The sequence below is a fragment of the Argopecten irradians genome, chromosome 6, assembly GCF_041381155.1.
Source record: "Argopecten irradians isolate NY chromosome 6, Ai_NY, whole genome shotgun sequence".
Lineage (NCBI taxonomy): Eukaryota > Metazoa > Mollusca > Bivalvia > Pectinida > Pectinidae > Argopecten > Argopecten irradians.
Window position 1 is genome coordinate 1,163,226 of NC_091139.1, and position 144,179 is coordinate 1,307,404.

The 144,179-nt window shown below is 36.8% G+C and overlaps 3 protein-coding genes across 3 annotated transcripts; 2 read left to right on the plus strand and 1 right to left on the minus strand.

The window, feature by feature from the left end:
• Positions 1-1,805: 1,805 nt before the first annotated feature.
• Positions 1,806-44,699, minus strand: LOC138326149 (fibropellin-3-like). Its single transcript, XM_069272277.1, has 8 exons — positions 44,541-44,699; positions 27,452-27,560; positions 27,075-27,176; positions 26,476-26,552; positions 17,695-17,854; positions 5,446-5,592; positions 5,229-5,281; positions 1,806-1,838 (listed from the first exon to the last, which is right to left on the minus strand). Exons 2-8 carry the CDS (start codon positions 27,522-27,524, stop codon positions 1,806-1,808), a joined length of 645 nt encoding a protein of 214 aa, XP_069128378.1. The 5' UTR covers positions 27,525-27,560; positions 44,541-44,699.
• A 2-nt stretch (positions 44,700-44,701) lies between these two features.
• Positions 44,702-68,802, plus strand: LOC138324685 (ATP synthase mitochondrial F1 complex assembly factor 1-like). Its single transcript, XM_069269724.1, is given in 12 exon segments — positions 44,702-44,829; positions 50,916-51,279; positions 53,431-53,587; positions 56,396-56,458; positions 56,972-57,022; positions 60,135-60,182; positions 61,730-61,825; positions 67,418-67,453; positions 67,456-67,486; positions 67,962-67,975; positions 67,977-68,003; positions 68,487-68,802. Coding segments are annotated over 11 exon segments (1,020 nt in total). The 5' UTR covers positions 44,702-44,829; positions 50,916-50,956; the 3' UTR covers positions 68,661-68,802.
• Positions 68,803-96,786: 27,984 nt separating this feature from the next.
• On the plus strand, positions 96,787-99,509 carry LOC138324686 (uncharacterized). Its single transcript, XM_069269725.1, has one exon. The coding sequence runs from the start codon at positions 97,062-97,064 to the stop codon at positions 98,511-98,513; it is 1,452 nt and encodes a 483-aa protein (XP_069125826.1). The 5' UTR covers positions 96,787-97,061; the 3' UTR covers positions 98,514-99,509.
• The last annotated feature ends 44,670 nt before the right edge of the window (positions 99,510-144,179 follow it).

Genomic DNA, 144,179 nt, shown 5'->3' on the forward strand with positions numbered 1-144,179 from the left:
AGGTACCCACATCTATATTACAGGTAACACAGTTATAAATAGTAACTACATGTAGTACAGACTCACAGGTAACACTGGCCCTATCTGGGGGATAGATTACACCTGTGATCCTCCACTAAATAGGTACCACACATCTATATTACAGGTAACACAGCTAATAAATAGTAACAGTTCAGACTAGTACAGACTCACAGGTAACACTGACCCTATCTGGGGGACAGATACACCTGTGATCTCCACTAAATAGGTACCCACATCTATATTACAGGTAACACAGTTAAAAATAGTAACTAGTACAGACTCACAGGTAACACAGTTATAAATAGTAACTAGTACAGACTCACAGCCAGTAACACTGACCCTATCTGGGGGATAGATACACCTGTGATCTTCCACCAAATTTGTACCCATATCTATATTACAGGTAACACAGTTATAAAAGGTAACTAGTACAAACCCACAGGTAACACAGATATAAATAGTAACTAGTACAGACTCACAGGTAACACAGGTATAAATAGTAACTAATACTGACTCCAGGTAACACTGGCTCTATCTGGGAGACAGATTACACCTGTGATCTCCCACTAAATAGGTACCCACATCTATATTACAGGTAACACAGTTATAAATAGTAACTACATGTAGTACAGACTCACAGGTAACACTGGCCCTATCTGGGGGATAGATTCACCTGTGATCCTCCACTAAATAGGTACCCACATCTATCCACTAAATAGGTAACACAGTTATCCACAGGTACCCACATCTATATTACAGATAACACAGCTGTAAATAGTAACTAGTACAGACTCAGAGGTACACCCGCCTCTATCTGGGGGACAGATTCACCTGTGATCTCCCCACATAATAGGTACCAACATCTATATTACAGGTACCAAAGTTATAAATAGTAAATAGTACAGACTCACAGGTAACACAGTTATAAATAGTAACTAGTACAGACTCACAGGTAACACTGACCCTATCTGGGGGACAGATACACCTGTGATCTCCCACATAATAGGTACCAACATCTATATTACAGGTAACACAGTTATAAATAGTAACTAGTACAGACTCACAGGTAACACAGTTATAAATAGTAACTAGTACAGACTCACAGGTAACACTGACCCTATCTGGGGGACAGATACACCTGTGATCTCCCACTAAATAGGTACCCACATCTATATTACAGGTAACACAGCTATAAATAGTAACTAGTACAGACTCACAGGTAACACTGACCCTATCTGGGGGACAGATTCACCTGTGATCTCCCACATAATAGGTACCAACATCTATATTACAGGTAACACAGTTATAAATAGTAACTAGTACAGACTCACAGGTAACACAGTTATAAATAGTAACTAGTACAGACTCAGACTCACAGGTAACACATTTATAAATAGTAACTAGTACAGACTCACAGGTAACACATTTATAAATAGTAACTAGTACAGACTCACAGGTAACACAGTTATAAATAGTAACTAGTACAGACTCACAGGTAACACTGGCTCTATCTGGGGGACAGATACACCTGTGATCCTCCACTAAATAGGTACCAACATCTATATTACAGGTAACATATTTATAAATAGTAACTAGTACAGACTCACAGGTAACACATTTATAAATAGTAACTAGTACAGACTCACAGGTAACACATTTATAAATAGTAACTAGTACAGACTCACAGGTAACACTGGCTCTATCTGGCAAACAGATACACCTGTGATCTCCAACTAAATAGGTACCCATATCTATATTACAGGTAACACAGCTATAAATAGTAACTAGTTCAGACTCACACGTAACAACGGCTCTATCTGGGGGACAGATACACATGTGATCTCACACATAATAGGTACCAACATCTATATTACAGGTAACACAGTTATAAATAGCAGCTAGTACAGACTCACAGGTAATACAGTTATAAATAGTAACTAGTACAGACTCAAAGGAAACACTGGCTCTATCTTGGGGACAGATACACATGTGATCCTCCACTAAATAGGTACCCACATCTATATTACAGGTAACACAGTTATAAATAGTAACTAGTACAGACTCACAGGTAACACAGTTATAAATAGTAACTAATACAGACTCACAGGTAACACTGACTCTATCTGGGGGACAGGTACACCTGTGATCTCTCACTAAAGAGGTACCCATATCTATATTACAGGTAACACAGTTATAAATAGTAACTAGTACAGACTCACAGGTAACACAGTTATAAATAGTAACTAATACAGACTCACAGGTAACACTGACACTATCTGGGGGACAGATACACCTGTGATCTCCCACTAAATAGGTACCCACATCTATATTACAGGTAACACAGTTAAAAATAGTAACTAGTACAGACTCACAGGTAACACAGTTATAAATAGTAACTAGTACAGACTCACAGCCAGTAACACTGACCCTATCTGGGGGATAGATACACCTGTGATCTCCCACTAAATAGGTACCCACATCTATATTACAGGTAACTCAGTTATAAATAGTAACTAGTACTGACTCCAGGTAACACTGACACTATCTGGGAGACAGATACACCTGTGATCTCCCACTAAATAGGTACCCACATCTATATTACAGGTAACTCAGTTATAAATAGTAACTAGTACTGACTCCAGGTAACACTGACCCTATCTGGGGGACAGATACACCTGTGATCTCCCACTAAATAGGTACCCACATCTATATTACAGGTAACACATTTATAAATAGTAACTAGTACATACTCACAGGTAACACATTTATAAATAGTAACTAGTACAGACTCACAGGTAACACATTTATAAATAGTAACTAGTACAGACTCACAGGTAACACTGGCTCTATCTGGCAAACAGATACACCTGTGATCTCCAACTAAATAGGTACCCATATCTATATTACAGGTAACACAGCTATAAATAGTAACTAGTTCAGACTCACAGGTAACACTGACCCTATCTGGGGGACAGATACACCTGTGATCTCCCACATAATAGGTACCAACATCTATATTACAGGTAACACAGTTATAAATAGTAACTAGTACAGACTCACAGGTAACACAGTTATAAATAGTAACTAGTACAGACTCACAGGTAACACTGGCCCTATCTGGGGGACAGATACACCTGTGATCCTCCACTAAATAGGTACCCACATCTATATTACAGGTAACACAGATACATGTATAAATAGTAACTAGTACAGACTCACAGGTAACACTGACTCTATCGGGGGTTGGGGGACAGTGGGGCTGATACACAGATGTATCGCTATCCACTAAATAGTAAACCACATCTATATTACAGGTAACACAGTTATAAATAGTAACTAGTACAGACTCACAGGTAACACTGACTCTATCTGGGGGACAGATACACCTGTGATCTCCCACTAAATAGGTACCCATATCTATATTACAGGTAACACAGTTATAAATAGTAACTAGTACAGACTCACAGGTAACACAGTTATAAATAGTAACTAATACAGACTCACAGGTAACACTGACCCTATCTGGGGGACAGATACACCTGTGATCCTCCACTAAATAGGTACCCACATCTATATTACAGGTAACACAGTTATAAATAGTAACTAGTACAGACTCACAGGTAACACAGTTATAAATAGTAACTAGTACAGACTCACAGGTAACACTGACCCTATCTGGGGGACAGATACACCTGTGATCTCCCACTAAATAGGTACCCACATCTATATTACAGGTAACACAGTTATAAATAGTAACTAGTACAGACTCACAGGTAACACTGACCCTATCTGGGGGACAGATACACCTGTGATCTCCCACTAAATAGGTAAATCCCACATCTATATTACAGGTAACTCAGTTATAAATAGTAAACTAGTACTGACTCCAGGTAACACTGACCCTATCTGGGGGACAGATACACCTGTGATCTCCCACTAAATAGGTACCCACATCTATATTACAGGTAACACAGTTATAAATAGTAACTAGTACATGACTCACAGCCAGTAACACTGACAGTACAACTGGCAGAGGACTGATACACCTGTGATCTCCCACTAAATAGGTACCCACATCTATATTACAGGTAACTCAGTTATAAATAGTAACTAGTACTGACTCCAGGTAACACTGACACTATCTGGGAGACAGATACACCTGTGATCTCCCACTAAATAGGTACCCACATCTATATTACAGGTAACTCAGTTATAAATAGTAACTAGTACTGACTCCAGGTAACACTGACCCTATCTGGGGGACAGATACACCTGTGATCTCCCACTAAATAGGTACCCACATCTATATTACAGGTAACACAGTTATAAATAGTAACTAGTACAGACTCACAGCCAGTAACACTGACCCTATCTGGGAGACAGATACACCTGTGATCTCCCACTAAATAGGTACCCACATCTACATTACAGGTAACACAGTTATAAATAGTAACTAGTACAGACTCACAGGTAACACAGTTATTAATAGTAACTAGTACAGACTCACAGGTAACACCGACCCTATCTGGCGGACAGATACACCTGTGATCTCCGACTAAATAGGTACCCATATCTATATTACAGGTAACACAGTTATAAATACTAACTAGTACAGACTCACATGTAACACAGTTATAAATAGTAACTAGTACAGACTCACAGGTAACACTGGCTTTATCTGGGGGTTAGATACACCTGTGATCCTCCACTAAATAGGTACCCACATCTATATAACAGGTAACACAGTTATAAATACTAACTAGTACAGACTCACATGTAACACAGTTATAAATAGTAACTAATACAGACTCACAAGTAACACTGGCTCTATCTGGGAGACAGATACACCTGTGATCTCCCACTAAATAGGTACCCATATCTTTATTACAGGTAACAGAGTTATAAATAGTAACTAGTACAGACTCACAGGTAACAATGTTCCTATCTTGGGGACAGGTGAACCTGTGATCTCTCACATAATAGGTACCCACATCTATATTACAGGTAACACAGTTATAAATAGTAACTAATACAGACTCACAGGTAACACTGACTCTATCTGGGGGACAGATACACCTGTGATCTCCCACTAAATAGGTACCCATATTTATATTACAGGTAACACAGTTATAAATAGCAACTAGTACAGACCCACAGGTAATACAGTTATAAATAGTAACTAGTACAGACTCACAGGTAACACTGACCCTATCTGGGGGAGAGATACACCTGTGATCCTCCACTAAATAGGTACCAACATCTGTATTACAGGTAACACAGATATAAATAGTAACTAGTACAGACTCACAGGTAACACAGCTATAAATAGTAACTAGTACTTACTCCAGGTAACACAGTTATAAATAGTAACTAGTTCAGACACACAGGTAACACAGCTATAAATAGTAACTAGTACAGACTTACCTGTACAGAGTTGTTCCCTTTCACAGGTCACACCAGCCCTATCTGGGGGACAAATACATCTATAACCTCCGATCTGATCCACACAGCTTCCACCAGACAGGCAAGGCTCCGACCAACACTCATCTATGTCGGTCTCACAAGTAGTTCCTGTAAGAAAATCAACATGATAAAGAAACTGAAATAATGGAAAGCATGTATTCATTTGATTAACAAGAGGCCCATAGGCCTTAACGGTCCTCTGACTATTGGCACAAAACAACACCTCAAAAAATATAGTAGTGGCAAACAATTAAGGCAATGCAAAAGACCTCTTATTAGAAGAAGTTCAGGTTCTGATATATTTGATGAATTAGACAATGAAGAAGGTCCCTTGATCCCCACCATGATACAAATCAAATATCCAGTCCATAAGCCTCTTGTTTATTAACAAGAAGTCCTTAAAAGATTTAAGCCTATTTGACCTCTGTGACATTAAATGAAGGTCAATGTCATTCATTTGAACCAACTAGCCACTGGTCCAAGCATGTCACAGGCCTAATATAAGGTCTCTAGGCCTCTTAGTTATTAAGAAGTTGTTTAAAGATTGTAGCATATTTGACAACAGTGACCTTGAATGAAGGTGAAGGTCATTCATTTGAACAAACTTGGTAACCCTTTATCCCAGCATACTACAGGCTGACTATCAGTACCCTGGCATGGGCCTTCTGCTTCTTGAGAAGAATTTGTTTAAAGATTAAAACCTTTTTGACCCCTGTGACCTTGAATGAAGGTCAAAGTCATTGAATTGAACAACTTGGAAGCCCTTCACCCCAGCATGATACAGGCAAAATATCAGTACCCTGGGCCTTTCCGTTATTCAGAAGTTGTTTGAATGAAAAGTTTATGTACGGCGCACGACGACGGACTGTGGATGATGACAATAGGTCAACCCTAAAAAGGCTTTAGTGTTTCCAACAGCACATGTGACAATCTTTAACATGAGATGACACATTAGATGACAATCTTTAACATGAAATGACAATCTTTAACATGAGATGACAATCTTTAATGCGAGATGACAATCTTTAATGTGAGATGACATTCATATCCCATTCTTTTAATCAAAGATATATGTTCATAATATGAGATGATACGTGAGATGACAATCTTTTGCATGAGGTGACAATCTTTAACATGAAATGACAATCGTAAACATGAGATGACAATCTTTAACATGAAATGACAATCGTAAACATGAGATGATAATCTTTAACATGAGATGACAATCTTTAACATGAGATGACACGTGAGATGACAATCTTTAGCGTTAGATGACAATCTTTAGCGTGAGATGACAATCTTCAGCATGAGATGACAATATTTAACATGAGATGACAATCTTTAGCGTGAGATGACAATCTTCAGCATGAGATGACAATATTTAACATGAGATGACAATCTTTAGAGTGAGATGACAATCTTTAACATGAAATGACAATCTTTAGCGTTAGATGACAATCTTTAGCGTGAGATGACAATCTTTAGCGTGAGATGACAATCTTCAGCATAAGATGACAATATTTAACATGAGATGACAATCTTTAGAGTGAGATGACAATCTTTAACATGAAATGACAATCTTTAACATGAAATGACCATCTTTAACATGAGATGCATATGAGATGACAATCTTCCGCGTGAGATGACAATCTTTAACATGACAAGACACGTGAGATTACAATCTTTAGTGTGAGATGACATTCTTTAAAATGAGATGAAAATCTTTAACGTGAGATGACAATCTTTTACATGAGATGACACGTGAGATGACAATCTTTTACATGATATGACAATCTTTAACTTGAGATGACAATTTTTAACATGAGATGACAATCTTTAACATGATATGACAATCTTTAACGTGAGATGACACGTGTTATGACCATCTTTAGTGTTAGATGACAATCTTAAACATGAGAGGACAATCTTTAACATGAGATGAAACGTGAGATGACAATCTTTAACATGAGATGACAATCTTAAACATGAGATGACAATCTTTAACATGATATGACAATCTTTAACGTGAGATGACACGTGTTATGACCATCTTTAGTGTTAGATGACAATCTTAAACATGAGAGGACAATCTTTAACATGAGATGAAACGTGAGATGACAATCTTTTACATGAGATGACACGAAAGATTACAATCTTAAGCGTGTAATGACAATCTTCAGCGTGAGATAACAATCTTTAACATGACATGACACGTGAGATTACAATCTTTAGCGTGAGATGACAATCTTTAACATAAGATGACACGTGAACTGACAGTCTTTTACATGAGATGACACGTGCGATGACAATCTTTAACATGAGATGACACGAGAGATTACAATCTTTAGCGTAAGATGAAAATCTTTAACGTGAGATGACAATCTTTAACATGACAATGACACGTGAGATGACAATCTTTAACATGAGATGACACGTTAGATGACGACAATCTTTAGCGTGATATGACAATCTTCAGCATGAGATGACAATCCTTAACGTGAGATGACAATCTTTAACATGAGATAACAATTTTTAACATGAGATGCATATGAGAAGACAATCTTCAGCGTGAGATGACAATCTTTATCATGACAAGACAGGTATGAGATTACAATCTTTTAGTGCGAGATGACAATCTTAAAATGAGAGATGACAATCTTTAACATGACAGAGATGAAACAATCTTTAACGTGAGATGACAATCTTTTACATGAGATGACACGTGAGATGACAATCTTTTACATGAGATGACAATCTTTAACTGAACATGAGATGACAATCTTTAACTTGAGATGACAATCTTTAGCGTGAGATGACAATCTTTAGCATGATATGACAATCTTTTAACATGAGATGACAATTTTTAACATGAGATGACAATCTTTAACATGATATGACAATCTTTAACGTGAGATGACACGTGTTGATGACCATCTTTAGTGTTAGATGACAATCTTAAACATGAGAGGACAATCTTTAACATGAGATGAATGAAACGTGAGATGACAATCTTTTTACATGAGATGAGATGACACGTGCGATGACAATCTTTAATATGAGATGACACGAGAGATGACAATCTTTAGATCAGATGAGATGACAATCTTTAACCTGAATACAATCTTTAACAAAACTTTTAACATGATATGACACGTGAGATGACAATATTTAACCATGAGATACAAACTTTAGCGTAAGATGACAGCTGTTTTATGGTGAGATGACAATCTTGAACATGAGATGACAATCTTTTACATGATATGACACGTGATATGACAATCTTTAACATGAGATGACAATCTTTTAACATGAGATGACAATCTTTTAACGTGAGATGACAATTCTTTGAAACATGAGATGAAACGTGAGATGACAATCTTGAACATGAGATGACACGAGAGATTACAATCTTAAGCGTGAAATGACAATCTTCAGCGTGCGATGACAGTCTTTAACATGACATGACACGTGAGATTACAATCTTTAGCGTGAGATGACAATCTTTAACATGAGATGACACGTGAGATGACAATCTTTTACATGAGATGACACGTGCGATGACAATCTTTAACATGAGATGACACGAGAGATTACAATCTTTAGCGTAAGATGACAATCTTTAACGTGAGATGACAATCTTTAACATGAGATGACACGTGAGATGACAATCTTTTACATGAGATGACATGTGCGATGACAATCTTTTAACATGGATATGACACGTGAGATGACAAGCTTTAACATGTGAACGATGATGAAGATGACAATCTTTAACATGAGATGACACGTAAGATAGACAAACATTAACATGAGATGAGATGACATATTTAACGTTGAGATGACAATCTTTTACTTGAACATGAGATGACACGTAGATGACAATCTTTAACATGAGATGCGATGACAATCTTTTACATGAGATGACAATACAATTTTTAACATGAGATGAACAACTTATAACGTGAGAAGAACCATCTTTAAAATGAGATGACAATCTTTAACATGAGATAAAACAATCTTTAACATGAGATGACACGTGCGATGACAATCTTTTACATGAGATGACACGTGTGATGACAATCATTTTAACATGAAATGACTTTAACTTGAGATACAATCTTTAACGTGAGATGACAAATCTTTAACATGAGATGACAATCAATTTTAACATGAGATGACAATCTTTAACGGTGAGATGACAATCTTTAACATGAGATGACACGTGAGATATGACAATCTTTAAATGAGAATGACAATCTTTAACGTTGAGATGACAATCTTAATCGTGATGCGATGACAATCTTTAACATGATGAGATGACAATCTTTAACATGAGATGACATTTAACATGATGACAATCTTTAACATGAGACGACAAAGAGACAATCTTTACACAGCGTGAGATGACAATCTTTAACATGAGGATGACAATCTTAACATGAGATGACAATCTTTTAGCGTAAAGATGACATTTTTTCAACGTGATGACAAATCTTTAACGTGAGATGACAATCTTTTACATGAGAAGACATGTGACGAATGACAATCTTTAACATGAGATGACAACTTTACGTGAGATGACAATCCTTTACATGAGATGACATCGTGCGATGACAATCTTTACACATGAGATGACAAGATAGATGGCAATCTTTTAGTGTGAGATGACAATCTTTAACATGAGATAACAATCTTTAACATGAAATGACAATTTTTAGCGTAAGATAACAATTTTTCAACGTGAGATGACAATCTTTAACGTGAGATGACAATCTTTAACATGAGATGACACGTGAGATGACAATCTTTTACATGAGATGACACGTGCGATGACACGTGCGATGACAATCTTTTAACATTAACATGAGAGATGACAATCTTTTGAAAATGAGATGACAATCTTTAACATGAGAGATGACACGTGAGATGACAATCTTTAGTGTGAGATGACAATCTTTAACATGAGATGACAATCTTCAACATGAGATGACAATTTTTAACATGAGATGATAATCTTGAACATGAGATGACAATCTTCAACATGAGATGACAATCTTTTACATGAGATGACACGTGAGATTACAATCTTTAACATGAGATGACAATCTTTAACATGAGATGACAATCTTTAACATGAGATGACACGTGAGATGACAATCTTTAGTGTGAGATGACAATCTTTAACATGAGATGACAATCTTCAACATGAGATGACAATTTTTAACATGAGATGACAATCTTGAACATGAGATGACAATCTTGAACATGAGATGACAATCTTCAACATGAGATGACAATCTTTAACATGAGATGACAATCTTCAACATGAGATGACAATCTTCAACATGAGATGACAACACATGAGATGACAATCTTTAGTGTGAGATGACAATCTTTAACATGAGATGACAATCTTCAACATGAGATGACAATCTTTAACATGAGATGACAATCTTTAGCGTAAGATGATAATTTTTTAATGTGAGAAGACAATCTTGAACATGAGATGACAATCTTTTACATGAGATGACACGTGTTATGACAATCTTTAACATGAGATGACAATCTTTAACATGAGATGACAATCTTTAACATGAGATGACAATCTTTAACATGAGATGACAATCTTCAACATGAGATGACAATCTTCAACATGAGATGACAATCTTCAACATGAGATGACACATGGGATGACAATCTTTAGTGTGAGATGACAATCTTTAACATGAGATGACAATCTACAAAACATTGAAGGAACATGAGATGACAATCTTTAACATGGAGATGACAATCTTTATACATGAGATGACAATCTTTCACATGAGATGACAATCTTCAACATGAGATGAGACTTAAACATGAGATGACAATCTTTAACATGTGGATGATCTTTAACATGAGATGACAATCTTTAACATGAGATGACACGTGAGGATGACACTCTTATAACATGAGATGACAATCTTCAACATGAGATGACAATCTTTCAACATGACAGATGACAACACGTGAGATGACAATCTTTAGAGACAAGTGAGATGACAATCTTTAACATGAGATGGACAATCTTTAACTTGAGATGACAATCTTTAGCGTGAGATGACAATCTTTAGCATGATATGACAATCTTTAACATGAGATGACAATTTTTAACATGAGATGACAATCTTTAACATGAGATGACAATCTTTAACATGAGATGACAATTTTTAACATGACATGACAATCTTTAACGTGAGATGACAAGCTTTAACATGAGATGACACGTGAGATGACAATGTTTAACATGAAATGACAATCTTAAACTTGAGATGACAATCTTTAACATGAGATGACACGTGAGATGACAATCTTTAACATGAGATGACAATCTTTTAAGTGTGATGACCAATCTGTTGAGACAAGTGAGATGACAATCTTTAACATGAGATGACACGTGAGATGACAATCTTTAACATGAGATGACAATCTTTAACATGAGATGACAATCTTTAACATGAGATGACAATCTTAAACATGAGATGACACGAGAGATGACAATCGTTTCAACATGAGATGACAATCTTTACACATGAGATGACTCAATTTTTTTACGTGAGATGACCAATCGTTAACATGAGATGGACACGTGAGATTGACAATCTTTTACATGTGAGATGACAATATTTTAAACATGAGATGACAATCTTTAACATGAGATGACACGTGAGATGACAATCTTTAACATGAGATGACAACTTTAACGTGAGATGACAATCTTTAACGTGAGATGACAATCTTTAGCGTGAGATGACAATCTTTAACATGAGATGACAATCTTCAACGTGATGAGATGACAATCTTTAACATGAGATGACATTTTTTACGTGAGATGACAATCTTTAACATGAGATGACACGTGAGATGACAATCTTATACGACATGACATACGAGAGATGACAATCTTTTTACTCGTGAGATGACAATCTTTAACAGTGAGATGGTACGTGCGATGAAACTTTAACATGGAGATGACACGTGTTATGACAATCTTTAACATGACATGACAATCTTTAACGTGAGATGACAATCTGTAACATGAGATGACACGTGAGATGACAATCTTTAACATGTGATGAACAATCTTTAGATGAGATGACACGATGAGATGACAATCTTCAACATTGAGATGACAATCTTTAGAAAATTAGATGACAATCTTCAACATGAGATGACAATCTTCAAACATGAGATGACAATCTTTAACATGAGATGACAATTTTTTAACAGTGAGAAGACAATCTTGAACATGAGATGACAACTTCAAGATGACAATCTTTAACATGAGATGACACGTGAGATGACAATCTTTAGCGTGAGATGACAATATTTAACGTGAGATGACAATCTTTAACATGAGATGACACGTGAGATGACAATCTTTAACATGAGATGACAATCTTTTACATGAGATGACATGTGAGATGACAATCTTTAACATGAGATGACAATCTTTAACATGACATGACAATCTTTAACGTGAGATGACAATCTTTAACATGAGATGACACGTGAGATGACAATCTTTAACATGAGATGACAATCTTAAACTTGAGATGACAATCTTGAACATGAGATGACAATCTTTAACATGAGATGACAATCTTAAGACATGAGATGACAATCTTTAACATGAGATGACAATCTTGAACATGAGATGACAATCTTCAACATGAGATGACAATCTTTAACATGAGATGACAATCTTCAACATGAGATGACAATCTTCAACATGAGATGACACATGAGATGACAATCTTTAGTGTGAGATGACAATCTTTAACATGAGATGACAATCTTCAACATGAGATGACAATCTTTAACATGAGATGACAATCTTCAACATGAGATGACAATCTTCAACATGAGATGACAATCTTTAGTGTGAGATGACAATCTTAACATGGAGATGACAATCTTTAGATGAACATGAGATGACAATCTTAAACATGAGATGACAATCTTCAACATGAGATGACAATCTTCTAACATGGAATGACAATCTTTAACATGAGATGTTAATCTTGAAGTGAGATGACAATCTTTAAGTGTTGAGATGACAAACTTTTATCAAACATGAGATGACAATCTTCAACATGAGATGACAATTTTTAACATGAGATGATAATCTTTGAACATGAGATGACAATCTTTAACGTGAGATGACAATCTTTTACATGAGATGACACGTGAGATGACAATCTTTAACATGAGATGACAATCTTTAACATGAGATGATATAATCTTTAACATGAGCTGACACGTGAGATGACAATCTTAAGTGTGAGATGACAATCTTTTAACATGAGATGACAATCTTCAACATGAAATGATGACAATTTTTAACATGAGATGACAATCTTGAACATGAGATGACAATCTTTCACATGAGATGACACGTGAGATGACAATCTTTAGCGTGAGATGACAATCTTTAACATGAGATGATACGTGAGATGACAATCTTTTACATGAGATGACACGTGCGATGAAAAATCTTTAACATGAGATGACACGAGAGATGACAATCTTTAGCGTCAGATGACAATTCTTTAACCTCAGATACAAACTTTGACATGGAGATGACACGTGAGATGACAATCTTTAACATGAGATGACAATCTTTAGCGTAAGATGACAATCTTGAACATGAGATGACAATCTTCAACATGAGATGACAATTTTTAACATGAGATGACAACATCTTTAACGTGAGATGACAATCTTTAACATGAGATGACAATCTTCAACATGAGATGACAATCTTTAACATGAGATGACAATCTTCAACATGAGATGACAATCTTCAACATGAGATGACACATGAGATGACAATCTTTAGTGTGAGATGACAATCTTTAACATGAGATGACAATCTTGAACATGAGATGACAATCTTCAACATGAGATGACAATCTTTAACATGAGATGACAATCTTCAACATGAGATGACAATCTTCAACATGAGATGACACATGAGATGACAATCTTTAGTGTGAGATGACAATCTTTAACATGAGATGACAATCTTCAACATGAGATGACAATCTTTAACATGAGATGACAATCTTCAACATGAGAAGACAATCTTGAACATGAGATGACAATCTTTTACATGAGATGACACGTGTTATGACAATCTTTAACATGAGATGACAATCTTTAACATGAGATGACAATCTTTAACATGAGATGACAATCTTCAACATGAGATGACAATCTTCAACATGAGATGACACATGAGATGACAATCTTCAACATGAGATGACAATCTTTAACATGAGATGACAATCTTTAACATGAGATGACAATCTTCAACATGAGATGACAATCTTCAACATGAGATGACAATCTTCAACATGAGATGACAATCTTCAACATGAGAAGACACATGGTATGACAATCTTTAGTGTGAGATGACAATCTTCAACATGAGATGACAATCTTCAACATGAGAAGACACATGGGATGACAATCTTTAGTGTGAGATGACAATCTTTAACATGAGATGACAATCTTGAACATGAGATGACAATCTTTTACATGAGATGAACACGTGAGATGACAATCTTTTACATGAGATAACACGTGAGATGACAATCTTTTACATGAGATGACACGTGAGATGATAATCTTTAACATGAGATGACACGTATTATGACAATCTTTAACATGAGATGACAATTTTTAACATGACATGACAATCTTTAAACGTGAGATGACAATCTTTAACATGAGATGACACGTGAGATGACAATGTTTAACATGAAATGACAATCTTAAACTTGAGATGACAATCTTGAACATGAGATGACCCATGAGATGACAATCTTTTACATGAGATGACACGTGCGATGACAATCTTTAACATGAGATGACACGTGTTATGACAATCTTTAACATGAGATGACAATTTTTAATATGAGATGACAATCTTTAACTTGAGATGACAATCTTGAACATGAAATGAAACGTGAGATGATAATCTTTAACATGAGATGAAACGAGAGATGACAATCTTTAACATGAGATGACACGAGAGATGACAATCTTTAGCGTAAGATGACAATTTTTTAACGTGAGAAGACGATCTTGAACATGAGATGACAATCTTTTACATGAGATGACACGTGTTATGACAATCTTTAACATGACATGACAATCTTTAACGTGAGATGACAATCTGTAACATGAGATGACACGTGAGATGACAATCTTTATCGTGAGATGACAATCTTTAATATGAGATGACACGTGAGATGACAATTTTTACAGGAGATGACACGAGCGATGATAATCTTTAACGTGAGATGACACGAGTTATGACAATCTTTAACATGAGATGACAATTTTTTATATGACATGACAATCTTGAACGTGAGATGAAACGTGAGATGACAATCTTAAACATGAGATGACACGAGAGATGACAATCGTTAGCGTGAGATGACAATCTTTAACGTGAGATGACAATCTTTAACATGAGATAACACGTGAGATGACAATCTTTTACATGAGATGACACGTGCGATGACAATCTTTAACATGAGATGACACGAGAGATGACAATCTTTAGCGTGAGATGACAATATTTAACGTGAGATGACAATCTTTAACATGAGATGACACGTGAGATGACAATCTTTAACATGAGATGACAATCTTTAGCGTGAGATGACAATCTTGAACATGAGATGACAATATTCAACATGAGATGACAATCTTTAACATTAGATGACAATCTTCAACATGAGATGACAATCTTCAACATGAGATGACAATCTTCAACATGAGATGACAATCTTCAACATGAGATGACACATGAGATGACAATCTTTAACATGAGATGACAATCTTTAGTGTGAGATGACAATCTTTAACATGAGATGACAATCTTCAACATGAGATGACAATCTTAAACATGAGATGACAATCTTCAACATGAGATGACAATCTTCAACATGGAATGACAATCTTTTACATGAGATGACACGTGAGATGACAATCTTTAGTGTGAGATGACAATCTTTAACATGAGATGACAATCTTCAACATGAGATGACAATTTTTAACATGAGATGATAATCTTGAACATGAGATGACAATCTTTTACATGAGATGACACGTGAGATTACAATCTTTAACATGAGATGACAATCTTTAACATGAGATGATAATCTTTAACATGAGCTGACACGTGAGATGACAATCTTTAGTGTGAGATGACAATCTTTAACATGAGATGACAATCTTCAACATGAAATGACAATTTTTAACATGAGATGACAATCTTGAACATGAGATGACAATCTTTCACATGAGATGACACGTGAGATGACAATCTTTATCGTGAGATGACAATCTTTAACATGAGATGATACGTGAGATGACAATCTTTTACATGAGATGACACGTGCGATGAAAATCTTTAACATGAGATGACACGAGAGATGACAATCTTTAGCGTCAGATGACAATCTTTAACGTCAGATACAAACTTTAACAGGAGATGACACGTGAGATGACAATCTTTAACATGAGATGACAATCTTTAGCGTGAGATGACAATCTTGAACATGAGATGACAATCTTCAACATGAGATGACAATCTTTAACATTAGATGACAATCTTCAACATGAGATGACACATGAGATGACAATCTTTAGTGTGAGATGACAATCTTTAACATGAGATGACAATCTTGAACATGAGATGACAATCTTTAACATGAAATGACAATCTTGAACATGAGATGACACGTGAGATGACAATCTTTAGTGTGAGATGACAATCTTTAACATGAGATGACAATCTTCAACATGAGATGACAATTTTTAACATGAGATGATAATCTTGAACATGAGATGACAATCTTCAACATGAGATGACAATCTTTTACATGAGATGACGCGTGAGATGACAATCTTTAACATGAGATGACAATCTTTAACATGAGATGACAATCTTCAACATGAGATGACAATCTTTAACGTGAGCTGACACGTGAGATGACAATTTTTAGCGTGAAATGACAATCTTTAATGTGAGCTGACAATCATATCCCATTCTTATAATTTTTCATTAAAGATATATGTTCATAATATTATATATTCATTCAACAGGACATTGACAACTTAATGACCAGATTTTATTGATCTTTGTTCACACACCTGTGTACCCTACAGGACACAGACAGCTAAAAGACCCAGGTCTGTCGACACATGTTCCTCCACTCTGACAAGGGTGACTGGCACACTCGTCTATGTCCTGTTCACATTGTCGGCCTACAAACCCATCAGCACATCTACAGACAAACCCTGATGTGGTAGCCTGTAAGGAATTAGACATTGTTTATGAAAGTAAAAGAAATATTTTATTGTATTCTCTTTCATTCTACAGCTCCATCTATAGCTACAGTAAATATATACATGTAACACACAATCTTTTTCTAACCTACATGCTCCTTTCATAAACAACTCATTTATCAATCTAAAGCTTCCGCTTCAACTGATAACTCCCTCTTTATCCTTCAACAAACAAGTCCACAGCTTCTACTTAAATCTGCTGTTTCTCAAACAAATGACATACAATAATTGCTTATAATGAACATTCTAACAATGAATTCATGACTATAACATCCTCGGCAAGGTTCCTGTGATGTGTTTGTTATACACTTAAACATGTATCTAATGAACATGCTATCAACAAATTTGTGGTTATAAAGTAGTAATTTTCAATAACTGTCAATGTTCCAAAAAATGTCTGTTATAAGTATATAATGAACTATGATCATAACAAAGTGATTTTGTTAGTCCCTATATATTCATTATATTAACTGTGTTTTACTGAATTGTCTATACAATGTTATTACATATGCTGACAGTGTTTTACTGAATTGTCTATACAATGTTATAACATATGCTGTGTTTTACTGAATTGTCTATACAATGTTATTACATATGTCATGTTTTACTGAATTGTCTATACAATGTTATAACATATGCTGACAGTGTTTTACTGAATTGTCTATACAATGTTATAACATATGCCATGTTTTACTGAATTGTCTATACAATGTTATAACATATGCCATGTTTTACTGAATTGTCTATACAATGTTATTACATATGCCATGTTTTACTGAATTGTCTATACAATGTTATTACATATGCCATGTTTTACTGAATTGTCTATACAATGTTATAACATATGCTGACAGTGTTTTACTGAATTGTCTATACAATGTTATAACATATGCCATGTTTTACTGAATTGTCTATACAATGTTATAACATATGCCATGTTTTACTGAATTGTCTATACAATGTTATAACATATGCCATGTTTTACTGAATTGTCTATACAATGTTATAACATATGCCATGTTTTACTGAATTGTCTATACAATGTTATAACATATGCCATGTTTTACTGAATTGTCTATACAATGTTATAACATATGCCATGTTTTACTGAATTGTCTATACAATGTTATTACATATGTCAGTGTTTTACTGAATTGTCTATACAATGTTATTACATATGCCATGTTTTACTGAATTGTCTATACAATGTTATAACATATGCTGACAGTGTTTTACTGAATTGTCTATACAATGTTATTACATATGCCATGTTTTACTGAATTGTCTATACAATGTTATTACATATGCCATGTTTTACTGAATTGTCTATACAATGTTATAACATATGCCATGTTTTACTGAATTGTCTATACAATGTTATTAACATATACATGTTTTACTGAATTGTCTATACAATGTTATAACATATGCCATGTTTTACTGAATTGTCTATACAATGTTATTACATATGCCATGTTTTACTGAATTGTCTATACAATGTTATTACATATGTCATGTTTTACTGAATTGTCTATACAATGTTATTACATATGTCATGTTTTACTGAATTGTCTATACAATGTTATTACATATGCCATGTTTTACTGAATTGTCTATACAATGTTATAACATATGCCATGTTTTACTGAATTGTCTATACAATGTTATAACATATGCCATGTTTTACTGAATTGTCTATACAATTATAACATATGCCATGTTTTACTGAATTGTCTATACAATGTTATAACATATGCCATGTTTTACTGAATTGTCTATACAATGTTATAACATATGCCATGTTTTACTGAATTGTCTATACAATGTTATAACATATGCTGTGTTTTACTGAATCGTCTATACAATGTTATAACATATGCCATGTTTTACTGAATTGTCTATACAATGTTATTACATATGCCATGTTTTACTGAATTGTCTATACAATGTTATAACATATGCCATGTTTTACTGAATTGTCTATACAATGTTATAACATATGCTGACAGTGTTTTACTGAATTGTCTATACAATGTTATAACATATGCCATGTTTTACTGAATTGTCTATACAATGTTATAACATATGCCATGTTTTACTGAATTGTCTATACAATGTTATTACATATGCCATGTTTTACTGAATTGTCTATACAATGTTATTACATATGCCATGTTTTACTGAATTGTCTATACAATGTTATAACATATGCTGACAGTGTTTTACTGAATTGTCTATACAATGTTATAACATATGCTGACAGTGTTTTACTGAATTGTCTATACAATGTTATTACATATGCCATGTTTTACTGAATTGTCTATACAATGTTATAACATATGCTGACAGTGTTTTACTGAATTGTCTATACAATGTTATTACATATGCTGACAGTGTTTTACTGAATTGTCTATACAATGTTATTACATATGCCATGTTTTACTGAATTGTCTATACAATGTTATTACATATATCATGTTTTACTGAATTGTCTATACAATGTTATTACATATGCCATGTTTTACTGAATTGTCTATACAATGTTATAACATATGCTGACAGTGTTTTACTGAATTGTCTATACAATGTTATTACATATGCCATGTTTTACTGAATTGTCTATACAGTGTTATTACATATGCCATGTTTTACTGAATTGTCTATACAATGTTATAACATATGTCATGTTTTACTGAATTGTCTATACAATGTTATAACATATGCCATGTTTTACTGAATTGTCTATACAATGTTTTACTATATACAATTATAACATATGCCATGTTTTACTGAATTGTCTATACAATGTTATAACATATGCCATGTTTTACTGAATTGTCTATACAATGTTATATACATATGCCATGTTTTACTGAATTGTCTATACAATGTTATAACATATGCTGACAGTGTTTTACTGAATTGTCTATACAATGTTATTACATATGCCATGTTTTACTGAATTGTCTATACAATGTTATTACATATGCCAGTGTTTTACTGAATTTGTCTATACAATGTTATTACATATGCCATGTTTTACTGAATTGTCTATACAATGTTATAACATATGCTGACAGTGTTTTACTGAATTGTCTATACAATGTTATACAACATATGCCATGTTTTACTGAATTGTCTATACAATGTTATTACATATGCCATGTTTTACTGAATTGTCTATACAATGTTATACATATGCTACATGTTTTACTGAATTGTCTATACAATGTTATAACATATGCCATGTTTTACTGAATTGTCTATACAATGTTATTACATATGCCATGTTTTACTGAATTGTCTATACAATGTTATTACATATGCATGTTTTACTGAATTGTCTATACAATGTTATAACATATGCTGACAGTGTTTTACTGAATTGTCTATACAATGTTATTACATATGCCATGTTTTACTGAATTGTCTATACAATGTTATAACATATGCCATGTTTTACTGAATTGTCTATACAATGTTATTACATATGTCATGTTTTACTGAATCGTCTATACAATGTTATAACATATGCTGACAGTGTTTTACTGAATTGTCTATACAATGTTATTACATATGCCATGTTTTACTGAATTGTCTATACAATGTTATAACATATGCCATGTTTTACTGAATTGTCTATACAATGTTATAACATATGCTGACAGTGTTTTACTGAATTGTCTATACAATGTTATAACATATGCCATGTTTTACTGAATTGTCTATACAATGTTATAACATATGCCATGTTTTACTGAATTGTCTATACAATGTTATAACATATGCCATGTTTTACTGAATTGTCTATACAATGTTATAACATATGCCATGTTTTACTGAATTGTCTATACAATGTTATAACATATGCCATGTTTTACTGAATTGTCTATACTGATTGTTTTACTGAATGTCTATACAATGTTATTACATATGCCATGTTTTACTGAATTGTCTATACAATGTTATATACATATGCTGACATGTTTTACTGAATTGTCTATACAATGTTATAACATATGCCATGTTTTACTGAATTGTCTATACAATGTTATAACATATGCTGACAGTGTTTTTATCAATGTTATAACATAGCCATGTTTTACTGAATTGTCTATACAATGTTATAACATATGCCATGTTTTACTGAATTGTCTATACAATGTTATAACATATGCCATGTTTTACTGAATTGTCTATACAATGTTATAACATATGCCATGTTTTACTGAATTGTCTATACAATGTTATAACATATGCCATGTTTTACTGAATTGTCTATACAATGTTATAACATATGCCATGTTTTACTGAATTGTCTATACAATGTTATAACACATATGCCATGTTTTACTGAATTGTCTATACAATGTTATAACATATGCCATGTTTTACTGAATTGTCTATACAATGTTATAACATATGCCATGTTTTACTGAATTGTCTATACAATGTTATAACATATGCCATGTTTTACTGAATTGTCTATACAATGTTATAACATATGCCATGTTTTACTGAATTGTCTATACAATGTTATAACATATGCCATGTTTTACTGAATTGTCTATACAATGTTATTACATATATTGTCTATACAATGTTATTACATATGCCATGTTTTACTGAATTGTCTATACAGTGTTATTACATATGTCATGTTTTACTGAATTGTCTATACAATGTTATAACATATGCCATGTTTTACTGAATTGTCTATACAATGTTATTACATATGCTGACAGTGTTTTACTGAATTGTCTATACAATGTTATTACATACATATGCCATGTTTTACTGAATTGTCTATACAATGTTATTACATATGCTGACAGTGTTTTACTGAATTGTCTATACAATGTTATTACATATGCCATGTTTTACTGAATTGTCTATACAATGTTATAACATATGCTGACAGTGTTTTACTGAATTGTCTATACAATGTTATTAACATAGCCATGTTTTTACTGAATTGTCTATACAATGTTATAACATATGCCATGTTTTACTGAATTGTCTATACAATGTTATTACATATGCCATGTTTTACTGAATTGTCTATACAATGTTATTACATATATGCCATGTTTTACTGAATTGTCTATACAATGTTATAACATATGCCATGTTTTACTGAATTGTCTATACAATGTTATAACATATGCTGACAGTGTTTTACTGAATTGTCTATACAATGTTAACATATGCCATGTTTTACTGAATTGTCTATACAATGTTATAACATATGCCATGTTTTACTGAATTGTCTATACAATGTTATAACATATGCTGACAGTGTTTTACTGAATTGTCTATACAATGTTATAACATATGCCATGTTTTACTGAATTGTCTATACAATGTTATAACATATGCCATGTTTTACTGAATTGTCTATACAATGTTATAACATATGCCATGTTTTACTGAATTGTCTATACAATGTTATTACATATGCCATGTTTTACTGAATTGTCTATACAATGTTATTACATATGTCATGTTTTACTGAATTGTCTATACAATGTTATAACATATGCCTGACAGTGTTTTTACGGATTGTCTATACAATGTTATTACATATGTCATGTTTTACTGAATTGTCTATACAATGTTTACATATGCTCATGTTTTACTGAATTGTCTATACAATGTTATTACATATGCCATGTTTTACTGAATTGTCTATACAATGTTATAACATATGCTGACAGTGTTTTACTGAATTGTCTATACAATGTTATTACATATGCCATGTTTTACTGAATTGTCTATACAATGTTATTACATATGCCATGTTTTACTGAATTGTCTATACAATGTTATAACATATGCTGACAGTGTTTTACTGAATTGTCTATACAATGTTATTACATATGCCATGTTTTACTGAATTGTCTATACAATGTTATTACATATGCCATGTTTTACTGAATTGTCTATACAATGTTATAACATATGCTGACATGTTTTACTGAATTGTCTATACAATGTTATAACATATGCTGACAGTGTTTTACTGAATTGTCTATACAATGTTATTACATATGCCATGTTTTACTGAATTGTCTATACAATGTTATTACATATGCCATGTTTTACTGAATTGTCTATACAATGTTATAACATATGCTGACAGTGTTTTACTGAATTGTCTATACAATGTTATTACATATGCCATGTTTTACTGAATTGTCTATACAATGTTATTACATATGCCATGTTTTACTGAATTGTCTATACAATGTTATAACATATGCTGTCATGTTTTACTGAATTGTCTATACAATGTTATAACATATGCCAGTGTTTTACTGAATTGTCTATACAATGTTATTACATATGCTGACAGTGTTTTACTGAATTGTCTATACAATGTTATTACATATGCCATGTTTTACTGAATTGTCTATACAATGTTATAACATATGCTGACAGTGTTTTACTGAATTGTCTATACAATGTTATTACATATGCTGACAGTGTTTTACTGAATTGTCTATACAATGTTATAACATATGCTACATGTTTTACTGAATTGTCTATACAATGTTATAACATATGCCATGTTTTTACTGAATTGTCTATACAATGTTATAACATATGTCATGTTTTACTGAATTGTCTATACAATGTTATAACATATGCCATGTTTTACTGAATTGTCTATACAATGTTATAACATATGCCATGTTTTACTGAATTGTCTATACAATGTTATTACATATGCCATGTTTTACTGAATTGTCTATACAATGTTATAACATATGCTGACAGTGTTTTACTGAATTGTCTATACAATGTTATTACATATGCCATGTTTTACTGAATTGTCTATACAATGTTATAACATATGCTGACAGTGTTTTACTGAATTGTCTATACAATGTTATTAACATATGCATGTTTTACTGAATTGTCTATACAATGTTATTACATATGCCATGTTTTACTGAATTGTCTATACAATGTTATTACATATGCCATGTTTTACTGAATTGTCTATACAATGTTATAACATATGCCATGTTTTACTGAATTGTCTATACAATGTTATAACATATGCCATGTTTTACTGAATTGTCTATACAATGTTATAACATATGCCATGTTTTACTGAATTGTCTATACAATGTTATAACATATGCTGACATGTTTTACTGAATTGTCTATACAATGTTATAACATATGCCATGTTTTACTGAATTGTCTATACAATGTTATAACATATGCCATGTTTTACTGAATTGTCTATACAATGTTATAACATATGCCATGTTTTACTGAATTGTCTATACAATGTTATAACATATGCCATGTTTTACTGAATTGTCTATACAATGTTATTACATATGCCATGTTTTACTGAATTGTCTATACAATGTTATAACATATGCCATGTTTTACTGAATTGTCTATACAATGTTATAACATATGCCTGTGTTTTACTGAATTGTACAATGTTATACATATGCCATGTTTTACTGAATAACATATATGCTGCATGTTTTACTGAATTGTCTATACAATGTTATAACATATGTACAGTGTTTTACTGAATTGTCTATACGTTATACAATGTTATAACATATGCATGTTTTACTGAATTGTCTATACAATGTTATTACATATGCCATGTTTTACTGAATTGTCTATACAATGTTTATAACATATGCCAGTGTTTTACTGAATTGTCTATACAATGTTATAACATATGTCATGTTTTACTGAATTGTCTATACAATGTTATAACATATGCCATGTGTTTTACTGAATTGTCTATACAATGTTATAACATATGCCATGTTTTACTGAATTGTCTATACAATGTTATAACATATGCCATGTTTTACTGAATTGTCTATACAATGTTATTACATATGCCATGTTTTACTGAATTGTCTATACAATGTTATTAACATATGCGTGTTTTACTGAATTGTCTATACAATGTTATAACATACTATATATGACATGTTTTACTGAATTGTCTATACAATGTTATAACATATGCCATGTTTTACTGAATTGTCTATACAATGTTATAACATATGTGACAGTGTTTTACTGAATTGTCTATACAATGTTATAACATATGCCATGTTTTACTGAATTGTCTATACAATGTTATAACATATGCTGTGTTTTACTGAATTGTCTATACAATGTTATAACATATATGTTTTACTGAATGTCTATACAATGTTATTACATATTGTTTTACTGAATTGTCTATACAATGTTATAACATATGCTGTGTTTTACTGAATTGTCTATACAATGTTATAACATACCATGTTAGCAATGAATGTAATTGTTGGTACCACAGAGTTTCATTATAACTGTGTTTTACTGGCTAACTTTTAACTGAATTTCTATAAATGTATAACACATGTTTTACTGACTGTACAATGTTATAACTATGCTGGATTCCTATACAATTTATAACATACCATGTAGCAATGAGTATTTTTACCCAGCCAGAGTATCATAACTTGTTTATACTGTGATTTAGATACGTGGAAAACCAATATTAAAGATAGTCATTAAACTATTTGACCTATATAAAATACATTGACTGACCTGACACGAGGCCCCATTTAGACAAGGATGAGTAAAACAGATGTGGAATAGGACATCACAGTTATTGCCTCTGTATCCTGTCAAATCAAAAACATTCAAATGAAAGCGGCTTAAATCAAAGAATTTAGTTCAGTGGCTTACATTGTTCAGTTTGAATGATAATATAATAATATTCTGACAACAGGAATGTTTGGCTGAGGGATGTGTTAGCTACTTTCATCAGTCCTAGATTCAATTGAATTTAGTTGAATAAGAGTTCTATGAGTCATGCACATGTTTATTGAATACTGTGCAAAATCTGAATACTGTGCAAAAGTAATCTGTCATTTACTTGATACTTTGCAATTGATTTAAACCATATGAGAACAAATACTTAACTGTTTTTATAAATAGTTACTGTTTTACAAACAGGTACCTGTTTTTACAATTCGATACCTTTTTTTTTACAATTAGATACCTTTTTTTTACAATTAGTTACCTTTTTTACAAATAGTAACCTCTTTTTATCAATAGTTACCTCTTTTTATCAATAGTTACCTGTTTTTATACATAAAATATCTAAGGTCAGAGTGGAGGTCAGAGTGTGTATATATATATACCTGACAAGCATGTGCAGTAGAACTTTTGTCCACGTAACGCTGTACATACACCATGTTCACAAGGATTTGGGCTGCACACCGACGTTTCTACAGAGGGCAATGCTGTTTGAGGATTCAATAAGGAAAGATAGCAATATTTTATCATTTCATAAAATTGTTCATGTTTCTAGTATCTGATCGTCCAAAAAATAAGGATTCTTTTTTATATACGATTTTTTTATTTGAAATGTTGCAAACATTTTTATTTGGTATATCATGAATATAAATTAATATTAAATTTAGAAAATTTTAATTTGAAATGTTGCAAACATTTTACTTTGTTTATTATGGTACTTGGTGAATTAGTAAATATTGAAAGACTTGAAGCATTGACTTACTTGTTGAAAAAGATTTCTGCAGTATTGTCACAATAATAATTGAACTAGCCAGCCAACAACTGCTAGGTCTCATTCTGTACTTGTCCTACATCTGTACTGGTATAGCTGTCTGCAATGATTTTAGAAATACAAACATGTTCAATGTTTTCTACAATATTTTTATCACAAAAAAAAGGTGGCCTGAATAAGTCTTTACTTATAACAAGGATTCATAAGTCTCATATATGTAATGTACGTCCTTGCTTATAATATCAATAAAACAAGCAATAGTTCAAATGAGTCAGTATATAGTATGATGCTTGTAATGAGTTTAATTGCTACTAAATATAATAATTCTGCATTTCTCATTGATATTTAAAATGCATAATTCAGGGATCAATCTAGCTCTGATTTACTAATGATAAACTAAAGCTTTTAATTATTGAGCTTAAATTCTTATTTTACTAAATCTAAGAAAAAACTTGTTCTTTTACAGTACTTTTTTCATGAAAATGAATCTAATGAAATAAGAAGAATCAAATTCTCCTATATTTCACCAAAATTTCCCCCTATTTTGAACCTAGATTGATCCCTGACAATAAAACATGTCTTAGCGACCATGCAGCTCTGTATTAACACCACCTGTTGATAAGACCATGTACATTTCTAGGGTCCTAAATGACCATTTTTAACAAATTTCGACCTGTGTTTAAAGACCACCTGACTATAAAGACTATTTCCCCTTAACTTTTCTATCCAACACAATTTTAATTTCATATGTCCTGTATTTATTATTTTATTTAATCAATTTAAGTGTGAGTTTATGCATATGCATATACAGTGTATTTGATTGTTTTTTCTTTTTTGCCAGACAAAGAACAATAATGTTATGTATGCCTAATCTAGCATATTAAAACAACCAACATGGCTGAGGTCCAGCATCATTTATTATTCCCAACGAGGCTCACGAGCACGTGACATAATAACAGGGACACACTACTAACTGGATTATGGACCGATTAAGATATACATGACATCCCAAGAACCATCCCCCTTCTCAAGAACTTTTAAAATATTCTTTTAGCCGAGTACATATATCAGTACAGTTACTGTAACCGATCACTATGTATATAGCCTACAAGCTTTTACATTCACCTTGAGCTTAACAGGTTAAGGTCAATCCAAACAAGTCCTCAATAACCGTTCAAACAGAATTTAACAAATTTTAAAACACAAACTCCAACAAATTAAAGTCTTTCGCGTGTTAACTTGAAAACTTAACTTTAAACAAAATCTTATATTCATTGAACATAGTCTTTCAAATATCCAGGCTTTGAGGTGACTCTGCCACTGCTCCTTTGTAATGGCTTCTCCACGGTAGTAGCTGGTGGCTCCTTAACAGTCTGATGATCAGCTGTATCATCCTGAGTGTATGGTACGTTCGCAGATGGCTGTTGAACCAGAACTAGAGGGTCTATGTTGAACTCGCGGCACATATCAGATCCTGTATGGGAACTATATTGCTTTAGTTCTGGAGTGCGAGTAGGTTTTAACATTGTTCGATTCCTCCGGTACCGTCTACCGTTGTCCGTGTTTACCACATACGATCATGGACTTTCATGTTTACACTCAACTGTTCCTCTTACCCACGGTTTATCAGGTTGAGTTTGAATCATGACTGTGTCACCTGGATGGAAGCTTTTGAGACTGTTCCTACTAGCTCTCTGATCAAAGTAGGACTTGTATTTCTCCTGTCGTTTTTGTAGATGTTTGCTAATCTCGTCATTACCACGAGGTTTCAAAAGGCCTGACGTAGTTGGTAGCATGGTTTTCAGTCTACGTCCTAAAAACATTTGGGCTGGAGATATACCTATGTCCAGAGGAGTGTTCCTATAGTCGAGCAGAGCTTTGTAAGGATCCTTTGATTTTTTCATCAAGTTTTTCACAGTCAGAACTGCTCATTCTGCTTGCCCATTCGACTGAGCATAGTATGGACTACTTGTGTTATGCATGAATCCGTAGCTTTTCGCAAAATCTTTGAACTCCGCGCATGAAAATTGTGGTCCATTGTCCGAAAATATTTCATCCGGAACTCCATATCTTGATATCAGACTTTTCAGTCGGACAATCATGTTTTTTTGCTGTCAGATTGTCTAGTAGCTGTACTTCTGGCCACTTTGAGTAGTAATCTACTGTGAGTAGATAATGTTTTGAGTTGAGCTCAAAAATATCTGCTGCTACTTTTGACCATGGGCGGTCTGGTAATTCTACCTGTATCATTGGTTCCTTTGGATTGTTCCGTTGTACTTCCGCACATATTGAACAACTTAAGACCTTTTCCTCTATCTGGCTTGACATCCCTGGCCAAAACAGAACTTCTCTGGCCCTGTCTTTACACTTGACTACTCCTAAGTGTGAATCATGAATGATATCCATCATTGCTGGTCTAAGCGTTTTGGGAACAATCAGTTTTGGTCCTTTGTATAAGACACCATCTATGCAGGCAATCTCATCTCGGAATCCCCAATATTCTCGTACTTCTCCAGATATACTGTCTTTGGTTGTTGGCCAACCATCTAACACTAAATTTTGTAGTTCTTGTAGCACCACGTCCTTGGCAGTTTCCCGCTGAAACTCTGCATATCTCTCAGGAGATATGGGTAGGTATCCCGTAGGATTAAGCATATTTACGTCTACTTCCGGTAATAGCTGTTCCAGTGTTTCCGGTAAGTATGATCTACTCAAATGATCCGCAATCCACATGAGCTTTCCAGGTTTGTATTGTACATTCAAGTCATACTTCTGAATGGTAAGTAAAAGTCTTTGCAATCTCACAGGTGCCTGGTGAAGTGGTTTTGAAAATATGGCTTGTAGTGGTTTATGATCACTTTCCACCTCGACTTTACGACCGTACACATACTGGTGGAACTTGGTACAGCCATATACGACCGCCAATGCTTCCTTCTCTATCTGCGCGTAATTTTGTTGTGATTGTGTGAGAGCTCGCGACGCGTAAGCTATGGGTTTTTCCTCTTGAAGGATTACTGCGCCTAGCCCTTTAGAGCTAGCATCCACCGATAGGGTTAGCGGTAACTTCGGATCATAGAATCTGAGAATCGGTGCTTCGGTAGCCATGAGCTTGAGTTTTTGAAAGCTCTCCTCCTGCTCCATAGACCATTCCCATTCGACATCTTTCTGTGTAAGTTTCCTCAATGGTGCACTAACATCCGACATGTTAGGCAGAAACTTAGCTAGATACTGAATGAACCCTAGGAAAGTTAGTAACTCTGGTTTGTTCTGGGGCTGCTTCATCGCTTTGACTGCGCGAACCTTTTCGGGGTCTGGCTTGAGGCCTTCTTTGCTGAGTATATGTACCTCCTCTTTTTTGAACTCGCACTTTCCTGGACTAAGTTTTAGATTGTATGACCTTGCCTTTTCCATGACTAGGTTCAGCCTATGGTTATGTTCTTTCTGGTCTGTACCCCAGACTAAAATGTCATCCATGATGGCTTCAGTTCCATCGATATCTTCAACCATTTGTGACATTATCTTTTGGAACACCTCAGGCGCCAACTTAATTTCAAAAGGCATTCGTGTGAAGCGATATCTTCCGAAGGGAGTGTTAAAGGTGCATAGTTTTGAACTGGCTTCATCCAACCTCACCTGCCAAAATCCAGATGTCGCATCCAATTTTGAAAACACTTTAGCATCAGGCATGTTCGTGACAACTTCCTCAATGGTTTTCATGGGGAAATGTTCCCTTAATATGGCACGATTGAGATTCTTAGGGTCTATGCAGATACGGATTTTGTTTGGTTTTGTGACAACAACCATACTGTTTACCCATTCTGTTGGTTAGGTTTCCTTGACAATAACACCGATTTCCTCCATTCGTTTCAGTTCGTCCTTGACCTGGTCCTTAAGCGCGACCGGTATTTTCCTTGGTGGGTGTACTACAGGAGTAATTGTTGGGTCAATCTTGATCCTGTGTTTACCTGGTAAACATCCAATCCCTTGAAACAAGTCTGCATACTTGTTTTGAATCTCTTGAGGAGATTCAATCATATTAATTCTCCTGACCAAGTTCATGTTTTTACATGCTTCACCACCCAGTACATTCGGTACTTTGATGTCCACAACATAGAATTGTAAACGCAAGTTTACATCATTGTACTGACACGGTAAGGTTGTCCTCCCCACTGGTTTGATACAATGTCCTGAGTATGATCTTAATGGACAGTCTGCTTTCCTCAGTACTGTTTTGTAGTTCAACGACTTGAATACGTCATATGTAATAACGTTACACTTTGCTCCAGTGTCCAGTTGAACCTTGACCGGATGTTCATTTATCAAAACGGTTTCATTCAAATCCGAATCATTTTCTAGAAGGTTGACATCAAGGACCTGTCCTTTATCTAGCGTTCCGATGAACAGTTCGTTTTCACTCTCGGTGATTTCATCTTGATCAAGGGCATGTACCTTTTTATTCCTGAATTTAGGCTTACCACCAAAACACTTAATAGCGAAATGGTCCCGTTTGTTACATTTGTTGCACGTCTGACTTATAGCTGGGCATTTCTCACTATCTCCGTGATTTCTCCCACATCTAGAACATTGATACTGCGAGTATCTGTTTGATTGTTTACTGAAGCGTGACAACTTGTGTTTCGTCATATCATGATCACATGACTTTCCAGGCGGTGTCGACTTATGTTCTCGAGACACGTAATGTACCTTTGAAGTAACAGACGAATCTTCTTCTGACATTTTCTTTAACTGAGCTTGTGAAAGTTCATGCAATCTAGCAATTTCTATTGCTTTATCTAGTGTAAGATCTGAACCTTGATTTATCAGTTTTTCTCTCACCTTCACATGTCTCGTTCCAAACACGATCCGATCTCTGACCATCTCATCACCACCTCCTTCGTAACCACAGTCTTTAACAAGAATTTTCAAAGCTGTCACAAACTGTTCGGTTGTTTCAGTTTCCGTCTGAATCCTGCATTGGAATTTATAGCGCGCAAATACTTTGTTTGACTTGGGCTCCACGTAAGATTTTTTTTAAAGTTTTTTTCTGTCTGCATCCGGCAGTGTCCAGGTACTGTATATATCCCTACCTTTGTCTCCGATCCACAACATTATGTAGTTACACTGTTCTTCCTCTGTTTTTTTCTTTAACGGGCTGTCAAACATAAATTGAGCATGTTGTTGGAATTTTTCCACGTGGTAGGAGGGTCTGCGCTACCCCACCGGATAAATCCATGGTTGTAGATATTTACGGGTTACTTTGTATGACGGATTACTCTTCAGGCATCCTCAATCCCGCTTCTGACACCATGTTATGTATGCCTAATCTAGCATATTAAAACAACCAACATGGCTGAGGTCCCTGCATTTATATATTATTTTTGTTCAAAACAAACATAACTAGATCTACCATTGTTACCCTAGTGAAAAAAGCAGTGGAATTCCAGTGGAATTCCGGTGGATTCCACTGGAATCTGTTCCAGTGGAATCCACCGGAATAACAAAATCCAGTGGAATTCCACTGGAATAAAAAAAATTCCATTGGAATTCGCAATGGAATTTTTGAACTCCAGTGGCATTCCACTGGTATTCCAGTGGCATATATAATTGTTTCCATTGGAATTCCAGTGGATTCCAATGAAACTTCACAACAGACATTATTTCTTATTAAATATTTAAATTTAACATTAAACCAATAAAATTGATGAGAAAACCTTTCATATTAAATGTGTTTGTTTAAGTTCTAAATATCCAAGGTTTTATATGCTTTAAGCCCACATATCAATTCCCATATCTTCCTGCTTCTAAGTTTAAAGTCACATGACCACATGAGTCACATGACTTATATATGTTTCCCGCCAAAAACAATCACCATCCAAAATGGCTGCTGTGTCTGCTGGAGTGTGGAAGGGGAAACATGTTTTATCTTAAATGGAAGTTTTCCCAAATAAGTGAAAGGATTATCTCATTCCTGAATTTCTTTAGGCACAGATGAACACTTTCAGTAAGTTTAAATTTATCTGCATTTCTTTTTCAACATGAAATTGTTGCACCCTGATGTTGCCACATGTATAGTGTTTATATTGGTTTGTGTATTTGTCAATTGTTATTGAAATATATTGTCTATATGAACATGCTTTACAACTATAGGTTTATTTTGGACAAATACTTATTTCTTGGAATGTATTATGAAATTGATTGCTGCATATCCCTGAAAACAGATTTTCTTAGCATTTATCTGTGGCAGTTTGAAAACATAAGGAACACAGTAAACTGTTGCCATAAGAAATTGTTACATCAAATATTTAATTGGGTAAGAATTTCAGGATTCCAACAGAATTTCCATTGGATTGGTAGACAATTTCATAAAAAATACTACTTTAATTTTATTTGAAATATCATTGGAAACACCAGTTGAAATATCAATGGAATCCAGTGGAATCCAGTGGAATTCCAATGAAATTTTCTGTGGGGCAACACTGTAATACCACTGGATTCCAGTGAAACTCCAGTGGTATTTCAATGGAATACCAGTGGTAAAATCTTGTGGAATCCAGTGGCATTCCAGTGGTATTCCAGTGGTATTCCAGTGGTATTCCAGTGGAATTCCACTGAATTCCACAAGATTTTACCACTGGAATTCCATTGAAATACCACTGGAATTCCACTGGAATGCCACTGGAATACCACTGGAATGCCACTGGAATACCACTGGAATCCACAAGATTTTACCACTGGAATTCCACTAGTTTTTTTCACTAGGGTAATGCCTATTGTCCCGTTCACAAGACATGAAAATCACGATTTGTAGACTTACAGTTTAAATTTCCTCCCGAAATACCTGAATTCATACATTGAATGTATATGGAAAAAATGTCTCGCTGAGAATTGGATATTTTTTATGGTTCAGTTTTATTGCCTAGTAAGTAAGAAATATAAAACAATTATGAAAATAATTTCCTGGGAAATGCCAAGTTCTCACTGTCAATAACAAGAGATCCCAGAGGGATCTTGGCGCCCACCAAAGAATGATCTATATCTGACAAAGGAAAGATGGATCTTTTCTCTACTTTTTAAACTTTTCAAACATACTACATATAAAATTTGAGACAGATCGCTTCAGTACTTTTTGAGAAATAGCGGTAACAAACTTCAACTTTCAAAATCCAAGATGACTCCTTGGCGGCCATCTTGTTGATCAATCGGTCCCAAATCACAATATGCACAACTAGGGCCCTAGGGGAACCTACATGTGAAATTTGGGAAAGATCCATTCAATACTTTCTGAGAAATAGCGATAACAAACTTTGAATAACAAAATCCAAGATGGCTGCCTGGCGGCCATCTTGTTCACCGTTTGGTCCAAAAATGCAATATGCACAACAAGGGCCCTAGGGGAACCTGGCGGCCATCTTGTTTTTCCTTTCAGCCTCAAAATCTGTATGGCACAAATAGGGACCAAGGGTAACCTCCATGTGAAGTCTGAACAAAATTCCTTCAGTAGTTCTCAAGAAATATTGATAACAAACTTCAACTGCCAAAATCAAAGATGGCTGCCTGGCGGCCATCTTGTTTTTCCGATCAGCCTCAAAATCTGTATGGCACAAGTAGGGACCAAGGGAAACCTCCATGTGAAGTTTGAACAAAATCCCTACTGTAGTTCTCAAGAAATATCGATAACAAACTTCAACTGCTAAAATCAAAGATGGCCGCCTTGTTTTTCCGATCAGCCTCAAAATCTGTATTGCACAACTAGGGACCAAGGGTAACCTCCATGTGAAGTTTGAACAAAATCCCTTCAGTAGTTCTCAAGAAATATCGATAACAAACTTCAACTGCCAAAATCAAAGATGGCTGCCTGGCGGCCATCTTGTTTTTCCGATCAGCCTCAAAATCTGTATGGCACAAATAGGGACCAAGGGTAAACTCCATGTGAAGTTTGAAGAAAATCCCTACTGTAGTTCTCAAGAAATATCGATAACAAACTTCAACTGCCAAAATCAAAGATGGCTGCCTGGCGGCCATCTTGTTTTTCCGATCAGCCTCAAAATCTGTATGGCACAACTAGGGACCAAGGGTAACCTCCATGTGAAGTTTGAACAAAATCCCTTCAGTAGTTCTCAAGAAATATTGATAACAAACTTCAACTGCCAAAATCAAAGATGGCTGCCTGGCGGCCATCTTGTTTTTCCGATCAGCCTCAAAATCTGTATGGCACAAATATGGACCAAGGGGACCCTCCATGTGAAGTTTGAACAAAATCCCTGCAGCAGTTTTTAAGAAATAGTGATAACAAGCATTGTTTACGGACGGACGACGGACCACAGACCACGGACGCAGGGCGCTTTGAATAGCCCACCATCTGATGATGGTGGGCTAAAAACACCAAACCCACCATCAACCCATATGTACTTCATGGTCAAGAACTACAGTTGGTAGTAGACTAAAGGTTACACCCTTGTGCACAGGGAGTGCACGAGGTTTAGACTACAGGTAGACACGGAGTGCACAAGATTTAGACTACAGGTAGACACGGAGTGCACAAGATTTAGACTACAGGTAGACACAGAGTGAACAAGATTTAGACTACAGGTAGACACAGAGTGCACAAGATTTAGACTACAGGTAGACATGGAGTGCACCACGTGTGAACAAGGTGTCCATGACGAGTGGACATGGTGTCCAGGTACATTCAGACCTAGCTATATATATAGACAGACATGGTGTGATGTGCTACAGCTAGGGATGGGGGGGTAGAATATATTCTTAAATTTGAAATAATTGATACATAATTATAACTTTTTAGTGTTTAATTTTTTTTAATTACAACATCTACAAGTAAGTGTACAGTATATATAACTACATGTATATGGTATTTTTCTTAGTAAATACATCTCTGCTACATAAATAAAACCTTTTCACTGCAAAAGTAACAAAGATTAATTTATTTTCATTAAGTAAATGTCTATTTAATTTTATATCAGAAGTTTCTATTCATATCTAAAATATTTCGTTATCAAAAGTCAACGTCTTATGGGTAGATTGCATTAAATATATATATCATTTACATGAAATAAACACATTTCCACAAATTACAACAACTTTGAATTGCAGCAAAAACCAGTCTTATTGTGCTTTTGAAACACTTTTTATTTCATAATAAGCTATCAGTAATACATTCATATACCAGATAAGACATCAGCTTTTAAATAAAAAGATTTGATGCATATCAATCAGTTATCTAGCGCTTGTAGATCGTCTTTCATTAAAATATATACACTTGTATATTATTTTTCTTTGCTAGTTTAAATTCTAAAAATATTGTACATAAAATAGCTTAATTACGTATCCTTCATTAAAAACTGAACGTCTATAAAAGATCATGCAAAATTAAATCCACTTCAAACTATGTGACATCTTCCACTTATTGTAGGCTATTTGTTTTGATTCTTAATCACTGGTAAATACAATATATCTTGACCATATATTGCGTCATGGTCCAATAATCACAATTTGTCAAACATATAGGTTAGCCACAGTATCCAGCTATATTCAGGGACCTCAAGGTGACCATCGATAGATGGCCAGAGGGCAGAATCGTTGCCTTCTGTGTTTGTACGGCTTTATCTGAATGGGGCCAGTATCTTTGTACATGTGATTTTTGAATTGTTTCAATGGAAGTTTGTTAAGACAAACAAATATGCTTTACCATTTTATCATATACTTACGACCAAAAATATGTCGGTTTAGGGTTACCCGACCAACCCTAATTTTTACCCTCTACCCTATTTTTTTTCCACTTTTCTACAAAAAAAAATAAAAAGTCGGGATTTTGATCTCAGACTCCGGTCCGGCCATCATTTTAGAGTGAAAGACACTAAAACAAATAGAAGAAAAAAATCCACCGGACCGACCAACCCTATTTTAATCGCCTTTTGTCCGTCGTCGTGCGTCGTGCGTCGTGCATCGTCCGTCGTATGTCTGTAAACAATTTACATTTTCAACTTCTCCAAAACTGCTGAAACAATTTCAATGAAATTTTGCACAAACCTTAGGCATAAGGCCAATCAAAATTGTGAATTATATGGTCCCCACCCCTCAGGGAGCTAGGGGAGGGGCCAAAAGGGGTAAAATTGACTAAAATTTCAAAAATCTTCTCCTCCACTCACAGATGTGATGGAATTAAATACTCTTCATAAATAGAAAGGTCCTAAGGTCCTTTACAAAAATTGTGAATTATATGACCCTGGGGTCTCAGGTTTCCCCCTGGGGAGGGGGTTAATTTTACTGTAGTTTATGTAGGGAAAACACATTTTTGAGTATTATTTGATCATTTGTAATAGGAAATGAGTCAAATATTGTCAGAATTATCAGTATGAGATGGCCATTGAATCCTTTTAACCTCCCACTAGGAAATAGGAAAGTTTGAAATTACTACGTTTTATCTGAATTATTCAGACTTTCCTTGTGGATTCAGACAAGGTTTTGAACAAGAGATCCCAGAGGGATCTTGGCGCCCACCTAAGAACGATCTTTGTCTGACAAAGGAAAGAGGGATCTTTTCTCTGCTTTTCAAGCTTTTACTACATATTACTACACATGAAATTTCAGAAAGATCCTTTGACTGCTTTCTGAGATATATAACGGTAACAAACTTCAATTATCAAAATCTTTGATGGCTACCTGTCGGCCATCTTGTTCACCGATCGGTCCTAAAATGCAATATGCACAACTAGACCCCTAGAAGAACCTGCACATACAATTTGAGACAGATCCCTTCTGTACATTCTTAGACATAGCCCAAGAAAAATTCAATTGTCAAAATCCAAGATGGCGTTCTGTCTGCCATCTTGTTCACTGATCGGTACCAAAATTCAATATGCATAACCAGGGACCTAGGGGAACCTGCACATGAAATTTGAGACAGATCCCTTCAGTACTTTCTAAGAAAATGTGGTAACAAGCTTCAATTATCAAAATCCAAGATGGCGTCCTGTCGGCCATCTTGTTCACCAATGGGTCTGAAGGAAGGACGGACGGAAGGACGGACGGAAGGACGGACGGAAGGACGGACGGACGGACCACGGACCACGGACAAAAAGCGATTTGAATAGCCCACCATCTGTTGATGGTTGGCTAAAAATCAGACAAATTCTGAAGATTCAGACAATTTTTTTAAATTTAGACAAGTCAGCTTAAATTCAAACAATATCATTTAAAATGCAAACAATATCATCTAAAATTCAAACAATGTTGCTGAAGATATTGGCTCCCTGCCAGCAATCACCATTGATTAGGTACTGGCCCCCTGCCAGGGTTGGTCACGGCTTATTACCTGTGTTTCAGCTAGCGAGAACTGGCCAAGTGCCAGGACCCAGCATGAGCTACCGGTTACCGTCAGTTACTGTCGAGGCATCAACTGTCATGGTAGTATGTCAGATGAATGGAGTGAAGCTTGTTAAAGTAATCTCAAATAAAATCATTCTGAAACAATTATATTGTCTTGCTATTGCTTTTTTACACATCATTACAATTGCAAAATTCCAGCGTGAACTACTGGTTGCAGGGTATAAGTAATGGTAGTTAATCAGGTAAGAGAAGTGAAGTTTTTGTTAAAGGATCTTAATAAAATTCTTTCCGAAATTAAACAGAAGTATATTGGCTTGTTTTTGTTTGCAAATAAGTAAAACTGTCACATCCCAGTGTGAACTACCGATTGCCGGGGTATAAGAAATGGTAGTATATCAGGTAAGAGAAGTGAAGTTTTTGTAAAAGGATCTGAATAAAATTCATTCCAGAATTAAACAGAAGTATTGTCTTGTTGTTTGTAACTAAATAAAACAATCATATATCCCAGCGTGAACTACCAATTGCCGGGGTACAAGTAATGGTAGTTAATCAGGTAAGAGAAGTGAAGTTTTTGTGAAAGGATCTGAATAAAATTCTTTCCGAAATTAAACAGAAGTATTGTGTTGTTGTTTGTAAATAAGTAAAACTGCAAAATCCCAGCGTGAACTACCGATTGCCGGGGTATAATTAATGGTAGTATATCAGGTAAGAGAAGTGAAGCTTTTGTAAAAGGATCTGAATAAAATTAATTCCGGAATTTAACAAAAGTATTGTCTTGTTGTTGTTTGTAACTAAATAAAACTATCAAATCCCAGCGTGAACTACCGATGACCGGGGTATAAGTAATGGTAGTATATCAGGTACATACATGCCATATTTTTCTAGGGGTGAAAAGGGAGATTGATAACCATTTTAAGGGATTTTGGTCTCAAAAGAGGGAGGTATACACACGACATATATGTATAAATTAAATATCTGTTTTTTTATGATGAAATTCTGCATTCATATTGAATTTTACTGAAATAAAGGAATGTGTGGTTTTGCAAAAGTAGTCACATCCCTATATACACCCAGTTCTGGAGCAGTTTTATTGTTCGAAATATTAGACTGGGCTTTTTAATAATCTTTCACAATAACGGATAATTAACTTAGATAGATTTTATTTATTTGTTTATTAAGATCCTTTTACAAAAAATTCACCTCTCTTACCTCAGGTAAGAGAGGTGAAGTTTTTGTAAAAGGATCTTAATAAAATTCATTCCGTAATTAAACAAAAGTATTGTCTTGTTGTTGTTTGTAACTAAATAAAACTGTTAAATCCCAGTGTGATCTGCTGATTTCCTGGGTACAAGTAATGGTAGTATATCAGGTAAGAGAAGTGATGTTTTTGTAAAAGGATCTTAATAAAATTCATTCTGTAATTAAACAGAAGTATTGTCATGTTCTTGTTTGTAACTAAATAAAACTGTCAAATCCCAGCGTGAACTACCGATTACCGGGGTAATAAGTAATGGTAGTATATCAGGTAAGAGAAGTGAAGTTTTTGTAAAAGAATCTGAATAAAATTCATTCCCTAAAGTAATTTGTTTGTCTTAAAGGGACATGAACCTTAAATAAATTGTTCTGTATGCTTAGATATTGGTTTTCAGATGTTTATTAAATATTTTATTACAATGATTGGTTATCTAAAACGACAGGAAAACGTGGGGAATACCTACCTCAACAAGAGGCCCAAGGGCCTTAACGGTCATCTGACTACCTTGGCAATAGCTGTATAGGAAATTAATTAGATATGGTGTCATGGTTAAAAAATAAAAACACTTGGTCATGACCATGTAAGGATCATTTAATGCAAGTTTCAGTCAAACTGCATGGGTAGAACTTCAAGAAGTTCAAAATGTGTTTTCAAGATGGCGGCTTTGGTGGTCATCTTGGTTTTTGGGTCAACCTGACAAATAACAACACTTTGTTGGGACAATGTCAGTATCCTTAAAATTATTCAGACAAGTTCCAGCAAAATCTCACTGGTACAACTTGAGTATAAGTTCAAACTATATTTTCAAGATGGCGGGAGTCAGGTGTCCATCTTGGATTTCAGATCAACATAAGATACAAAAACATGACAAGGATCATTTCATTCAAGTATCAGCTAAATCACACTGGCAGAATTTGAGAAGTTCAAAAAGTTCAAGATTTTAGAATATTTGACCCCTCTGACCTTGATAGTTGGTCAAGGTCATTCATTTCAATAACTTTGGTAACCCTTCATCCCTGCATGCAACAGGCCAAATGTGAGTACTCTGGGCCTTATGGTTATTGAGAAGAAGTCGTTCAAAGATTTTAACCTATTTGACCCCTGTGACCTTGAAAATAGGTCAAGGTCATTTATTTTCACAACTTTGGTAGCCCTTCATCCCAGCATGTTACAGGCCAAATATGAGTACTCTGGGCCTTATGGTTATTGAGAAGAAGTCGTTGAAAGATTTTAGCCTTATTTGTCCCCTGTGACCTTGAAAGTTGGTCAAGGTCATTTTTTTATAACTTTGATAGCCCTTCATCCCCGCATGCAACAGGCCAAATATGAGTACTCTAGGCCTTATGGTTATTGAGAAGAAGTCGCTGAAATATTTTAGCCTATTTGTCCCCTGTGACCTTGAAAGTAGGTCAAGGTCATTTATTTTCACAACTTTGGTAGCCCTTCATCCCCGCATGCTACAGGCTAAATATGAGTTCTCTGGGCCTTATTGTTATTGAGAAGAAGTCATTGAGAGATTTCAGCCTATTTGACCCCTGTGACCTTGAAAGTAGGCCAAGGTCATTTATTTTCACAACTTTGGTAGCCCTTCATCCCAGCATACTACAGGCCAAATATGAGTACTCTGGGCCTTATGGTTATTGAGAAGGAAAAAAATTTACGCACGGCGCACGGCGGACGCCGACGGACGGTGCATGATGACTACCTCAAAAAAAGATGAAAATAGATTCAGTGCAGTGCATTGTGGGAGGTCACTAAAGTTCAACACTACTATACTATCGTTTCAAAATTCGACCACTGACTGACTTCAAGGGCCTGATGGGCAAATATATAGTGATATATAGTATATGCATGTCTTTGTTTCATTCCGTATCTGAACTCAGGTGACCGTTAAGGCCCATGGGCCTCTTGTTTTGCCAATCTAACCCTAAACTGACATATTTTTTTCATTATGAATTTGAAATACATAAATACGATTTTTATTAAATACACATACATTTACATGCATGTTGGAGAGCCTGGGTAGATATATACTTCGTATCCTTGGAAAAGATTGGGGTGAGGTAAAAACTAGCTGGTAAAACATAGTAAGTGATCATGATGCTGAATACACCTACATGTAAATTATTGTTATGACAGGCAGCCGTGAAGTGGAGCTGATGGGAGCTGTTAAATGCGTAAATCAAGCATGTTTGGCACAACCATGCATTTACCAATAATACATGTATATATTATCAGAGACTTAGATATAATATCTAAGTCTCTGATATTATGATCAAAATTAATTTAGATAAGGTACATATTAAACATTATAATATGGTATTCTATATACATATATAGTCAGAATAGTCAGTGTCAAAAAAAAATATAAATAATAAAAAGCAATTTGATGGAATTGGATATTCCAATAATCTAGAAATAAATGCTTTTCTTAATTATACACTGGGTATTTTGATTATTTTCTTTGATTTTAATATACAAACAAGGATTTGTAAGTAAGATATAAGGCTTCATTATCAAATTAATTAAAATGCAACAACCAGTTAAAATACATATCCCTATTGACTAGCATTAACTTTACGTATTTGTGTGATGAATACAATGTATATAGGTAGACAGGCTGCCACCTAAGAACAGCATGCTATAAATTGACCTCCTGGGGTTGGGATAAGGTACGTATACAGGTGTTGTTAGCTGTGATACACCAGACTGAACATATTGAAGGGGCCCAATGAAGGCCCCAGGTCCCAGGCTGACCAATGTTAGGTAATTAAATTATCATACCCGTGTGGATGATGAAACTGTATGAAGTCCAAGTGACCATGGCAACTGCATGCAGTCCTAGACTAGTGGTCTACCTTTCGAGCAGGCATATTTTAAGTGTACCATATATTGTACATGTATGGATCACACATTTTGTTACCACGTATTACTCACGCAGTTTGTAAAAGGTCAGAATCGGATATTATCAAATTATCAGAGTTTCTAAAATCAAAATAATTGTGACAAATACAGAATCTTATCAACAACTATGTATCTATAGTTTAAATTGGCAGAAGTTTATTTTGACTCTGTCCGTTTGATTTATTATCAGGCATGTGACCTACATTTTAGCAGAAACATATATATGGTTCTTATTTTAGCGGTATATTACGGTATTACAGGACAAACACTTACATGGATTACAGACTTCTTATCACACCGCACCCAAACAGTTGTACTTGAAGGGAAACAATCAGAAAAATACCAGTTACGTCAGGAGTACCTCAAGGAACCTGTTTGGGCCCAATACTCTTCCTCATATACATAAACGACTTCCCAGAATACATCAAACACAGCACCCTCAGACTCTTTGCAGATGACAGCATAAGTTATACAAAACCATACATAACACACAAGATGCACTCAAATTACAAGAAGACCTAGACGCAGCAGGTAGGTGGGAGGAAGATTGGTTAGTGTCCTTCCACCCGGACAAGTGTAACGTCCTTAGCATCTCAAACAAACACACAAAGACCAATTATACATACAAACTCCATGACCACAAATTACAACAAGTAACATCTTGCAAATACCTAGGAATCACAATACAAAATAACTTACGATGGGACACGCACATCAACAACATAACAGCCAATGCTAACAAGACACTAGGATTCTTGAAACGAAACCTACAGATAAACTCACAACATATAAAAGAACATGCATACAAAGCCATAGTCAGACCCAAACTGGAGTACTGCTCCTCCGTATGGGACCCCCACCAGACAAATCAAATCATGCAAATCGAAAAAACACAACGCAGAGCAGCACGCTACACAACAAGCAGATACCACAACACAAGTTCAGTACAAGACATGATGGAAAACCTCAACTGGACCTCACTACAAACACGCAGAACAAGAACACGTTTAATTTTATTTTATAAAATCATACACCATCATGTGGCAATAAACTATAGTCAAATTCTCAATCTGACAGACTTCAGGACGAGACAATCACACCCATTCACATATAGACATATAGCTGCCACCAAGGACATATTCAAACACTCATTTTTTCCACACACAATTAAACAATGGAACATCCTACCGGTGGCTACAGTACAAAGCACTACACTAGAGGTCTTCAAGTCACATATCCTAAAAACAGAACTTGAAAACGTAAACCCCACTCCCTAAAATTTCTATCATTTTTATCTTATAACTGTCACTAAAAGAAAATAATAAAAAAATAACATGCACCTTCACGATCACTGTAAATAACTTCACTCTTTTTTATCCACAATCACGCCTCTGCCAATCCGCACAATATAATCATCGGCATCGATGGATTTGTGTTCTTTATAAGAAGAAGAAGAAGAATATCATTTAAAACTGAAATATATGCAGCAAAATGTATTTACAAACCGTGTCATTATTTACTTTCCATGTTGGTCACAATCAAACAACAGTATAAGCACAACTAAAACTTGCTTACCTTCATCTGTTATGGTTACATATTGATCGGATGGCAAAATCAAGGTCCAATGTACACTTTGTAGCTTCTCTTTTGTCGTTTTTTTTTTTCTTATTTACAAAACTGCCAGCAAGTCAATCCAAATCGATCGCTGTCAAACAAATGCTTAAAAATCATGGTTTCGTCATGGTCCTTTAAACGCTTGCTGTCTCGTCGTGCTCCTGTACATGCTTTTCACTTTCAGATCATAGCAGACAGAATACCACCGGAGAAGTTCGGTTGTGATCTGTATCACATCAAACTAATATCTGTAAGTTGTGTATGCATTACATGTAGATAGTGTTATATTTGCTGTTGCGATTTGAATAAGTGTTGCACTGTAAGAATGCACCTAGACTTTCTGGCATGCAGCGCCATTTAAAAAAAAATACTAAAGGACCAAGTAATATGAATTTAAGGCAAAGCCTCAGAAGAGCGCAGCTACATGTAAAAGATTATTACATCATAACTTTATATTGTCTATCTTTTTCTACGAGATGAACAATAAAATCAATTTCATTGACAAGCACATGCTATCGATAGTTAGAAAGAATTCAAAGTAATCCAAATGGAATAGTTCAATATATTTCAATCTTGTTTTTATCAGATGCAGAGAAAATTTGCCAATATGCCATGCTATCAAAAATATACGCGCGAATCTGTGCCGTCATATATGGCGTCAGGTTTTGTGACATCACTGCTGACGGTGCCGTGCGCTTGAGAGCATACACGGTATATTTTAGACCCGTACATTTATTGCCTTGTCCTTGTATATGTGTAAATTAAAACTACCTACAGTAATTTTAAAGCGTATACCGATAACACATTTAGTCTAGTACAGAAATTTCAAATCTTGTTGTGCTGATAACAAGAATCAGAACATGGCTGCCTACATGGAAGCGCAAGAGTTTTCCCGAGGGACACAATTTCAAAGTCCAAGGGGTACTGAAATGTATTGGAATCTAAATGCTCACACACGTGTTATAGTTTGTATAGAGCTTCGCTCTATGCGGTCTTCCGCCGCGCAGAGAGCTGCGCTCTTACAATATGAACATAAAGTAGGGATAAAGATATATTTGCCTCTACTTAAACCTTTGCAGTGTAAGCTTAATTAATGTGCCCCCTCAGTACATATTGCATGTACTCCAATCAGCATAGCTGCGATGACGTAGCTCTGAACGACAGACGGAAGATTTCTGACAGATGGTCGTTGTCAGAGCTATGATTCCATCCCATTGACTGTAGTGTTGCAAAACATCCAGCAATGAAAATGTTACAATTCATGTATGTCATATAATTTTTTAATTATATATAAATCCAACAATATCAAACATTTTTAACATAAATTGATTATTTATTGACCCACCTCCATGTCTAAATTAAGTTTTGAAGCACTTTTGAATGGCTCACAACTCTGACATGGCTCACTTGGCCGCCATGATGTTTCTCGTTAGAAAGTCTTGCGCTCCAAATATATATGGCAACAAGTATTATATATGGAATGACCTACAATTTTTCACTAAGAAAGAAATATACTGGTTAATACTGGTTAATGTCACAAAGTTTTAAACATGATCTTTAAAAATTCTTTTTTGCTAAATTCTATGTAATACTTACATTTGTTCAGTTTCCCCATGTTAATTCTTAGTTTGTTGGCTTTTTAAAACTTAAAACATATTTTACCTTGGCCGTTTTCTATTACCGGTATACGGTTTGACTGGTTGGACCTAGTTGTTCGTTTATTAATTAAAGACAGACCTGGTGATTTTATAATGTTTTCAGACGAGCCTTGACAAAGCCCTCGCAGGTCCGTCAGGATTTATATTTACTTGAAATAATTACTTTAACCAACGGTCGAACCGCTTGTTTCGAATAAATGAAAACGGCCCTGATGAGTGTTTCATTTCCGTCATGGTTTCCGGTAAATCAAACATGGAGGCGTATTTGAACAAAATTATACATGTGTTGTGTTTGTCTCAGATTTTACCACTAATAGTTGATGAAACATTATAATCGAAAGGTTTGTGAATTGAATATTGATCATAGTTGTCAGAACAATACAGTTACATAATGATATTACCCGAAAAATATATTTTCATCAGTCTCAAAGTGCGCATGTGAATCACATCAGGGCTTGCAACACTAGCGGCAACGGGTTGGAATTCATACCCTGCCAGGAACGGAGTAGAGGCAGCGTTTGATTATTTGTTCTACAATCAGCATGCAGTGCTTCTCCCCCTTTACAATGTAACCTCATCCCACCCCCATCACACTGTCCCCATAACGGCATCAAAGTCCACTCTACCCTATCCCCAATCATAGTGCAGCTTAGCCCATATTACACTGCCGACCTATAAGTTTATACTGTAATCCTCCCCATCACATGTATAGCGCATAATGTTATGACCCAGAATAACAAAAATGAGAAACAAGCAGCTCAATTCAAAACACAATTTAATTATATATACAATATTATACAGAGATGGTTTACAATATCTAAAGTAATTGGTGGTGGTACAAGAGTAATACGATGATTTAAAGTGTTACTTATCTGTATGCGAATGTCCTGGTATAATTCTTGATCCTTCCAGGTTTCAAATTAACAATAATCACAAATCCACGGGGATAATGAATGTCCACAGATGATTTGTAAAGTTCCAGGCAATATGAATAAATCCACACAAAGTGTTGTAATAATCCACAGATAAAGTCACAATAGCTCTAATTACAGGTCTCATTACAGTTCTCATTAGCCTTGCCTGTACGAAATTCAGAATCGGATTCTGATCGGAAAAACAGAAATTCCGATTGGAATCCAATCGGATTCTTCAAAATTTACCAAAAATCTGATCGGACACGGATTCTGTGTGCAATATCTGATCGGATTCTAAGAAGCAAAAATCCCAGTCTGTAAAATCCTATTCTATATCCAGTTGGATTTTAGAGAATTGGAAAAATATTCCGACTGTGACACAGATTTCTAAACTTTGTAATATTGACTGAGTCAGATTTTCTGACTTAGAGTTTTCACTGACACAGATTTTCTGACTTAGTGTTTTCACTGACATACAGATTCCAAACTTTAACTTTAAACAGACAAAGATTTTCAAGCTTTGAGTATATATAATCCCACAAATTCACTTAACACTTTAACATATTCATAAAAAACAATTATCTTCTTTTAATTTTAGTTTCATTTAAGATTTTTTTATCAGCAGATATTGAAATAAAACACCTGTAATATCATCATATAGCAACTAGTCTATTTGGTATGGTGAAATGTAGTCTTTTTGCAAGGTTCAAGAATATATCCTGTACTATTATGATCATCAGTACCATCAGTCTCTGGCAATTTTCACAATACATGTATTATAATAAATACATATTCCAATTAAAGCATTCATTTTTTAAGTTCTTCTTATTTACTTATTTAATAGCTATCATAACAGGTAGGTAAATTAGGTAATTTTAAATTTTTCTGTCTTGATATTATATATGTATACTAATTAAGTCCAGATCCCAGGCCAGTGTGTATAACCAATATGTTGCTGAGATCTACATCTCTTATCATGTAGATGGGCCCAGCTGGGCACTGGACTAGGGAGGTCAAGGGATAGGATTCTGAGTCATAAAAATTCATGGGGCCAACCAAAGGGCATAGGTTTATATCTAAACAAGTATGATTTATCTATTAAATCTATTTACTGGAATATATGATAATTGTGTTTACAGAATAATATAAACATGTCTGTAATGTAGTTGTTTTCAACCAAATATGTCAAATGAAAAACAAATCACTTTTTAATTACTATGGCACTTAGAATGAAAATCCTTTCTTGTGCCCCAATTTTTCCGACCGGAATCTACATTCTAGCACTTTTGAAAGTGAATGCTGTTGATGGAGGCAGACTATTTTCTTCTCTGTGATTTTGTGTGAATATATCACTATAAAAGTGTTCTAGGAATGGAACTATCTTGTGCTATTTTGGATTCTATGGTTCAGTAAAAGGTAATATGCAACTACATTAACAGAAGAGCATTTATGGATGTATTAATGAGAAGGAGATGAAGATTTCAGCCATGAGAGCAATATTCATACTGGTGAGTTCTAAATTCATAGAAATATTTGGAGAGTTTATATACTCTGTAATTATTGTGATACCCACAAGTTGTGGGACATATATTTAGTTAAATTATGAGAATGCTATTGTCATATTGAATATTATTGCCAGTAAAATCCTTCTTGAGATCAATATTGTTGGATCATATCAGTACAAAGCACAAAAATTAGAATTTATGAAGCATCAGTATATTGTTTTAACATAAATTGAATCACTATGCTATAATTTACAGCTTGCATCCACTTAAACTATTAAAATATGTCAAATACATGTACAGAGCAGAAATAGTTTGAAACCTCATCAGTCAGAGAGGTCAATCAATACATATATACAATAATGCATGCTTTTTGTCCAGCTTGTTTTCCTAAAAGCTAGCTGTGATTTTATTGGATTTCAGTGAATTTATAATACTGATGGCGGTGATGCAGCTTTAACTATAATGTTAATATAAAAGTAAAATTAGGATTAGGATGTTAATAAGAGAAGATCAACTTATAACTTTTTTTTTACTAAATTGAATGGGTTTTTTTTTTCTGTATTTCAGATCATGTAAAGTGAATAGTTACACCTTGTTACTTCAACAAATTAAACTATCAATGAAAGGAAGGATCAGTTGTACCAGGAAAAAATCTTCAATGCGAAGAGGAGCAAGAATATCATGGACAAATAAAAAAAACCATTGTCTTATTATCTAAAGGACTTAATTATATATACATGTGTGTATATATAAAGAGGCATTGAAATATTATAGATGTATTAGCTAAAAGCCATAATATGGTTAAATGACTAAATTGACTTTTTTAACCTCTATATTAGATAATTATTGAATAAAAAAATCCTGCTTACAAACTTTCTTGTTAGTTTTTTGTTTCATTTGTATTGTTTTTGTATTGTTTGCAGAAAATCTGATCAGATTTTTTTTCCAAAATCCAATCGGAATAACATTCAAAATACGATTGGGTTTTTAGAAAAATCTGATCAGATTTTTTTTCTGAATTCTGGTCGGAATTTTGAGTCGGATTTTATCTGCTGAGATTTTAATACAACTGGATTTTTTTCTGCATGGATTTTCCATATATGGAAAATCTTACTCTATTCATTTAAATATTACGCCCCTGTTTTCCGATCAGAAAATAGTTTTCCCGATCGGATTCAGGAAATTATGATCAGATTTTGATATACTGTAAAGAGAAGATATTAATCCGTGCAGATTTTTGAACATTGAAATCCGATCAGATTCCGATTCCAGTCCGACCAGATTATTTCGTACAAGTGGGCAGCTGGTGTATATATAGCTAAACCCTAATTCAAGAATATTGGAGAACCTTCTACTTCTAGAAATATCTAACTAAAAACAGTAAACAAATAAACACACAAAACTTTCTGGAAATAGATCATTCTAGATCTCTACTTATAATCAACATGTTTACAAACATATTTGTTTATACATGATAATATTCTAGAAAGTTCTATAACCTAAATTTATGATATGACCTTTATAGGATGTATTGATAATAAAGCTATAGGAGTTATCTCCCTTGTCTAATAACTACATGTATTTAGTGTCATACATAACAATAAAAGAGCATGTGAAAGTGTCCTCACTGCATCGTAGCCAATACCTAATACCCATCACAATACGCTGTGGTCTAGCTCCCAGCCATCACAGTCCACTGTACCTCGAGCTCATGATCTGACAATCACAATACACTTTGGCCCAATCCCATTACATTATCACGCACACACTTGCAGTCATTATGCCAACATCTAGTTCAGTCTGTGACATTAGCTTTTTTCACTGCTAGTCCTTTGGACTAGTAAACCTCAAAATTTTACTAGTCTTGCTATTTAAACACTAGTCCAAAATAACTATACAAACGTTTTGCATTCAGACTGTGCTTTGGGAAAAAATTCGTAAACTAATGATGACCAAAGCACAGTCTGAATGCACTCAAAATGTGTTGAAAATGCAATTGACCACTGCAGACATAGTATTTTAAAACGGTTTTAATTGGACAGGAAGCCTTTAGTCCAATTCGACAAGTTCATTACTTTTAGCACTTATATATATATAGTCCGGCCATAATATTACTAGTCGTTGGCATCGGACTAGTGCTTAAAGTCGCAGACTGGTATTCTACATGTCAGTTTATTTCCAACAATAAGTGCTGACTTCATGTAAATTCAGTACATTATACAACAAATTTTTATAATTTTGTAATATATTTATTTGCAGATCTGCCTATCGATTATCTTCATGTATAAGTTTGGCCTCTGATGAACTACAGCATTGACACCAGAGTAATGCCTCGGGTTAACTTGTTACGTGTCTGTCTGTCCTGCTGGGCACGTCTTCCAAATCGCTACATCTCTACAGCTAGCAGTGTTATTTCAAAAAATAAAAATACTCCTTCACTGACTTGTTCACCGTCCTGTGGCTTTAGATGGCCGACTATGCTTGATGTTGCTGGACTACCCAGAACACCTTTGGTGCAACAGTACAGTAGTGACAGTGTACCAAAACAAGCTGCTAAGTCACTGGAATTGGAACAGAATGCCTTTTATGAAAAGTACAAGCAGAAACTGAAGCAAAAGCAAAGGTAATCTTACAATTATAGGTACAAAATATATATTTATATACCAGTAAATATAATTTTTTGTTTTCATTACTATTTTAATATGGAAAATGTAAATATTCTAAGAATAAAATATTACCAATAAATAGTTCGAGAAAAAAGATGATGATTTAAATTTTCCTTTAATTTTACAGTTATTAATTAAATGCAATGTAATATTTGTAATCGCATTTTAAGACAAATTACTGATTACAAATGATACTTGTTGTACACAGCAGTAGCAGATTCTAAAAACCTGTTAATAGTTTTTATATGTTTTAAAGATTTTATTATTAGCTCACCTGGCCCGAAGGGCCGGTGAGCTTATGTCATGGCGCGGCGTCCGTCGTCCGTCAGCGTCCATCGGCGTCTGTCTGTCCGTCAACATTTCCTTTAAATCACTACTAGTCATAGAGTTCTGCATGGATTGTAACCAAATTTGGCCACAAACATCCTTGGGGGAAGGGGAACAGAACTTGTATAAATTTTTGGCTCTGACCCCCCGGGGGCAGGAGGGGCGGGGCCCAATAGGGGAAATAGAGGTAAATCCTTTAAATCGCTACTTGTCCTAGAGTTCTGCATGGATTGTAACCAAATTTGGCCACAAACATCATTGGGGGAGGGGGAACAGAACTTGTATAAATTTTGGCTCTGACCCCCCCCCCCCCCCCCCAGGGGCTGGAGGGGTGGGGCCCAATAGGGGAAATAGAGGTAAATCCTTTAAATCACTACTAGTCATATAGTCATAGAGTTCTGAATGGAATGTAACCAAATTTGGCCACAAAAGTCCTTGCGGAAAGGGGAACAGAACTTGTATAAATTTTGGCTCTGGTCCCGGGGGGCAGGAGGGGTGGGGCCCAATAGGGGTAATAGAGGTAAATCCTTTAAATCGCTACTAGTCATAGAGTTATACATGAATTGTAACCAAATTTGGCCACAAATGTCCTTTGGGGAAGGGGAACAGAACTTGTATAAATTTTGGCTCTGACCCCCCGGGGGCAGGAGGGGCGGGGCCCAATAGGGGAAATAGAGGTAAATCCTTTAAATCACTACTAGTCATAGAGTTCTACATGGACTGTAACCAAATTTGGCCACAAACATCCTTGGGGGAAGAGGAACAGAACTTGTATAAATTTTGGCTCTGCCCCCCCCCCCTTCCCCCCCCCCAGGGGCTGGAGGGGTGTGTGGCCCAATAGGGGAAATAGAGGTAAATCCTTTAAATCACTACTAGTCATATAGAGTTCTGCATGGAATGTAACCAAATTTGGCCAGAAATTTCTTTGGGAGAATAAGAACTGAGTTAGTATAAATTTTGGCTCTGGTCCCAGGGGGCAGGAGGGGTTGGGCCCAATAGGGGAATTATAGGTAAATCCTATAAATCGGTACTTGTCCTAGAGTTCTGCATGGGTTGTAACCAAATTTGACCATGAACATACTTGAGGGAATGGGGACAGAACATGTATAAATTTTGGCTCTGATACCCCGGGGGCAGGAGAGGTGGGGCCCAATAGAGGAAATAGAGGTAAATCCTTTAAATCGCTACTTGTCCTAGAGTTCTGCATGGATTGTAACCAAATTAGGCCACAAACATCATTGTGGGAAGCGGAACAGAACTTGTATAAATTTTGGCTCTGACCCCCCGGGGGCAAGAGGGACGGGGCTCAATAGGGGAAATAGAGGTAAATCCTTTAAATCGCTACTTGTCTTAGAGTTCTGCATGGATTGTAACCAAATTTGGCCACAAGCATCAGTGGAGGAAGGGAAACAGAACTTGTATAAATTTTGGCTTTACCCCCCGGGGGCAGGAGGGTGGGGCTCAATAGGGGAAATAGAGGTAAATCCTATAAATCGCTACTTGTCCTAGAGTTCTGCATGGATTGTAACCAAATTTGGCCACAAACATCATTGGGGGAGGGGGAACAGAACTTGTATAAATTTTGGCTTTGACCCCCTGGGGGCAGGAGTGACGGGGCCCAATAGGGGAATTAGAGGTAAATATTAAAATTCCTACAGAAAAGAAATAATGAACCTGTATTCAGAACATTACTTTGCATTACAAACCAGGTGAGCGATACAGGCCCTCTGGGCCTCTTGTTTAAAAATGTGTAAAACTATATTTCAAATATGTTAATGTAGTGAATCACCTGAGGAGTTTGATGCTAAGTTACAAGAAATACAGGCAGCAAAGCAGATTGAGCTTGAACAGTTGAGGAAAGACTTGGCTCCCCCTCCTCCTGTAGATGAGAACGGTGAGCCCAGGTCAGGGGCTATTCCAGGCACTTGGCCACCAAAGGTTAGTAATGGGCTTTTAATATTGTCTTTCACACAATTATCACTTAGCAAATACCGTATTTGTCCTAATAAGCGCCCAGGGCGTTTAAAAAATTGGGAAAAGTGTTACTATGGTTTTATTAGTGTGAGCATACTCTGGCACTATTGTTATCCTTGTCGGGTATGGAGCCTGTGAACATCTGCTGACACTTACCTTTTAAAAACATATACTAAGATATACCTGTCAGCAATGTTCTACTATAAATTAACAACAGTGACATGAGACAGTGCTCAAAACATTTGTTTTGTGTAAACTTCAAGTGGCGTATCAATATAAGCATCTGATCGACTTTTGAAACTTCTGTTAGTTCTGGCCAAAGACATTTACAGCGTTATTTAGAAGATTATTAGCTCCCTTGGCTGGAAGGGCCGGTGAGCTTATGTCATGGCGCGGCGTCCGCCGTCCGTCCGTCAACATTTTCTTTAAATCGCTACTTGTCATAGAGTTCTGCATGGATTGTAACCAAATTTGGCCAGAAACATTCTTGGGGGAAGGGGAACAGAACTTGTATAAATTTTGGCTCTGACCCCCCGGGGGCAGGATGGGCCGGGGGCCCAATAGGGGAAATAGAGATAAATCCTATAAATCGCTACTTGTCATAGAGTTCTGCATGGATTGTAACAAAATTTGACCAGAAACATTCTTGGCGGAAGGGGAACAGAACTTGTATAAATTTTGGCTCTGACCCCCCGGGGGCAGGAGGGGCGGGGCTTATTAGGGGAAATAGAGGTAAATCCTATAAATCACTACTTGTCTTAGAATTCTGCATGGATTGTAACCAAATTTGGCCAGAAACATCCTTGGGAGAAGGGGAACAGAACTTGTATAAATTTTGGCTCTGGCCCCCCCCGGGGGCAGGAGGGGCGGGGCCTAATAGGGGAAATAGACTAGAGGTTAATCCTATAAATCGCTACTAGTCATAGAGTTCTGCATGGATTGTAACCAAATTTGGCCAGAAACATCCTTGGGGAAAGGGGAACAGAACTTGTATAAATTTTTGCTCTGACCCCCGGGGGGCAGGCTCAGACCCCCCGGGGGCAGGAGGGGCGGGGCCCAATAGGGGTAATAGATAAATCCTATAAATCGCTACTTGTCCTAGAGTTCTGCATGGATTGAAACCAAATTTGGCCAGAAACATCCTTGGGAGAAGGGGAACAGAACTTGTGCAAATTTTGGCTCTGACCCCCCCGGGGGCAGGAGGGGCGGGGGCAATAGAGGTAAATCCTATAAATCGCTACTTGTCCTAGAGTTCTGCATGGATTGTCACCAAATTTGGCCAGAAACATCCTTGGGGGAAAAGGAACAATACTTGTATAAATTTTGGCTCTGACTCCCCCGGGGGCAGGAGGGGCGGGGCCTAATAGGGGAATAGATTAGAGGTTAATCCTATAAATCGCTACTAGTCATAGAGTTCTGCATGGATTGTAACCAAATTTGGCCAGAAACATCCTTGGGGAAAGGGGAACAGAACTTGTATAAATTTTTGCTCTGACCCCCGGGGGGCAGGCTCAGACCCACAGGGGGCAGGAGGGGCGGGGCCCAATAGGGGTAATAGATAAATCCTATAAATCGCTACTTGTCCTAGAGTTCTGCATGGATTGAAACCAAATTTGGCCAGAAACATCCTTGTGGGAAGGGGAACAGAACTTGTATAAATTTTGGCTCTGACCCCCCTAGGGGCAGGAGGGGCGGGGTCAAATAGGGGAAAAAGAGGTAAATCCTAAAAATGGCTACTTGTCCTAGAGTTCTGCATGGATTGTAACCAAATTTGGCCAGAAACATCCTTGGGGTTCGTACAAATTTTTGCTTTGACCCCCTGGAGCAGAAAGAGTGGGGCCCAATAGGGGAATTAGAGGTAAATATTCAAATTCCTTCAGAAAAGAAACAATGACATTGTATTCAGAACATTACTTGGCATTACAAACCAGGTGAGCGATACAGGCCCTCTGGGCCTCTTGTATTTAATTTATTTCACATCATCCTAGTTCCTAGGTGTACATTGCACCCGTGACCATAGAAAATATTTATAAAATTACCCAGCCTTGCGTAAGAGAAACAGAATAAAAAAAATGATACAATATCAGTCTGGATGTCATATACCCAGGTAATTAGCTTTAGATCTGATGTACCCAACAAAGGCATTCAAGCATGACACAGGTAAGTCCCCATGTTCACAGAGACTACAGAGTGTTGTAGCGGACGACTATTATGAACAATGACACAAGCCTATCATATCAATATCAATAGAAGTATAAACAAACTTCATTGTACCAAATAACACATTTAACAAAGTTCTAACAAAGTACAAAGTAATTTTACATTTAAAGTTCTGATGAAGTAAAGGAAAGTATATATTTATCATAATACATCAAGGACGTAAACCATTTCCTTGCAATAGTCCCAAGGGTAATGAGCGGTCATGATCATTAGTGCTACATACACCTGTTGCCAAGGATGATATTTCATATAGGCTTTTGTGTATATATCTACAGATTATTTATTAAATACGTTACGTATTTGTACTTGCAGAATATCTCTGAGCAAGGCCATATAGATGCATATTATAATTGTACTGGCAATTAAGAATTTTAAGAAAGTATTTAGCGAGCACTTAATGTCTAACAGACATATTTCTAGTTTCCTATAAAGCACATTATTATGCTACAATAAAAACAGAGAAAAATTCTGCTCTACACTAATTCAATATTTCACTATTAATAACACAAGCATTATCATTTAGCAATATTTTATTCTCTCCTGTTTTTACAGAGTTTACATGACATTATGAAGGTTGATCTACTGAAGGACAAAACCCCAGAACAAATTGAACTTGTATGTATTTATTCCTGTCATTTATGATAATCTAATATATGGTCTGGAAGTATTTTCCTTATAAAATGCAGGTCTAAGACCATTTTTATGATGCAAGCAAACAGTGGTATTATAAAACAATATTATTTCATGCACTAATGTTTGTATGATATGATTCCTGATTAAAGTAGCATTGTAAAAGATGTCGATAATTATATCCCCTTTATATTAAAAGACATGTCTTATATCTGGCAAAGACAAGCAATTATATTTTATTGAATATTATATTTTATCACCATTGATTGTATATTTCATGTCTATACGAAGGCATATACCGGTATGTGGTATTAAACTATGATTTAATATTTATTATCTACAATGGTTACTACCCAATGTTATGATTAAATCTCATGACATGTATATACAAGTTGTATAAATATGTTTTATGAAAAAAATAAAAATACTGGAATTTGAAATTGGTTTTCTGTTAAGAAACAAAACAACTGATGGTTATAAACTTTGTTTTTATTACAGATTTGGAAAGAGTACCACGTATCAAAAGACTGTGTTTTTGGAGTTGTCAAGGTAAGATTTATCTTTTACTTATACAATTTATTGTACTGACTTAGACTAATGCTATCCCTTTTAATCAGACTTCAGCATTACCTTATAACTTCCATAGATTACACTTATATCAAAATTAAAAACATCCACCATGCGTAAGATTTTCCGTTTCTTATCCCTCATTTAATGGTTAATGATGGACCTATTATTGTTTATAATAGACAATCAATCGATTATGATAAGAGGCCCAGAGGGCCTGTATCACTCACCTGGTTTTTTCTTTTTTTTTTCTTTGAGTAATTCTGTAACTTAGTAATCAGTGATTCAAAAATCACAAAGACAAATTTACCCCACGATTTGTTTAATTTTGAATCCCAACCATATAATGATGCTATAGATACCATACAAATATACTATCCAATACATAGTTTCGAAGAGGAAGTAATTTATATGAAAATAGTAGCCTAATTATGAACCTTTTTGGTCCAGCACCTAAGGTTCCAGGGGGGTCAGTCCTATCATTTGTACAATTTTAAATCCACACCCTATAGGTATGCTACCATTGCATTATTGATGCTATCCCATGCTTAGTTGCAGAAAAGAAATCAGTTATATGGAAATAGCAAAATTGGCCCCTTTTGATCTCGACCCTCAGGCCCCTGTGGGGTCAGCCTCATCATTTGTACAATTTTAAATCCCAACCCTACACGGATTCTACCATTGTATTATGATTGCTCTCCAATGCTCAGTTGCATAGAAGAAGTCATTTATATGGAAATAGCCAAATTGAAACCTTTTGATCCCGCCCCTAAGGCTTTTGATGAGGGGTCAGCCTCATTATTTGTACAATTTTGAATCCCCAACCTACATTATACGGATGCTACAATTGCATTATGGGTGTAATGCCATGCATAGTTGCAGAGAAAAAGTCATTTATGGATATAGCCAAATTGACCCCTTTTGACCCCGCCCTCAGGCCCCCGGGGGTCAGCCCCATCATTCGTACAATTTTGAATACCCTATCTTTACCATTGCATTATGAGTGCTCTCCCCTTTTGACCCCGACCCTCAGGCCCCCAGGGGTCAGCCCAATCATTTGTACAATTTTGAATATCCACCCTATACGGATGCTACCATTGCATTATGAGTGTTATTATGCCATGCTTAATTACAGAGAAAAAGTCATTTATATGGAAATAGCCAAATTGACCCCTTTTGACCCCACCCCTTAGGTCCCTGGGGGGTCAGCCCCATCATTTGTACAATTTTGAATCCTCAACCTATAAGGATGCTACCATTGCATTATCAGTGCTATCCCATGCTTAGTTGTAGAAAAGAAGTTGTTTAGATGGAAATAGCCAAATTGACCCCTTTTGACCCCGACCCTCAGGCCCCAAGGGGTCAGCCCCATCTTTTGTATAATTTTGAATCCCCACCCTATAAGGATGCTACCATCGCATAATGGGTGCTATCCCATGCTTAGTTTCAGAGAAGCAGCCGTTTTTATGGAAATGGCCAAATTGACCACTTTTGGCCCCGCCCTCAGGCCCCCGGGGGTCAGCCCCATCATTCGTACAATTTTGAATACCCTATCTTTACCATTGCATTATGAGTGCTCTCCCCTTTTGACCCCGACCCTCAGGCCCCCAGGGGTCAGCCCAATCATTTGTACAATTTTGAATATCCACCCTATACGGATGCTACCATTGCATTATGAGTGTTATTATGCCATGCTTAATTACAGAGAAAAAGTCATTTACATGGAAATAGCCAAATTGACCCCTTTTGACCCCACCCCTTAGGTCCCTGGGGGGTCAGCCCCATCATTTGTACAATTTTGAATCCTCAACCTATAAGGATGCTACCATTGCATTATCAGTGCTATCCCATGCTTAGTTGTAGAAAAGAAGTTGTTTAGATGGAAATAGCCAAATTGACCCCTTTTGACCCCGACCCTCAGGCCCCAAGGGGTCAGCCCCATCTTTTGTATAATTTTGAATCCCCACCCTATAAGGATGCTACCATCGCATAATGGGTGCTATCCCATGCTTAGTTTCAGAGAATTACGCGAAGCAGCCGTTTTTATGGAAATGGCCAAATTGACCACTTTTGGCCCCGCCCCTCAGGCCCCTGGGGGGTCAGCTCCATTATTTGTACAATTTTCAGTCAGTAACCCATAAGGTGTGCTACCAGTCAAATTTTGTTGAATGCCGACCAGTGGTTATGGAGGAGAAGTCGATTGTTGACTGACGGACACCGGACGCCACAGTATGGCATAAGCTCACCTTGGTTCTTCGGACCAGGTGAGCTAAAAAAGAAGGGTTACTGGTTATAGACTATGAAACTTGAAAAATCGTTTGACAGATTTACTGGTTGACAATATTAAAATCAAGATAAAATAATTTCTGATAAAACATATTTTACAAAATTTTATAAGAATCTTAAGAACTCCATTCTTTACATTATCAGAGTTTAGTGAAGATACAATGACATATTTTGTTGTAAATTAGAGATGAAAATTACACTTATCATGTGATAAATAAAAGCTAATTATTTATTGATGTCCTAGACAACCAATGACCATCCTGGGAAACAACAATCTGTATTTATCCTTCTTCAGACCTTAAGGACATTCCATCAGTTACCGTAAGCTAAATTTTGATATGACCAAAAGCAAGGCTATTTTCGATTTTTGCAGTTTGACTGGTTGGACCTTGTTGTTCCTTTATGAATTAAAGACGGACCTGGTGATTTTATATTGTTTTCAAACGAGCTTTGACAAAACCCTCACAGGCCTGTATCATAAACTGCAGGTCTGTCAGGATGTATACTTGAAATAATGACTTTTACAAACGGTTGAACCGGTTGTTCCAAATAAACGAAAACGGCCCAGTTAAAAGTTTTTTTTATCATCAGTAGGTAACAGAGTGATTTTAAAAAGACTGTTAAAAATAGAGTTATTACAAGCTATTCATATCCAATTTAATTCGATCAGTTAATGTTGTCCGATTATTCTGATTAATCGATTATCAGTTTCCACCCGATTCTTGTCACTTGTAATGGTGGAGTACCTATAAAAAGAGAGATGTTTTTACATTAATGATAATCTATTATAATTTACATTTATTTACAGGAGTCAGATTATGAGTACCTAATGGAGAAAGCCAGAGTCTGTCCTGTTGTAAGTACATACCATTTACAGATAGCAGTTTTATGTAATTTACTTCACATTGCATTTAAAGATATGGCATAATGATTAGATTTGTTTAGAATTAACTCATAGAATATCAACAAACCCATTATAAACTGTTACATGTGAATATCAGACTAGAGTTTTCATCTGCTGACTTCAGAGCTGAAATTTTCTAAAGAAATTGTCCCTGTATGGTTATTAGGGCCCCGCATCGAGATGCGGGTGCCCTATAGTAATCAGGTTGTCCGTCCGTCCGTCTGTCCGGTTTTTTTCTTTTGCACATTAATGATGGAAGGGAGTGGAGTATTTTCCCCATATTTTACATGATGATTCCCCATCCATCCTAGATCTGCTTGGTAATTTTTCAGGCTGAAATTAAATTAAAAAATCGGCCATCTTGGATTTTAACATTTAAAAAAATCACAATGTTGTTGCTCTTAACTGATAAACATTTTGTTATAACATTATGATGCAAAGTTGTTCAGAATTAAACAAGGAGTTGACTGTCCAAAGGTAAGGTCATGGGCCAAGGTTACTAAGTCAAAGGTCAAGGTCAAATTTATTTGAGTTAATTGTATGCTCTTAATGTAATGTTAGCTTGGAATCAGGATTCAAGTTAAATACTTGGAAGACTTTTTCCAAAGAATTATAATAATGTACCATCATCGGTTTCCCAATTAATGTTGACATTAATTATTTATTAGCAACATATAGCTAACACGGAAAAATTTGTTGTCAAAATACTACTTTTCCACTTAAGCACGTCAGACACATAGCGGGGCCCTTTCTGACGTGTCAGTGTTCTAGTTCTATTTGTAGCTACTTGAACATTTATTACTGATCATTATCTTGTATTTAGAACTTTTTATATTGAAATAAAGATATTTTTTGACTTTGAGTAAAATGAAGTAGTACATTATTAGTTATATAGTCAGTTACTGACCCCCTATAAAGGCATAGAGGGTCAGTAAGATTTATAGGGGGCAAGGGCGTAGCCCGAGCCTCCTATACTTCTTACTGACCCTCTATGCCTTTATAAGGGGTCAGTAACTGACTATATAACGAATTTATCGCATCAAGGACCATGTATTTGTTTCATTATATCTTTGTTTCCTATTTGTTTTCTCAAGAATCTGATATCAAACCTGAACCGTGCTGGATTCTTACGTTTGACTTTCACCGCGTCATCAACTTTCAAACTGGCGTAGGGGAAGCAACTCATATTTAAAAAATGCGTCTCATTTTATTTGAAGAATTAAAACGATTTTAAATGAATTTTACATAGAAAATAATAAGTAAAATATATTTTTACGGTAAAGAAATGGTATATTTAGTTGAAGGGAATGTGTTAAAATTTTGAAGCGAGGGCGACAGCCGCCATATTGTACCATAATAAAATTTACTGACCCCCTATAAAGTATTAGGGGGTCACCACGTGATGGCTCTCCGCCAATCATTTGGGGACATTTCTGTCCGAGGTGCGGTAATACAGATTATTTTCAGTTTGGAACATGACAAAATTGTTTACCTTTCAGTTTGTGTACCCTCTACCAAGACAGGATGGATTTGAGTTTATCCTTTCACAGTTCAATGGGAAAGATGTGTACTTCACGCCTCTCATCATGTACCAAGTATGTAATTATTCTACAGTACATTCTGGTGTAACATTTGTACCACCGTTTTATAGATAAAAGAATCTTATTACAACACGGTGGCTTATGTGTGAAAGGATTTTCTTGGTATATTAAAAACAAACAAAATATTATTCTATAAATGTGCTCCACCACGATGTTTGAAAACAGGATACTTTTTCTTAATATAAACCGGTAATGTAATGTTCATCAGCTCTCGACACTCTCGAGAAAGCACGCACAAAGATAACATTAACTTTGACAGAAAAATTGCAGTTAACATCTCCACATTTCTAAAAAAACCAAATGCTTTCAGTATTTATTTGATCGTAGTTTCTTCTGCGTAAAACTTTTTCAATCCCACTTAATACAAACGATACAATGTTTGTAAACCTAGATTATGGGTATAAAACAAAACAACGCTCAACTGCTTCAATATTTGGATTTCTTGAGACACGTATTAAACATATATTTATTATTTATGTACGCAAAACACGAGTTCTTGAAACTGATAATTATGTCAGAAATAGCCTGATTAGAATATAATGCAAACATTTATTTGAGAGCTGCGTCCAAGCCAAATAATGACAAATTGCATAAAAAATACCATTTTTGTTTGAAAGGAGGGTACGGATATTATAACATTGTTTATTTATGCCTTTCGTTTCGTTCAGGTAGATCGCGACAATTCAGGTTTTTTTCTCATTATATGTTATCAGAAATTATGTCAAGGTCACGAGTTCGCTAAGGGGTCAAATGAGGTCAAACAAAGGTCAAAAATGAACTTTGATATAAAAATGTTTTGAAGAGCGCCTATAAAAGAGCATGCTCTCCGGCACGTAAAATGACCAATTCAAGGTCATATGATTCAAAATGGCGGAGATATAGGACATCAAAAATCGAAATTTTAGTTTTTATTTGTCCTTGCCAGAGATGTTTCATCGCCTTTAAACCTGAAAGTACAGTCTTTATTTATCGTACCTGTGTTTTATAAACTTTTATCTTCAAAACTTATGAATTCCAAGGGGCTATATAGAAAAATGGCGGAAATATAGCTCTCCAAATATGGCAATTTGTTCATTTCCTTACTTTTTTCCGTAATTTGTGAGCTTGTAGGGCCTTTATCATTTAATGTAGGGTGTTAGTGTTTTGTAAATATAGACTTTGGCGTATTATCTGTACAGGGTTTTAATTTCAAAGTCAGGATTTTGAAAATGGCGAAAATATTGCCCTCCGAATATGTCATTGCGTTTAATTTTTAACGTAAATTTTACCATTTGTATGAGATTTCCGATAAAAATGTTCTGAAGATTGGATATGAAAGAGCATGTTCTCAGACACATATAATGACTAATTTCAAGGTCATATGATTCAAAATGGCGGAGATATAACACTTCAATTGTCCTTTCGGCAATTTTATTTTGGTACATTGGATGTTGTGTATCATGTAGTTGTACGAATGTGATGAGATTACATTATGTGGCCAAAGGGAGATAATCGTTACTCTAATTGTACGAGTTATTCCCCATTGGTCGAAGATCTTTATAAGAAAGGAGAATGAATGTGGAGTTGAAACCAAACATATGTGTTTGATTCAAGACATGTAGAGCGAGTTCCCCAACCCAACCTCACGTCCATGACACAACTGTAGTTTGCTAAAAGGCTTCAAGTACTACAAGTTTATTCGGAATATCTTTGTATAGAAGAGCAAAAGGTGCCTGAGAGGCGGGGCCAAAGAGTCAAATCAAAATTCAGATTAAAAAATTATTAAAAAGATCTTATCATTACTTATATCAATACATAGGTGGAAATCCCGTGTTTTGATCGTGATCAAATCTAGTTTTTAGCCCACCATTTAGTTGGCCAGAAACACTCCTTGGAGGGGAACGGGGAACAGAACATGATATAAAAATAATTTGCGCTCATGTGCCATCTGAGACGCCCCAGGTGGGCAGGAAGGGCGCGGGGTCCCAATATGGAGTAATAGAGGTAAAGTACCAATATAAATCGCGGGTACATGATCCCAAGATGTTTCTAGCATGGAGATGTAACCAAATGTGGCCAGAAACGCAACCTTGGAGAGGGTGACGAGGGGGACAGAAGCTTGTCAAAAATATTGGCCTCTTACCCCGACTGTGGTCAGCGGATGACGGCAGGCACTAATAGGTGGTAATAGAGGTAAATCCAATAAATCTCTGCTACTTTTCCTAGATAGGAGTTCAGGCATGGAATTTGTAACCAAAATTTGGCCATCAGAAACAGGATCCATGGTGGGGGAGCGAGGGGAACCATACCTAGAATCCTTGAATTATTGGCTCTGTACGCCCTCCCCTCGGGGGATCGGTCGTGGCAGGACGGGTGGGGTGCCCAAAAGGGGATAATAAGAGGAGTTAAAGTTGGTCCTCTAAGAACGTGCAACTTTTGTTCACAAGAGTGTTTCAGCCAGGATTTGTAAGACCGAAAAACTTGGCCCAGGATACATCACTTGGGGGAAGGGGAACAGAGAACTTGAAATAAATTTTTGTGCTTCTGACCCCTATGGGCGTGTGGCAGGAGGGAGCGCGGCCCCAGAAAAAGGCGGGTAATATATGTAAATTCCTAAAAATACGCTTTGTAACTTGTCCTAGAGTTCTGTGTCATAGATAGAGATCCCAAAATTTGGCCAGAAATATCCTTAGGGACAGAGGAAACAGCAACTAATGTTAATATGATCATTATTGATCTCTGCCCTCCCTTGGGGGCAGTCGGGGCTGGTGCCCAATAGGGTAGTAACGTAGCAGGTAAATCGTATAAATATCAACATGTCCCAGAGTGTCTCAATCGGATTGTAGACGCATAGATTGGCCATAAACCCCCACAATGCCTTGGGGGAAGGGGAGACATGCTGAGAACTGTAATAAAATATGGGCATCTTGATTCAGTGTGCCCCGAGTGCCGGATGGCAAGGGTCCCACTATGGGGGTTAATACCGGTACAATATCCTATAAATTGGCCTCCATTATGTCCTATAGTTCTTGCCTTGATTGAGTCCCAAATTATGGCCCTATAACCGATCCTTGGGGGAAAGGGAACAGAAACATAGGTTAAAAACAAATTTTGGCAATAGACGTACCCGGGTGCAGGAAGGAGGGTGGGGGCCCAATAAGGGAAATATAGGAAAAACCCTAAAAAAATTTCCTAGTCTTGCTCTACATCGTTGCAGCAATGGGATAGTCAACCAATAAATGGCCAACAGAAACATAAGCCATGGGTGTAAACAGATCTTCGTAACCATTTTTTGGCATTTGAATCTCCCCATAGAGGAGAACAGTACGTGGGGCCAAATAGAGGGAAATAGGAGGTAACTATCCAAGATTTCTCTCTTCAAGAAAAGGAAACAATTACCATATATTCAGGAACATTACTTGGCAAATAACAAAAACCAGTTGAGGCGATACAGGCCCTCTGGGCCTCTTTGTTTATATTTTTATCTTGAAGTAACTAATTCATCTGCTCGTTGATTTTGGATAGAGAAAAAAAGGACCATTCTTTTCAGCAGTGCGCGAGCATCTTTAATCAATAATAGAAATATAGCTCTCACCTGCCCAAAGGGCAAGTGAGCTTATTGCTATGGTAACAAGCGGTGCCTAGCGTACCATGTCCGCGTCGTCGCGTCGCCGCCGGGGGGTCCGGTAGGTACGGGCGTCAACTTTTCCATTTATAACAACTATTCTTCTCCAAAAACTTGGAGCACCTTGTGTCATGAAATTTGACTTACTAGCACTGAGCTTGGGATGAAGAGCTACCAAATATTGTTCAAATGAATGACCTTGACCGTCATATCCCAGGTCACGGAAGGGGTCAAATATGAGGTGCAGAATATCTTGTTAAGAATGAGTGACTGTTCTGCCAAATCATAAGCCAAGAGGCCTAGGCACGATAACATTATAGGCGGTCCTGTGTACAGCACACTCTGGAAAGAGAGGGCTACTTAAGGATTTTTCACAATGAGAAGACCCTTAGCCACTCCAATCAAGGTCACCGGGGTCAAATAAGTGAAATCAAACTGACAACAGGGACCTTATCTTACTATAGAAACCAAGAGGAGTGCCAAGTAGACCTGAAAAATTAGCGGTCCTTGTGACCTGCGTGGGAATGAAGGGCTACCTAGTAGTATGTTCCGGAGATGAATGACCTTGGACCTTCATTCAATGGGTCACATGGGTGTCAAATAATGCTGAAATATTTGTTAAGATTCGGCGAGGTCATAAACAAGAGCTGAGGAACAGTAAACATAATTAGGCCTCTTATACGTACTGGGGATAGAAGTACTAAGTTCTCGGCATTGAATGACTTGAATCCTCCATTTCAGAGGGTACTAGGAAACCTGATCAAATAGGGTGAAAATCTAAGAGCAGATTTCTCAGTCGAGATCCGCGGATACAAGAGGTAGTCACTTATGAGACACTAGAAATTGGGCCTTACTACAGCTGGGATATGAAGGGCTATCTAAGACGTTTGTTCTAATTCACATGACCTTCACGACCTTTATTCAAGTGGTCACAGGGGTCAAATAGGCTGAAATATCTTGTTAATTGCCCTCGACTTCTGCTTCATAACCAAGAGGCCTAGGAACATAAAATTAGGCCTGTGTTCCAGCATACTGGGGATAAAGGGCTACTAAGTTTTTGTTCAAATGAATGACCTTGACCTCCATTCAAGGTCACAGGGGTCAAATAGGTGAAAATCTATCAACAGACTTTCTTCTATATAACCAAGAGGACAAAAGACCTGAAAATGTGGCCTGGTGATGTGCTGGGATGAAAAGGGCTACCAAGCGTTTGTTCAAAATGGAATGACCTTGACCTTCATTCCGTCAACTCGGCGTCATGATGGGTCAAATAGGTTAAAATCTTTAAACAACTTCTTCTTCTGAGGCGCAAGACCTAGAGACTGTATAATTGTGGCATGCTGGGATAAAGGGCTTACTAAGTTTGTTCAAATGAATGACCTTGACCTTGATTCAATGTCACATCGGGGTCAAATAGGCTTTATTTTTTTTTTTAAATAACTTCTTCTTGACAACCAAAAGGCTTAGGGACCTGATATTGTGGCCCTGTGGCATGCTGGGATCTTGGGCTACCAAAATTTGTTCAAATGAATGACCTTGACCTTCATTCAAGTTCACAGGGGGTCAAATAGGCTAAAATCTTTAAAAGACTTCTTCTTAAAAACCAAAAGGCATAGGACCTGATATTGGGCCTGTGGCATGCTGGGATCAAGGGCTACCAAGTTTGTTCAAAAGAAATCACCTTGACCTTCATTCAATGCGGTAACAGGGGTCAAATAGGCTAAAATCTTTAAACAACCTCTTTTTTTTTATAACCAAGAGGCAAAAAGTGCCTCTAATGTGCTTAGGGATGATATAAATTCTTATTTTACTCTATTTGTTAAGTATGAACCATGCATTATTACCAGATTGCATGTGAGCGATTCGGGCCCATTGGGCCCTTGTTGAAGTGAACATTTGATGACAAGATAATGCAATCTTTCTCATCATCTACAGAAAATGAGAAAGAACCGCTAGGTTGTATATGTTTTCTATATTTCCAGACACAGAAAGACAAAGCATTATCCTGCCTCACCCTCACACACATTTCCAGGAACTTAAACAAGACAAAGGTGAGATATATATCTGTAGTTTCTATTATAGTATTGCCATATTGCAGAGTTATCTGCCCTTGTGGGCAGTTCTTTATGTCATGTTTTGTGAGTGTAATGGCATATTTTTCTGTAAAAACAATGTACAACATAATGACATTACAAACTCACATTCAAAGTCAGAATGTAAATTTGTTTGATACAAACAGAAATAAAAATATATTGATAGTATACTTTTTGAGTAAATCAGATTGATGTCAGAATGAGCTTTGTCTGAATATTGAAGAAAATGCATGTTATGTTGTTAATAATCTTATTAAACTGATGTATATGTATATTGTTTTCAAAACCAAAAAATGTTACCATAAAAAGTGTATAATATAAAAAAAAAGTTTGATACACAATTGTACCATGTGATATTAAAATACAAACAAAGATCAATTAGATTGCTATAATAAACATATGATTTTAACAGTATAAATTGTTATTTTAACAGGTGTTGTTCTGATGGGCCGGTCAGTATAACAGTGATATTCTGGTAAGTTGGTTTACAATTTTCTTAAATAAGATATTTCAGAATTATCTCTGTAGATGTTTTGTTTATCCTTACATTGACTTTATTTTGTGTTTATTACTTGTATCATTACATACCATATACAACTTACTGGGATAAATATTCGCCCATGTACTCCTAAGCACTATCTTCTCCATTTTCAATGCCTCTAATTCACTTACATTGAATTTTTATTAAATGCAGACTGAAAATAAAATTTTTTTACTTCTCTCTACAAATTAATATTAGGCTTATTTTTAGTGAGCTCGCGGCCACTTAAAAGGTGGAATATGTTATATTCTACAAGTAGAGCACATATCTATGACAGTCACAGCTTTTTAAAATTAGCTCCAACAAAGAATCGTGATATTTTTCTTGTCTTTAAAATTTGTTATAAAAGATGATTTTATTTTTCCAATGTTATTGCTATATCATATAATATTGATGTTTCGATGTTTTTACTTTCAGACAAAAAATGAAGCCCTTATTTTAGTGAAACAGATGACAATGTACTACAGTCAGCCTGGCGTGGAAAGGTTCAACCTGGTCCGTTTGTTTAATCATATGCCAGAGAAATTCCACTACCAGGAAATTATATCGGAATATAAAAAGTTGAAGAAAATGCTTGAAAAGGAAGTGTAGCCTAAATTATTACAAACTTTATTTACAAAAGTGATGCCATAATTGTAACAATGGGATTTCAAAAAAGCATGATGGAATGATAAAATATGTGTATTATTATTTGCATTTCATAGTAAAATCTGAAAAGATGGAAATAGATAAATTTATCATTTGCCTTTTGTATAAGGCCAAAAAAAAATGTCTTTTAGGGTTACCCGACCGACCGTAATTTTTTTACCACCTACCCTTATTTTTTTCCACTTTTCTACAAAAAAATATTAAAAAGTTGGGATTTTCACCTCAGACTCCGGTTTCGGCCATCATTTTAGAGAGAAAGATGAAAAACAAACAAAACAAAACAAAATATCCTCCCGGCCGACCAAACCTAATTTTTTTGCCAATGTAACCCTATAAACAAACTTTTTTTATTAAATAAGGAAACTGGTCTTCAAAACATCAATGGTCAGGACTCTAAAGTACAAGATATATATATAACAGAAATCAAAATATTTGAAAACCATAAACTCGTCTTCCTTGGAGATTTTTAACAATTGCATGGTCGGAAAAACAACGAAAGTGATGTAAATAGTGCACTAGTTCACACAGTGAAACGAAGATTGATGTGTGCAAGGTGAAAAAGTTACAATTATGACAATATTATGAAAAGTTGAGCGATAGATCAAAATCCAAACTGGTTTTTTGTCAATTTTGCTATACTCTACTACTTGGTAGAGACAATACATTCCTAAATATGGTGAGAAGACACCTCAAGCTTTTCTTCACCACAGACAAAGCAAGAGGATTCCGTGCGTGCTAAAATACTCATCAGTAAGCAAGATATACTCGTCAATGTTATTGTTTTTCCACTTTTTCAATGATGAAAAAAATGTCTGTCTATTGTATAGGACAAGCTTAGACGGTTTTAGTGGCAATCATGGGCAAAAAAAGATTGAAGTTGAAAATTAGTCATTGAATTTAATGTGACCTTAAAGGCCCACTACCTTTCCGAAACAATTTTTTTTCTTAAAAACAACAGAAACATCAGAAAATGTATATTAATGGCATAAGATGAGGTTGCAACACAAAATAAATGTAAAATCCCTCTGTAAAAGTTGACAGTGGAAAGGCGTTTGGTGTAGTGATTGACAACTACCGTGTGTTAATTAGGACGACGGCGGGAAACATAAAACGACCCGCGTTTTGACAATTTAGATTTAATTCATTTAAGCATTGAAGTCACTATTTTTTAATTTCATTGGGGTATGAAAGAAATTTTCTTTGCAAACAGTGTGAATCCGCATAGCGATTTCTCACAAAAGTTAATTGCAAACAAAATTTATTGTTTAATCCCCAAGTGATATTATTGTTAATGTGAATGCTATCACAAGTACAGGTTATTGCATGGCTTTCGAGTAATAAGGGATTTATAACTCTCGAGCGAAGCGAAGGGGTAATAAGTCCCGAGTGACGAGAAATCATGCAATAGCTGTCTTACTGCATGCTTCTTAACCTCGAACAAATAGACAGGTTGATTGAAAAAATACACACCTTTCCATCCCTATACCCCACTATCCCATTGTTCTCATGGGGAGCACTTTTCAGTATTAGAGGTTCTTTGCTCAATGTTAATACATCAGTTTGTCATTGTCCATTGCAAGGAGCACAAGTAGTTTTGCCATGTGTAGAGATAAAAACTTTAATTGATTCTTCAAAATGCTGCCTGGCGGCCATCTTGTTGACCGATCAGTCCCAAAATGTAATGCACAACTATGGCCCCAGGGGAACCTACATATGAAAATGGAGGCATTTTGTGTCGAATATAATGGGTAATTTAACTGTTATATCTGCCGTTATATGGAGACCTTTTATGTCTAATATAGACCTAACGGACATAATACCACTATTATATCTACTGTTATATGGAGTCATTTTGTGTCCAATATAATATATATAAGACAACTGCTATATCAACTGTTATTTATGGAGAAATGTTGTGTTCAATATAATGGATATAATACAACTGCTATATCAACTGTTATATGGAGAAATGTTGTGTCCAATATAACGGATATTATACAAACTGTTATAACGGATATCTTCTTCCGGAAAAATCGTACCCAAACAAATGAGAGGGGTACGTGCTAAATCGCTTTAAAAACTTGATAATTTCATTTGTTTATTGAAAAACATATAAAAAAAATTAGAACTGAAAAACTTAACATTTTTATCCAACCATGGAAAATGAGAATAAAGTCTCTTAGTTTGTATTCAAACATGTATAGGGACGGTATTTCCGTACAAAACTGAGAAAAATGCGTGGAGAATATGACCATATCTCAAGATATCGGATGCATTTCTTTAAGGTAAGATGTTGAATGAAGAATTAGGATAGAAAACAAAAACTATCTATCACTTCAAATTTATCATAAATACATTCTGTGTGCCATAATCGATGATGTTTAGTGAGCATGTTATGACTAAAGTGTACGTGTTTGGTACGCACAAAATTCCGGTTTGGTATTCATTAGTGTATACGGTTTAATTTGGTATAACAACCTGGTTAAGATTTGAATCACAAATAAAAACATAGGATAACTTAAGGACAGTATTATCATTTCACGCAGTCAAATAAAAATATTACACAGCAAGAGCCGATACAGAATTACCATCATAGAAAACAATCAAATTTATATACATGTAAGTTTATAATCCTGGTGTTTGGTAGCTGTTATATATATATACATTATGTATCTTCGTCATATCAATGTATATCCCGGGGAAAGCCAGAAAAAAACACCACACGCTATAACAAGTATGCAACAATTAATCATTAAGCATTTCAAATACAAATCAAGTCTCAGACACTTTTATACTTCCATACTCATGCGTAATGTTTACTCATGATATTTCTTTCTTGTTATTATGTTATTTTATTCATCCCCAGGGGAGGAGAAACATTATCTTCGTGTTCTATTTACAGATACGCATTCTATTACATATAAAATTAATATTGATGTCCTTATATTTTTTAAACCAATTTATTAACATTATAATCTCTCCCGTGATGTTATCTACATTATTCAAGTGTTCATTTTTATGAAATAGCTTATATCCAATTCTCCATAATTTACTGGCTTTGGTGTCATTTCAGTTGTTCGACTGCCCTACATCTATTTAAACAACATTCCTACTAGACATTTCTAATGTCAATCAATTGAAGTGCGAATTGAACATTAAGAGATAGACATTTTTAGCCCACCATCATCAGATGGTGGGCTATTCAAATCGCTTTTTGTCCGTGGTCCGTCTTCCGTCCTTCCGTCCGTCCGTCCTTCCATCCGTCCGTCCGTTAACAATTCTTGTTATCGCTATTTCTACAAAAAGTAATGAAGGGATCTGTCTTACATTTCATATATAGGTTTCCCTAGGGCCCTAGTTGTGCATATTACATTTTGGGACCTATCGGTCAACAAGATGGCCGCCAGGCAGCCATCTTGGATTTTGATACTTAAAGTTTGTTATCACTATTTCTCAGAAAGTACTGAAGGGATCTGTCTCAAAATTTCATATGTAGGTTCCCCTAGGGCCCTAGTTGTGCATATTGCATTTTGTGACAAATCGGTCAACAAGATGGCCGACAGGCAGCCATCTTGGATTTTGATAGTTAAAGTTTGTTATCGCTATTTCTCAGAAAGTACTGAAGGGATCTTTCTCAAATTTCATATGTAGGTTCCCCTAGCTAGGGCTCTAGTTGTGCATATTGCGTTTTTGGGACCGACCGGTCAACAAGATGGCCGCCAGGCAGCCATCTTGGATTTTGATAGTTAAAGATTGGTATCGCTATATCTCACAAAGTACTGAAGGGATCTGTCTCAAATTTCATATATATGTTCCCCTAGGGCCCCAGTTGTGCATATTTCGATTTGGGACCGATCGATCAACAAGATGGCCGCCAAGGAGCCATCTTGGATTTTGATAGTTGAAGTTTGTTTCTGCTATTGCTCAGAAAGTACTGAAGCGATTTGTCTCAAATTTTATATATAGTATGTTTGCAAAAGTTGAAAAGCAGAGAAAAGATCCCTCTTTCCATTGTCAGACATAGATCATTCTTTGGTGGGCGCCAAGATCCCTCTGGGATCTCTTGTTTTTCACGTTGCCATAAGAGCTCAAGTTCATAAAGGTAAAATGAAATAGTATCGTCCAGAGCAAACATAATCTTTTTATATATTTATACACAATGTAGTCATTTCTCCCTAACAACATATGTATGATGTGACGAAATGACTTGTTCATATGATAGTATATCCAGCTAAAGAATACGCATCTCAATCGAGGTAAGTGTACACGGCTATGTACTCCGGCAGATCTTTGCATTTTATCATAGTTTCTATGACGCTGCAAAACTACAAGTTTGAAATGTAGATACTTTAAATGCGCCACAATAAGTCGTGCTCCGAGTCTGGGTCTTTGTCGATGTTAGAAATATCTAGTGAAAAGAACAAGGACGTGTAACGAAGCTGAGCTGCGGTGCGCTTCGTTGCTATATTTTCCGGCAGGGACTTTGGCGGGAATTTGCTGTGCACAAGATCTCGGGGACTGCGCCCGAGGCTGTCAGTTTTCTACGGTGTAGCAGCCAATTCTTTCCCCCCTGCTGAAAGTTTCCCCGGGGAAAGAATCAGCTAGCTGAAAGTTTTCCCCGGGTTATTTTTTTCCCCCGGGGAAGAATTAGCTAGCTGATTCTTTCCCCCCCTCTCGATTTTTTTCTAGGTGGGAAACTATTGGCAAGCTGAATTCTTTCCCCCCTCTCGATTTATTTCTAGGGGGAAACTATTGGCAAGCTGATTCTTTCCCCCTCTCGATTTATTTCTAGGTGTGGAAACTATTGGCTAACTGATTCTTTCCCCCCTCTGGAATTATTTCAAGGGGGTGGGAGGAGACTATTGGCTAGCTGATTATCCCCCCCCCCCCCCTTCTTGATTAATTTTAGGGGGAAATATTGGGTAGCTGATTCTTTCCCCCCACTTCGATTTATTTTTAGGGGGAAATATTGGCTAAATGATTGTTTCCCCTCTTCCCTCTATATTTATTTCTATAAGGGGGAAACTATTGGCTAGCTGATTCTTTCCCCCCCCCTTCCCTGTCTATTTATTTCTATATGGGGGAAACTATTGACTAGCTGATTCTTTCCCCCCTTCACTGTATATTTATTTCTATATGGGGGAAACTATTGGCTAGCTGATTCTTTCCCCCCCTTCCCTGTCTATTTATTTCTATATGGGGGAAACTATTGCTAGCTGATACTTTCCCCCCTTCCCTGCCTATTTATTTTCTATATGGGGGAAACTATTGGCTAGCTGATTCTTTCCCCCCTTACCTGTCTATTTATTTCTATATGGGGGAAACTATTGGCTAGCTGATTCTTTCCCTCCTTCCCTGCCTATTTATTTCTATATGGGGGAAATTATTGACTAGCTGATTCTTTCCCCCTTCCCTGTCTATTTATTTCTATATGGGGGAAACTATTGGCTAGCTGATTCTTTCCCCCTTCCCTGTCTATTTATTTCTATATGGGGGGAAACTATTGACTAGCTGATTCTTTCCATCCTTCACTGTATATTTATAAGGGGGGAAACTATTGGCTAGCTGATTCTTTCCCCCCTTCCCTGTCTATTTATTTCTATATGGGGGGAAACTATTGGCTAGCTGATTCTTTCCCCCTTCCCTGTCTATTTATTTCTATACTGGGGAAACTATTGACTAGCTGATTCTTTCCATCCTTCACTGTATATTTATAAGGGGGGAAACTATTGGCTAGCTGATTCTTTCCCCCCTTCCCTGTCTATTTATTTCTATATGGGGGAAACTATTGGCTAGCTGATTCTTTCCCCCCTTCCCTGTCTATTTATTTCTATATGGGGGAAACTATTGACTAGCTGATTCTTTCCCTCCTTCACTGTATATTTATAAGGGGGCAACTATTGGCTTAGCTGATTCTTTCCCCCCCTTCCCTGTCTATTTATTTCTATATGGGGGAAACTATTGACTAGCTGATTCTTTCCCCCTTCCCTGTCTATTTATTTCTATGTGGGGGAAAAAACTATTGGCTAGCTGATTCTTTCCCCCCTTCCCTGTCTATTTATTTCTATATGGGGGGGAAACTATTGACTAGCTGATTCTTTCCCTCCTTCCTGTATATTTATAATGGGGGGAAACTATTGGCTAGCTGATTCTTTCCCCCCTTCCCTGCCTATTTATTTCTATATGGGGGAAACTATTGGCTAGCTGATTCTTTCCCCCCCCTTCCCTGTCCTATTTATTTCTATATGGGGGAAACTATTGACTAGCTGATTCTTTCCCCCCCCCCCTTCCCTGTCTATTTATTTCTATGTGGGGGAAACTATTGGCTAGCTGATTCTTTCCCCCCTTCCCTGTCTATTTATTTCTATATGGGGGAAACTATTGACTAGCTGATTCTTTCCCTCCTTCACTGTATATTTATAAGGGGGGAAACTATTGGCTAGCTGATTCTTTCCCCCCTTCCCTGCCTATTTATTTCTATATGGGGGAAAAACTATTGGCTAGCTGATTCTTTCCCCCCCCCCTTCCCTGTCTGTTTATTTCTATGTGGGGGGAAACTATTGGCTAGCTGATTCTTTCCCCCCTTCCCTGTCTATTTATTTCTATATGGGGGAAACTATTGACTAGCTGATTCTTTCCCCTCCTTCACTGTATAATTTATAAGGGGGAAACTATTGGCTAGCTGATTCTTTCCCCCCTTCCCTGTCTATTTATTTCTATATGGGGGAAACTATTGACTAGCTGATTCTTTCCCTCCTTCACTGTATATTTATAAGGGGGGGAAACTATTGGCTAGCTGATTCTTTCCCCCTTCCCTGCCTATTTATTTCTATATGGGGGAAAACTATTGGCTAGCTGATTCTTTCCCCCCTTCCCTGTCTATTTATTTCTATATGGGGGGAAACTATTGACTAGCTGATTCTTTCCCCCTTCACTGTATATTTATAAGGGGGGGGGAAACTATTGACTAACTGATTCTTTCCCCCCTTCACTGTATATTTATATAAGGGGGGAAACTATTGGCTAGCTGATTCTTTCCCCCCCTTCACTGTATATTTATAAGGGGGAAACTATTGGCTACTGATTCTTTCCCCCCTTCCCTGTCTATATTGACTAGCTGATTCTTCCCCCCTTTCATCTATATCAAATTCAACTTGAGTAGCTGATTCTTTTTCTCCCACCCATTCCCTCTATATTTATTTCTAGGTGGAAACATATGGGGATGGGGAGGGGGATTATTTAGGGTTAGCAGTTTAGCATGATGTTTTAGTCCTTTCCTTGTAAATTGTGCTACTTCAGTTTTCAATATGTACTGGTAAAGTCTATGTCATCAGATAACTCATGAAGTCTGTTTGTACTTCATGTGCCATAATACTGGATTCTGATTAGCTTCACATATGGGTACAATTTCCAATAGTGCCAGAGGAAGCGATGTTAGATCAAATGTGAATCTATTATGACATCACTAGTACATGAGATCATTATATCTTTGCGCTTTGACCAATACGTTCAAGATGGTGGTCAGGTTGTGGTGTACGGGAAGGAACTGGTTCTATATTGCTCTACTTTCAATCTTCATGAAACAGAATCTCGTTTAAAGAAACAGATTTCTGCAATAATATATATGTTGGTCTTATAATGTAACAGCATGGTAAGGAAATGCAATGGATATAACATTTCGAGGCATCCCTTTATGGCCAGCTGGTTATGAGGTCACTATTGCCTCATAGAATTGTCGAGGGATAGAAATAGTGCCCTCTTAACCAGGCCATTAATAGATAAGTATTATTAAAGTCAAATAGACTTGATGAAGTCATTAAACTAAAACCAAGTATCAGAGATGGGAGGGTGACATCTCTTACATTAGTATCAGAATTGGGAGGATGATATCTCTAACATTAGTATCAGAGATGGAAGGGTGATATCTCTAACATAAGTATTAGAGATGGGAGGGTGACATCTCTAACATAAGTATCAGAGATGGGAGGGTGACATCTCTTAACATAAGTATTAGAGATGGGAGGGTGACATCTCTAACATTAGTATCAGAGATGGAAGGGTGACATCTCTAACATAAGTATTAGAGATGGGAGGGTGACATCTCTAACATTAGTATCAGAGATGGAAGGGTGACATCTCTAACATAAGTATTAGAGATGGGAGGGTGACATCTCTAACATAAGTATCAGAGATGGGAGGGTGACATCTCTAACATTAGTATCAGAGATGGAAGGGTGACGTCTCTCACTTAAGTATCAGAGATGGGAGGATGATATCTCTAACATTAGTATCAGAGATGGAAGGGTGACGTCTCTCACTTAAGTATCAGAGATGGGAGGGTGACGTCTCTAACATTAGTATCAGAGATGAGAGGGTGACATCTCTAACATTAGTATCAGAGATGGAAGGGTGACATCTCTAACATTAGTATCATCATGAGATGGAGGGGTAACGTCTCTCACTTAAGTATCAGAGATGGAAGGGTGACGTCTCTAACATAAGTATTAGAGATGGGAGGGTGACATCTCTAACATAAGTATCAGAGATGGGAGGGTGACATCTCTAACATTAGTATCAGAGATGGAAGGGTGAGTCTCTCACTTAAGTATCAGAGATGGAAGGGTGACGTCTCTAATATTAGTATCAAGAGATGGAATTACGTCTCTCACTTAAGTATCAGAGATGGAGGGTGACATCTCTAACGTTAAGTATCAGAGATGATGGGAGGGTGAACATCTTACGTTAGTATCAGAGATGAGAGGGTGACATCTGTAACATTAGTATCAGAGATGGGGAGGGTGACATCTCTAACATTAGTATCAGAGATGGAAGGGTGACGTCTCTCACTTAAGTATCAGAGATGGAAGGGTGACATCTCTAACATAAGTATTAGAGATGGGAGGGTGACATCTCTTACATTAGTATCAGAGATGGAAGGGTGTCATCTCTAACATTAGTATCAGAGATTGGAGGGTGACGTCTCCAACATAAGTATTAGAGATGGGAGGGTGACATCTCTTACATTAGTATAGAGATGGAAGGGTGACATCTCTAACATTAGTATCAGAGATGGGAGGGTGACATCTCTAACATAAGTATCAGAGATGGGAGGGTGACATCTCTAACATTAGTATCAGAGATGGAAGGGTGACATCTCTAACATTAGTATCAGAGATGGAAGGGTGACGTCTCTCACTTAAGTATCAGAGATGGAAGGGTGACGTCTCTAACATTAGTATCAAGAGATGGAAGGGTGACGTCTCTAACATTAGTATCAGAGATGGGAGGGTGACATCTCTAACATTAGTATCAGAGATGGAAGGGTGACGTCTCTCACTTAAGTATCAGAGATTGGAGGGGTAACGTCTCTCACTTAAGTATCAGAGATGGGAGGGTGACATCTCTAACATAAGTATCAGAGATGGGAGGGTGACATCTCTAACATTAGTATCAGAGATGGGAAGGGTGACGTCTCTCACTTAAGTATCAGAGATGGAAGGGTGACGTCTCTAATATTAGTATCAAGAGATGGAAGGGTGACGTCTCTCACTTAAGTATCAGAGATGGGAGGGTGACATCTCTAACGTTAGTATCAGAGATGAGAGGGTGACATCTGTAACATTAGTATCAGAGATGGGAGGGTGACATCTCTAACATTAGTATCAGAGACCTGAGGGTGACATCTACATTAGTATCAGAGATGAGAGGGTGATATCTCTAACATAAGTATTAGAGATGGGAGGGTGACGTCTCTAACATAAGTATCAGAGATGGGAGGGTGATATCTCTAATATTAGTATCAGAGATTAGTATTAGAGATGGGAGGGTGACATCTCTAACATTAGTATCAGAGATGGAAGGGTGACATCTCTAACATTAGTATCAGAGATGGAAGGGTGACATCTCTAACATTAGTATCAGAGATGGAGGGGTAACGTCTTTCACTTAAGTATCAGAGATGGAAGGGTGACATCTCTAACATTAGTATCAGAGATGGAAGGGTGACATAATTAATCGAGGAGGGGGGGAAGAATCAGCTAGCCAATAGTTTCCCCCTAGAATTAATCGAGAGAGGGGGAAAGAATCAGCTAGCCAATAGTTTCCCCCCTAGATATAATCAAGAGGGGGAATGAATCAGCTAGCCAGTAGTTTCCCCCCTAGATATAATCAAGAGGGGGGAAAGAATCAGCTAGCCAATAGTTTCCCCCCTAGATATAATCAAGGAGGGGAATGATCAGCTAGCCAATAGTTTCCCCCCTAGATATAATCAAGAGGGGAATAATCAGCTAGCCAGTAGTTTCCCCCCTAGATATAATCAAGAGGGGGAATGATCAGCTAGCCAATAGTTTCCCCCCTAGATATAATCAAGAGGGGGAATGAATCAGCTAGCCAATAGTTTCCCCCACCCCCTGGAAATAATTCGAGAGGGGGGAAAGAATCAGCTAGCCAATAGTTTCCCCGTAGATATAATCAAGAGGGGGAATGATCAGCTAGCCAATAGTTTCCCCCCTAGATATAATCAAGAGGGGGAATAATCAGTTAGCCAATAGTTTCCCCCCTAGATATAATCAAGAGGGGGGAATGATCAGCTAGCCAATAGTTTCCCCCCTAGATATAATCAAGAGGGGGAATAATCAGCTAGCCAATAGTTTCCCCCTGGATATAATCAAGAGGGGAGAAAAAATCAGCTATAGCCAATAGTTTCCCCCTAGAATTAATCAAGAGGGGAGAAAGAATCAGCTAGCTAATAGTTTCCCTCTTAGAATTGATCGAGAGGGGGGAAAGAATCAGCTAGCCAATAGTTTCCCCCCTAGATATAATCAAGAGGGGGAAAGAATCAGCTAGCCAATAGTTTCCCCCTTGAATTAATCAAGAGGGGGGAAAGAATCAGCTAGCCAATAGTTTCCCCCCCCTAGATATAATCAAGAGGGGGTAATGATCAGCTAGCCAATAGTTTCCCCCCTAGATATAATCAAGAGGGGGGAATAATCAGCTAGTCAATAGTTTCCCCCCTAGATATAATCAAGAGGGGGGGGGGGGGGGGAAATCAGCTCGTCAATAGTTTTCCCCCTAAAACTAATCAAGAGGGGGGGATAATCAGCTAGCCAATAGTCTCCCCCACCCCCTGAAAATAATTCGAGAGGGGGGAAAGAATCAGCTAGCCAATAGTTTTCCTCTAGATATAATCAAGAGGAGGGAAAGAATATGCTAGCAAATAGTCTCCCCCACACCCCTGGAAATAATTTGTGAGGGGTGAAGAATCAGCTAGCCAAAAGTTTCCCCCTTGATATAATCAAGAGGGGAGAAAAAATCAGCTAGCCAATATATATATATAATTTCCCCCTAGAATTAATCAAGCGGGGAGAAAGAATCAGCTAGCCAATAGTTTCCCTCTAGAATCAATCAAGAGGGGGGGGGGGGATAATCAGCTAGCCAATAGTTTCCCCCACCCCCTTGAAATAATTCGAGAGGGGGGAAAGAATCAGCTAGCCAATAGTTTCCCGTAGATATAATCAAGAGGGGGAATAATCAGCTAGCCAATAGTTTTCCCCACCCCTGGAAATAAATCGAGAGGGGGGAATGAATCAGCTAGCCAACAGTTTCTCCCCTAGATATAATCGACAGGGGGGAAAGAATCAGCTAGCCAATAGTTTCTCCCCTAGATATAATTTGTGAGGGGGGCAAGAATCAGCTAGCCAATAGTTTCCTCTAGATATAATCGAGAAGGGGAATGAATCAGCTAGCCAATTATTCCCCCTAGAATTAATCAAGAGGGGGGAATAATCAGATAGCAAATAGTCTCCCCCACTCCCTGGAACAAGTTCGAGAGAGGGGAAAGAATCAGCTAGTCAATGGTTTTTCCCCCTAAAACTAATCAAGAGGGGGGAAAGAATCAGCTAGCTAATTCTTTCCCCGGGGGGATAAAAGTAATTAGGGGGGGGAAAGAATCAGCTAGCCTATTTTTTCCCCGGGGGAAAAAATCAGCTAGCCAGTTTTTTCCCCGGGGAAGAAATCAGCTAGCCAATTCTTTCCCCGGGGAAACTATCAGAGGGGGAAAGAAATGGCTGTCAGTTTTCTACCGGGCCTTGAGAGGTGAGGGTTGTGTTTTTGAAACCTATGTAATTTTTATATATTTGTCGCCCATCCTTTCCCTAATTTGCTGTAATCGTATAGTATGGAAATGCATTAACATTACTGTGTGTGTATTTTTCGCTGTCAGTCGATAATTGTGCTATATTTTTGAGTTTGAAATACTTGTGCAAGGACGTATCTCACTTATAAATCCTTGACTTGTGTAATTGTGCAATGTCGGACTTGGCATGTTTCGCTTTTAGACGGGTTTCTATAGTAATTGAAAGTCTTCACTCTTGTGATGAGAGCTGTTGGTAGGCTGGAAAAGAGTGGGAGCCTCCGGTGTTGAGTTTCGGGGTTAACCGTTAAGGAGATATTTTGAGAATCTTCGCTGGAGAACGGTGTTTGTGAAATTGGGGGTTAAACTATCGATAATCGGCCCGGTGTGTAGCGCCACGTGCTCGGTCTGTCATTGATGGGTAGGAGTTAATTCTGATAGCGAAAACGTGAGAATACTAGCAGCAAAACTGTCCATTACACACTACTTCCCACTGAGCCACGCGGGTATTTTCTTGTTGTCGCCTTTACACATGTTAAATATTAATAAACTGTAAAATGAATTTGATGTCGTCCATTGTCCTCACTAGTACCTTTGAATGTTGTAGCGAGACATAGGAATCTGCAAGCTAACGCGGCAGTCGAACCCAGGACAAAACAAATTAATTGTATCATTCTTACTCTACGCTAATGACTACGGTCGTAGCGAAACAAGTCGTTACAATTTGGCGCCCAACGTGGGGCCCTAATTAACTAATTAATTAATTTGAATTTCTGATTGTTGACTTCCTACTCGTTTATTTACTACGCGGTGTGACGAGTCCCTGTGGTTGTGAAATTTATACAGGTGTACTGTTTACGTTTCGGTTGAGTGGTTACGCTTGTGTGTATAATTTCTCAGGTGTGAGCTATTTATAGCTTGCACTGTGTTTCTCTATTGTATTCTAGATTTAGTCTGGTTAGCTTGATTAACAAAACTTGTGTAGGCGTTTCACATTAGTACTGGTGAGAATGTTGACAGTGCGGATTTCGGAAATGAAATATAGGCTTTACAATCCTGTGTAAAACTTTCATTGCGAATGCTCATGGGAGGTGTCGTGTAACAGGGTCGGGGGAAGGATGGGCGACATTATATTACTGGGGAGGCCGCTCATAGGTAAAGGGGACTAAGTAGAAGTTATTGTAGTAACTGATATGGGGTTAGAGAGTTAAATTTTGAAACTGATAAGGCCAGTACTGAAAATACAAACTTGTAATTTGGATATTTGAGGGGTTTTTGTTATTTAATAGTATTGATATTACAAGCTGATAGAGAGGACTAACATTTGTTGTTCAATTTTTTTTTCATATCTGCTGTATACTGATGCCCCTGACCTGGGGGGAGGAACTAAGGAAGAGGACCCAGGCCCCTGTGTCATTGCTGGTGCCACAACGTAAAAGCGGTTTGGGGAAATGCGTACGGCCCTGCCTGGACCCAGACGTCCTTATTGTTATTCTGGAAGTACAAAGTGTGATATTAAGTGCCCGGAGGAACTTTGATGTGATAAGTGTCGGGACATTGGGGTGTTTTGGCCATGGTAACAATGACCCCCAGTACTTGATTCCAGGGAATTTCAGTGGTACACAAGGAGAACATTATAGTTTGGGCCCGATCGGGCAGGGTAATTACCCCGAACCGCGCAGCACAGGGGTCTGGAGGACACTGTGTCGACCCCTGAATATCCCTTCCCCCCCCAGGGGGCATCAGAACTATTGGATAATGTGCATTAGTGAACATTCAAATTTCAATGTATTGATAAGTATTACTGAAATGTTCATATCTGTTTTATGTTTTGTTATTGGTAGGCTAAATATGGCTATAGTCATGTAGTGTTAGGTATAATTTGGGGGGGGGGGGGGGGGTGTTTGTAATATTGTCTATATAATGGGGATTGTAATGTAGATGAAGGGGGGGTATATAATGTTAGGTGTAATTGGTGGGGGCGACCAGGGGCATGTAGATAAGACTGTAGGTATAATTGTAGTTAGTTAGGGAGAAGGTCCAGGTGGTTGGGGGTGTCTCAGCGGGGGGGTAAGAGTTAACATGACCAACACCTCGAGGTAACCCTAACAAGGACTTCTCCTATTCAAAATTGTTGGGGTGGGTATTTTTGGCTGTTAGGTATATTCTTGCCACTGTGGGGACTATGGTTCTGGTGGTTAGAGTTGATACGACCAACACTGGGGTCTTGTACTTACATGGTCAGACTTAATTAGTTTGGGAGGGAGCTATATAAGTAACGGGAAAAATCTCTGGTCGACCCCAAATTTTCATTCGAGTTGGGTTAAGTAAAATCATAAGAGTGGCTTCCCCAGTCTTGTAGGATCGTTTAGGGCCCGGTGGAAAACTTTGTTTTGTTAATTGTATGTTTTTGTATTTGTGTACTTTTTTTTCCCATAATGTCTTTTTTTTTTTTCCTTTTGTTCTAAAGTCGTGTAAAAAGGAGGTGGTGTCCAAGGCAGAAAGAAAAATTATCTAAGGGTACTTTTCTGATTTTGGAATAGTCTTAAAGTATTAAGGAAATTTAACTTGGTTAAAAGACTCTTGGGACATTGTTCTGGTTTTTTTTTTATATATATAAATGCTGGAATCTTGTGAAACCCACAAGGTTAATGACAGCAAGGGATTATTACGTTTATCTATAATCTTAAAGTTTTCGTGTACGGAGTTCTGGGACATGGAGCTTAAACTTTTTTCTGCCTTGGAAAATTATTCAACTCTCTAAGTTATGTTTGGTGGTGTCTAACTTTGCACAGTGGAAGGTGTTACGCGTGCAAATATATATGTTAGGGGTAAAATCGATTGCTGATTGATGTCCATTTCATAATAACAATTATTATGGTCTCACCATTGTAATACTCGACAACATCTTCTAATATACATTTATTGCAAAAGTAAGCAAGGGTGCCTGTTACAATTCTTTTAGCACCCATTTCTGCGCTGAAATTATCCAGTCTGCTCCGAGGTCACTTGGCATTGTACATACGTCAGATGGTAGTACAATATATATATACGAGGCATCTGCAGTTGATTGCTAGGGCTGTAAAACAAGTATACAAAGAGAAAGAAATACAAAAGAAAAGGAATGAAAAACAACCATGCCCTAAGCTATATATATATAATCGCTACTAAGCAGATGTGATTGATGTACTCGTAGAGAAAGTAAGTGATATTACAGGTGAGCTGAGTATTGAAGTTTGCTAGCCACCAGCTACTACCTATACCAAGGGCACATAACTCATGTGACTCTCTGAGCTGTCTGGGGGGTTCATAGCTTGTCTCTGACAAAACTACATTTAAAACAACAGTATAGTGAATGTTTTCGGGTACGTACCAGTGGTGTTACGAAATAAAGATGTAATAATTAAATATCTGGGGGGAAAAAAACCATAAAGATAAATAAAAGATAAGGAAATACTTGTGTAATTGGTTGAAAATGAAAATTCGTAGATTTGTACAGGATTGCTTGATGAAATATAATGCTTTCATTATTTTAACGTTTGATGCACTAGCGTTGTGGTTATTTAGCAAGAATATCGATGTTGAACATCTTAGGGATAATTAATCGGTGATACTTGTACATGTTCTATACTTGTGATGTGATAAATTAATATTGTGTACTGGCATTGGGATGATTGTTATCTTTTTAGCCCACCATCATCAGATGGTGGGCTATTCAAATCGCCTTTCGTCCGTGGTCCGTCGTCCGTCCTTCCGTCCCTCCGTCCCTCCGTCCTTCTGTCCGTTAACAATTCTTGTTACCGCTATTTCTCAGAAAGTACTGAAGGAATCTTTCTCAAATTTTACATGTAGATTCCCCAAGGGGTCTAGTTGTGCATATTGCATTTTGGTCCCAATCGGTCAACAAGATGGCCGACAGGCAGCCATCTTGGATTTTGATAGTTTAAGTTTGTTACCGCTATTTCTCAGAAAGTACTGAAGAGATCTTTCTCAAATTTTACATGTAGATTCCCCAAGGGGTCTAGTTGTGCATATTGCATTTTGGTCCCAATCGGTCAACAAGATGGCCGACAGGACGCCATCTTGGATTTTGACAATTGAAGTTTGTTACCACTATTTCTCAAAAAGTACTGAAGGGATCTGTCTCAATTTTCATGTGCATGGTCCCTTAGGTCCCTGTTTATGGATATTGCATTTTGGTACCGATCGGTTAACAATATGGCCGACAGGAAGCCATCTTGGATTTTGACAATGAAGTTTGTTACCGCTATTTCTCAGAAAGTACTGAAGGGATCTCTCTCAAATTTTACATGTAGGTTCCCCTAGGGGTCTAGTTGTGCATATTGCATTTTGGGACCAATCGATCAACAAAATGGCCACCAGGCAGCCATCTTGGATTTTGATAGTTAAAGTTTGTTACCGCTATTTCTCAGAAAGTACTGAAGGGATCTCTCTCAAATTTTACACGTAGGTTCCCCAAGGGGTCTAGTTGTGCATATTGTATTTTTGGACCAATCGGTCAACAAGATGGCCGACAGGACGCCATCTTGGATTTTGACAATTGAAGTTTGTTACCACTATTTCTCAAAAAGTACTGAAGGGATCTGTCTCAATTTTCATGTGCATGGTCCCTTAGGTCCCTGTTTATGGATATTGCATTTTGGTACCGATCGGTTAACAATATGGCCGACAGGAAGCCATCTTGGATTTTGACAATGAAGTTTGTTACCGCTATTTCTCAGAAAGTACTGAAGGGATCTCTCTCAAATTTTACATGTAGGTTCCCCTAGGGGTCTAGTTGTGCATATTGCATTTTGGGACCAATCGATCAACAAAATGGCCACCAGGCAGCCATCTTGGATTTTGATAGTTAAAGTTTGTTACCGCTATTTCTCAGAAAGTACTGAAGGGATCTCTCTCAAATTTTACACTTAGGTTCCCCTAGGAGTCTTGTTGTGCATATTGCATTTTGGAACCAATCAATCAACAAGATGGCCGACAGGACGCCATCTTGGATTTTGACAATTGAAGTTTGTTACCACTATTTCTCAGAAAGTACTGAAGGGATCTGTCTCAAATTTCAAGTGCATGGTCCCCTAGGTCCCTGGTTATGCATGTTGCATTTTTGTACCGATCGGTTAACAAGATGGCCAACAGGAAGCCATCTTGTATTTTGACAATGAAGTTTGTTACCGCTATTTCTCAGAAAGTACTGAAGGGATCTGTCTCAAATTGCATGTACAGGTTCCCCTTGGCGTAAGTTGTGCATATCACATTTTCGGACTGATCGTTGAACAAGATGGCCACCAGGCAGCCATCTTGGATTTTGATAGTTGAAGCTTATTACCACTATTTCTCAGAAAGTACTGAAGGGATCGCTCTCAAATTTTACATGTAGGTTCCCCTAGGAGTCTTGTTGTGCATATTGCATTTTGGGACCGATCAGTGAACAAGATGGCCGACAGGACTCCATGTTGGATTTTGACAATTGAAGTTTGTTACCGCTATTTCTCATAAAGTACTGAAGGGATCTGTCTCAAATTTCATTTGCAGGTTCCCCTAGGGGTCTAGTTGTGCATATTGTATTTTGGGATCGATTGATGAACAAGATGGCCGATAGGCCGCAATCTTGGATTTTGATAGTTGAAACTTGTTACCACTTTTGCTCAGAAAGTACTGAAGTGATCTGTCTCAAATTTTATATGTAAGTTCCCCTAGGACCTTATTTGTGCCTATTGCATTTTCAACTGATCAGTCAAAAAGATGGCCGACAGGTAGCCATCTTGGAATTTGATAATAAAGTTTGTTTCTCAGAAAGTACTAGAAGGATCTTTCTCAAATTTCATATGTAGTAATATGTACAGCTGTACGAAAAGTTTGAAAAGCAGAGAAAAGATCCCTCTTTTGTTTGTCAGACATAGATCATTCTTTGGTGGGCGCCAAGATCCCTCTGGGATCTCTTGTTAAATCCCGATTCCACTTCAGGATAATTGTTATATAGAGAGCCCACCTCCTTTGTTTTTTTGGTACCTTGTTGTACGATTGTTTTGTTTTGTTTTTTTGTTGTTGTACATGTTATGATGGAGATTTTGGCCAGTGAGGAACAATTGAAGGATAATCATTAATGACATGTTCTATCTCCTGTTTAGAATGGCCGCGGTATGTTGATGCAGTTCTCACATTTTTTTTTTCGTGCAGTAAGTTGTTAGTGGCTGCGGGTCGCATCCTGTCTAGGTGGTTGGGGGGGACAATATAGGTAGTTTTTTTTTCTTTTTCTTTTTCCTTAGCTGACGTTTCCTTATTAAGGCTTGTTTGTCTTTAAGCAAAATTTTGGAATTATTTTTTTTTCCTTGGATTACCTCCCTTTATTAAGAGATGTTTGATTTTGTGAACTTAAGGTTTTTCTTTCCTTAAATTACCTCCCCTTGATAGGTTCTTTAAAATTTAGTTTGGTTTTTTCCATTCTATTTTTATTCTAGTTCGAGTTCGTGAACTGGATACTTCCAAATTCGAAATTTGTGCATCTTACTTTCGGCTTTAAATGTTTCAACTTTTGTTAGGAACTTTGTGGTTTATTATATTATTTTTTTCCAAATAATCTCCCTTGGATCAGTTTTACGGCTACGGGTCGCAGCCTGTCTAGGTGGTTGGGGGTATGTAACGAAGCTGCGGTGCGCTTCGTTGCTATATTTTCCGGAAATTATATTAACCGGGACTTTGGCGGGAATTTGCTGTGCACGAGATCTCGGGACTGCGCCGAGGCTTTCAGTTTTCTACCGGGCCTTGAGAGGTGAGGGTTGTGTTTTTGAAACCTATGTATTTTTTATATATTTGTCGCCCATCCTTTCCCTAATTTGCTGTAATCGTATAGTATGGAAATGCATTAACATTACTGTGTGTGTATTTTTCGCTGTCAGTCGATAATTGTGCTATATTTTTGAGTTTGAAATACTTGTGTAATTGTGCAATGTCGGCATGTTTCGCTTTTAGACGGGTTTCGATAGTAATTGAAAGTCTTCACTCTTGTGTTGAGAGCCGTTGGTAGGCTGGAAAAGAGTGGGAGCCTCCTGTGTTGAGTTTCGGGGTTAACCGTTAAGGAGATATTTTGAGAATCTTCGCTGGAGAACGGTGTTTGTGAAATTGGGGGTTAAACTATCGATAATCGGCCCGGTGTGTAGCGCCACGTGCTCGGTCTTTCATTGATGGGTAGGAGTTAATTCTGATAGCGAAAACGTGAGAATACTAGCAGCAAAACTGTCCATTACACACTACTTCCCACTGAGCCACGCGGGTATTTTCTTGTTGTCGCCTTTACACATGTTAAATATTAATAAACTGTAAAATGAATTTGATGTCGTCCATTGTCCATACTCACTAGTACCTTTGAATGTTGTAGCGAGACATAGGAATCTGCAAGCTAACGCGGCAGTCGAACCCAGGGCAAAACAAATTAATTGTATCATTCTTACTCTACGCTAATGACTACGGTCGTAGCGAAACAAGCCGTTACAGACGTATATGAAATTCAGGAATCCCTCAAGGATCTCATTCTCATCCATCAGAGTTACTTCCCTTCATTTCACTCTGTTGGTATATAGCGATAGCTTGACAGCCGATGGGTGCCGAGAATGCAAGGATCTGTGCTGGGCCCACTACTGTCCATAACATTCGTGAACGATCTACCGGAAATAGTTATCTTAGATGTATATATTTGTCTGCTGATAATGATGAAATGTTTCGTATGAAAGTAGTCTGGTCAAACCAAAAAAAGATTTCTTTCGTGCGTCCTTTTTTGCTCGTTCGTTACTTTGATCGTTTGTTCGTTCCTTCAGTAAATCGGATTTTATTATCCCCTACGAAACGCGTTTTATGTGTATATATCCGACAAGACCACCTTCCATTTTTGGTATTTTTTGTAGTCATGGAAACTAGTCAAATATACCAAATTACTGTTTATTTTTTGTCACCAGCTGGTTTTTGTTCGTTTTGTTCCGGAAGTAGATACAAAACAACCGGGGCCGGATCCCGTTACCATACAGTGATCATACAACTATTATATCTACCGTTATATGGAGTCATTTTGTGTCCAATAGGCCCATAACATAACTGCTATATCAAATGTATATGTTGACATTTTATGTCCAATATAACATATATAATACAACTGTTATATCAACTGTTATATGGAGACATTTTGTGTCAGATTTATCTGATATAACACAACTGCTATATCAACTGTTATATGGAGACATTTTGTGTACAATATAACAGATATAATACAACTGTTTGTCTGCCATTATATGGAGACATTTTGTGTGCAATATAACATATATAATACAAATATTATATCAACTGTTAGGTGGAGACAGTTTGTGTCCCATATAACAGTCTTGATACAATAAATGGAGATATTTTGTGTCCAATATAACAATTTTCATACAACTGTTATATCAACTGTTATATATGGTGACATTTTATGTCCAATATTGCAGATATAATACAACTATTATATCAACTGTTATATTGAGACATTTTGTTTCCAATAAAACGGATATTATACAACTGTTATATCAACTGTTATATGGAGACATCCAGTCTCTATATGTTTACAAACGGGATGAGATAGAGACGTGACTATGTCCAGGTACACAGGACATCTCCACGTCCCTTATAGACGGAATGAGATAGAGACGTGACTATGTCCAGGTACACAAGACATCTCCACGTCCCTTATAGACGGGACGAGATAGAGACGTGACTATGTCCAGGTACACAAGACATCTCCACGTCCCTTATAGACGGGACGAGATAGAGACGTGACTATGTCCAGGTACACAAGACATCTCCACGTCCGTTATAGACGGGACGAGATAGAGACGTGACTACAGTTGGTAGTAGACTAAAGGTTACACCCTTGTGCACACGGAGTGCACTACGTTTAGACTACAGGTAGACACGGAGTGCACAAGACTTAAACTACAGTTAGACACGGAGTACACTACGTGTGAACACGGTGTCCACCACAGGTGGACATCGTGTCCATGTACATTCAGACCTAGACAGACAATGTGATGTGTTACAGCTGGAGATCGGGGGAGGAAAACATTCTTCACTAAGAAATAATACATAATTATAATTTTTTTAGTTTTATTTTTTTAATGACAACATTTACAATTTAGTGTACAGTATATATATCTACAGATATTTGTCTAAGTAAATACATATATAAGACATTTTCACTGCAAAAGTAACAAAGATTAATTTATATTCATTGAGTATATGTCTATTTAACTTTATATCATTAGTTTCCATTTCATATATAGAATATATTACGTTTTCAAAAGTCAATGTATTATAGGTAGATTGCATTAAATATATTTATCATTTACATGAAATACAAACATTTTCACAAGTCAAAAACAACTTTGAATTGCAGCAAAAACCAGCTCTATTGTGCTTTTGAAACACTTTTAATTTTATAATAAGCTATCATTAATACAATCATATGGTGGCATATGGAAGCGTATATTGGTCACCTGTTGTAAAGTTAATAACTAGAAGTAGCATTGTAGACAAGTCTACTTTCCGAGTTAGATATGATCTTGACGCATTAACATTTTACGACTTGTCGATATTTTTGTCAAAAAAACCGACTTTTACATTTGCAAAAGTTGAGAACAAAATGACATCAATTTCTTCAACATTCTCTGCCATCGAGTTGTCGACTGACGACTTAATGATGTCGACATAATTGAGGCATTATGTCGACATCGTATAGGAATATGTCGACTTACCACATGTACCTGCCCACATAATGATTCCAAGATAATTATGTAGAAAGTCGGTAACTCGGCGATTAATCGTGTTTATGCTCAGGTGTGACACCGAGTTATTGACGTCGACATCTAAACCAAAAGATGTCGACATCTGGTCTTGAAAGTAGAAATCAAAGACCAGCCTTTCATAAAGCACAGTGTATATGCACCAAGGCACCATACTACGGAAGCGTATTAGGCTCACATACGAAAATATTTTTTAGGATAGCGAATCATCTGGCGGCCGCCACTTAATTTATCTGGCGGCCGCCACTTTAGGCCGCCACTTAATTTATCTGGCGGCCGCCACTTAATTACCTGCCGGCCGCCAGTTTATTTACCCGGCAGCAGTTCTGTATTCATTTCCATTCATTTCGACACCAGTTTACAGGAAAGCTCACAAAGTAAGTTTGCGCTCAATATCGGCCTATATACTCGTATGTAATAGTTTTAACTCTCTTCACTGTTTGCACATTCTGATTACACGTATGCACGTTTATTTTATAATGTCACCGAGAGAGTTCTCGAATTAAGAAGCATAAGCACCTCCACCATCGAAAAGATGGAAAAGGATAAGGTAAAATATTATCGTTGTAGCATATTCGGTTAACGCAACAAGTACATTGGTCTAACCTTCTGTAAGTCATCATATATTATACAAAACTCGCACGAATATCCATCCTCATGAAAACCCTTTTGACCCACTCCTCATTCTTTATTGTTTGCGTGAACCGCCACATGATAAGTAGATTTTATAGCGGTTTAGAAACATGTATCATCAAGCTACCCGAGAGTTTTGAAAGGCTTATTTTCAGTGAAGTCCCAATATAATAAGTTTATGAATAAATATAAAAGGAACATAACAAAGTTCATAATATGTTTTATATGACAATGAACAATTTAAAAAAAATGTTGAGTACATTTGTTTTCTCAGCGTCAATTGGTCAATTAATTTTCGAGAGCCAATCTACGCCGAGAAAATCATGTACTGCAAGGCGACTAGAGACACAAACTTATCAATCGAAAATTTCAAAGGGCTACTGACAGGTAGATATCTGTCATAATGTCTAAGTTTGGTGTTAGGGCCAGAGTATCTCGGGCTAATTTATTTCAGACACTACTACATTTGACATGGCTATACTAATTTCATTGATTTATTGTTGTTGGATTAACCGCAGTAATTATATCTATTTGTCATTTAAAGTTAATTGAGTAATTATATTTCGTACGTTGGTCCAAGTATGAAACTTAACCCCAGGTCAACTGACACACAAATTACATTGTATGTATAATTAGCATACCCGTCCGAGTACTGACCTGAATAAGCTTAGAGTTATAAATGTAATGTGTTTATGTTTTGTATCGATTCTTCATTTAATCTTATGTTTTCATGCTTTGTAAAATGAGTGAAGGCCAAGACCAGCGAACGGACAACACGGCATATGCCTACCATTCACGGCAAAAGTATTAGTTTACAAGAAATCATAACGGATCATTGTTTCTTTACCAAATCAACATTTTTGTATAATAAGCGAAAACTTCCTTGTTATAGTTGTAATAATACAAATACGCCAACTGTAAGAAAACTTTTCCTAAATAAGTCCTATACAGTTGTATGATAGCTAGGTACACGTAGCTAGAGGTCTACATATTCGTGTGATACACGTACAATGTCATACCAGACCCAATATTACGATTGACAAAAGTACAAATCTATGTGCTTAGTGTTTTTAGCTATTCTCATAAATAGTTAAATACATGAGGTTAACTTTTATATATTATTATAGTTCAATAATGTTCAGGTGGTTCTAATTTCTATGTACATATGTTTCTGGTCATCATAGGTAAAACCATTTGAAATTTGTATGTGTTTGACGATTTCTAAATCTTAGGAAAACTGTATCAGACCGGGTGTTCTTCTTGTCTTATTAAAAAAAACAAATGATTTTGTAAACAGACGTAGAAAGAAAACCATACAGAAAGGTGATTTTTTTATGAACGGACTGCTATTTCTAACCAGCCACTGTAATTTTTCATCCTAGTTGAAACATCCATTCTCAGCTTTGAAATGATAACAATCATAATAAAGCGTTTCCATAGTCCATTCCTTCCTGACTTAAAGTTACTTCCACCGTTGAAATCAATAGCCAAGCGTTATGTAACTTATTACATATTCTTAAACGTATGCTTTCTAGCAACTGCCCTACATGTGATTCGAACTCGCAACCCAGAGGTGGAGAGTTTGTGATAATTTGTCGGACCACTCTACCACCCGACCCCAATATATGTTGTAAAATTTGTGGACAATATTCAGTGTCAAAATTACATCAACCACTTATTTCAATCATTCGTTAAGTGCATTAAAGTCTACACAATGGTACGGTGGCTGATTTATGCCATTTCGTCTTTTCGTCTTTTCGTCTTTTCGCCCCGAAAAGACGAGAATTAACAAACCTTAATTTTCGTCTTTTCGTCTTCCGGTCCGGTGTGGAAGTCATTTTGAAATCTTTTTATCTTAATATTGACTTAATTGTTCAATATGGAAGCATCAAAGTAGTTTATGATAACAATCGATTTATTAAATTGATAGCATTACAAGTATCTTCATCAATAACTAAGATTAGAAGTTTTAAAACAGAAGTCAACATGTACGTTTACAGCAGTTACGTAGATTTCTCACACGTGGTATATGCCACGTGCCACTAACAGATTCATCATTCCGCAAATCTTTAAGCGTGATTGATACATTTTTTAAAATTCATTAATATCTTATTTTTGTGTTCTAATCGCCCTATTTAGCAATTACGCTTATCAAAACATTGCCGTGTATATGTTAAGACCATAATGAACTTAAGATGCTAAACATAGCACTTACAGGAGTTGTCCCCTACACAACTTGAAAAAAAAAAGTTGTCGGCTGGTAATATTTGAAAGCGTTTGAACCACGGATCAACTTGTTAAAATAATTTATGAAAGACAACTCGTAAAGACTTTGAGTTTAAAGGAAGGACTTGTACCAAGAAATTTGCTCAAATACAGTTAATTATAACAGTCAATCAGTAGGTACAATGTATTATGTATTATTTGAAAAGACATTTTGACTACATAAACGACATGGTCTTCATCATAATTGTACATTAGAAATTACATTAAAATCTCCGTCGTATATGAAAGATGACAAAGTATATCTGTAATTTGTATTTTTTTGGGGCAAAAAGACGAAATTTAAGATTTGTTAATTTTCGTCTTTTCGGGGCGAAAAGATGAAAAGACGAGATTTTTGAAGGCGAAAAGACGAAAATTAAAGGTGCTAATTAGCGTGCTTCACTTTCGTCTTTTCGTGTTTGACTTTTCGTCTTTTCACTGCGAGAAGATGAAATTTAAATTTGTTAATTTTCGTCTTTTCGGGGCGAAAAGACGAAAAGACGAAATGGCAAAAATCAGCCACCGTACAATGTTGCTACATTTTACATATAGGTATACAACACTGAACCTATACGTGTAACTGTAGACACATTATATAGATCTACGAGTATGTATATAAATTGTAATACAGAAACTAGTAATAATTACCCCGGAGGCGTGTTCATGATGGCGAGTATGGCAAGCCAATTTAAAATTTGTTGAAGGAGCAAGGTCTATCCCGTATTTAATCGAATTATATAAGATATCTTATCGCCTCCACGGGGACGTGGATGTGGCGCAGTGGTAGAAGACGCAGGTATGTTTGGCTAGGCGATTGAGTGTCGTAGATCGTGAGTTCGAGGCCTGGATTGGGCACGAGTCAATAAATCGTTGATATAAGATATCTAATATCATATATAAGATATCTCATATCTGTATAAGATATCTCATATAGTATATAAAATATCTCAAATAGTACATACAATATCTATATCATTATATAAGATATATTATATAATATATTAGATATATCATATAAAAGTTAAATAAGATATAATTTTTATGTAAGATATAAGATATCTCAATTGATATTTAAGATATCTTATATTATTGACATCTCGTTGTTTTATAAGATATCTTATATAGAATGAGATTTCGTAGCAATAAAAACTAGATACTAATTTCTCCCCCGGGCATCATTCGGAGCATATCAGGGCACATCTTAGAATCGTTCGCAACGGCGGAGATTGTCTTAAAGGGAGAATCAAGCGTTGTCTGGTTGCATTCAGCGATGTATTGAAAATGCAAAAGCAGTTAATTCCCATTAATCTAATTGTCGGTTCGGACATGGCGACAATAAATATATTGGCTATAATGGTGGCCTATCTATACATGCATACTTTTGTCTCGTTCAACCAAACGCTTGATACTGGCGTAGCATGCGAAACCAACAAGAGTCTGGTTGAACGAGTAGTAGTATATTGTACACTTTTCTATGTAGACTCACGAGATATTTCGGGTAGGGAGACTTCATTTTTTGTGCTTTGTCGGAATCTCGTTATTATATAAGATATCTTATAAAGCAACGAGATTTCAATGATATAATATATCTATATAGATAAATTAAATGAGATATCTTATATACGATATAAAGATATCTTATATCCAGATATTTGATATAATATGCATTGAAATTAAGGATTGACATTGCTCTATGAATAAACATGTTGGCTTGCCATAGGCGAGCGCTCAAGCGACAAGAAATTTCCTGATCAGCAGCGGGTGCTCGGACACGCATTCGATAGTGTGGTCTCTCGTAAACTTGCTCTGGCACTGTAATCAGAATACATGTGGTTAAAACAAATCCCTAAAAAGGGCTCCGTTCATGTCCGTTGAGAAGCGAGTGCCCGTTAACTCTCGCGAGCGCTTGCCATCCTGAACACTTCTCCGATACATACTGTAATGTACTGGTAAACCACAGGGGTTTGGTTCTACAGACATTTTTGTCTGTTTAAGCATTGAAGTCATTATTTTTTAATTTCATCGGGGTATAAAAGAAATTTTGTTTGCAAACTGTGTGAATCCGCATAGTGGACTCTCACAAAAGTTTGCAAACAAAATTTTACAGTCATAATGCTTATGATTAATTTTTCAGACTACTTAATAACATAAAACACGTTTAAACGTATTTTTTTTCCAAATCAATACGCAACATCGACGTCTCTATTGTGACGTCACGAAAACGTCGGGCTTCTCGCCATTCTTATTCTTCTTCCAGTTGTTGTGAACGCTCTGTCGGACAAACGGTAAAACACAGGACAAAAATGTCTTCAGTACGTTAAGCCATATATCTGAAGGTGTTCCATGAACAAAATAAAGCCGCCATGACGTAACCCCCCCCCCCCCCCCAAAAAAAAAAACAACACAAAACTGTTTTCATCGATATTCAAGATCACAGGGGCCAAAAAAACTAAAATCTTCAAATGACGTCTGCTGTTCTGCAAGACCTAGATACCTAACATAAACATGCATGATTCTGAAATAAATGGCTACCGAGTTTGTAAATATGAAAGAACTTGACCTTCATTCAAGGTCACTGTTGCTAACAATCTTAAAATCTTCAAATTACTTCTTGTGAAGTTCAGAAATGGCAAAGACCTTGAATTAGACGTGTAGGACGTTGAGACAAAGTGCTACCAAGCTTGTTGATATGAATGACCTTAACCGGAATATCTTATAGGTGTAAAACCCTTCAAATTTTCCCGGTGACAATTTCTAGTTTTTATTTATTTTCATACTTCTTTTCCTCGTATACTTCGAAGAAAAGATCCAAGAATGGCGCGAAAACCCGACGTCAACATGCTATTCAGTCGTGTAATAAAGAAAAAAAACTTAATTAGACTAGCAAATGACAACAGAGAATGCATTATAATAGATGCATGCTTTACCACACGTAATTTGGTTCTTTTGATTTTCTTTACAGATCGATTTCGATGTCATCAAGGAAATGACCGACACAGATCTACGAGAATACCTACCGGCTAAAGGGGATAGACTAGCCATCAAATCTTTCGTTCATAAAACATTTACCATCTCTAAAGATAGAAATGAGACAAAAGTGTCCCTGTTGGAAAATCTGAAAAATAAAATGAAACTTCCCCTATTAAAACGAACCAGAAGTTCTGATGAGGAAGATGGCGTCCATATTCGTAAACAAAAAGGAAAATCTACAACAAAACAGGCGGATATTGCCTCTAAAATTGATGTGGCAGTAGTTGTCGGATTTTCCATAAGTGAGCAGGCAGGGGACAATTATAAGCAGGTGCGATCTCCATTAGGTGGCGGAATTAGACACATTCGTGTAAAAAAAACATACCACAAAATCAGAACTTAAAATCCAGTTGCGCTCTGTTTTTTCCAGATGGATTAAACATCCATGGTTCTATTGATGAGTTTGATTTTGATATATCGACAGATGTAAATGGAACCCAGCTCATGCGCGAAGGTGAAACTGTCGGTGTGATCATGAAGCGTTTGGGATTGAAACATTTCCGATGTTACCTTTTGGCAAAGAACTCGAACAAAGATGACGATGAAGACTTGCCTCGACTTTCGCATAAACAAAAGTGTCCTGGAAAAAGCAGTGATCCTATCAGAATCAACACTGGTGTCGGTCATGACAAAATAAAAGAAATACCTGTAACCAGTGAGCTGCAGACTTCGCGACCTGAGAACCATACCAACCTACTGGTAGATCATGAGGAAGAGATCTTCACAACCCTACAGTCTGAACCAGAGATTGTAGACTTCCTACCATACCTAGACGATATTGAACCAAGTACAAGTGGAACACAAAAACAAGATGTAGTGATGAATGTGCTGGCAGTTGCTGCCGAGGAGTCGGGCATAATACAATTCGGATCGTTGCCCTCTAATGAAGATGATCTAGATGCTACGCTGCCAATAGTTAAATATATAACAGTTCATCGTGGTCTTGTCTGCCGTGATCTCCTGATGTTTTTTTCAGAAGGTCCACACGAGTATTCAAAGTTTGAAATTAAAATGCTAAAACAGGATGGCACCGAAGAAATAGCAGACGACAATGGCGGGGTAATGCGTGATGTTCTTACGGAATTTTGGGAAACGTTCTACACACAATATACAGAAGGAAACTCATACAAGGTACCTGTCATAAGGCATGACATAACCGAAAGTCTTTGGAGAGCTGTTGCGGACGTGATCAAAATAGGGTATACTCAAGAAGGAGTGTTTCCTATCAAACTTGCACCGTCCTTCATGCAACAGGCTATATTTGGTCAGTGCAACAACAATGAGGTGATTGACTCGTTTCTGAAATTCGTCCCTATGATGGACAAAGTTGTGTTCGAGGCTGCACTGAAGGACTTTCCATCCGTTGGCGACGACATCATGGATGTTTTGGAACAGTACGATGTCAAAACACTAGAGAGTGAAAGCAACATACGCGAAATCGCTCACAAGGAATTAATCCAGAAACCAATGTTTGTTGCGGATGCCTTTTATAAGGTTCTTAAGAACACAAAGCTTGTAGAAGCTGAGATGGAGGTGATGTATTCCGCGTTACAACCAACTCCCAAAAAAGTACTTAAGGCTTTAATTTTTCCAAACGATATGAGGCAAGATGAAATCAGTTCTTTTGTAAAGAAAATGGTTCGGGAAATGGATGATCCTCAAAGCTTGAAATTATTTCTACGATTCTGTACGGGTAGTGACATGATGACTAAGCCATCAATTCACATCAGGTTTACATCTGTTGATGTTTCTGCTTCTGTAAGATGCCCATCAGCTCATACCTGTGGTTGTGTACTAGAAGTACCGAAAAGCTATGCCCAAGACCCGTTTGTGACCCTTAAAGCAGACTTTATGGAGATATTGAAAAACCGTTACCGGCAGATGGACATCGTTTGAATATGATTCATATTCAATTCTGGAGTTTGTTTGAAACAAGAAGGGGAGAAGATAATGATTGACTGTCATAATGATTTGTGTAATTTGAGGAATTCCATTGAACTGTTATGTGCTTGTGCCCTTAAGTTGAAATATCATTGAGTGACTTTTAAGGTTTCAAAAATTATAATTGTATGATTTGCAATTAGCTTTGGGAGAAAGCTTATTATGTTCTGCATGAAGCTATTTTTTCTTGTCAGAATATTTGTTGAGGAAGCTTGTGGAAACTGGGGTGGAGGTAATGTATTCGACATAATTTTTAACTCCCAAAAAGAACTGAAGGCTTTAATCTTGAGCCAAGACGAAATCAAGCTTAGTTCTTATGTAAAGATAATGGTTTGGGAAATGAATGATCCCCGATATTTCCGTACGGGGGATAACCTGATGACTATTATTAATATTCAATTCTGGGGTTTGTTTGAAGCAAGAAGGGAAAGTTAATGATTAACTGTAATAATGATTTGTGTAATTTGAGGAATTCCATTGAACTGTTAGGTGCTTGTGCCCTGTTTCAAAAACATTAATTTATTATTTGCAAGTAGCTTTGAAAGAAAGCTGGTTTCGTTCTGCATGAAGCTAGTTCAATTGGTGATATCTTATTTTCATCGGGTTTTTTTCTGCTATTTGTTGAAGAGAAATCGATAATGCATGTCAATAGAGAAGGGTGTGAATCAAGTGTATATTATTATCCATTTACTATATGTTTACTGGGTACAGTACCTATAATACCGTAAACGAATGTAGTCGTGGTATTAGAGAGAAGATTCGGACAACTGGATCATCCTAATGTTATCGTTTTTGTATTCAAATGAATAAAGTTTATTCACAAGTTAACCGATACTAAGTGTTAATATATATCGGCTCTGTATCAAGATTTTCGGCTGTGAAAAATGAGAATACAAGTAAAGATTTATTGAATATTGCACAAGTAAAGAGAGATCATGCTCAAATAAAATCTGAGACAGCTATTTTGATGTCCGATCCTTTTATTTGTTGAAGAGGTGCAATCAATGATGCAATAAAAAAGGTGTAAAAACTCCGTTCCTATCAAAATAACGTCGAATTTTTTTGCAAACTGTGAGATCCAGCATCGCGCAAGTAACGCTTGCAAAAATTCAAAATGAAAACAAGTGAAAGATAAACCTTCCAATTTATTCTTACCTGAATCTAACAATTACATTTTGTCCTGAATAATATAATTTTAGGCAAAGCCTATCTGAGAGCGCAGCAGTTGATCCATTCTTTCGTTTGTTTTTTTTAAATGTGTAACTAAATAGAAATATGCCAGGTAGATCTAAATAAAGGATTTCCAACGGCGAAAAAGTAATCTCTCCTGACCCATCAGTCTTATCGATATTGACATGTGTTTTGTTTGTATTGCTTATTGTGTGCGTTGACTAACTGTACGGCTAGAAACCATATATAGAATTATCAATCATTAATCATAGCTTTGCTGAATTACTGGCATTGAGTGACAAGAAAAACAATATTGAACATGGGATACTTTCACTTTCTGAAAAAATACGTGACTGTGGCTACAAATTATATCTCAACGTCATTCTCCGTTGCCAGACGGAAAATTCCGAAGCAACTGCTCACGTAAAACGAGAGTGTGATTATGTAATCACGCGAGAGTGTGACTTTGGATACTGTCTTGCGCGATGCTGGATCTTGTGTTGACTTCCTGTTTCCGGTTTTTGAAAAAGTTTTCCAACTCTACATATATTGGATGATTCACATCGAATAACGTTACTGAGACACATCTATCCCAACAGTTCTCTTCGCGAACGGGCCTTCGGCCGTTCGCTGCGCTCTCTATAATCCTTTCATCATGGGTCACAGATCAATCGTTTTATCCACTTACATAACCAAAGTCAAAGTCAATGGAGATCGTCATGTTAGTGATTCTTTTTTTTTTTTGTAGTTCCCTGGCTTCTGATTGGTCAATATTCAGATATTGCCTGATTTCAGTGAAATTGCATTGGTACATTGGGGTTTTGAGGGATGTCGAACAAATTCTGTGTACATGAACACCACAGTTTTTATCATACGAGATTTCATGCTTTTCATTGAGGTTTATTTCCTCTGGAATTATTTGAAAATTCCTTTTTTTCACTGCTCTTCTTAAAGATGTTTTCACAAATGTACTTTTTCAGAACAGTGCTCCTGTGTGCAGTGGTAAATGTTGTCATCAAAATCTTCGCAGCTCTCTAGACAATAACTGCATTATCCAACTTATCAATGTGTGTAAAGAGGGGTCCTAATTCACTAACAGACAAAAATGATTAATCCAACAATGCATTCAGTCATATAAAAACAAAATCGCTTTTAACGTAGTCTTCTCACTACAAGCCATACAATACCGTGTCCAAAGGTGCTGTTTATAATCGGTGTTTATTCCCGTTTTATAAAACTAGATTGGAATTATTTTGAATTAAAACATACTCAAATGTAAGGACAAATCGTAAATTCTAAGTGTTTTATACAATCTTTTGTCGTATTTCTCTGTTTCGGATCCATTTTGTTGAAGTTGATACTTAAGGCTGTTGAGAAGAACAAACGGCAGAGGTTATGTTCGATGTTTATTTGTCGTAGTCAGGATGCAAAGTGACCCTGGACCCACGCGACAATTACCATATCCTCTCCGTTAATCCTCCCAGGTAACTATTTGCGCACGCATAGCGTTCCTAACACCTATGCGACCTAAGAACTTGTTTGTAGGTCAACAGGATTCATGTGCCTACCCAAGCTCTATTGTCCGGCTAAGTGGATAGTCTTAATTGCCTAATTGACCTATTGTTGTGTGACATCTGTGTTACTATTGGAATAAAACCGAAATCTTATGAGTAAATACTTTTACACATCTTGCCGTCTAGAATTGCCTCGCTAATTTAGCTTAAGTTCAGGTTAACAAATAATTACAAATTCCTTCTTTGTTACCTATATTCTGTTAAGAAATCCCCAATCTAATTTTCCCATGGGTGTTCCTACATGTACATGTATGTATTTGTCCTTAGATTATCTACATGCTTACTTTTTGAAAACTACAATATATTAAAAATGGCAAACAAAAAATAAATAACATATCAGATATTTACAAATTAAAATCTGAATTATATGACTTTATATCAGAAATACCTAACATATATTTCTGTACCATTTCTAGCATAATAACTCTCCCCTAGCCACAAAAGCTTTGGTCCCTCAAAGCTAAACAAACAAAATATGCAAGTTTAGGTGAAGATGGGACTGGAGATTGGCACTAACAAATAAGTAGTATGCTTTATGTTCAAATTCATATACAAAAGAATGAGCTTTTCAAAAATGAAAAAAAATATAATATACAACAAACACATCCAAGTTATTAGAAACAGGCATACCCTATATGCAAAGTTCTGAATTCTTGTCAAAAATACATAGTACAGTCAAAACACATCCAACTTATTAGAAACAGGCATACCGTGTATGCAAAGTTCAAAATGTCTATTTGATCCAAAGGCAATGTAAGTACTGTAAATCCATGTAGAACATATGTTTGGCAGCAAAATGAATAACCTAAATATCAGTGTTTAGATTTGGATACAAGTAATTGCTATATTTCAAGATATTTGCATTTGAATGGGATCTGTCAGCAGATGTTACAGTTGGTTTGAGTGGTTGATAAATTCCTTGATGAGAAATCAAAATATGAACACAAAATTGTTGTTTTAATTATTTCTTAATAGCAAAATACTGCCAAAATGAAACGTTCACAGCATTGGTGACCAATATACTGTTTTTTTGTTAATTGGTTTGTAATTTTAAAACCTGGCCAGTCAACATGAAGTTTTTTTGATACAAATGACTCTAAACTAAGTTCAGCAATATCTTGAGGATGTTGAATGTCCCAATAGGATGGACACAAAAAGGCAAATTTAGTATTGGAATGAGTTGACAATCTGTACTGTTGGTAATTTCTAAATACAAAATTGTGCCTTTTCGTTTTCCTTTACACAAAAGTACCAGAATAGCTAGTAAAAGTATAAGTATGATAACATTAAGAAACACTGATGCATGAATCCATGAAAATTGTTGAAAAATTTCAATTTTGAAAAATTTCCAATTTTGACTCTGGCAGTGCTGTTGTGGGTTTGGCATAATTGAATGTGGGTGGTGTCATGGATTTTACATGGCTAACTTGCTGTAAAACTAGTAATGCTGTAGACAATTTTCTAAGTTTAAATAAAATGAGTATCACTGCAATAAGTGACAATGATGCAATACTTATAGCAACTAGGGTAAGGATAGTGCTTTTATCTAGCCATGACTGATTTATGTCTATTTCTCCATCCAACAAGGGTTCTGCTAAAGTTTCAAAAATCAACTGGTCTTTCTTTGTGGCATCTGCCATTTTTCTCAGACTAAGATGAGATTTTTCATCTGCAGCTAACATTTTTGAAAAAGAATGATTGTACAACTTAAACTCAGGAATATTGATAGAGGTAGGTATGCTAAATGTGCTTTCACCTGATATAGCAGCTATATGTGATTTATTGAAAAACTCTTGTAATAAGGCTAAATTAACTGGGTATGATGGAGTTATCTGCTCTTGGGTGTTGTTAATACAATGAATTAATCTAGGAGCATAATACCAAGTGTGAGAAGACAATGTGCACATGCAAGGTACTTTATATATACAAAAGGAACATCCAGGTATGATGTACTGGTTAGAGGGACAGTTTACAGAAACTTTTGGTGTGTTATATACCAGAATAGAAGATGTCGAGATCTCAAGGACAGTAGGAGAAGCATAGTACTACTTATGATATGTAACAGCAAAGTAATCAGGTAGATCTATCAACTGTGTTGCATGCTGGGTAGTGTTATTGACAGGTTCTGGAAGAGAGAGAATACGATACATGTGTAAAGAGTTAGTACGAGATGCAATAGGAAATTTAACAGTAAGATATAGAGTAGAGTCATTTCTGGTGTAGAAGAATTTAGCCTTCTTATACATCTCTGCAGGACTTGATACAATCAGATGAAATCCAGAATACTTACTAGATAATATACCCTGTATTTTAACCATTGCCTGGGCAAGGACCTGCTTTGGTAACAGAAATGGTGTTAGTTTACCTTCAATTAAGGATTGGATAGAGGATTGAAGGGAAAGAAAGGTTATTTCAAGTTGATTAGCCTTCTGAACGTGCTCTGCTAGCATTCTATGACACTATTTAAAATATGACATGAAACATGACTATGTTGACATCTTGGCATCTGTACGGACATAACAGGTTTTGGAATGTCCACAGCAAATGTATGAAGCCATTATTCTCTCGAGAGATGCATGGGGTTTTCTTTTTGGAAAATAACTCCATAGTTTAACCCTGACAGCGTGTTTGCATTAGCATTTGGAATCTGGGGTTGTCCGATTACAAGGGTCACCATCATTGAAAGAACCACATATCCTTGTATGACACTAGTGAATAGATTTATCCAAATGCTCCCTACAACAAATTAGAAAAAAATTGTGGTCAGTAAGGTTTTAGTGTTGATCAGACACTTTAGCGCTATAAAACTACAGAATTAACTGCAAGGGTAACCGAACCACAAGAATTTCAGTACTAAAAATTTTGAAATTTCGAAAATGAAGGTCCAAACATGTAAAACAGTAATCAGCGCTGAATGGACGTGTCTTTTCATAGTAACAATACAACAATGTTCGCCTTAAAATGACATTTGTTCCTGAAAAGTGCACCCAGGTAATTTTTTTCTATTAGTAGTTTACTTTCTTTTAAAGTAAGTAACAGGACGTTTCCTTCTTTTCCCTTGTGGAGTATATTTACAGTTAAAATCTTCTAAGATTTCTTGAGTAAAGTCATTCTCTGGTTGTCAAGTGCGTTTACTGTATCCTTCCCATTGAACAAGGTAATGAGGTATCCCTCCTATAAGTTTCTTTCTTAGAATTTTCTTTATGGGGTGTGTTTTCCCATCATTTGTAGACTTGGTACTGTCTTTGTCATCATTGCCAGACTGAGGTTGATTATTTTTTCCCTGTTTGTCTTGTATATGCTGTCTAGTGTGTTTTTGATTTTGTGGATAAGCAGGTTGATGAATCATTTGTTTTTGGCGAATTGGCTGGTTTGTTGTTTGTTGTTTGTTTGATTGTTTTGGCAATGTTTGCGGTTTTGGTTGTTGTTGGTTTTGTTGCATCTGTATATTTGGTTGCATCTTTGTTTTGTTTGGATTTGGTTGTACTTGTGGATTTAGATGTATTCTACGAAAGTCTGGATTGTTGTATGGTTTCAACTGTGTGGCATTGTAGGTTGCTCGCATTTGTTTGTGATCAGAGCACTGCCTTAGTTTGTATGTATTGTTTGGTAGAACCTCGCAAATGTAAAAAGGATCAGTTTGTTTGTCGTGAAGTTTAGGGCAAAGCCCTTTTGGTGTGTGATGTACCTTCAACAGCACCTTATCACGAAGTTTAAACTCTGGTTCTTTTGCTTTTGTGTCATGTCTTTGTTTACTCTTTTGTTGTGCTGTCTGGATGTTTTCTGTGGCGATTTTGTGTGTTATTTTCAAGCGACTGATCAGCTCCTCGATGTGGTGCTTTGCATCGCGAGACATATTGTCTTTAGGCATTAGAGTGACATCAAAAGGCATGTTCATTTCCTTACCAAACAGCATATAAAAGGGAGAATACTCTGTAGACTGAGTAGATGGTGACATACGAAATGCCATTATGATTCCTGGTAACAGTGATACCCAATTTTGCTGTTCTTTATCACAGTAAGCCCTAAGTGCTTGTGCTAATGTGCTATTAACGCGTTCACAAGTGGCATAGGTTTGTGGGTGATAGGAGCTTGTGTGATGATGAGTGATAGAAAACAACTCACAAAGAGCATTGACCAACTTTGACATAAAATTCTGACCTCTGTCAGACAACAAAATCTTTGGGGCACCATACCGAGTAAAGATCTGTTCATACAAAGCCTTTGCAACCTCTGTGTCCTCTTGCGTTTTTAGAGCAATAGCCTTTTTCCACTTGGAAAAACTATCTACAACTAAAAGGATATATTAAAAACCTTCCTTAGTTTCTGTGAGTGGACCTAAGATATCCATGTGCCAACGTTGTAATGTGTCACCTGGCACTGGCAAAGGAGTCAAAGGAGGTGGTCTAGCTTGTCTATTCACCTTAATTCTTTGACACCTTTCGCATGATGTGATGTAATCTTCTACATCCTGGTGCATGCCTGGCCAATAGAATCTCTGTTTAAGAGCTTCATAGACCCTTTTTGTACCTAGATGAGCTCCACCTGCTCGACTGTCATGATATGACAACAAGGCATCATGGCGGAGTGATTTAGGTAACACTATTTGTTGTTTGTATTTGTCATTGTCTGGCAAACGGTGTGTACGCCTTTGATGCCAATGATACAACACATTGTTGAGGATGCTGTATTGTTGTGCATTTATTGAGATTTGTCTAGCCTTTTTATTGTCTTCTGGGAGTATTTCCTGTTTACTCTCTAAATAAACATACATATCATGAATATCTGGGCAATCTTTCTGCCGCTTACCTAAATCAATATCATCTAATTTTGCATCTATGTCAGTGTCCCCTCTTTCAATAGCCTGGACTTTCACATTTACATTTTCTTCATAAAATAGTTCAACTTGGACTATATGTCTATCCTCTGTATCCTCACTTTCACTCTCTATACTATTTTTTATGTTTGTCTCATTGTCTACTAAACTAACACTGTCATCCCATAACTTTGGAAGGCAGTTTTCTTGAAACTGTAAGCCTTCATCTGTTTTACACAGAAACAATGCCTTCATCACTGTTGCTTTCAGTGATGTTCTGTGAGGGATAAGGACGCCTACTGAGAGCATCAGCAGAAGTGTTCTGTTTTCCTTTAATATGTTTGACTGTGAAATCAAACTGTTGGATATCTGTTACCCATCGTTGGAGTCTTGCTCCCAACTGCTTCTTTTCCTTTAACCAGACCAGAGCTTTGTGGTCTATGTATACTGTAAAAGGTTTGTGTGACAAGTATGTGTTGTAAGCCTCAATACCTTTAAGTATAGCATAGCATTCCTTATCATATGTTGCCCATCTTTTCTGTGAGCCTTGTAATGAGCAACCACCATACTAACTGACCGAGAATATAGCCTATTGACTCATCACTTGCATCACAAGTGAGTATAAAGTCCCTGTTTATGTCTGGGTAAGCCAATATTGGGGCTGAAAGAAGGTGCTTCTTTAGTGAGTCGAATGACTCCTGACATTTATCTGACCAAATGAAGGGCTTGTCTTTATTCAGAAGGTTCCTAAGTGGTGACGATATTTCTGAATACCCTTTTATAAACTTCCGGTAGTAGTTACATATATCCAAAAAGCTACGGACATCGTGCTGTGTTTTAGGAACCGGAAAGGTATTGACAGCTGAGGTTTTCTCATGATCTACTGCTACTCCATCTTTAGACACAATGTGTCCCAGGTATTTAACCCTTTTGAATGAAAAGAAGCACTTAGCTGGTTGGAGCGTAAGTTTAGCTTCTCTCAGTTTTTGAAATACCTGTGACAAGTGGTTGAGGTGAGCCTGAAAGGATGTACTAAAGACTAGTATATCATCTACATAACAAAGTACGCACTGCCAATTGAGGTCTCTTAATACCTGAGTCATCACCATTTGGAAAGAGATAGGTGCATTTGTAAGACCAAATGGCATTTTCTCCCATTCATAGACACCAGTTTGTGTAATAAATGCTGCTTTGTGTTTAGTATTGGGGTCAAGTGGAATTTGCCAAAATCCTGATGCCAAATCTAAGGTTGAACAATAATTTGCTTTTGATTCCCCAATAGTGTCTAATATAGTTTCGAAACGAGGGAGAGGGAAAGACATGGGTTTTGTGATTTTGTTTAATTTTCCTGTAGTCTACTGCAAACCGAAAGTCACCATTGCGTTTTTTAACTAGAACAACTGGACTATGCCATTCCGAATTTGAAGGGGTAATGATACCATTCTCTAGCAATTCATCTACCTGTATATTGATTTCCTTTATGATGTGTGGAGACTGTCTATAAAAGGACATACGGACTGAATTAGCATTGTCAACTGTCTCAATGCGATGATAGTACCTGTCTGTTGTACCTAACTCTTTCAGATTGGAAGCAAATACATCCCTATTTCTTTGTAGAAATGATGTAAGAATGTTCTTTTGGGAATCTGACAGATCAGAGTCTGTAAAATCAAATGATATGTTCTGACAACTTGACTTCTTTTTACCTTTCTGTTGTTTCTCTTTGTTTGTTGTATAGCACTGATTGTTGTCAGATCTGTTAGCATGTCAACTGATGATTTTTGTACGTCTGAAGCTACTGCTAAGAGTCTGTTATTGGGAATGTGTACATCTTTGTTAGTAGGATTAAGTACCCTAAGTGTAGCAGTACCTTTGTTTACCCTAACTAAACATCTAGCTGTAGCTATATCTTTGTTGTGGTTGACTCCACACGGTTCTAAGAGCACTATTTCATCTTGCTTCCTCCTGGATATCTTTACAGGAATATCCATTTGGTGATTTGCTTTGATGACAACTGCCCCCTTAGAGCGTGCAAATCCTTGGTTAACTTCTAGCATACTAACTGTGACTGTATCATCGTGAAGATGTAACTGGTTAGTAGAGATGTTAATGGAGGCATTGTTATCCTTCATAAAATCATAACCAAGAATAAGGGAGTATGAAAAATTCTCAACAACATGGACAGTATAATTTAAAACAGCACCTTTGAAAGAAATGGGAATCTTAACAGTTCCTAGCACCTTTAGTTTACTTTGTGTTACACCTGTTATAAAGTGAGGTTTTGCTGTGTTAAGCACTTTCCTTGTTAGCCCTATTTTGTTTAAAAAATCTTCTGACATGCATGAAATATCAGCACCAGTGTCTATTAAGGCGTGAGTTTTAACACCTTTTACTGTAACTCTAGTCCTATTTTTATCCATAGGTGATGCCAAATTCACCTCTGATATTTCTACCGTTTTAGTTTTGCCTTTGTGCCCATTCAAGGACTGAGGCCCCTGAACAGGCCCACACCTTCATGTCCTATTGAAATTGTTTTGTTTAGATCTACACATGTAATGGAAATGCTGTAATTTGTGGCATTTATGACATATCTTATTTGTTTCCGGACATTTTGCTCTAGAACTGCAGTTCTTACCACATCCAGAACATTGAGGTCTCTGCTGCTGCTGAGGATTCTGCCATTTCTGTCTTGGTTGTCTGTTCTGCTGTTGCTGCTGGTACTGCCATTGTTGAGGTTGCTGGTGCTGCCATTGTTGGGGTTGCTGGTGCTGCCATTGTTGAGGTTGCTGGTGCTGCCATTGTTGGGGTTGCTGGTACTGCCATTGTTGAGGTTGCTGATACTGCCATTGTTGAGGTTGCTCCTGAGGCTGTGATGGTTGATTTAGTGCTGATATGGAGGATGTTTGGAACAATCCTCTAATTTCCTGGACGATGTTGTCTGACATTGAAGCTACTTTGTCCTCTAGCTTTGTTATCCGGCTGTTGCTGTCCTGACTGGTGTGCTTAAGGGCTCTCTCAGCGGACAACGCCAACCGTCTGGCTTTAGCAATGGTGTCCGGGTCCTGTGGCATCACTATGCGGCCAATATCTGGGAGCAGCCCGGCAACTACCATTCCAATCAAAACAAGAGGCGCAAGTTCAATATCAACGGTGTCTCTTATGACACGGTCGAAATAGTCGTCGACAGATTCAGAGTCTTTTTGCTTTAGGTTCATTGTTCCTATGTCATATGGTGTGATTGTCTTGAACCTGTCGACAAAGGCGTCTTTCAACGCTTGAACCGTGGTCTTACTACGGTTGTCCAGGGTTAGGAACCAGTCTGACACCGTGTCCGTCACAAACATATGGAATGACTGAATTATTTCTAGGTTTGGCATGCCAACAAGTGAACAGAAGGTCATGAATTTTAGCCACCAAAGTGAAGGTGACATCCCTTTTTGGAATTTCTCCAGATGTGGTGGCTTGTACCTTCTGTAAGGGTTTGATGGAGGTGGAGGTGGTGGTGGGGGCAACATGTGTGGTCTCTCCAGAATCCCTGTAGGTTCACTGTCGTTCTGGAGGTCCAAAGGTGGTGTCTCTCTGTTTCGGATCCCTTTTGTTGAAGTTGAAACTTAAGGTCTTACCTGTTGAGAAGAACAAACGGCAGAGGTTAGGTTCGATGTTTATTTGTCGTGGTCAGGATGCAAAGTGACCCTGGACCCACGCGACAATTACCATATCCTCTCCGTTAATCCTCTCAGGTAACCATTTGCGCACGCGTAGCGTTCCTAACACCTATATGCGACCTAAGAACTTGTTTGTTGGTCAACAGGATTCATGTGCCTACCCAAGCTCTATTGTCCGGCTAAGTGGACAGTCTTAATTGCCTAATTGGCCTATTGTTGTGTGACATCTGTGTTACTATTGGAATAAAACCGAAATCTTATGAGTAAATACTTTTACACATCCTGCCGTCTAGAATTGCCTCGCTAATTTAGCTTAAGTTCAGGTTAACAAATAATTACGAATTCCTTCTTTGTTACCTATATTCTGTTACGAAATCCCTAGTCTAAATTTCCCATGTGTGTTCCTACATGTATATGTATGTATTTGTCCTTAGACTATCTACAAGAATTTGAATGCTTACTTTTAGAAAACTACAATATATTAAAAATGGCAAACAAGAAAAATAACACTACACTAACATATCAGATATTTACAAATTAAAATCTGAATTATATGACTTTATATCAGAAATACCTAACATATATTTCTGTACCAATCAGATATTTACAAATTAAAATCTGAATTATATGACTTTATATCAGAAATACCTAACATATATTTCTGTACCATTTCTAGCATAATAACTCTCCCCTAGCCACAAAAGCTTTGGTCCCTCAAAGCTAAACAAAAAAATATGCAAGTTTAGGTGAATATGGGACTGGAGATTAACACTAACAAAAAAGTAGTATTCTTTATGTTCAAATTCATATACAAAAGAATGAGCTTTTCAAAAATGAGAAGAAAAAAAAATATAATATACAACAAACACATCCAAGTTATTAGAAACAGGCATACCCTATATGCAAAGTTCTGAATACTTGTCAAAAATACATAATACAATCAAAACACATCAAAGTTATTAGAAACAGGCATACCCTGTATGCAAAGTTCTTTTTAACTTCCTGTTACAATTGAGTACAAAAATTAAAAATCAGTACAATGTATATACAATTATGGATATAAACTTGGGAACAGGCATACCATGTATGCAAAGTTCAAAATGTCTATTTGATCCAAAGGCAATGTAAGTACTGCAAATCCATGTAGAGCATATGTTTGGCAGCAAAATGAATAACCTAAATATCAGTGTTTTAGATTTGGATACAAGTCATTGCTATATTTCAAGGTATTTGCATTTGAATGGGATTTCTCAGCAGATGTTACAGTTGGTTTGAGTGGTTGATAAATTCCTTGATGAGAAATCAAAATATGAACACAAAATGGTTGTTTTAATAATTTCTTAATAGCAAAATACTGCCAAAATGAAACGTTCACAGCATTGGTGACCAATATACTGGTTTTTGTTAATTGGTTTGTAATTTTAAAATCTGGCCAGTCAACATGCAGTTTTCTTGATACAAATGAATCTAAACTAAGATCAGCAATATCTTGAGGATGTTGAATGTCCCAATAGGATGGACACAAAGGCAAATTTAGTATTGGAATGAGTTGACAATCTGTACTGTTGGTAATTTCTAAATACAAAATTGTGCCTTTTCGTTTTCTTTTACACAAAAGTACCAAAATAGCTAGTAAAAGTATAAGTATGATAACATTAAGAAACACTGATGCATGAATCCATGAAAATTGTTGAAAAATTTCCAATTTTGACTCTGGCAGTGCTGTTGTGGGTTTGGCATAATTGAATGTGGGTGGTGTCATGGATTTTACATGGCTAACTTGCTGTAAAACTAGTAATGCTGTAGACAATTTTCTAAGTTTAAATAAAATGAGTACCACTGCAATAAGTGACAATGAAGCAATACTTATAGCAACTAGGGTAAGGATAGTGCTTTTATCTAGCCATGACTGATTTATGTCTATTTCTCCATCCAACAAAGGTTCTGCTAAAGTTTCAAAAATCAACTGGTCTTTCTTTGTGGCATCTGCCATTTTTCTCAGACTAAGATGAGATTTTTCATCTGCAGCTAACATTTTTGAAAAAGAATGATTGTACAACTTAAACTCAGGAATATTGATAGAGGTAGGTATGCTAAATGTGCTTTCACCTGATATAGCAGCTATATGTGATTTATTGAAAAACTCTTGTAATAAGGCTAAATTAACTGGGTATGATGGAGTTATCTGCTCTTGGGTGTTGTTAATACAATGAATTAATCTAGGAGCATAATACCAAGTGTGAGAAGACAATGTGCACATACAAGGTACTCTATGTATACAAAAGGAACAACCAGGTATGATGTACTGGTTAGAGGGACAGTTTACAGAAACTTTTGGTGTGTTATATACCAGAACAGAAGATGGCGAGATCTCAAGGACAGTAGGTTTTAGTAAAGATTTGCGGAAACGAAAGTTACAGTGTTTGTGAACCTGTGTTTTGTCGTTAACAAAAAATGCCCATACACATGAAGACACTGTAGCAGGCGTTAATGGTATGTTAAAGTTACACTGATAGGATTCACTCAGGTCACAAGTCATAAGCTGACGACTAGTCAGAGAAGCATAATACTGCTTATGATATGTAACAGCAAAGTAATCAGGTAGATCCATCAACTGTGTTGCATGCTGGGTAGTGTTATTGACAGGTACTGGAAGAGAGAGAATACGATACATGTGTAAAGAGTTAGTACGAGATGCAATAGGAAATTTAACAGTAAGATATAGGGTAGAGTCATTTCTGGTGTAGAAGAATTCAGCCTTCTTATACATCTCTGCAGGACTTGATACAATCAGATGAAATCCAGAATACTTACTAGATAATATACCCTGTATTTTAATCATTGCCTGGGCAAGGACCTGCTTTGGTAACAGAAATGGTGTTAGTTTACCTTCAATTAAGGATTGGATAGAGGATTGAAGGGAAAGAAAGGTTATTTCAAGTTGATTAGCCTTCTGAACTTGCTCAGCTAGCATTCCAGAAATGTTAGTTAGTGTGAGTTCTAAGTGTTCAAATGTAAACCTAAATGTGTGTAGTAGCTTGTTGATAGAGTTAAAGTTTTGTTCAATACCTGACTTAAGATTTGTTATTCTTTCATCTACTACATCCATGTATGACGATATATGAGAACCATGTTGCTCAGCTGCTTTAATGACTTTTCGTGTTCTTTTGATAAGTGCATTAACATGTCCGGCTAATATATTGACATCATCCATAGTAGCAGTGCCAAATAGACCTTTAGACAATAGTCCTATAAAGGGTAAAAATGACCTTTGTGACCTATTACCTCTAAACATTTTTGACTCTGGTATCAAATCTAGTATAGTTGACACAACTTCCTGTATATGAACTAATGTTCTGTGTTTTAAGTCATTTACTTGTACAATGACACTATTTAAAATATGACATGAAACATGACTATGTTGACATCTTGGCATCTGTACGGACATAACAGGTTTTGGAATGTCCACAGCAAATGTATGAAGCCAATATTCTCTCGAGAGATGCATGGGGTTTTCTTTTTGGAAAATAACTCCATAGTTTAACCTTGACAGCGTGTTTGCATTAGCATTTGGAATCTGGGGTTGTCCAATTACAAGGGTCACCATCATTGAAAGAACCACATATCCTTGTATGACACTAGTGAATAGATTTGTCCAAATGTTCCCTACAACAAATTAGAAAAAAAAATTGTGGTCAGTAAGGTTTTAGTGTTGATCAGACACTTTAGCACTATATAACTACAGAATTAACTGCTAGGGTAACCGAACCACAAGAATTTCAGTACTAAAAATTTTGTAATTTCGAAAAATGAAGGTCTAAATATGTAAAATAGTAATCAGCGCTGAATGGACGTGTCTTTTCATAGTAACAATACAACAATGTTCGCCTTAAACTGACATCTGTTCCTGAAAAGTGCACCCAGGTAATTTTTTTCTATTAGTAGTTTACTTTCTTTTAAAGTAAGTAACAGGACGTTTCCTTCTTTTCCCTTGTGGAGTATATTTACAGTTAAAATCTTCTAAGATTTCTTGAGTAAAGTCCTTCTCTGGTTGCCAAGTGCGTTTACTGTAGCCTTCCCATTGAACAAGATAATGAGGTATCCCTCCTATAAGTTTCTTTCTTAGAATTTTCTTTATGGGGTATGTTTTCCCATCATTTGTAGACTTGTTACTGTCTTTGTCATCATTGCCAGACTGAGGTTGATTAATATTTCCCTGTTTGTCTTGTATATGTTGTCTAGTGTGTTTTTGATTTTGTGGATAAGCAGGTTGATGAATCATTTGTTTTTGGCGAATTGGCTGGTTTGTTGTTTGTTGTTTGTTTGATTGTTTTGGCAATGTTTGCGGTTTTGGTTGTTGTTGGTTTTGTTGCATCTGTAGATTTGGTTGCACCTGTGGATTTGGTTGTACTGTGGTGTGGATTTGGTTGTACTTGTGGATTTGGTTGTACTTGTGGATTTGGTTGTACTTGTGGATTTGGTTGTACTTGTGGATTTAGTTGTACTTGTGGATTTGGTTGTACTTGTGGATTTGGTTGTATTCTACGAAAGTCTGGATTGTTGTATGGTTTCAATTGTGTGGCATTGTAGGTTGCTCGCATTTGTTTGTGATCAGAGCACTGCCTTAGTTTGTATGTATTGTTTGGTAGAACCTCACAAATGTAAAAAGGACCAGTTTGTTTGTCGTGAAGTTTAGGACAAAGCCCTTTTGGTGTGTGATGTACCTTCAACAGCACCTTATCACGAAGTTTAAACTCTGGTTCTTTTGCTTTTGTGTCATGTCTTTGTTTACTCTTTTGTTGTGCTGTCTGGATGTTTTCTGTAGCGATTTTGTGTGCTATTTTCAAGCGACTGATCAGCTCCTCGATGTGCTGCTTTGCATCGCGAGACATATTGTCTTTAGGCATTAGAGTGACATCAAAAGGCATGTTCATTTCCTTACCAAACAGCATATAAAAGGGAGAATACTCTGTAGACTGAGTAGATGGTGACATACGAAATGCCATCATGATTCCTGGTAACAGTGATACCCAATTTTGCTGTTCTTTATCACAGTAAGCCCTAAGTGCTTGTGCTAATGTGCTATTAACACGTTCACAAGTGGCATTGGTTTGTGGGTGATAGGAGCTTGTGTGATGATGAGTGATAGAAAACAACTCACAAAGAGCATTGACCAACTTTGACATAAAATTCTGACCTCTGTCAGACAACAAAATCTTTGGGGCACCATACCGAGTAAAGATCTGTTCATACAAAGCCTTTGCAACCTCTGTGGCCTCTTGCGTTTTTAGAGCAATAGCCTCTGTCCACTTGGAAAAACTATCTACAACTAAAAGGATATATTTAAAACCTTCCTTAGTTTCTGTGAGTGGACCTAAGATATCCATGTGCCAACGTTGTAATGTGTCACCTGGCACTGGCAAAGGAGTCAAAGGAGGTGGTCTAGCTTGTCTATTCACCTTAATTCTTTGACACCTTTCGCATGATGTGATGTAATCTACATCCTGGTGCATGCCTGGCCAATAGAATCTCTGTTTAAGACCTTCATAGACCCTTTTTGTACCTAGATGAGCTCCACCTGGTCAACAAGGTATCATGGCGGAGTGATTTAGGTAACACTATTTGTTGTTTGTATTTGTCATTGTCTGGCAAACGGTGTGTACGCCTTTGATGCCAATGATACAACACATTGTTGAGGATGCTGTATTGTTGTGCATTTATTGAGATTTGTCTAGCCTTTTTATTGTCTTCTGGGAGTATTTCCTGTTTACTCTCTAAATAAACATACATATCATGAATATCTGGGCAATCTTTCTGCTGCTTACCTAAATCAATATCATCTAATTTTGCATCTATGTCAGTGTCCCCTCTTTCAATAGCCTGGACTTTCACATCTACATTTTCTTCATAAAATAGTTCAACTTGGACTATATGTCTATCCTCTGTATCCTCACTTTCACTCTCTATACTATTTTCTATGTTTGTCTCATTGTCTACTAAACTAACACTGTCATCCCATAACTTTGGAAGGCAGTTTTCTTGAAACTGTAAGCCTTCATCTGTTTTACACAGAAATATTGTAGGGGGTTCAATGCCTTCATCACTGTTGCTTTCAGTAATGTTCTGTGAGGGATAAGGACGCCTACTGAGAGCATCAGCAGAAGTGTTCTGTTTTCCTTTGATATGTTTGACTGTGAAATCAAACTGTTGGATATCTGTTACCCATCGTTGGAGTCTTGCTCCCAACTGTTTCTTTTCCTTTAACCAGACCAGAGCTTTGTGGTCTGTGTATACTGTAAAAGGTTTGTGTGACAAGTATGTGTTGTAAGCCTCAATACCTTTAAGTATAGCATAGCACTCCTTATCATAAGTTGCCCATCTTTTCTGTGAGCCTTGTAATGAGCGACCACCATACGCTATTACATGTTCCCTGTTTTCCTCATCTAACTGACTAAGAATATAGCCTATTGACTCATCACTTGCATCACAAGTGAGTATAAAGTCCCTGTTTATGTCTGGGTAAGCCAATATTGGGGCTGAAAGAAGGTGCTTCTTTAGCGAGTCGAATGACTCCTGACATTTATCTGACCAAATGAAGGGCTTGTCTTTATTCAGAAGGTTCCTAAGTGGTGACGATATTTCTGAATACCCTTTTATAAACTTCCGGTAGTAGTTACACATACCCAAAAAGCTACGAACATCGTGCTGTGTTTTAGGAACCGGAAAGGTACTGACAGCTGAGGTTTTCTCAGGATCTACTGCTACTCCATCTTTAGACACAATGTGTCCCAGGTATTTAACCCTTTTGACTGCAAAGAAGCACTTAGCTGGTTGGAGCGTAAGTTTAGCCTCTCTCAGTTTTTGAAATACCTGTGACAAGTGGTTGAGGTGAGCCTGAAAGGATGTACTAAAGACTAGTATATCATCTACATAACAAAGTACGCACTTCCAATTGAGGTCTCTTAACACCTGAGTCATCACCATTTGGAAAGAGATGGGTGCATTTGTAAGACCAAATGGCATTTTCTCCCATTCATAGACACCAGTTTGTGTAATAAATGCTGCTTTGTGTTTAGTATTGGGGTCAAGTGGAATTTGCCAAAATCCTGATGCCAAATCTAAGGTTGAAAAATAATTTGCTTTTGATTCCCCAATAGTGTCTAAAATAGTTTCGAAACGAGGGAGAGGGAAAGACATGGGTTTTGTGATTTTGTTTAATTTCCTGTAGTCTACTGCAAACCGAAAGTCACCATTGCGTTTTTTAACTAGAACAACTGGACTATGCCATTCTGAATTTGAAGGGGTAATGATACCATTCTCTAGCATTTCATCTACCTGTCTATTGATTTCCTTTATGATGTGTGGAGACTGTCTATAAAAGGGCATACGGACTGAATTAGCATTGTCAACTGTCTCAATGCGATGATAGTACCTGTCTGTTGTACCTAACTCTTTCAGATTGGAAGCAAATACATCCCTATTTCTTTGTAGAAATGATGTAAGAATGTTCTTTTGGGAATCTGACAGATCAGAGTCTGTAAAATCAAATGATATGTTCTGACAACTTGACTTCTTTTTACCTTTCTGTTGTTTCTCTTTGTTTGTTGTATAGCACTGATTGTTGTCTGATCTGTTAGCATGTCAACTGATGATGTTTGTACGTCTGAAGCTACTGCTAAGAGTCTGTTATTGGGAATGTGTACATCTTTGTTAGTAGGATTAAGTACCCTAAGTGTAGCAGTACCTTTGTTTACCCTAACTAAACATCTAGCTGTAGCTATATCTTTGTTGTGGTTGACTCCACACGGTTCTAAGAGCACTATTTCATCTTGCTTCCTCCTGGATATCTTTACAGGAATATCCATTTGGTGATTTGCTTTGATGACAACTGCCCCCTTAGAGCGTGCAAATCCTTGGTTAACTTGTAGCATACTAACTGTGACTGTATCATCGTGAAGATGTAACTGGTTAGTAGAGATGTTAATGGAGGCATTGTTATCCTTCATAAAATCATAACCAAGAATAAGGGAGTATGAAAAATTCTCAACAACATGGACAGTATAATTTAAAACAGCACCTTTGAAAGAAATGGGAATCTTAACAGTTCCTAGCACCTTTAGTTTACTTTGTGTTACACCTGTTATAAAGTGAGGTTTTGCTGTGTTAAGCACTTTCCTAGTTAGCCCTATTTTGTTTAAAAAATCTTCTGACATGCATGAAATATCAGCACCAGTGTCTATTAAGGCGTGAGTTTTAACACCTTTTACTGTAACTCTAGTCCTATTTTTATCCATAGGTGATGCCAAATTCACCTCTGATATTTCTACTGTTTTAGATTTGCCTTTGTGCCCATTCAAGGACTGAGGCCCCTGAACAGGCCCACACCTTCATGTCCTATTGAAATTGTTTTGTTTAGATCTACACATGTAATGGAAATGCTGTAATTTGTGGCATTTTGTCTGTTCTGCTGTTGCTGCTGGTACTGCCATTGTTGGGGTTGTTGCTGCCTCTGCTTGGGGTTGCTGGTGCTGCCATTGTTGGGGTTGCTGTGCTGCCATTGTTGGGTTGCTGTGCTGCCATTGTTGGTTGTGTGCTGCCATTGTTGGGGTTGCTGGTGCTGCCATTGTTGAGGTTGCTGGTGCTGCCATTGTTGGGGTTGCTGGTGCTGCCATTGTTGAGGTTGCTGGTGCTGCCATTGTTGAGGTTGCTGGTGCTGCCATTGTTGGGGTTGCTGGTACTGCCATTGTTGAGGTTGCTGATACTGCCATTGTTGAGGTTGCTCCTGAGGCTGTGATGGTTGATTCAGTGCTGATATCGATGATGTTTGGAACAATCTAATTTCCTGGACGATGTTGCCTGACATTGAAGCCACTTTGTCCTCCAGCTTTGTTATCCGGCTGTTGCTGTCCTGACTGGTGTGCTTAAGGCCTCTCTCAGCGGACAACGCCAACCGTCTGGCTTTAGCAATGGTGTTTGGGTCCTGTGGCATCACTATGCGGCCAATATCTGGGAGCAGCCCGGCAACTACCATTCCAACCAAAACAAGAGGCACAAGTTCAATATCAATGGTGTCTCTTATGACACGGTCGAAATAGTCGTCGACAGATTCAGAGTCTTTTTGCTTTGGGTTCATTGTTCCTATGTCATATGGTGTTATTGTCTTGAACCTGTCGACAAAGGCTTCTTTCAACGCTTGAACCGTGGTCTTACTACGGTTGTCCAGGGTTAGGAACCAGTCTGACACCGTGTCCGTCACAAACATAGGGAATGACTGAATTATTTCTAGGTTTGGCATGCCAACAAGTGAACAGAAGGTCATGAATTTTAGCCACCAAAGTGAAGGTGACATCCCTTTTTGGAATTTCTCCAGATGTGGTGGCTTGTACCTTCTGTAAGGGTTTGATGGAGGTGGAGGTGGTGGTGGGGGCAACATGTGTGGTCTCCCCAGAATCCCTGTAGGTTCACTGTCGTTCTGGAGGTCCAAAGGTGGTGTCTCCTGTTCCTGTACCGCTGCCTCTACAAGAATATTTTCAGAGTCAGCCGCATCACTTTGAAGGGCCATCCTATTTTGTGGCGTTGGCATACTTCAAAGTCACGGGAATAAATGCTTGGCTTGTGAGAGGTACTTTAGAATTTGATTTCTCCGCCAGTTTTATACAATCTTTTGTCGTATTTCTCTGTTTCGGATCCCTTTTGTTGAAGTTGATACTTAAGGCTGTTGAGAAGAACAAACGGCAGAGGTTAGGTTCGATGTTTATTTGTCGTAGTCAGGATGCAAAGTGACCCTAGACCCACGCGACAATTACCATATCCTCTCCGTTAATCCTCTCAGGTAACCATTTGCGCACGCGTAGCGTTCCTAACACCTATGCGACCTAAGAACTTGTTTGTTGGTCAACAGGATTCATGTGCCTACCCAAGCTCTTTTGTCCGGCTAAGTGGACAGTCTTAATTGCCTAATTGGCCTATTGTTGTGTGACATCTGTGTTACTATTGGAATAAAACCGAAATCTGATGAGTAAATACTTTTACACATCCTGCCGTCTAGAATTGCCTCGCTAATTTAGCTTAAGTTCAGGTTAACAAATAATTACAAATTCCTTCTTTGTTACCTATATTCTGTTAAGAAATCCCCAATCTAAATTTCCCATGGGTGTTCCTATATGTACATGTATATATTTGTCCTTAGATTATCTACATGCTTACTTTTAGAAAACTACAATATATTTAAAATGGCAAATAAGAAAAATAAAACTACACTAACATATCAGATATTTACAAATTAAAATCTGAATTATATGACTTTATATCAGAAATACCTAACATATATTTCTGTACCATTTCTAGCATAATAAGTGAAAGATGATTTACGATTTAATTATTCAAACATTTTGCGAGACTAGTAATTATAAGTGTCATTTCAGAAGAATTATAAGTTAATATCAAAGGTAAGTGTATATATATTACATATATTTTGCGACAACCTTTGTACTCATGAGGAAATCTCGAAAATTTGACCATGATCGCATACACACTGTATTTTCCATAGAAACTTCTCGCTTCGGCGATCGCTATTTCCGGAATTCATACATAACAATGGAGTTCGACTACTGTGCCATGGACATAATTTTTATCGTGAATGACTTCGGGGGTTCTTATGACGTCGGGGTAGCAAATGCCGACATAAATTTGATTTGTAATAGCGACAACAGTGTACAGGTTGGATTAAAAATAATAGAAAACTTAAATATAAGCATTAAATTGCTTTCTTGTGGATTTATGGTCTTGTAATTCTCCCAGAGTTGCAGACAAATTAGTCATAACGCGCTAACGCGCGTTCTTCAATTTGTCTGTAACTCTGGGAGAATTACTCTCAACCAACTTTCTTTCGCGTGCGGTTTACTTTCGCGAATTTCGAGATCTAAGTAAATTCGCGAAAGTTTATCTCCGCAAATTAACATCTGCATAATTTATATTGATTGGAAATGCCATTAAATGTTTAATTCCATACATGTGTATAAAAGAAATACACTATGGGTATTGATATAGCCCTTTTATATTTAGATACCATACCGTAGTATTGACTAGAATTACGTCTATATATGCAGAGTGTGATATCGATGATGTTTGGAACACATCCTTACATACATCCTTACATTAACATGTAATATATTTTCGTACATACTTTACATACCTGTGTAAATACATTTTATTACATAACATATATTATACACATTACATACGTACATTATTCTACATAACTACATAAATACATTAAATACATTATACACATTACATTCATACATTATTCTACATAACTACATAAATACATTACATTACATATATTATACACATTACATACATATATTATACACATTACATACATATATTATACACATTACATACATGTATTATACACATTACATACATACACTATTCTACATAAATACGTAAATCCATTACATATATTATACACATCACATACATACATTATTCTAAAAATTAATCATAACGCGTAATATTTTTTTTTGCATACCACTATAATTAATTTTTCTTTGTTTTCATACCAAATCTGGCTTTCTGATTGGTCAATATTTTTTTTGCATACCACTATGAAAAAAAAAATCCGAGAATGGCGCGAAACCCCGACGTTTTCGTGACGTCACAATAGAGACATTGACGTTGCGTATTGATTCGGAAAAAAGAATCCCTTGAAAAACCACTATAATGTTACATTTAAACATACTTCATTTTATCAAATAGAGTATAAAATTAATTATAAGTATTGATGTCACTATTTTTTAATTTTATCGGGTTATGAAAAAAAAATTGTTTGCAAACTTTTGTGAGAATCCGCTACGCGGATTCACACAGTTTGCAAACAAATTTTTTTTTCATACCCCGATAAAATTAAAAAATAGTGACATCAATGCTTAAATGAAAAAAAAAATCCGAGAATGGCGCGAAACCCCGACGTTATCGTGACGTCACAATAGAGACATTGACGTTGCGTATTGATTCGGAAAAAGAATCCCTTGAAAAACCACTATAATGTTACATTAAAACATACATCATTTTATCAAATAGAGTATAAAATTAATTATAAGTATTGATGTCACTATTTTTTTAATTTTATCGGGTTATATTTTGCAAACAATTTTTTTCATACCCCGATAAAATTAAAAAATAGTGACATCAATGCTTAAGGAGGTACTCCTCTGAGAAGTCAAAATTTTCTTGTATTAAACTTTTTTTCTCGTATAGATTTTTGGAAAGAGGAGTTCATACCATGAAAGAAAGTGAAAGAAAAAACATATGTCCGTGTGCTCGTTTTTGAGCTACTGTCACTCAAAGATACCTAGTTGACAAAATATGGGATTTTATGGAAATTTTGCCGTTTTGACATTATACACAAGATTAAAGCCATAATTTCCTATTGAGGTGTTTGATATGTATTTATGTTTGTAGAAATTATTTTCCAGTAGTCTTCTTTTAAAATAAACCAGTCTTGATCAAAAAGACTAATATTTTTTCTCAGAATAACAACATATGCTACCCCTACCCCTTAATTTTGAGCTACAAAATGCACCATTTTCAGCCATTTTTGCCAAATCTAACCCTTTATAGAAAAAGTTCTGGTATTAAACTTTTGTTAATATTTTGCATATCAATAGGGAAAGGGTTGTTCTTTCAGAATCAGACAGAAATATGGGAGGTCCGTGTGCTTACTTTTTTACCCCACTTGAATATTTGTTATTTTTCAGTATTTTAGAGTAAAAAATAAAAGTGCTCAAATTACCATTATTTGTAAAAATAAAGTGAAAAAGTGAATCATTTCATACATTAATGCTCAATATTTTAGTTATCACGAACCAAGTAAAGATTTACAGCAAACATTAGCTCGATACAGCTAAAAATGCTGGTGCAGTGATGATTTAGGTAAAAACAACTTCAGAAAAAAATGGTAAAACTTTAGCTCAACTCAAAGCAAAAAAAGACACAATTTCAAAATGGCCGCCAACTGGGCCATTTCTTAAAATCCCCTATTTAAGAAGTATGAATTTTAATATCTATTGCCTACAAGATACGCATTTTACTACAGAAATGGAAACTATGATAAGGTCGGAATGGGGACATACCTGTTATTTCAGCTCGTTTAGCTCAAACTCAAGAGGGGTAGCAGTTTTATTCAATAAAAATTTTGAGGTCAAGATTTTAAAGGAGAAAAGGGACCTGGATGGAAATCTTATTGTTTTAGATGTGTCGACAAATGAAAAACATTTTACACTGATAAATTTGTATGGTCCAAATTCAGATACCCCATCATTTTATAGTAAACTACTAGAGGTTGCACAGGATTTTGGAAATGATGCTTTTATACTTTGTGGAGATTTTAATTTAGTCTTAGACCCTAGTCTAGATTGTTCCAATTATATGCATGTAAATAACCCTAGGGCAAGAGAAAAGATTTTTGAAATAATAAATGAGCTTGGTTTGACTGGCATTTATAGAAATAAACATCCAGATTGTAAAAGGTTTACTTGGAGAATAACAAGGCCAGTAAAACAGGCTAGACTAGACTATTTTTTAATTTCAGAGAATCTTATTTCTAGTATAAGAAAAACAAATATTGATCCATGATATCGATCTGATCATTCTATGCCATACATAACTTTAAGTTTTAATGAATTTAGAAAAGGTAAAGATATATGGAAGTTTAATAATTCCCTATTACATGATTTAGAATATCTTAATTTAATAAATAAACACATAATAGATATTAAAACTCAGTATGCTTTACCTATTTATAATCTGGCGAATTTAACTCAAATTTCAGATGATCATGTTCAATTTTCAATAGATGATCAACTTTTTTTAGAAACACTTTTATTTGAGATCAGGGGGAAAACCATTTCATACTCCTCTTTTAAGAAAAAGCAAAGAACAAACCAAGAATTGGAAGATCAGGAAAATGTTAATTTAGAAGAATTAGCAAAAGCACAGAAAGAACTAGAATCCCTCAGAAAACATAATCTTAAAGGAAGTATACTAAGGTCAAAAGTGAAATGGGTCGAAGAGGGGGAGAAACCATCTAAGTATTTTTTAAATTTGGAAAACAGGAACTTTGTCACTAAAATTATACCAGTAATTGAAAAAGATGATGGAGAGATTATAACAGATCAAGATGAAATTTTAACTGAAGTTAAACAGTTTTATAAAAATCTATATTCAGAAGAATTAGAATTACATGATATTAACCTAAATGAATATCTTGATTGTGATAGTATACCAAAACTGAACTTATCTGAATCCGACAGTTTAGAGGGCAATATAACTTATGAAGAGGCAGGTGTTACTTTAAAAAATATGAAAAATAATAAAAGTCCCGGATCAGATGCCTTCACTGTAGAATTTTAAAAATGTTTTTGGAAACAGCTTGGTCATTTTGTTGTCAGGTCGATTCAACATGGGTTTAATACTAACAAACTTTCAGTAACACAAAGGCAGGGAATTATAACTTGTTTACCTAAGGGAGATAAGCCAAGACAGTTTATTAAAAATTGGAGACCAATTTCACTCTTGAATACCATATATAAAATTGCATCAGGCACTATTGCTAATAGAATTAGAAAAGTTTTGGACACTTTTATAAACTCAGATCAGTCTGGATTTATATCAGGAAGATATATTGGGGAGAACACAAGAATTATATATGATATTATGCATTATGCGGATGAAAATGATATTCCTGGTATGTTGTTAAATGTGGATTTTGAAAAAGCATTTGATTCGGTCAGTTGGAATTTTATTGATAGAGTACTTAACTTTTTTAACTTTGGAAATGACATACGAAAATGGGTAAATGTTTTTCAAAATGGTTCTAATTCAACTGTTAACCAGGGGGGGGGATTTGTCTCCATTTTTTCTTATCAATCGAGGATGTCGCCAAGGTGATCCTATCTCCCCATATTTGTTTATTCTCTGTGCTGAAGTTTTAGGAATTAGAATAAGAAATAATGTAAACATTAAGGGTATTAACATTGATGACACTCCTATATTACTATCCCAATATGCTGATGATACATCAGTTATATTAGATGGGTCAAGACAAGCATTAAAGGAAACATTGAAAGGATTGAAAAAATATGCAGAAATATCTGGCTTAAAAGTAAACAAGGGTAAGACTGAAGTAATTTGGATAGGGAATAAGAAATATAGTGATGAACAATTTTGTCCAGAATGGAACTTGCATTGGGGAAAAAGGAGTTTTACAGTTTTGGGTATTCATTTTAACGTAAAATTACATAGAATGGTAAAAATGAATTATGACAAAAAACTTGTTAAACTTAAATCGATTCTGAATACTTGGAATAAAAGAATTCTTACACCTATCGGCAAAGTGCAAGTTATTAAATCGCTTCTAATTTCACAGCTTAATCACCTGTTCATAGCACTGCCAAATCCTGATATATATTTCATAAAAGCACTTAACTCAGAAATATATAAATTCCTTTGGAACAGTAAAGTAGATAAGGTTAAGAGAGATATTATTATAAAGGAATACAGTGAAGGCGGTCTTAGAATGATAGACATATACTCTTTTATCAGGGCTCTCAAGTTAACATGGATCAGAAGATTATACACAAGGTCAAGTAAATGGCAAGTGATTCTAGAAACCAATATTAACACAAACATTATGGCTAATTGTGGAGTAGGATGTATTGAAGAATGTGAATCTAAATGTAACAATCAATTTTGGAAAGATGTTTTTAATTCTTGGAATTGTCTTATTAAGAAACAAGCACAGTTAAATGGTCATGATATATCGGGCATTTTGAAAACACCCATTTGGTACAATAAGGATATAATAATAAATAGGAAAATGGTATTTTATAAAAACTGGTACAAGAACAATGTTATTTTTCTTAATGACCTTTTGAAATGTCCATACTCGTTAAGTTTTTACAATTTTCATGAATTTACAGAAAAATTTAATGTTAATACTAACTTTGTAACTTACCAGGGAATTATAAATTCGTTTAGAGAGTACTTATCTCACAAACAGTTTGATAATTTCAATCTGTCTTATTCATTTATACCAAATAATTTAGAAATTTTTATTAAACATAAAAAGGGATCAAAAGAATTCTACCACATACTTTGTCAAAATAACACTAGGTCTTCTGGTAAAGGAAAATGGAACAATTTATTTGAAATTAATGAGGAAACTTGGAAGCAAATATACTTGACCCCTTTCCGAGCTACTTCAAAAAGCCTAGCTCAAAACTTCAATGGCTACAATACAGAATAAATCAACATATCCTCACAACAAACTCATACGTATTTAGAATTGGCTTATCTGAAAATCCACATTGCTTTTTCTGTAAGACAGAAATAGAAACAATAACACACATATTTTGGGAATGCAGAGAAGTGCAATCATTTTTGAAAAATTTTGAATTTTTGCTAGATTTATTATTTATTCCTTTTTCTTTCAATAAACAGACTATCATTTTTGGTATACCCAACAATAGAAACATATATTACAAAACTGACAACCTAATTTTACTCATTTTGAAACAATACATTTATAGATCTAGATGTCTACATCAAAACCTATCAATAACATCATTAAAATCTATTATAAAGGAAAACTATGATATTCAGAAATATATTAGTATTGGCAAAGGAAATAAATGTAAAGAAGAATTCAATCAAGATTGGAAAAAATGGATTAAGCTTATAGTTTTCACACCCAATCTCTGACAGCACGACTTGAAATACAATGAAATAATACAATTGATAATTTTAAAATATTAAGCAATAATTCTGCGGAACTGCATACCTCCAGCGAATATATCCCATACTACTCTCTCTCTCTCTCTCTCTCTCTCTCTTTCTTCCCCTATTGTACATGTATGTATATTTGTATAATTTGTAAGTGTGTGTGAATGTTTTGGCATGTGTGTATAGGATAAAAAAGAATTGACCAAATTGAGTATGTATAAGTTTGTATATCCTGTAAGTGTGTGAGTGTGTGTGTAAGGGAAGCGGGTGATAGTGCGTGTGTTTGTGTGTGTAAGATAAAAAAAGAGAATAAGATTGAGTAGAATGCATGGAAAGGATGGTGTTGATAAGGAATCAGCTAAGAATAAGGATAATGATAACTGTAATAATGCAGATAATAGTTTATTGATATGATAATTCATATTGAAATGTGTTTGTTTTACTAAGTAAGGATGAGGAAATGTATTACTGTTGTATGAGAATATGTCTGGAAAAAAAGTTACAAAAAATGTTTAATTCCACGAATGTTAACCTTCGCGAACTTGTTTTGAAATGGAAATATAATGAATAAAGCAAATTGACAAACCATACTTTAATAGGGCAAAAATATACTTGCAATACAGTTGGATAAGAAAGAACAATAACCATTCATATGGAATGTAAAATGACAGAACTATCAACACTGAGTAATATGCGTTATCCTCACAAACCCAGTAATGGCAATATGAACAATATAAATAGTTGGATTGAATCATTATCTACGGTGAGACATGTTCTTGTAGAATATTTTCTCAACGTTGCATGGTATTGTCATTTGTTTTCAAATGTATTTTAAGTCAATATATTGACGTAATTAAGAACATTTTATTGTTGTTGTTGATAAACACCACATTTAAAGATAAGGACACCCCCAAAGCAAACGCTTAAGGATTTGAATGCTGGTCAAAACTGAACATTAATTGTATATATTTCTAAATCCATTTCAGAAAAATATGAAAACAACTGCTCGGGGCTATGTTCATGGCGAAAAGAATTCATTCTTGTAACTCGCGAATAATTCTTTCCCGAAGAAAGATGTAAAGTCGTGCTGCCTCATCAACATCTTGCGGTGAAGATATGTCATTATCTGTCATAATTATGCAACACAGTTCGAAGACATCTTTATCGCAAGGTAGCTTCGTTTTGGGGCGCATATACTCTCACACTCTTCTTCTTGTTCGTGGGTCACTGTACAAGCATGATGATTGGTTCCGTAAACTTCCGGTAAATGGTACATTGTATTTGGCCGACCAATCGGCGAGATCTGATGACGGGATGGGCGAATTCTATGAGCCTTTCAAAGCTCAGTGACATCATCCAAAGAATTCTGCAACAATGAATGATACTGTAAAAATGTATTTCGGAATAGCCTTTCTGGATATACGATAAGAAGGCAGTTCCACCCGCCTTTGATGTAATATATAGGTATCAAAGACCATCCACACGGAATGATGTTGTCATAGAACATCATTCATGTAAAATAATGAAATTTACAGTTTACATATGTAGCGACAAGATGTGATTTAAGGTGGTTCGATACAGTTAGGCCCAAAAAATTCCCCTCGTTTAATTTTCTTTAAAATTTGCTCACTGAAAGATTGATTAATAAACTGTTTATTAAGGCTTTTATTTGAAATTTGACCGTGCGGTTTTGGAAATATTGTACTCTCAATAACCCTACTTTACCGTCTGTTTTTCTCAAAATACAATTTTACACTCATATTTTCAAAGCTTGGTAATTGACTGAAATATTACAAACAACAACATTTTTATCTTTAATGTGTAAGTTTATATGGCTATCAATGACCTCAATGTCGTTACCACTCTTAAAAATACAATAATTGTAAATTTTTCACGCGAATGCGTGTAAATGAGGTCTAAAAAGGTCCAATTTTTGCATTTGAATTTCAACTTAAAAACCTAATTTCAAAAAATTGTGTCGTTTAATTTTCTTTATTTTTTGTCCACATAATAAGACTGGTGTTTGGGCTATGATGAAAGAATATTAAAAAAATTGACCGCGGAATTTTTGAGTAATTAGCCTTTCTATACCCCAACCCCCTAAAAAATGACTTTTTTCACAATAATATTATTTGACCGAAATCGAGCGGTAATATTTTTATAAAGAACATCTTATATATTGAATATTAAAAAGTGTAATAGTCTGATAATATAAAGTGTTATACCAGTTAATTTTATGTCACGATGCCACCGATTTGATGCTATAGAAAGCTAAGAAATGGCACAAATAAGCCATTATTTTGCCTGGATATAATATCTGAAAAAATGAATATGGGAAATTCCGTGTAAAGATTCTACTTTAATTACCCTTTAGACAATCCATGATTTTATATTGTTTTAGCGGAAAAATATTTTATCAAAATCTATCTTTCTATCGTCAAGATATCTTAGCTTCAATAGTCGTTTGAGGCAGATATTTTTAAAAGCATAAATTTGAATTTGGCGCCAAAATTGTAACGATGAAAAGCGTCTATGTGACAACAATCGAAGTTGATAACTTAAACTTATCACACTTGGTGAACAATGTCGATAAAACCGATGTCATCATACACAATTGTATGTCTTTGTATGTTTTTGAGGAGATATCTGCATATTTAATAAATGTAGATATATATTTATTATCCGAAGTAAACTAAAACAGATTTTTGGAGCCTCGATATAAACTATACGGCAAGTGTACGCCTAAGAAAAAAATCTCTTATTCTGAATCCTCGATCTACGTTCAGCTGATTACTGTACATGTAGACAGGAAAATAATTAGTCTATGCCTACATGAACATGTTTAGTTTCTATAACACAGATATATACTGATGTTGACACTAGCTTACATATAGTATTTGATCAACTTAATTAGAGTACTTCCATGCATTTTCTCAAAACGGGAAATACACGCATCATCTAATTACAGTAGTTAGGCCAATGTCTTATCGTACATGTATACAGTAAATAAAATCTTGTTTCCCGAACGTGTTAGTGCTTATTGAGGATCATATTAGCTAAACATGATACATGTAGACATCTACATACGCAATATTCATGAAATATACTAGCTTGTACAAATTGAATGAAAAGCAGGGGTTGGGCGATGGAGAGATGAAAATATTTCTGTATCTGTAGTTTTATACTAGAGGATTACTCGGCAAAATTGGAATATTTTTATTTAATTATGCATCTCCCTTAAAACACATGTATATTAAGTGTCAAATAGAATCTATTCACAGATTAACGGAGTTGAACAGAAAATGTTTTAATCACTTGATTGTTATGAAATCTCATTTTATTCAGTACAAGATCGAGACCGTTTCGGCATATATCAGTCCGTTTGTGTGAGTTATGTAATATGCTTCTCAAAAGATACATGTAGCTTCATGTTATATTAGCCTAGCCAAATTCAAAGATCTGACAACCTAGTTTGTCGAAACTAGGTCCTACCGTACAAACTTTGGTTTTCACCCGGTATCAAGCTTTCGGCAAACCGAACTAAGTACAATATCGACAAATACGCCGTTTATCGACTATACTATCCTGATTTTAACGTTAAAAGGTAAGATATCGTTAGACGGATAACATATAGATCGGTATTCTTCATAATCTTAGTCACAAAAGAGTTTCCATGTGCAGTTCCGAATGCACTCGTTGACCCGAGGAGGTCCGAACGAACGGCGCATTCGATCACTGTTCGGAACGTCCTTAAATTGAAAAGAAAAAAATAAAGAGGAACCTTCTTACATTTTAAAGGCCCACTACCTTTCCGCAAAATTTAAAGGTATCTTGAAAACATAAAAAAAAATGATAAAAGAAAATACACATTGATGTAAAATGAGGTAACGATACCAAACATATGCAAGATTTCCTGCGTAATATATGTGATAGCTGTCGAGATTCATTTCGCTGTTTTGCCACCTGGCGCAGTTATACTCAACTACCGCACAGTATTTAGGACGACGGCGGGAAACAGAAGACGACCCGCTTGATGAAAATTAACATTTTATTTATCTTAATAAAATTTTGATGATTTTGAAAAAACAGATGATGATGATGATGAGTGTAGTATTAACGGTAAGCTAATAACTTTTGCGCCTATACAAATTCATCTATCTCGTTTTACATTCACATTATAGAAATTAAAAGCCGTTTCGGAAAGTTAGTGGACCTTTAACACTCTTTCAGTATCCTCAGCATTTCATTACAATGTAGTTTCTCGCATGAAAGACCAAATGCACAATGTCAAATTACGTTTATCGTAATAAGGATTTTTAAAAACTCTAATATGTTTATGCTTCGTAGAGGCAAATTCTTTCCGATAATGACAAGTAAATCAGTTCATTCTGATGTACATGCGTGTGGTTCTGCTATAGGTTTGATATTTTTGTAAATCATTAATACAAAGAAACTCACCTGCATGATCCTCATAAAGCAAAATTGTAGCAGACTTTTGTCAATGAAATCACCGTCGAATTCGTCTTCACATTTAAACTTTTGAAAAAGATTGATCCAGAATTGCGTAAAATGTTGCCGAAGAAAGCACCACCAAGCTTCTACTCGTTGATTATGATTACTGGAGCCATAGACAAAACTCCGTGATGCAAAATCGTCAACATAGTCTCTCCTCAAGTAAATTTGCATCGCTTCAATGTGCCTATTTTTTGTCCCTCTGTCAGCACGCACTCTTTTTGGACATGCATCTCTCGACTTCACAGCGTCCAAATAGTACATTCCTATTAATGCTGGATCATTGTTTGAAGTATAAACTTCTAGCCATATAACAAACCTGGAGAAGCCGTCTATAGCTCCATTTATAAAAAATCCGTATGGTTTTAACTTATCGTACGAGTCTACGTGCCACATGAAGTCTGGTCCGGGATTGTCATACATTCGCCTGTTTAAACGACCCCTACGACGTCTTCGGATTCCAACGGGATCGATAAAATGAGTAAGACATCTGACAGTATCTTGATTTACAACAAGTCCGTTTCGAATGCAATTGAGATGCAGCAACTTGTAGCCGTGTGATTCTGTAGACTCTTTCAGCAATTTCTGTAGGAAAAGCGCTACTCTCATGATATTAGAGTAATTTTTCCTTCTAAAAAGTCAAAGACATCGCAGCTTACGCTTTAGAGTGTTTTTGCTAATCATAACGTTGCATAAACACGACAAATACTCTAATATCTCAGGTTGTGATAATCCCAGGTTATGAAATAGTGTAATCGCATCATCCATAATCCTTTAGCACAATAGACGTTCTACCATCAATATCAAAATATCTTCTGATAACAATCTGCGCGGTTACTAAGCATAAATATCATCAGATAAATTAAGTGGCGGCCGCCAGATAAATTAAGTTGCGGCCGCCAGATAAAACATTTTCACTATCCTAAAAAATATTTTCGTATGTGAACCTAATACGCTTACCATACAGCAGAGATCGACGTTGATTTTGTTAATTCGGGTTTTTATTTATTTTATTTCAAAATTAAAAATTGTGATCCTGCACATCCCGGTGTGGCATTTTCATTTGTGACCGTTTTCAAGTGTGACCTGTGGCGCATTGCGCATGCGCGAGGCAAAAAATAATGGCATACAATGTAGTTTAATACATGCATTAGCAATGCCTAGTAGACGAATCTGTGTATTACTACATCGTCAGTATGGGATATGTGGACATTCTAGTCAATATATGTAATAATACATGGTGTTTACAAAATGTAAGACTAATATTTTCCTAAAAAATGTAACTGATTGTATATAAAACTTTAATATTATAGACCTACACTCATGTAGTATAACAGAATGTGATAATGATATGTAAAACACCACATCAGAGAGCCGTTTATGACACAAATTTGAGGATCATCAATTGAAAATACCCCCAGAAGAAATATTGAGATATGTGTTTGATATGTATATATATATACAATTTAAGTTATCTTATAATAACGAACATTTTCAGTGAAAACTATGTCTTTTGTATGACCATTTTGTTAATAAATGTGCATGCTTTGAAACTGTGACATAAATAATTTGCCATTTTATTTAAATAAAGTATACTCATTCATTTTTTAAGTATCATCCTGACAATATACAGACTCCACTGTTTTCAAATGTTACCTCCACAATATACAGACTCCTTCCGTTTTCTAATGTGATCCCCGCAACATTCAGACTCCACTCGTTTTCAAATGTGACCCTTGCAATATACAGAGTCCATCCGTTTTCAAATGTGACCCAAACAATATACAGACTCCTCTCGTTTTCAAGTGTGACCTCCACAATACACAACCTCCCACCGTTTTCATTTGTGACCCTCACAATATACAGACTCCTCCCGTTTTCAAGTGTGACCTCCACAAATATGCAGCCTCTACCCGTTTTCAAATGTGACCTCACAATATACAGACGCTTCCCGTTTTCAAGTGTGGCCTCCACAATATACCGACTCAATCCTTTTTCAAATGTGACCCTCACAATATACAGACTCTATCCGTTTTCAAATGTGACCCTAATAATATACCGACTCAATCCTTTTTCAAATGTGACCCTCACAATATACAAACTCCACCCATTTTCAAATGTGACCCTTACAATTTACAGACTGCTCCCGTTTTCAAGTGTGACCTCCACAATATACAGACTCTATCCGTTTTCAAATGTGACCCTCACAATATACGGACTCCCTCTGTTTTCAATTTTGACCCTAAAAATATACAGGCCCCTCCCGTTTTCAAATGTGACCCTTACAATATACAGACTCCTCCCGTTTTCAAGTGTGACCTCTACAATATACAGACTATAACCGTTTTCAAATGTGACCTTCACAATATACAGACTCCTCCTGTTTTCAATTTTGACTTCCACAATATACAGACTCTATCCGTTTTCAAATGTAACCTTCACAATATACAGACTCCCCCTGTTTTCAATTTTGACCCTAACAATATACAGGCCCCTGCCGTTTTCAAATGTGACCCTTACAATATCCAGACTCCACTCGTGTTCAAGTGTGACCCTCACATTATACAGACTTCACCTATTTTCAAATGTGACCTCCACAACATACAGACTTCACCCGTTTTTAAATGTGACCCTAACAATATACAGACTCCCCCCGTTTTCAATTTTGAGTTTTTGACCCTAACAATATACAGGCTAATCCCGTTTTCAAATGTGACCCTTACAATATCCAGACTCCACCCGTGTTCAAATGTGACCCTCAGAATATCCAGACTCCAACCATTTTCAAATGTGACCCTTACAATATACAGACTCCTCCCATTTTCAAGTGTGACCTCCACAATATACAGCCTCTACCGGTTTTCAAATGTGACCTTCACAATATACAGATATACAGACTCCCCCCGTTTTCAATTTTGACCCTACAATATAAAGGCTCCTCCCGTTTTCAAATGTAACCCTCAGAATATCCAGACTCCAACCTTTATCTAATGTGACCCTTACAATATAAAAACTCCTCCCATTTTTGATCTCCACAATATACAGACTCCACCGTTTTTAAATGTGACCCACACACTATACAGACTTCACCAGTTTTCATGTATGACCTCCAAATATACAGATTCTACCCGTTTTCAAATGTGACCCTCACAATATCCAGACTCCACCGTTTTCAAATGTGACCCACACAATATACAGACTCCACCCTTTTTCAAATGTGACCCTAACAATATACAGACTCCATCCATTTTCAGGTGTGACCTCCACAATGTACAGACTCCTCCCGTTTTCAAGTGTGACCCTAGCAATGTAACGATTCCTCTCGTTTTGTGTGACTCCCAAAATTCACAGACTCTTCCCGTTTTAAAGTGTGACCCAAGCAATATAAAGGTTCCTCCTGTTTTCATGTGTGACCTCTATAATATACCATTTTGAAATGGTACCCATTCGATTCCCAGATTCCTAGATATGTAGTTGCTGAATAACATTATAAACGTTTCCAAATGCATTATCATACATCGCAATAATATATTTAACCCTTCGATTCCTTATTAAGGGCGTTTTACTTATTCGATTCCCTGATTACTTATTCAACTTCCAGATTACTTATTGGATTTCTAGGTATTTATTTACATACGATATGGTTCAAAATGCATTATAGGCGTCACAATACGCAACATATGTACCTTCACCCACTTCCTAGCCCCTGTAAATTTCTTTCTCGACAAAAGTAACATAGAGTGGTCTCCCTTCCTCCTTGGAGGGGCCACAAAGGCACAATGGCTGGGGAGGAAATGGGAAGGACATGAGCGTGGGACTCCACATAGTTATGGTAAATATTACATTGAAAAAAATAATGTCTTTTCAGTATCACATTACCATAACTTTAGTATGCGAATTCTTATCATAGTGGATAGTCTTAATCCAAGCAATTCAGTCAAACGGCAAGGCATCAGTGAACAAGGTCATACTGGGATCTGACTTTGACAACGAAACCTCCGGAGAACGTTGTCTTAAAGAGTGCACCACCGACCAAACTCAAGCCAAGTATCCCATTCCCTGCTAGCAGGAACACACTTTGCAAGGAGGAACATATAGAAAGATCTTTAGTCTTTGAAGAAGGCCACATCTGCCACAGCGTTGAGGTAACGTAGATAACTGATAAACCTACGAACCTGGATGTGGAATCAGGCGATGAACGTCAGAGCAAGTTCCCTGGCCTTCTCTTACGTCTCCAGCTGTGGAAGTGTAATGCCCTGAACCGTGTTGACATGGTTTCCCGGGAAGACAAAGTCCTGATCATGGGGCAACCTCACCTTGGACTTATGTCTGTAAGGAATGAAGCCGACTTTGAGTAAAACACTGGTCTTCTACTCTAAAGATTCCCGAACTAAATGGAGCATGAGAGAATTATCTATTCCTTGCGGTGCAAAAACCCTACTAAAGCCTGCAGTAGCTCGATGAAAACCAAATGAACAGTCGTGAGCCCAAAAGACATGGCCTGGAACTGGAAACTCTTCTCGTTGCAAGGAAACAAAGGAATACTTCTTGATGGGAATCTGGAAGTAGGCATCATTCAGATCCCCTGAAGTGGCCTACACCCCCTCTCACCGAAGCTATGATAACCAGTGCAGTCTCTATCGTGAAGTGAGGAAAATCTACGTGCCTGTTGAAGGCACTAGGATCTATGATAGGAAGCCAAGCTCCGTACATCTTGCGGACCAAAACATTCTAAAATAGAAGCCGGGTGAGCAGTCTACCACAGGTACCTTCTCGACAGCGCCCTTTAGAAGCATGGTCGTCTTTTCCTCCTGGATGGTAAGTGTCTTTTCCGGATCCCCTGGAGGAAGTAAGAAGATAGGCTTTGTTACCAAGGGCGGATCCTGTATGAGTGGAATACCTTATCCCTCCTTGACTACTTGACTACTCTCTTGAATGAAGACAAATAGTCGACCTCCTATAGGAAGACCGGAGCGAGGAAGATCGAGACCTTTCTAAATGGGAGAATCGTTTCCTAACCCGAAGTCTTATCTCGCTGTATAGAAGGACCATAATTTGAGATTGGAGGAGCGGTGTTACCCTTGACGTAAGGCTTCAGCTGTACAGCAGACTAGACTTCTTCTTGAGTGGCGCTGATCCATGCGAAGTACTGACCTTCACGGTCTGCATTCTTGTCAAAATAAGGGCAGAAGCGATAGAGTGATCCTTCAAATCATTATGAATATAAGGAAGAGTTCCTCCAAAAGGAGTGGAACCAGAGAAGGGGCAGTTAACTCGTCCAGACATTTTTATGAAAACAGAAATTTTTGAAAATTTTAACAAATATTCACAGGTATGTGAGATTATCTTCTTCAAAATTAGTGATGGGTGACCCTACTTGAAAACTTCATTAACACTAGACATTGCCAAACAATAATATTGTCGTCTTTGGAAATTATCTGATCCTGCAGTCTCTATAGAGACAAACCGTCAGCAGGTCTGTATACGACAGAATCTGGATGGAGAGACGCAACAGCCTCTTCATCTTGTGATATCCCTTGGAACCGAACACCATCTTATCCACTTCGTAGGGTATTTAAATATCAAATAGTTCATCAATTAGTTAATAGCTATTTACATGTATTATGTAATATGCAATTGAAAATCGAATAAATAATCAGGGAATAGAATAAGTCATGGAATAAGGAACTAGGAATAAACTTCACGAAAGTATTAAATATTCTTGAAAACAGCAAGAATATGCACACTATGACGTCACACTTGAAAACGGAAGGAGTCTGCATATTGTGGGAAGTAAGAGACGAAAATGGATGGATTCTGTATAATGTTAGTGTCACATTTGAAAACGGGTGGAGTCTGTATATTGTGAGGGGGGGGTGTCACACCTGAAAATTGTGGGGGTCTTACTTGAAAACGGGTGGAGTCTTTACATTGTGGGGGTCACACTTGAAAACGAGTGGAGTCTGTATATTGTGGAGGTCACGTTTGAAAACGGGTGGAGTCTGTTCATTATGAGGGTCACACTTGAAAACGGGTAGAAGTCTATATATTGTGTTGGTCACATTTGAAAACGGATGGAGTCTGTATATTGTTTAGGTCACACTTGAAAACGGGAGGAGTCTATATATCGTGTGGGTCACATTTGAAAACGTGTGGAGTCTGTAAATTATTGGGGTCACACTTGAAAATTGGTGGAGTCTTTACAATTGTGGAGGTCACACTTGAAAACGGGAGGAGTCTGTACATTATGGGGGTCACACTTGAAAACGATGGAGTCTTTACATTGCTAAAGTCACACTTGAAAACGGGTGGAGTCTGTACATTGTGGAGGTCACATTTGAAAACGGGTGGAGTCTGTACATTGTGGGGGTCACACTTGAAAACGGGTGGAGTCTGTAAATTATTGGGGTCACACTTGAAAACGGGTGGAGTCTTTACATTGTGTGGGTCACACTTGAAAACGGGTGGAGTCTGTATATTATAGGGGTCACATTTGATAACAGCTGGAGTTTTTACATTGCTATGGTCACACTTGAAAACGGGTGGAATCTGTATATTGTGGGGGTCACATTTGAAAACGGGAGGAGTCTGTACATTGTGGGGGTCACACCTGAAAACGGTAGAAGTCTATATATTGTGTGGGTCACATTTGAAAACGGATGGAGTCCGTATATTGTTTAGGTCACACTTGAAAACGGGAGGAGTCTATATATTGTGTGGATCACATTTGAAAACGGGTGGAGTCTGTAAATTATTGGGGTCACACTTGAAAATGGGTGGAGTCTTTATAATTGTGTGGGTCACACTTGAAAACGGGTGGAGTCTGTATATTATGGGGTCACATTTGAAACAGCTGGAGTTTTTACATTGCTATGGTCACACTTGAAAACGGGTGGCTTCTTTACATTGCTAGGGTCACACTTGAAAACGGGTGGAATCTGTACATTGTGTGGGTCACACTTGAAAACGGGTGGAGTCTGTAAATTATTGGGGTCACACTTGAAAACGGGTGGAGTCTTTACATTGTGTGGGTCACACTTGAAAACGGGTGGAGTCTGTATATTATAGGGGTCACATTTGATAACAGCTGGAGTTTTTACATTGCTATGGTCACACTTGAAAACGGGTGGAATCTGTATATTGTGGGGGTCACAGTTGAAAACGGGAGGAGTCTGTATATTTTGGAGGTCACATTTGAAAACGGGTGGCGTCTTTACATTGCTAGGGTCACACTTTAAGACGGGTGGAGTCTGTACATTGTGTGAGTCACACTTGAAAACGAGTGGAGTCTGTTCATTATGGGGGTCACACTTGAAAACGGGAGGAGTCTATATATTGTGGAGGTCACATTTGAAAACGGGTGGCTTCTTACATTGCTAGGGTCACACTTGAAAACGGGTGGAATCTGTACATTGTGTGGGTCACACTTGAAAACGGGTGGAGTCTGTTTATTATAGGGGTCACATTTGAAAACAGCTGGAGTTTTTACATTGCTATGGTCACACTTGAAAACGGGTGGAGTCTGAATAGTGTGAGGGTCACAGTTGAAAAACGGGAGGAGTCTGTACATTGTGAGGGTCACACCTGAAAATGAAGTAGTCTGTATATTGTGGGAGGTCGCATTTGAAAACGGGTGGAGTCTTTACATTGTGGGGTCACATTTGAAAACGGGTGGAGTCTGTACATAATTGGGGGTCACACTTGAAAACGGGAGGAGTCTGTATATTTTGGAGGTCACATTTGAAAACGGGTGGCGTCTTTACATTGCTAGGGCCACACTTGAAAATGGGCGGAGTCTGTACATTGTATGGGTCACACTTGAAAACGGGAGGAGTCTGTTTATTATGGAGGTCACATTTTAAAACGTGTTAAGTCTCTATATTGTGGAGGTCACATTTGAAAACGGGTGGAGTCTTTACATTGTGGGTGTAACACTTGAAAACGGTTGGAGCTGTATATAATTGGGGTCACACTTGAAAACGGGAGGAGTCTTTATATTATGAAGGTCACATTTGAAAACGGGTGGCGTCTTTACATTGCTAGGGTCACACTTTAAGACGGGTAGTCTGTACATTGTGTGAGTCACACTTGAAAACGAGTGGAGTCTGTTTATTGTGGGGGTCATATTTGAAAACAGCTGGAGTCTTTACATTGCTAGGGTCACACTTGAAAACGGGTGGAGTCTGTATATTGTGGATGTCACATTTGAAAACGGGTGGCGTCTTTACATTGCTAGGGTCACACTTTAAGACGGGTGGAGTCTGTACATTGTGTGGGTCACACTTGAAAACGAGTGGAGTCTGTTTATTGTGGGGGTCACATTTGAAAACAGCTGGAGTCTTTACATTGCTAGGGTCACACTTGAAAACGGGTGGAATCTGTATATTGTGGGGGTCACACTTGAAAACGGGTGGAGTCTGTAAATTATTGGGGTCACACTTGAAAACGGGTGGAGTCTGTACATTGTGTGAGTCACACTTGAAAACGAGTGGAGTCTGTTTATTGTGGGGGTCATATTTGAAAACAGCTGGAGTTTTACATTGCTATGGTCACATTTGAAAACGGGTGGAGTCTGTTCATTATGGGGGTCACACTTGAAAACGGGAGGAGTCTATATATTGTGGAGGTCACATTTGAAAACGGGTGGCTTCTTACATTGCTAGGGTCACACTTGAAAACGGGTGGAATCTTTACATTGTGTGGGTCACACTTGAAAACGGGTGGAGTCTGTATATTATAGGGGTCACATTTGATAACAGCTGGAGTTTTTACATTGCTATGGTCACACTTGAAAACGGGTGGAATCTGTATATTGTGGGGGTCACAGTTGAAAACGGGTGGAGTCTGTATATTTTGGAGGTCACATTTGAAAACGGGTGGAGTCTTTACATTGTGTGAGTCACACTTGAAAACGGGTGGAGTCTGTTTATTGTGGAGGTCACATTTTAAAACGTGTTAAGTCTCTATATTGTGGAGGTCACATTTGAAAACGGGTGGAGTCTTTACATTGTGGGTGTCACACTTGAAAACGGGTGGAGTCTGTATATTGTTGGGGTCACACTTGAAAACGGGAGGAGTCTGTATATTGTGGAGGTCACATTTGAAAACGGGTGGCGTCTTTACATTGCTAGGGTCACACTTTAAGACGGGTGGAGTCTGTACATTGTGTGAGTCACACTTGAAAACGAGTGGAGTCTGTTTATTGTGGGGGTCATATTTGAAAACAGCTGGAGTCTTTACATTGCTAGGGTCACATTTGAAAACGGGTGGAGTCTGTTCATTATGGGGGTCACACTTGAAAACGGGAGGAGTCTATATATTGTGGAGGTCACATTTGAAAACGGGTGGCGTCTTTACATTGCTAGGGTCACACTTGAAAACGGGTGGAGTCTGTACATTGTGTGGGTCACACTTGAAAACGGGTGGAGTCTTTACATTGCTAGGGTCACACTTGAAAACGGGTGGAGTCTGTATATTGTGGATGTCACATTTGAAAACGGGTGGCGTCTTTACATTGCTAGGGTCACACTTTAAGACGGGTGGAGTCTGTACATTGTGTGAGTCACACTTGAAAACGAGTGGAGTCTGTTTATTGTGGGGGTCATATTTGAAAACGGGTGGCTTTTTACATTGCTAGGGTCACACTTGAAAACGGGTGGAATCTGTACATTGGGTGGGTCACACTTGAAAACGGGTGGAGTCTGTATATTATAGGGGTCACATTTGAAAACAGCTGGAGTTTTTACATTGCTATGGTCACACTTGAAAACGGGTGGAATCTGAATAGTGTGAGGGTCACACTTGAAAACGGGAGGAGTCTGTACATTGTGAGGGGGTCACATTTGAAAACGGGTGGAGTCTGTTACATTGTGGGGTCACACTTTGAAAACGGGTGGAGTCTTTACATTGTGGGGTCACATTTGAAAACGGGTGGAGTCTGTTACATTTGGGGTCACACTTGAAAACGGGAGGAGTCTGTATATTTTGGGGTCACATTTGAAAACGGGTGGAGTCTGTACATTTGCAGGGCCACACTTGAAAATGGGTGGAGTCTTTACATTGTAGGGTCACACTTGAAAACGGGTGGAGTCTGTACATTGTGGAGGTCACATTTGAAAACAGCTGGAGTCTGTTTTACATTGCTGGGGGTCACACTTGAAAACGGGTGGATTCTGTACATTGTGGAGGTCACACTTGAAAACGGGAGGAGTCTGTACATTATGGGGGTCACACTTGAAAACGGGAGGAGTCTGTATATTGTGGAGGTCACATTTGAAAACGGGTGGAGTCTGTACATTGCTAGGGTCACACTTGAAAACGGGTGGAGTCTGTACATTGTGTGGGTCACACTTGAAAACGGGTGGAGTCTGTATATTGTGGAGGTCACATTTGAAAACGGGTGGAGTCTTTACATTGCTGGGGTCACACTTGAAAACGGGTGGAGTCTGTATATTGTGGGGGTCACAGTTGAAAACGGTAGGAGTCTGTATATTGTGTGGTCACATTTGAAAACGGATGGAGTCGTATATTGTGTTTAGGTCACACTTGAAAACGGGAGGAGTCGTATATATTGTGTGGGTCACACATTTGAAAACGGGTGGAGTCTGTAAATTGTGGGGTCACATTTGAAAACGGGTGGAGTCTTTATAATTGTGTGGGTCACACTTGAAAACGGGTGGAGTCTGTATATTTGTAGGGGTCACACTTGAAAACGGGTGGAGTTTTTACATTGCTATGGTCACACTTGAAAACGGGTGGCTTCTTTACATTGCTAGGGTCACACTTGAAAACGGGTGGAATCTGTACATTGTGTGGGTCACACTTGAAAACGGGTGGAGTCTGTAAATTATTGGGGTCACACTTGAAAACGGGTGGAGTCTTTACATTGTGTGGGTTCACACTTGAAAAACGGGTGGAGTCTGTATATTATGGGGTCACATTTGATAACAGGGTGGAGTCTTTACATTGCTAGGGTCACACTTGAAAACGGGTGGAATCTGTATATTGTGGGGTCACAGTTGAAAACGGGAGTGGAGTCTGTATATTTTGGGTCACATTTGAAAACGGGTGGCGTCTTTACATTGCTAGGGTCACATTTGAAAGACGGGTGGAGTCTGTACATTGTGTGAGGGTCACACTTGAAAACGAGTGGAGTCTGTTCATTATGGGGGTCACACTTGAAAAGGGAGGAGTCTATATATTGTGGAGGTCACATTTGAAAACGGGTGGCTTCTTACATTGCTAGGGTCACACTTGAAAACGGGTGGAATCTGTACATTTGGTGGGTCACACTTGAAAACGGGGTGGAGTCTGTATATTATGGGGTCACATTTGATAACAGCTGTGGAGTTTTTACATTGCTATGGTCACACTTGAAAACGGGTGGAATCTGTACATTGTGGTGGGTCACACTTGAAAACGGGTGGAGTCTGTACATTGTGAGGGGTCACATTTGAAAATAAGTGAAGTCTTTATATTGTGGAGGTCACATTTGAAAACGGGTGGAGTCTTTACATTGTGAGGGTCACAGTTGAAAACGGGTGGAGTCTGTACATTGTGGGGTCACACTTGAAAACGGGAGGAGTCTGTATATTGTGGAGGTCACATTTGAAAACGGGTGGCGTCTTTACATTGCTAGGGTCACACTTTAAGACGGGTGGAGTCTGTACATTGTGTGAGTCACACTTGAAAACGAGTGGAGTCTGTTTATTGTGGGGGTCATATTTGAAAACGGGTGGAAGTCTGTATATTGTGGAGGTCACATTTGAAAACGGGTGGAGTCTTTACATTGTGTGGGGTCACACTTGAAAACGGTTGGAGTCTGTATATAATTGGGGTCACACTTGAAAACGGGAGGAGTCTTTATATTGTGGAGGTCACATTTGAAAACGGGTGGAGTCTTTACATTGCTAGGGTCACACTTTAAAACGGGTGGAGTCTGTACATTGTGTGAGTCACACTTGAAAACGAGTGGAGTCTGTTACATTGCTGGGGGTCATATTTGAAAACAGCTGGAGTCTGTACATTGCTGTGGTCACACTTGAAAACGGGTGGAGTCTGTTTATTGTGGATGTCCCATTTGAAAACAGGTGGAGTCTTTACATTGCTAGGGTCACACTTTAAAACGGGTGGAGTCTGTACATTGTGGAGTCACACTTGAAAACGGGTGGAGTCTGTTTATTGTGGGGTCATATTTGAAAACAGCTGGAGTCTGTACGTTGCTGTGGGTCACACTTGAAAACGGGTGGAGTCTGTATATTGTGGGGTCACATTTGAAAACGGGTGGAGTCTTTACATTGCTAGGGTCACACTTTGAAAACGGGTGGAGTCTGTACATTGTGTGAGTCACACTTGAAAACGAGTGGAGTCTTTATTGTGGGGGTCACACTTGAAAACGGGTGGAGTCTGTAAATTATTTGTGGGTCACACTTGAAAATGGGTGGAGTCTTTATATTGTGTGGGTCACACTTGAAAACGGGTGGAGTCTGTATATTATGGGGTCACATTTGATAACGGCTGGAGTTTTTACATTGCTATGGTCACACTTGAAAACGGGTGCTTCTTTACATTGCTAGGGGTCACACTTGAAAACGGGTGGAGTCTGTACATTGTGTGGGTCACACTTGAAAACGGGTGGAGTCTTTACATTGTAGGGTCACACTTGAAAACGGGTGGAAGTCTGTACATTGTGTGGGTCACACTTGAAAACGGGTGGAGTCTGTATATTATAGGGGGTCACATTTGAAAACAGCTGGAGTTTTTACATTGCTATGGTCACACTTGAAAACGGGTGGAGTCTGTATATTTATGGGGGGTCACAGTTGAAACGGTGGAGTCTGTACATTGCTGGAGGTCACATTTGAAAACGGGTGGCGGTCTTTACATTGCTAGGGGGTCACACTTGAAAACGGGTGGAGTCTGTATATTGTGGGGTCACATTTTGAAAACGGGTGGAGTCTTTCATTGTGTGGGTCACTTTGAAAACGGGTGGAGTCTGTATATTGTGGGGTCACATTTGAAAACGGTGGAGTCGTTTTACATTGCTAGGGTCACACTTGAAAACGGGTGGAGTCTGTATATTGTGGGGTCACATTTG

Bases quoted from the DNA above. Each gene is read 5' to 3' on its own strand.
- LOC138326149 (XM_069272277.1), bottom strand. From the start codon at position 27,524: ATGAGACCTAGCAGTTGTTGGCTGGCTAGTTCAATTATTATTGTGACA. The intron at 5,282-5,445 runs GTAAGTCTGTAC...CCTGTAATACAG, and splicing joins AAGGGAACAACTCTGTACAG to ATGTTGGTACCTATTTAGTG. The intron at 1,839-5,228 runs GTCAGTGTTACC...TCTGTCCCCCAG, and splicing joins GTATCTCTCCCCCAGATAGG to ATAGAGCCGTTGTTACGTGT.
- LOC138324686 (XM_069269725.1), top strand. From the start codon at position 97,062: ATGCGCGAAGGTGAAACTGTCGGTGTGATCATGAAGCGTTTGGGATTG.